General features: G+C 39.5%; 4 protein-coding genes across 7 annotated transcripts; 2 read left to right on the top strand and 2 right to left on the bottom strand.

Moving 5' to 3' along the window:
* Positions 1-29102: 29102 nt before the first annotated feature.
* LOC119739952 (QWRF motif-containing protein 4-like) lies at positions 29103-48625 on the bottom strand. The gene is made up of 18 exons (XM_038215110.1): positions 48520-48625; positions 47335-47444; positions 46406-46541; positions 40937-41063; positions 40075-40244; positions 38770-38954; positions 36502-36577; positions 36288-36331; positions 35640-35785; positions 34938-35196; positions 34410-34481; positions 33992-34071; positions 33546-33629; positions 32766-32804; positions 32057-32176; positions 31423-31564; positions 30457-30607; positions 29103-29743 (listed from the first exon to the last, which is right to left on the bottom strand). The coding sequence occupies exons 1-18, from the start codon at positions 48582-48584 to the stop codon at positions 29665-29667; spliced, it is 2085 nt and encodes a 694-aa protein (XP_038071038.1). The 5' UTR covers positions 48585-48625; the 3' UTR covers positions 29103-29664.
* Positions 48626-50258: 1633 nt separating this feature from the next.
* LOC119739915 (SH3 domain-binding protein 2-like) lies at positions 50259-80205 on the top strand. 3 transcript variants are annotated; one of them, XM_038215051.1, is made up of 14 exons: positions 50259-50536; positions 58968-59202; positions 60216-60435; positions 64579-64696; positions 67782-67843; positions 69575-69780; positions 70568-70639; positions 72998-73187; positions 73984-74056; positions 75441-75533; positions 76537-76679; positions 77721-77796; positions 78049-78111; positions 78780-80205. In XM_038215051.1, exons 2-14 carry the CDS (start codon positions 59070-59072, stop codon positions 78915-78917), a joined length of 1587 nt encoding a protein of 528 aa, XP_038070979.1. In that variant the 5' UTR covers positions 50259-50536; positions 58968-59069; the 3' UTR covers positions 78918-80205. The 3 variants fall into 3 exon arrangements, with proteins under 3 accessions (XP_038070979.1, XP_038070980.1, XP_038070978.1); XM_038215052.1 differs by having other exon boundaries at positions 50259-50547; positions 73025-73187; XM_038215050.1 differs by having other exon boundaries at positions 50259-50547.
* Positions 80206-84803: 4598 nt separating this feature from the next.
* LOC119739621 lies at positions 84804-88555 on the top strand. Its single transcript, XM_038214609.1, has 2 exons — positions 84804-84962; positions 87356-88555. The coding sequence occupies exon 2, from the start codon at positions 87551-87553 to the stop codon at positions 88373-88375; it is 825 nt and encodes a 274-aa protein (XP_038070537.1). The 5' UTR covers positions 84804-84962; positions 87356-87550; the 3' UTR covers positions 88376-88555.
* Positions 88556-93299: 4744 nt separating this feature from the next.
* LOC119739853 (macrophage mannose receptor 1-like) lies at positions 93300-117025 on the bottom strand. Of its 2 annotated transcripts, XM_038214961.1 has the most exons (26): positions 116813-117025; positions 116497-116526; positions 115386-115592; positions 113376-113558; positions 112722-112892; positions 111616-111788; positions 111089-111249; positions 110424-110602; positions 109706-109753; positions 109193-109385; positions 108154-108278; positions 107091-107201; positions 106484-106612; positions 105827-105984; positions 104797-104923; positions 103750-103938; positions 103219-103461; positions 102677-102703; positions 101639-101749; positions 100676-100795; positions 100051-100221; positions 99281-99532; positions 98510-98683; positions 97560-97678; positions 96488-96680; positions 93300-95143 (listed from the first exon to the last, which is right to left on the bottom strand). In XM_038214961.1, exons 1-26 carry the CDS (start codon positions 116850-116852, stop codon positions 94872-94874), a joined length of 3906 nt encoding a protein of 1301 aa, XP_038070889.1. In that variant the 5' UTR covers positions 116853-117025; the 3' UTR covers positions 93300-94871. The 2 variants fall into 2 exon arrangements, with proteins under 2 accessions (XP_038070889.1, XP_038070890.1); XM_038214962.1 differs by lacking the exons at positions 115386-115592; positions 116497-116526; positions 116813-117025 and adding an exon at positions 114690-114775.
* Between the last annotated feature and the right edge of the window lie 766 nt (positions 117026-117791).

Genomic DNA, 117791 nt, shown 5'->3' with positions numbered 1-117791 from the left:
GGTAATTGATGGCCCATTATGGCTTGCAAGTGATGTGTACATTATTGTAAACAAACTGGTTTTCAGTCCTAATTAACTTGGCTCACACTCTGTGATATTAATATTTGGAACAGTTGGGTTTTCCCCCCCAATATCTCACTATTTTGTCACTGTCTGCACCTCTGATGACATTTGCTGTTATCCCAACTGAGTTAAGTTTATTTTTAATGGAAAGAGATTTGTTTTTCAGTAAAGTGCAAATTGCCCAAAACTTTGATTCACAGAAAGTGCTCTAACGTTTGTGTTTTATGCAACACGTTCCATCTTACTATCCATTTGCTACCAACCATGGCCAGTGATGTTAATGGGTTCTTACAGAATTTGAAAGGGGCTTTTGTTGAAAAGTAACGATGTAGCAGTAATGCTCGGCAACCATCCTTGCGTGGTTACCGAGCATTACTGCTACATCGTTACTTTTCAACAAAAGCCCCTTTCAAATTCTGTAAGAACCTTGGCGTACATTTTGAATGCTTTGTCGATGCTGCAACTAATTTTTGGCGCACGATTTCTGACATTTACACAAACAGAGCACAGACAGGTCCTGCGTGATGCGTGCAAAACGATTTCTAAAAAATTAAAATGGTGGTAACTTCAAGTGCGCAAGAACACCCACACAAACCCAAACACATGTAGCACCACAAAATGACACTTTTTCTGTAACAAATGAGGTTCAAAACAAATCTGAAAAGATGTTTCATTGAAATCACGCCTTCTCCTCAGAATGTACCACAAAGTAAAATCTGCAAATGCTATTGTATTGCCAAAAGTAATGTTTTTGGGTGACAAGAATTATTCCCGATTAAAAAAGTGACGATTATCATAAAGACACAAATCAATTCAGTGACAAATAAACTGACCAGAAAATAATTGGACTCACTTCGGAGTCTACGACTGAAAGCCACAGAGAAAATGACCCAGAGGTAAATAAGACAGATGAGGACACCACCTACTGATACGCAGACTGTTACAGAAAATGGAATTACAAAAGAATCTACAGTGCAATTTATTGCCATGTTGTTGGCATGAAACATAAACCTTCACAGTCGCATTCAATTGGAAAAAAAATCCTTTCCTTTGTTCCAACTTTACTTTTGCCAACCAGTTGTTCACAAAATGTAGCTGACCACCATTCCAAAAAAAAAATATGAAACTATCAAGGTTGAAAAACTAGTCAACTATTTAAGATACTGAATAATCAACAAACATTTCTAGGAAAAAAATGGGTATTTCTGTTTCCTAAACACGACAGATGTAAATATGTCTTCTTGGCAAAATCGGTTTCCAACCATGGTTGGAATTTAAGCCAACTGATATAGCCATCTGTAGCAGATGTCAAACAGAAAAATCTAAAAAGTGTTGTTTTTTTATAGCAAGTCCACACCTTCGTGAATTACACACCCTCTTTACCTCACTTTTTTCCCTCTTTCTTCTTTCTTTTTATCTCCCAAAAAAGGCCCAGGTCAACCTGAACTGAATCAGAAGAGGAGTTGGACGTACGCAACAATCCTGCACAAGATTGGAGCAGAGTCATCGCCCAACTGTGAGTGTGGAGAGATCCAGACCATGGAGCACGTACCTGCCCCATCTACAGATCCCCGCACGGTGTCCCTGGACTCCTGGAGTTAGATGAAGACACCATCAGCTGGCTGAATTTGGAACTCCCTATCTGGCCGAGATGCAAAGATGGATTTCTCACAAAAGAACGGTAAGGATAAAGTCTTGTTGGACATAAAAGTTTGCCTCCACACAGCAATGAACAACCGAGTGGGTTCTGTTAGTTCTGCTTGCAAGTTAAACTGTGTTCGTCTTGAAAGAAAAAACATTAACCCTTTCCTTTGTAGTTCCACCGTACACGTAGCGTCAAGTCTCACTTGGAATCATCTGTTTGTTTCCAGGTTCCAGCTGTCTCATGACTCCAGTAAACTGTTGTTGTAAACTTGCTAGTTATTTGAAGTCTTCTAGTGCAACAGTGGAACAGATCAGAATAAACAAGATTCTGCTGATTCGGTCTGCTTACTTGAGGAGCTAGTTGAACCACGATGAGGGGAATGAGATGGCTTTCTTGAAAACAATAAGGTGCAAGCTCACAATGTGTAGGTCTATCAGTGGTCTCAAATGATCAATTTTGTAGCATGTACATCATCAGATTCTCTCATATGCAAAATTTACCAATTTTTCAGATCAGAAAATTTTGCTCTAAACTCCTTTGGCAGGTACAGTTAAGCATTGGAGTCATCAAGCGTGATTTTGTTAGACTGCTATCAGTTGTTGAGGTACTGAGCTCAAGATGCAGTGATATCTGGATTCAGGCGAAGATCCTTCTCCTTCAGTATTGACTTCAGTAGTAACAATGACCTCACTCTCATTGAGTGGCATCTTTAATAAGACTCCCTGCAGTTTTTGCAGGAAGTTGTCCTTATTATGCCATCAGTCATGATCAGTGATGTGATTGGATGTTCACCCTTTGGGCAATTTGGGATGTCTTGACAGCTATTAAAGTCTGAAATTATAACTGATGGATAGGTGTTTTTGGATGAACTAGTCAGATCCTTAAATTTATTAAAGGTACATCACCAGTGCTTAGGCATTGATTGTTATCAGTGCTGGCCGTCAATGCTTGGAGAGATACTAAAGTTTGGACTTACAATTGATGGATAACAAATTGGTGTCCTAAGTTTTGCAGATGAAATACATTGTCATGGGCTGTGGTTAGAATTTCTTGGCTGGGAAAACCTTGTCCAATAATTGAACTTGGATGAAATTGCAGACTTCACTTTGTGGTATGGACATGTTCTGTGAAGAAGGCTTGGTTCCACTTAAACATCTCTTGAGAGTTTTTAACTTCATCTGTGAGTTAATTTATGTAGTGCATTTCAGTTTGGTAAAAATTGTTTTGCACGCGTCGCGCAGGACCTGTCTGTGCTCTTTTTGTGTAAAGGTCAGAAACAGTGCCCCAAAAATCATTTGCAGCATTGACAGAATGGCTAAAATGTACACCAAAGTTCTGAAAGCATGTGCAGTGTGTTGAACAATAATGATGTTAAAAACAATTATGCTTGGCACCCACGCAAGGATGATTGTGGTAAAGTATATGCATGAGTACCATGTTGATTTGGATGGTCGCGCATGCTGGGGTCGTATGGCCTGATTATTGTCATTTGTTGGGTTGTTGGTGGCAATGTTTCCGAGGTTAATTCTCTCAGCTTTGATCTGACGCTGTTGCTTTCTTGCTATGCTCACCAGTCCATAAAGACAAGCGGTCATCATCAATATACTTGGTATGAAATGTACATCCAACAACACAACTACCCGAGTCAAGAAATTAAGACTCAGGAACATTTCATTGGTTGAAATGTAATTAATGCTGAAGTCATTCAAACTAGCAACAAATGAGCCAATGTAAGTCATGAACAACAGAACCCACTCAGCCAGAATGAGGCAGCCGCATAATTTGTTGGACATCAAACGCATGTACTGCATGGGCCTGGCAATTTTGAAAAATCGATCGGCTGCCACTGTGGCTGAGGCCCCAAAATAGCCACAGCATGCTATAACTGGGAACAACTGTATTGCCAAAAATACTGCTTTGGGGTGACAAGAATTAGTCCCAAGTAAAATACTAACAGTTGTCATGAAGACCCAAATAAATTCAATGCCAAATAAACTGACCAGAAAATAATTGGACTCACTTCGGAGTCTGCGACTGAAAGCCACAGAGAAAAGGACCCAGAGGTGAATAAGACAGATGATGACACCACCTACTGATAGGCAGACTGTTACAGAAAATGGAATTGCAAAAGAATCTACGGTGCAGTTTGTCGTCATATTGTTGGCATGAACGTAAACTTGCACAGTCCCATTCAAACAAAAAATTCCTTAGTTCCAGATGTTTCGTTTGCTACATCACAACCAACATTTGACAACTGGCTGTTGGCAAAATGTTGCCGGCCACAGTCTCCAAATAATCCGACAAAAATATTGAGTTTGAAACCCTTCAATATTGAAAATACAGAATATTCAAGAGACTCTTCCAGGAACTAAATGGATGTCTCTTTCATAAATACTAAGGATGTAAATGTGTATTTAGTCAAAATCTGTTTCCAACCACAGTTGAAATTTATGCCCATTGATTGCCACACAAACAAAATGGTGCTAGTGTTTTGCAAAGCTAAGTCTAAATTGTGCTTTTAGCAAGTGACCTCCTACATGAATTACGCGGTGTCCTGAATTCACTGCTATTTTATCACGTTCTTTACATTAGTTTGTATTAATATCGCCCTTAAATACACAGTCTTGCTATGGAAATGCTGTTAGATATCTCCAGTATACGATTTGGTTATATCCATGTAAGGTACTGTTCTTTGCGAAGTCGAGTGGACTTTTAAATTCTGTAGGTTCACCTCCACACTGTCAGCCACAGACGGCACTGAATGACTGAGTGGATTCCAGTAGCTGCTCTTGCATTTACAAATGTTTCCTCCTTTACTGAATAAAAAGACAGACTCTTTCCTTGGTAGTTTCACCATGCACGTAGCCTTGTATCTGGATTTGAGAACAGTTTTGAGGAGGAAGCTGTACATGTGCCACTCACATAAAATAGGAATCTCACTTTGAATATGGTCGCGGACTTTGGAGAAGGGGAAGATATTCACAACAAAAGTAGATGATCAGGATGCACGCACTACGTCGTAATTTCACACAGGTCGACAGCTAGTTGCTCAGGCACAGCTTGATCCTCTAAAGTCAGTCGCCGACTGTGCTGTGTCATCACAAGGTCGACCCGACGGCAGCTTTAGAATCATCTGTTTGTTTCGACGTTCCGTCACATGCCTCCAGTAAACTGTTGTTGTAAACTTCCTAGTTATTTGAAGTCATGTAGTGCACATAGAAGTGTGATGAAGTTGTAGATATGCCAAAAAAAATGATGCACACACTTTTGTGTTATTAACTGTACTGTGGATCCTGTTGTATCTGGATTTGAGATCAATTGTGAGGAGGAAGTTGTAAATGTTCCGCTTAGGTAAAATTAAGAACCTCACATAATTGAATGTGATCAGGTAGAGAGTGGAACAGGTCAGGATAAACAAGATTCTGCTAATCCAGTCTCCTTACTTGAGGAGGTAGTTGAACCACGACGAAGGGAATGAGATGGCTTTCTTGAAAACCATAAGGTGCAAGCTCACAATATGTAGGTCCATCAATGGTCTGGTGCAGTATATTCCAGTGGCTCAAAGACTTGCAGCAGATGAAAATGAACTTTTCAATTCACATGGAGATCTGTTGATGGGCCTCGTTTATATGTACAAAAAGCACCGTGCTTGCATCTCCGATGTTCAGAAGTTTGTTGTCATCGAAGATTTTGTGTCTTTGTACTTGACAAAGAAGAATAACTAGTTTGTAGGCGGTACATTATCGAATCCCCGTCTGCAAAATTTACCAATTGTTTGGATCAGAAAATGCTCTGAAGTCATTTCGCAGGTGCAGTTACAAGCATCAGACTCATCACGCACGATGTTGTTTTTCAGAATTTGAAGTTGCCTCACGTAGCGATTGCTGTTAAATGAACACAGGCACAGCCTACATCTCGCTCCCTCGTCAAGCTGAGGTGAAATCACTGCCTGGTCTAAACGGTTTATAAAATCAAGCCATTATTGTTCATCAGCCCTCTCCTCAATCAGCTTAATTTCCACCCGCTGTCCCTTGCCTGTGTACTTGACAGCAGGTAATTGATGGCCCATTATGGCTTGCAAATGAGGGCAGGTTTAATATTGGAAAAAAACCTGGCAGTCCTAATTATCTTGGCACACACTCTGTGATATTAATATTTGAAACAGTTGGGTTCCCCCCCCCCCCCCAATATCTCACTATTTTGTCACTGTCTGCACCTCTCATGACATTTGCTGTTATCCCAACTGAGTTAAGTTTATTTTTAATGGGGAGAGATTTTTTCTCAGTAAAGTGCAAATTGCCCAAAACTTTGTTTCACAGAAAGTGCTCTAACGTTTGTGTTTTATGCAACACGTTCCATCTTACTATCCATTTGCTACCAACCATGGCCAGTGATGTTAATGGGTTTCTACCCGCAGGCAATCTTGGGAGTGAACACAAAATATAGATGTTCTGACGGATATTAAAGTCAGGAATTAAACTTGATGGATAATAAATTGGTGTCCAAATCATTGCAGATGAAATACGTGGGCTGTGGTTTGGAATTCCTTGGTGGAAAAACTTGAGGTCGGCCTTTGTCCAATAACTTAACTTGCATTTGCAGACTTCACTTTGTGGTACATTCTGAGGAGAAGGCGTGATTTCACCGAAACATCTTTTCAGATTTTTTTTTAACCTCATCTGTTACAGAAAAAGTGTCATTTTGTGGTGCTACATGTGTTTGGGTTTATCGCTATAGGTGTGGGTGTTCTTGCGCACTTAAAGTTACCACCATTTTAATTTGTTAGAAATCGTTTTGCATGCATCGCGCAGGACCTGTCTGTGCTCTGTTTGTGTAAAGGTCAGAAACAGTGCGCCAAAAATCAGTTGCAGCATCGACAAAGCATTCAAAATGTACGCCAAGGTTCTTTCAGAATTTGAAAGGGGCTTTTGTTGAAAAGTAACAATGTTAAGAGCAGTAATGCTCGGCAACCACGCAAGGATGATTGTGGTAAAGTATATGCATGAGTACCATGTTGATTTGGATGGTCGCGCATGCTGTGGTCGTATGGCCTGATTATTGTCATTTGTCGGGTTGTTGGTGGCAATGTTTCCTAGGTTAATTCTCTCAGCTTTGATCTGACGCTGTTGTTTTTTTGCTATGCTCACCAGTCCATAAAGACAAGCGGTCATCATCAATATACTTGGTATTAAGTGAACATCCAGCAACACAACTACTCGAGTCACGAAAACAAGATTCAGGGACATTTCATTGAATGAAATATGATTGTTGCTGAAATCACTCAAACTAGCAACAAACACGCCAATGAAAGTCACTAACAACAGAACCCACTCAGCCAGAATGAGGCAGCCGCATAATTTGTTGGACATCAAACGCATGTACTGCACGGGCCTGGCAATTTTGAAAAATCGATCGGCTGCCACAACGGCTGAGGCCCCAAAATAGCCACAGCCAGCTACAAATGCAGACAATTGTATTGCCAAAAGTAATGATTTTGGGTGACAAGAATTAGTCCCGATTAAAAAAGTTACATTTATCATAATAACACAAATCAATCCAGTGACAAATAAACTGACCAGAAAATAATTGGACTCACTTCGGAGTCTACGACTGAAAGCCACAGAGAAAATGACCCAGAGGTAAATAAGACAGATGATGACACCACCTACTGATACGCAGACTGTTACAGAAAATGGAACTGCAAAAGAATCTACAGTGCAATTTATTGCCATGTTGTTGGCATGAAACATAAACCTGCACAGTCGCATTCAATTGGAAAAAAAATCCTTTCCTTTGTTCCAACTTTACTTTTGCCAACCAGTTGTTCGCAAAATGTAGCTGACCACCATTCCAAAAAAAAAATATGAAACTATCAAGGTTGAAAAACTAGTCAACTATTTAAGATACTGAATAATCAACAAACATTTCTAGGAATAAAATGGGTATTTCTGTTTCCTAAACACGACAGATGTAAATATGTCTTCTTGGCAAAATCGGTTTCCAACCATGGTTGGAATTTATAGCCAACTGATATAGCCATCTGTAGCAGATATCAAACAGAAAAATCTAAAAAGTGTTGTTTTTTTATAGCAAGTCCACACCTTCGTGAATTACACACCCTCTTTACCTCACTGTTTTCCCTCTTTCTTCTTTCTTTTTATCTCCCAAAAAAGGCCCAGGTCAACCTGAACTGAATCAGAAGAGGAGTTGGATGTACGCAACAATTCCTGCACAAGATTGGAGCAGAGTCATCGCCCAACTGTGAGTGTGGAGAGATCCAGACCATGGAGCACGTACCTGCCCCATCTACAGATCCCCGCACGGTGTCCCTGGACTCCTGGAGTTAGATGAAGACACCATCAGCTGGCTGAACTTGAACCTCCCTATCTGGCCGAGATGCAAAGATGGATTTCTCACAAAAGAACGGTAAGGACAAAGTCCTGTTGGACATAAAAGGTTGCCTCCACACAGCAATGAACAACCGAGTGGGTTCCGTTAGTTCTGCTTGCAAGTTAAACTGTTTTCATCTTGAAAGAAAAAACATTAACCCTTTCCTTTGTAGTTCCACCGTACACGTAGCGTCAAGTCCCACTCGGAGTCATCTGTTTGTTTCCAGGTTCCAGCTGTCACATGACTCCAGTAAACTGTTGTTGTACACTTGCTAGGTAATTGAAGTCATCCAGTGCACTTAAAAGTGCGATGACGTTGTAGATATGACACATGAATCTGTCCGTAGTTGAACTAAAGATAATACGTCCCATCTCTTGAATGTTTGTAAGCGTGTGCAGCCAATGGTGATTTTTTTTCACTCTTCAGTTAGACGATTCCAGTGTTGCACAACTTGTCACACACTGCCTTATTCACACCAACAATAAGAGTGGCTTTTGTTTTAGTCCCAAAGATTTCTGCCACAGTCTCTGTTCAGTTCCACAGGACCAAACTAATGTCGCTATCAGTTGTTGAGGTACTGAGCTCAGGATGCAGTGATATCTGGATTCAGGCGAAGATCCTTCTCCTTCAGTATTGACTTCAGTAGTAACAATGACCTCACTCTCATTGAGTGGCATCTTTAATAAGACTCCCTGCAGTTTTTGCAGGAAGTTGTCCTTATTATGTTATCAGTCATGATCAGTGATGTGATTGGATGCTCACCCTTTGGGCAATTTGGGATGTCTTGACAGCTATTAAAGTCTGGAATTATAACTGATGGATAGGTGTGTTTGGATGAACTAGTCAGATCCTTAAATTTATTAAAAGTACATCACCAGTGCTTAGGCATTGATTGTTATCAGTGCTGGCCGTCAATGCTTGGAGAAATACTAAAGTTTGGACTTACAATTGATGGATAACAAATTGGTGTCCTACGTTTTGCAGATGAAATACATTGTCATGGGCTGTGGTTAGAATTTCTTGGCTGGGAAAACCTTGTCCAATAATTGAACTTGGATGAAATTGCAGACTTCACTTTGTGGTATGGACATGTTCTGTGAAGAAGGCTTGGTTCCACTTAAACATCTCTTGAGAGTTTTTAACTTCATCTGTGAGTTAATTTATGTAGTGCATTTCAGTTTGGTAAAAATTGTTTTGCACGCGTCGCGCAGGACCTGTCTGTGCTCTTTTTGTGTAAAGGTCAGAAACAGTGCACCAAAAATCATTTGCAGCATTGACAGAATGGTTAAAATGTACACCAAGGTTATGAAAGCATGTGCAGTGTGTTGAACAATAGTGATGTTAAGAACAATTATGCTTGGCACCCACGCAAGGATGATTGTGGTAAAGTATATGCATGAGTACCATGTTGATTTGGATGGTCGCGCATGCTGGGGTCGTATGGCCTGATTATTGTCATTTGTTGGGTTGTTGGTGGCAATGTTTCCGAGGTTAATTCTCTCAGCTTTGATCTGACGTTGTTGCTTTCTTGCTATGCTCACCAGTCCATAAAGACAAGCGGTCATCATCAATATACTTGGTATAAAATGTACATCCAACAACACAACTACCCAAGTCAAGAAATTAAGACTCAGGAACATTTCATTGGTTGAAATGTAATTATTGCTGAAGTCATTCAAACTAGCAACAAACACGCCAATGTAAGTCATGAACAACAGAACCCACTCAGCCAGAATGAGGCAGCCGCATAATTTGTTGGACATCAAACGCATGTACTGCATGGGCCTGGCAATTTTGAACAATCGATCGGCTGCCACTGTGGCTGAGGCTGGGAAATAGCCACAGCATGCTATAACTGGGAACAACTGTATTGCCAAAAGTACTGCTTTGGGGTGACAAGAATTAGTCCCAAGTAAAATACCAACAGTTGTCATTAAGACCCAAATAAATTCAATGCCAAATAAACTGACCAGAAAATAATTGGACTCACTTCGGAGTCTGCGACTGAAAGCCACAGAGAAAATGACCCAGAGGTAAATAAGACAGATGATGACACCACCTACTGATAGGCAGACTGTTACAGAAAATGGAATTGCAAAAGAATGTACAGTGCAGTTTGTCGTCATATTGTTGGCATGAACGTAAACTTGCACAGTCCCATTCAAACAAAAAATTCCTTAGTTCCAGATGTTTCGTTTCCTACATCACAACCAACATTTGTAAACTGGCTGTTGGCAAAATGTTGCCGGCCACAGTCTCCAAATAATCCGACAAAAATGTTGAGTTTTGAAACCCTTCAATATTGAAAATACAGAATATTCAAGAGACTCTTCCAGGAACTAAATGGATGTGTCTCTTTCATAAATACTAAGGATGTAAATGTGTATTTAGTCAAAATCTGTTTCCAACCACAGTTGAAATTTATGCCCATTGATTGCCACACAAACAAAATGGTGCTAGTGTTTTGCAAAGCTAAGTCTAAATTGTGCTTTTAGCAAGTGACCTCCTACATGAATTACGCGGTGTCCTTAATTCACTGATATTTTATCACGTTCTTTACATTAGTTTGTATTAATATCGCCCTTAAATACACAGTCTTGCTATGGAAATGCTGTTAGACATCTCCAGTATACGATTTGGTTATATCCATCTAAGGTACTGTCCTTTGCGAAGTCGAGTGGACTTTTAAATTCTGTAGGTTCACCTCCACACTGTCAGCCACAGACGGCACTGAATGACTGAGTGGATTCCAGTAGCTGCTCTTGCATTTACAAATGTTTCCTTCTTTACGGAAAAACAGACTCTTTTCTTGGTAGTTCCACCATGCACGTAGCCTTGTATCTGGATTTGAGAACAGTTTTGAGGAGGAAGCTGTACATGTACTGCCACTCACATAAAATACGAATCTCACTTTGAATATGGTCGCGGACTTCGGAGAAAGGGAATATATTCACAACAAAAGTAGATGATCAGGATGCATGCACTATGTCGTAACTTCACACAGGTCGACAGCTAGTAGCTCAGGCACAGCTTGATCCTCTAAAGTCAGTCGCCAACTGTGCTGTGTCATCACAAGGTCGACCCGACGGCAGCTTTAGAATCATCTGTTTGTTTCGACGTTCCGTCACATGCCTCCAGTAAACTGTTGTTGTAAACTTGCTAGTTATTTGAAGTCATGTAGTGCACATAGAAGTGTGATGAAGTTGTAGACATGCAAATAAAATGATGCACACATATCTGTGTTATTAACTGTACCGTTGATCCTGTTGTATCTGGATTTGAAAACAATGGTGAGGAGGAAGTTGTAAATGTTCCGCTTACGTAAAATTAAGAACCTCGCATTGAATGTGATCAGGTAGAGAGAAGAACTGGTCAGGAAAAACAAGATTCTGCTGATCCAGTCTCCTTACTTGAGGGGCTAGTTGAACCATGATGAAGGGAATGAGATGGCTTTCTTGAAAACAATAAGGTGCAAGCTCACAATATGCAGGTCCATCAATGATCTGGTGCAGTATATTCCAGTGGCTCAAAGACTTGCAGCAGATGAAAATGAACTTTTCAATTCACATGGAGATCTGTTGACTGGCCTCATTTATATGTACAAAAAGCACCGTGCTTGCATCTCCGATGTTCAGAAGTTTGTTGTCATCGAAGATTTTGTGTCTTTGTACTTGACAAAGAAGAATAACTAGTTTGTATATAGCAGGTACATTATCGAATCCCCGTCTGCAAATTTACCAATTGTTTTGGATCAGAAAATGCTCTGAAGTCATTTCGTAGGTGCAGTTACAAGCATCAGACTCATCAAGCACGATGTTGTTTTTCTGAATTTGAAGTTGCCTCACGTAGCGATTGCTGTTAAATGAACACAGGCACAGCCTACATCTCGCCTATTTGTACCTGCTTCTCATGAGCTGTAATCACTGCCTGGCTCCAGAACGCATTATAAAATCATGCCATCGTCTTTCATCAGTCCTCTCCACGATGAGCTTAATTTCCATGCACTACCCCTTGCCTGCGCACTTGACAGCAGGTAATTGATGGCCCCCTAATTGGCTTGCAAATGATGCGCAGATTATTGGAAACAAACTGTCAGTCCTAATTAATCTGATATTAATATTGGAAACAGAACTTGTGGCTTTTTCGGTTACCCACTTGTTTTCGTCACTTGCTGCATCTTTGATGAATTTTGTTATTGTGTCAACTGAGTCATATCCATTTTTTTAAGCGGGGAAAGGATGTGTTGGTTTGCAATCTGCCAACTATTTTGTATCATCATTGTCACTTTAACATGATATATACTCTTGCATGTCTTTCTTAGTACTTTCAACAAATTAATGCTATAAGTCAGCTGGCTGTGATGAATGTGTGTACGTGTTTAGTGCCTTGCCTCGGAATTGCATTTTGGGGGAGCTTGGATGTTTAGGAGATTTTTGAACCAAGTTTCTGGGACTCCCACAACAATTTTGGTCACCACAACTACAGAGCGAGTATGTGTGTGTATTTGTGAGTTCATCAGTTGCTCAGTTTCTTCTGAACATGTTCTTTGGATTCACTTGAGACTTGAAACAAGCCTCAACCCTGATCCTGAGGTGTGCTTATGACTATAATGTCATGAGGGCATCTGAAAGTATCAAATTACAAACACTTTTAGGAGACTACTTAATCATGTTCATTAATTTTGATAAACTGATGAAAATCCTCTGCTATATGTCAAGTACGTACAAAAGTAAAAGAAAAATGTTTTAGATTATTTTTGTATATGTTCCAACCATGTTAGTAAGACTGAATAGGACACAGTGCCCTGGCCATCTTGTGCGCGCACGCGAAGTCTTCGGTGAGGGTTTGAAAGTTTGAAATGCGTTTGTCACACACAGACCATACAGCACGCGCATGTCACACATGCGCGGTCGCAAACGTTAAACCTGCACTGTGTCCGCGTTTTCCGAATCTTAATTCACTTCATCTTGAACTGTGATGTATATGAATGTTGTGATGTCATCTGTACATCTACTTCCATAGACTTATATATAAATGTATCTGCTGCATAAACATGTATTCTATAGCAAAAAACGTTGAAGTTACCACCATTTCAATTTGTTAATTATCATTTTGCACGCGTCGCGCAGGACCTGTCTGTGCTCTTTTTGTGTAAAGGTCAGAAACACTGCCCCAAAAATCATTTGCAGCACCGACAGACCAGACAAAATGTACATCCAGCGTTGTACAGCATGTGAATCGAGACTTTGTTGAAAAGTACCGATGTTAATAACGATGATGCATGGCACCCACGCAAGGATGATTGTGGTAAAGTATATGCATGAGTACCATGTTGATTTGGATGGTCGCGCATGCTGGGGTCGTATGGCCTGGTTATTGTCATTTGTTGGGTTGTTGGTGGCAATGTTTCCGAGGTTAATTCTCTCGGCTTTGATCTGACGCTGTTGCTTTCTTGCTATGTTCACCAGTCCATAAAGACATGCGGTCATCATCAATATACTTGGTACCAAATGGACATCCAGCATCATAATTGCCCGTGTCACGAAATCAAGATTGAGGAGCATTTCATTAAATGAAATCTGATTGTTGCTGAAATCGCTCAAACCAGCAATATACAAGACAATGTAAGTCACCAACAATATACCCCACTCAGCCAGAATGAGGCAGCCGCATAATTTGTTGGACATCAAACGCATGTACTGCATGGGCCTGGCAATTTTGAAAAATCGATCGGCTGCCACAATGGCTGAGGCTGGAAAATAGCCACAGATTACTACAACTGGGAACAACTGTATTGCCAAAAGTACTGCTTTGGGGTGACAAGAATTAGTCCCAAGTAAAATACTAACAGTTGTCATGAAGACCCAAATAAATTCAATGCCAAATAAACTGACCAGAAAATAATTGGACTCACTTCGGAGTCTGCGACTGAAAGCCACAGAGAAAATGACCCAGAGGTAAATAAGACAGATGATGACACCACCTACTGATACGCAGACTTGAGCAGGAAATGGAATTGTAAAATAATCTACAGTGTAGTTTGTTGTCATATTGTTTGCACAAGCATCAATCTGCACAGTCCCATTTAAATATGAAACTCCTTTTCTTTTTACCTTCTTGTACCTCTTGACATAAAATTGAAAATCCTACTTTGAATGTGATGGTTTAAAGTGGAACAGGTCAGGATAAACAAGATTCGGTGGATTCAGTCTCCTTACTTCAGGATAGGAGTGGAGCTATAGTTGAACCATGAAGAAGGGAATGAGATGGCTTTCTTGCAAGCCAAACCATAAGGTGCAAGCTCACAATGTGTAGGCCCATCGATGGTTGGGGCAGTATATTCCAGTGGCTCAAAGACTTGCAGCAGATAAAAATGAACTTATCAATCCACAAGGAGATCTGTTGACTGACCTTGTTTGTATGAACAGAAAGTACTAAGCTTGCATCTTAGATGTTAAGAGGTTTTTAGTCATTGCAGTCAGTAAATCTTGTTCCTATGTACTTGACAAAGAGGTAAATAACCAGTTTTGTAGCAAGTACATCATCAGATCCTCGTATGCAAAACTTGCCGATTTTTCAGATCAGAAAATGTTGCTCTAAAGTCCTTTGGCAGGTACACTGCATTAGACTCATCAAGCCAGATGCTGGATTTTTTTTAAAGGTGAAATTGCCTTATGATGCAATTGCTCTTAAATGAACACAGGCACAGCCTACATCTCGCCTATTTGTACCTGCCCCTCATCAAGCTGAGCTGTAATTTAACGCTTTACAAAATCATACCATCGTCTTTCTTAGGCCTCTCCACAGTAAAGCATAGATGACCACCCGATATCTCATGCATGTCTACTTGACAGCAGTTATGACGATGTCCTCATAATTTCTGCACCTTCCTTTCACTTCTGCTTTTCGAATCATGCCCAGAAAGTCAGCTGAGATCTTTTTACAAAATGAGGCTGGAAAGTCAGTGTCCATCAGTAGTCACATACTGCTAGCTCCGTGCTGTTGGGGTGTCTTCCTGTTGTCTGACCACTGGCAATTTGGAGATGCTGATTCTAGCCTCTTGGAGAAACTAAAGCAATTTGTCTGTATCTCCAGTGTCTCTTTCTGCTTAATATGGTTCATATTCCATGTACTCAACTGAACAAACTTCCATCTAATGTTTTGCTGAACAAACACATCTTTTTCCCTGGAGAATAGTGGCCTTTTTGGCCACTATATCTTACAATTTTTCCAATTCAAATTTTCATGAAAACTGCTGGTTTTCTCTCACAGAATTACGCATGGTTTTACCGTCGTTGGCGGCATGTATGCTATATCCTGCAGTCACAGCTGTCAAAATTTGAGACTGAAAACTCGCTCGGAGTATTCAGAGGAATAGTCCTCACCAATCCAAATTCATCTCCTGCTGCGGTACGTCTCGTGTCAACAGAGACACTCTTTAATTTGAAAGTTAAGAGTGAGGAGCAGCTGTAATAAAGTAAAATCTAGAGCAGATATTGATATAAAATGTCTTTGTTACACGATGCACGTACAGTTCGCTCATATTTTCCTCTGTTCATGTCAACAAGTGTCTTTTGTTAGCAGGCCAGTCACTAGGCAACGAATGTACATCATGATCACTCGAATGTTTTGGTTGGCCTTGAATTTTGTAATTACAGAAGTTTCTTTTGATGAAATTATTAGCTTTATGTTGGTTCAACCTACAGGCACTTGTGAGCTTGGTATTTTAAATGACCAACTTGGTTTAATTTTGAAAACTGCTCGACTAACTGAAGCACAGCCGTGGACCTTATGGGCTTTCATTGTTACTGAATTGAATAACAATTACAATTACAATTACATCAAAGATGGCGGCTGAATTCAACAAGTCTGTTGCCAATTTGTTCATTCCACCACTTGTTTTCTATAATGACTGATTGTTAACCAAACCTCTTTTCTCTTACATTGTCAACTTTTTAAATCCATCAACGTGTACAATTCTAGAAACTTTTCACGTGTACCACCATTAATTTTTACACGCTAGTTTGTTCATGATCATTTTGAAAGAGTCACCCAGGACTTTTCTGTGTTCACTCTGTGTGTAGGTCAGATACAATGCCCCAAAGATCATTTGAAATAGGGAAATGCAGGCCAGGATAAAAGCAATCTTTAAAAATAGGTAGTTATTTGATTGACCCATTTGGAAAGCAGTAATGTTGACTGCCATGGTAAATGGGACCCACGCGACAATAATTGTGGCAAAGTAAATACATGAATATTTTATCGATTTACGACAATGTATTCCCTTGGGTCTTACTACCTGATTATTTTTGTTGGTGGGGTCGTTGGTGGCAATGTTGCCCAAGTTAATTCGCTCAGCTTCTATTTTACGCTGTTGATTTCTGGCAATGACTACAAGTGCAATCACAAAAAACGTCAGCATTAGTACGTTAGGCAGCGAGTACATATCTAAGATCACAGTCAATCTAATCAGAAAAGATGCGTTGCTTGAAAGATCATTGAATGAAATGTAATCAGCTGGGAAGTCGTTCAAGCCAGAAAACAAGAGACCAAGGTTAGTAACGACCAACAAGCCCCACACAACCAGAATGATGCAGGCGCATACTTTGTTGGACATCAGTCGCATGTACTGCATGGGTTTGGCAATTTTGAAGTACCTGTCAGCAGCCACAATGGTCGTATTAAAAAAATAGCCGTAAAGACTTGTAAATGTGGTGACGATCACTGTCAGCTTTGGTGCTTTTCGGTGAACAGAATTGAAATCATTTTGTGGGAACATAGAAATAAATATTATTATTGTCACAGTACAGAGTAATTCATTGAGAAATAAACTCACCAGAAAATAATTGGATGGATTTCTGAGTCTACGAGAGAAAAGGACAGAGAAAATGATCCAGAGGTAAATGAGAGAAACGATTATTGCACCTGTAATGAAACACGCTCTGGCAAATGTTGGAATTGTCCAAGGATTCATAGAAGGTATAGTGTTGTTCAGCTCCATTCAACTCTGCTGCTGGTTCAAAGAATTTAAAAAAAAAAACCCAGCAAGTAGCATTCACAAGAGTAGAAGTCCCGTGAACTCCCGTGAAGGTGTCCGTTGCCTAGGTACGGGTATACGTTTCTTACTTGAAATGGTAAGATGTGCTGCACCTTCTAAGCTTTTCTCATTGATCTTCTTGTCAATGTCAATGTCTCGAATCACACGGGAACATTCTTAGCATCAAAGTCACTTGGAGGTGTTGATTGCATCTGTTTCCTTGATGGTATCCACGGTAACATTCTTACATATAAAAATCATCTCAGGAGAAGGTGTGAAATACATCACATTGTGTTATACGTTTCTCACTGAGTTTTGTCGTTGAGATGTACTGCACCTTCCTTCTTCTCTGTTGTTGTGCTTTGGTTCTGGATCAGATAGCCTGCTGAAATCGTTCCAAGGGAGCCTTGAATTTGATTCTCAGTTAGTTACTTACACATTGTTGCTCCTCTACAGTTGGATTACATGCAGTTTATGTCACATTTTGATGAAATACCTCTGGTTGTGTGATCACAATGCAAACTCGGACCCTATAGCTGTTGGGAGAAATTAACCTGATGTCTGCTGTATCCAAAGTTTCTCTCTCTCTGTTGATTCTTGTCCATTCTCTGTTTGATCAAATGAACTGACTTTAATCCCATTGTTGATGATTGATGTATTAAAGGGTTTTGTCTCAAAAATAGAGTGTCGCTTCACTGGCTGTCATCCAGTTAGTTCCATTCAAAGAATGTTTTAACTGCTTGAACTGGTACTGTGAAACCTGATGGCATGCGCACTGCATCTACAACAGGGTCCAATCGTATGACATCAAAGTACCATGTGACCATCTGGTTTCCCCGTGATTGGCCATCATTGCAGTAGTCAAGCGTATGGTTTATACTTATAGCAATCAAGTTATGTGCTTAATCTAGGCCTTCTTTTCACGTAAAATAACCAGCACTGTTTTATCAAATGGCATAAAAGTCACTATTTGTGCCATGTATGGATTTCATAATTGCGCCACCCAGCACTGGGTGTTGGCTCTGCATGTTTTCTGACAGTTTTCGCAGTCCATCGCAGCTGTGAAGGCTTACCCACTACATACTCAGATGTGGGCCGGGTTTGTGGCTTTTACAGTTGAGTTTGAAAAACAAAATCCCCAAATTCAGAGGCAAGCTCCTCAGCCTTCCAAGTTCATCCCAAGCTCCGTTACAGTGTCTCACGTAGCTCATCAGAGTCATTCATTAGTTTGCAACATCTGCCCGTAGAGCAATTGTAATCAAAAGAAATCTGGAGCAGATATTGACATATTGCAAGGTTCCCTCGGTTTTCTGGCTTTGTGTCAACAAGTTTCTATTGTTTGGAGGCCAGTCACTAGGCAACACATAGGCACGTATTGCAAGTGCGTTTTGGTTGCTAAGTGACCCAAACTTTCAGAAAACATGTCGGTGTTCCTGGTCTTGTTCATGGCATCATTTGATATTGTTGTTTGGGTCGGGTCAATCTTGGACAAATATTGAGTCTGTAAGCAGCTGTGATTGTGGCATTTTTCCCTAACATGATCCATTTTTGAAAACTGCTTAGTTAAATTTTAGCATATACTGACATGTAGCCCATGCAGCATTCACGACTGTGGTGAATCTTGTCACGACCTGATATCATGACCTCTCCAAATAAGGAAAATCAGACTCATACCATCTGCATGTGCCCAACGAGAATGAAATCTGTGTTTGAGCCTCAAATTCGGTCCAACGGATGGCCCCGAATTGTTTTCTCACTCTCAAACTAATAACTGATTGTCACTACCAGACAGAGCTTTTGTTTGTCATTTATTTCATCTCAAGAGACCTACTAATCATAATCTTTGAAGAATTTTTTTTGAAAATTTGAAGAAAAAAAAATCTTCTTTGATTTTAAAAAAATTCTTTTCACTGTTGGATTTCTGTGCAGCTTCGCATGTTAACTTCCACATGAATTTAGAGTTAACACATAATAAAAGACAAAACAATTAACAATGCCACTAACTTTTATTCTCTTCCATTTGTGCAAGTGTTTGAGAGGGTTTTCTTAGTTCCCACATGTTTATGGTGTCCATATAGTTGTTAACAAGAATTATTTTCTGTTATATTCTCAGCTTTGTGCAGAGTATCAGTTTTCTTACGATTTTTTTTACGTACATTCGCTTTTGTCCAAAAAGCTGGGGAAAAAATAACATGCTCAAAATCATGTGTAAGAAACTGTAGTATGCAAAATAAATTATTGTGGTAGATAAAATGCAAATTATGCCATGGTATATTTTTTGAATCCGTCATCTTGTTAATTCAATTCAAAAGTCTTCACTTCTCATATGTTCCTTTTATTGAATTTTTCACTTCAGGTTGTTAGTGCACATTTTGAAAAGTGTTTAGGCTGGTTCATATTTCACATTTACACGGGACCAGTCTGTTAGCACTCGGTGGATAAACTGTAAATATGAGAGCTAAGGGTACTTTTCGATAATCATTATTTTCCGAAGGTTCTTTTTTTTGACAAATCCAATAAGAAATTTGCGAAGATGTTACAAATAGTGACGTTTCACTGCTAGCAGTTTCACCGCCAACAGTTTCGTAGCAGTTAATTGTCACCAATTTGTGAGTAACAAATTTCTTATTGGATTCGTCAAAAAGAACCTTCAGTAATATTCTGACAAACAATCCAGACAAACTTATTCAAAGAATCATTATTTTCGGCTATTGTTGCCACTCACGCGCATGGCTTGATCTACCTGTTCCTTGACTTATAGCTTTCATTATCTCATGTGTCTGTATATCCTGTAGGCTCGGTGTAGCCACGGCTAGTGTCACCAGTGCAGAGAGGGAGAAGACTAAGAGGATTGTGTACTCAGTCATCTATGGAGTTGGTAAGTCAACAGCTGGACAGAATGAAGGGCATGGCAATGTTATCTTGCTCACCCATTCTCTTTTCAAGATCTTCAGTACATACATGCTGATGCAATGTGTGTTCTAGTTTACCTCCCCAGTTTTTATGTCTCGTAGCATGCCCAACTGGTGCACACATCTTTCATATGTTTGATATACGGAAACCAAATATAGCTGCCGTTAATAAGTCCTCTTTCATTTTGGCAATTTCATCATTCATTTTGACAAATTCATCATTCCATAAAGCAACTTTTCATTCACAATTGTCACTGTACCCATTTAGTAGCCAAATGGACTGAACAATGTAATTGTTGCGAATATTGTAACAAATGCATGTTTTTTTCTCTCTGCCATGTAAAATAAGAGAGGATTTACCTGTGGACATATAAAAGAATTGATACATATAGTGATTTATCTTGGGTACATACAACTAACATCGCAAAAAATGTTTCAAACTTGTACACAAATACCAAGTATTTTCACCATGTTCTTAGGTTAACTGAACTCTCTAAAATTGACCGATTTAATCATTTTTTCCCCCAGTGAACGGAACTGTGCATCAATGATGTAACTGTTATTATAAATATGAATTTTCATATGAGTCACTTGACATATATCCATGTTAATATATTGTCTCTTGTGTTTTTTTTTCCTTTTCAATTCGATGTCGAAACTTATATATATTAATGTCTCATGTAAATTGACTGGTGATAATTTAACTGTGCATAAAAAGTTTTTTGAAACTAGTGATGTTCTTGCAGTTATCACCATTAGCTCAGTAGGGGTGCCATTTATTCACGTTTTGTAATGCTTGTCTGACATGTTCTGCCAAATTATTTAACATGTCAAAGGGAATTCTTTGTATTTTGTTCTTCAAAATTGGAATACATTTTATGCCAAGTAAAAAAATGCAGTTTCTCGTGTGTGCCACTGCTTTTTTTTCCCGCCCCCTGCCTGGTAATTCATACATTTGCAATATATATTATGCAATTTTTTCAATACTTATTTTTTCAAACAATATTGTAGCTAAGAATGACGTCAAGAATAGAAGAATTCCGCCATCTTGGAAAATAGGCTTTAACGGTTCCTTTTTAAATGGTGGCATTTATATTGTAGGATCAGTCTGTTTCTCTTGATGCATGAAGTTGAATCCTTCCTGAGTGTAGTACCAATCAGTATTCAAACGCCCACATTTTGGCAGATTTAGCCCAAAAATTTTGGTGAGGAAATGAATAAAAAAGAATTTTTGACTGTTTGTACCCTAAATTTTCGACCAGAATTTCTTTTCAAAGACACATCTGTTCCCAAGTCGAATTGGAATGTGTTCAGGGTTACCTTAGGCATCTTTCCTGTAAGTTTCAAGGAATTTCATTTTTTGGCCAAAATTGAAAAAAAAGCAAGGGGTTAGCCTTACATTTCCAACCAAATTTGGCCAAAAATTGATTTTTCTCCAAACAACGCAGAATTTCCTCTGGAGACAAGTGTAGTACCAATCAGTATTCAAACACCTAAAACCTGGCAGATTTAGCCAAAAAGCATCAATTTTTGGTGAGGAAATGAATAAAAAAGAATTTTTGACTGTTTGTACCCTAAATTCTCGGCCAAAATTTCTTTTCAAAGACACATCTGTTCCCAAATCAAATTGGAATGTGTTCAGGGTTACCTCATGCATCTTTCCTGCAAGTTTCAAGGAATTTCACTTTTTGGCCAAAATTGAAAAAAAAGCAAGGGGTTAGCCTTACATTTTTGATAAAATTTTGAAAAAAAAGATCTTTCTCCAAACAACGCAGAAATTCCTCTGGAGATGAGTGGAGCACCAATCAATATTCAAATCGAATTGGAATGTGTTCAGGGTTACCTTAGGAATGTTTCCTGCAAGTTTCAAGGAATTTCTTTTTTTTGGCCAAAATTGAAAAAAAAAAGCAAGGGGTTAGCCTTACATTTTTAACAAAATTTGGCCAAAAATTGATTTTTCTCCAAACAACGTAGAAATTCCTCTGGAGATGAATGGAGCATCAATCAATATTCAAATCGTATTGGAATGTGTTCAGGGTTACCTTAGGCATCTTTCCTGCAAGTTTCATTTTTTGGCCAAAATTGAAAAAAAAAGTAAGGGGTTAGCCTTACATTTTTAACAAAATTTGGCCAAAATTGATTTTTCTCCAAGCAACGTAGAAATTCCTCTGGAGATGAGTGGAGCATCAATCAATATTCAAATCAAATTGGAATGTGTTCGGGGTTACCTTAGGCATCTTCCCTGCAAGTTTCAAGGAATTTCATTTTTTGGCCAAAATTGAAAAAAAAACAAGGGGTTAGCCTTACATTTTTAACAAAATTTGGCCAAAAATTGATATTTCTTCAAACAACGCAGCAATTCCTCTGGAGATGAGTGGAGCATCAATTAATATTCAAATCGAATTGGAATGTGTTCAGGGTTACCTTAGGCATCTTTCCTGCAAGTTTCAAGGAATTTCATTTTTTGGCCAAAATTGAACAAAAAACAAGGGGTTAGCCTTACATTTTTAACAAAATTTGTCCAAAAATTGATTTTTCTCCAAACAACGTAGAAATTCCTCTGGAGACGAGTGGAGCACCAATCAGTATTCAAATCGAATTGGAATGTGTTCGGGGTTACCTTAGGCGTCTTTCCTGCAAGTTTCAAGGAATTTCATTTTTTGGCCAAAATTGAAAAAAAGTAAGGGGTTAGCCTTACATTTTTAACAAAATTTGACCTAAAATTGATTTTTCTACAAACAACGCAGAAATTCCTCTGGAGACGAGTGGAGCACCAATCAGTATTCAAATCGAATCGGAATGTGTTCAGTATTACCTTAGGCATCTTTCCTGCAAGTTTCAAGGAATTTCATTTTTTGGCCAAAATTGAAAAAAAAGCAAGGGGTTAGCCTTACATTTTTAACAAAATTTGGCCAAAAATTGATTTTTCTCCAAACAACGCAGAAATTCCTCTGGAGACGAGTGGAGCACCAATCAGTATTCCAATCGAATTGGAATGTGTTCGGGGTTACCTTAGGCATCTTTCCTGCAAGTTTCAAGGAATTTCATTTTTTGGCCAAAATTGAAAAAAAAACAAGGGGTTAGCCTTACATTTTTAACAAAATTTGGCCAAAAATTGATTTTTCTCCAAACAACGCAGAAATTCCTCTGGAGACGAGTGGAGCACCAATCAGTATTCAAATCGAATTGGAATGTGTTCGGGGTTACATTAGGCATCTTTCCTGCAAGTTTCAAGGAATTTCATTTTTTGGCCAAAATTGAAAAAAATGCAAGGGGTTAGCCTTACATTTTTTACAAAATTTGGCCAAAAATTGATTTTTCTACAAACAACGCAGAAATTCCTCTGGAGACGAGTGGAGCACCAATCAGTATTCAAATCGAATTGGAATGTGTTTTGGGGTTACCTTAAGCATCTTTCCTGCAATTTTCAAGGAATTTCATTTTTTGCCCAAAATTGAAAAAAAACCAAGGGGTTAGCCTTACATTTTTAACAAAATTTGACCTAAAATAGATTTTTCTCCAAACAACGCAGAAATTCCTCTTGAGACGAGTGGAGCACCAATCAGTATTCAAATCGAATTGGAATGTGTTCGGGGTTACCTTAGGCATCTTTCCTGCAATTTTCAAGGAATTTCATTTTTTGGCCAAAATTGAAAAAAAAGCAAGGGGTTAGCCTTACATTTTTTACAAAATTTGGCCAAAAATTGATTTTTCTCCAAACAACGCAGAAATTCCTCTGGAGACGAGTGGAGCACCAATCAGTATTCAAATCGAATTGGAATGTGTTTTGGGGTTACCTTAAGCATCTTTCCTGCAATTTTCAAGGAATTTCATTTTTTTAGTCCAAAATTGAAAAAAAAAAAAAATTGGCCAAAAATAGATTTTTCTACAAACAACGCAGAGATTCCTCTGGAGATGAGTGGAACATCAATCCATATTCAAAACGAATTGGAATGTGTTCAGGGTTACCTTAGGCATCTTTCCTGCAAGTTTCAAGGAATTTCATTTTTTGGCCAAAATTGAAAAAAAGCAAGGGGTTAGCCTTACATTTTTAACAAAATTTGGCCAAAAATTGATTTTTCTCCAAACAACGCAGAAATTCCTCTGGAGACGAGTGGAGCACCAATCAGTATTCCGATCGAATTGGAATGTGTTCGGGGTTACCTTAGGCATCTTTCCTGCAAGTTTCAAGGAATTTCATTTTTTGGCCAAAATTGAAAAAAAAACAAGGGGTTAGCCTTACATTTTTAACAAAATTTGGCCAAAAATTGATTTTTCTCCAAACAACACAGAAATTCCTCTGGAGACGAGTGGAGCACCAATCAGTATTCCGATCGAATTGGAATGTGTTCGGGGTTACCTTAGGCATCTTTCCTGCAAGTTTCAAGGAATTTCATTTTTTGGCCAAAATTGAAAAAAAAACAAGGGGTTAGCCTTACATTTTTAACAAAATTTGGCCAAAAATTGATTTTTCTCCAAACAACGTAGAAATTCCTCTGGAGACGAGTGGAGCACCAATCATTATTCAAATCGAATTGGAATGTGTTCGGGGTTACCTTAGGCATCTTTCCTGCAAGTTTCAAGGAATTTCATTTTTTGGCCAAAATTGAAAAAAAGCAAGGGGTTAGCCTTACATTTTTACAAAATTTGGCCTAAATTGACTTTTCTTCAAACAACGCAGCAATTCCTCTGGAGACGAGTGGAGCACCAATCAATATTCAAATCAAATTGGAAAGTGTTCGGGGTTACCTTAGGCATCTTTCCTGCAAGTTTCAAGGAATTTCATTTTTTGGCCAAAATTGAAAAAAAAACAAGGGGTTAGCCTTACATTTTTAACAAAATTTGGCCAAAAATTGATTTTTCTCCAAACAACGCAGAAATTCCTCTGGAGACGAGTGGAGCACCAATCAGTATTCAAATCGAATTGGAATGTGTTCGGGGTTACCTTAGGCATCTTTCCTGCAAGTTTCAAGGAATTTCATTTTTTGGCCAAAATTGAAAAAAGGTAAGGGGTTAGCCTTACATTTTTAACAAAATTTGACCTAAAATTGATTTTTCTACAAACAACGCAGAAATTCCTCTGGAGACGAGTGGAGCACCAATCAGTATTCAAATCGAATTGGAATGTGTTCAGTATTACCTTAGGCATCTTTCCTGCAAGTTTCAAGGAATTTCATTTTTTGGCCAAAATTGAAAAAAAAAAGAGGGGTTAGCCTTACGTTTTTAACAAAATTTGGCCAAAAATTGATTTTTCTCCAAACAACGCAGAAATTCCTCTGGAGACGAGTGGAGCACCAATCAGTATTCAAATCGAATTGGAATGTGTTCGGGGTTACATTAGGCATCTTTCCTGCAAGTTTCAAGGAATTTCATTTTTTGGCAAAAATTGAAAAAAATGCAAGGGGTTAGCCTTACATTTTTTACAAAATTTGGCCAAAAATTGATTTTTCTCCAAACAACGCAGAAATTCCTCTGGAGACAAGTGGAGCACCAATCAGTATTCAACTCGAATTGGAATGTGTTTGGGGTTACCTTAGGCATCTTTCCTGCAAGTTTCAAGGAATTTCATTTTTTGGCCAAAATTGAAAAAAAAAAACAAGGGGTTAGCCTTACGTTTTTAACAAAATTTGGCCAAAAATTGATTTTTCTCCAAACAACGCAGAAATTCCTCTGGAGACGAGTGGAGCACCAATCAGTATTCAAATCGAATTGGAATGTGTTCGGGGTTACATTAGGCATCTTTCCTGCAAGTTTCAAGGAATTTCATTTTTTGGCCAAAATTGAAAAAAAAACAAGGGGTTAGCCTTACATTTTTAACAAAATTTGGCCAAAATTAGATTTTTCTACAAACAACGCAGAAATTCCTCTGGAGATGAGTGGAGCATCAATCCATATTCAAATCGAATTGAAATGTGTTCAGGGTTACCTTAGGCATCTTTCCTGCAAGTTTCAAGGAATTTCATTTTTTGGCCAAAATTGAAAAAAAGTAAGGGGTTAGCCTTACATTTTTAACAAAATTTGACCTAAAATTGATTATTCTACAAACAACGCAGATATTCCTCTGGAGATGAGTGGAGCATCAATCCATATTCAAATCGAATTGGAATGTGTTCGGGGTTACCTTAGGCATCTTTACTGCAAGTTTCAAGGAATTTCATTTTTTGGCCAAAATTGAAAAAAAACCAAGGGGTTAGCCTTACATTTTTAACAAAATTTGACCTAAAATAGATTTTTCTCCAAACAACGCAGAAATTCCTCTGGAGACGAGTGGAGCACCAATCAGTATTCAAATCGAATTGGAATGTGTTCGGGGTTACCTTAGGCATCTTTCCTGCAATTTTCAAGGAATTTCATTTTTTGGCCAAAATTGAAAAAAAAGCAAGGGGTTAGCCTTACATTTTTTACAAAATTTGGCCAAAAATTGATTTTTCTCCAAACAACGCAGAAATTCCTCTGGAGACGAGTGGAGCACCAATCAGTATTCAAATCGAATTGGAATGTGTTTTGGGGTTACCTTAAGCATCTTTCCTGCAATTTTCAAGGAATTTCATTTGTTGCCCAAAATTGAAAAAAAAAAAAAAATTGGCCAAAAATAGATTTTTCTACAAACAACGCAGAAATTCCTCTGGAGATGAGTGGAGCATCAATCCATATTCAAAACGAATTGGAATGTGTTCAGGGTTACCTTAGGCATCTTTCCTGCAAGTTTCAAGGAATTTCATTTTTTGGCCAAAATTGAAAAAAAGTAAGGGGTTAGCCTTACATTTTTAACAAAATTTGGCCAAAAATTGATTTTTCTCCAAACAACGCAGAAATTCCTCTGGAGACGAGTGGAGCACCAATCAGTATTCAAATCGAATTGGAATGTGTTCAGGGTTACCTTAGGCATCTTTCCTGCAAGTTTCAAGGAATTTCATTTTTTGGCCAAAATTGAAAAAAAAGCAAGGGGTTAGCCTTACATTTTTAACAAAATTTGGCCAAAAATTGATTTTTCTCCAAACAACGCTGAAATTCCTCTGGAGACGAGTGGAGCACCAATCAGTATTCTGATCGAATTGGAATGTGTTCAGGGTTACCTTAGGCAACTTTCCTGCAAGTTTCAAGGAATTTCATTTTTTGGCCAAAATTGAAAAAAAAACAAGGGGTTAGCCTTACATTTTTAACAAAATTTGGCCAAAAATTGATTTTTCTCCAAACAACGTAGAAATTCCTCTGGAGACGAGTGGAGCACCAATCATTATTCAAATCGAATTGGAATGTGTTCAGGGTTACCTTAGGCATCTTTCCTGCAAGTTTCAAGGAATTTCATTTTTTGGCCAAAATTGAAAAAAAAGCAAGGGGTTAGCCTTACATTTTTACAAAATTTGGCCTAAATTGACTTTTCTTCAAACAACGCAGCAATTCCTCTGGAGACGAGTGGAGCACCAATGGAATGTGTTCAGGGTTACCTTAGGCATCTTTCCTGCAAGTTTCAAGGAATTTCATTTTTTGGCCAAAATTGAAAAAAAAACAAGGGGGTTAGCCTTACATTTTTAACAAAATTTGGCCAAAAATTGATTTTTCTCCAAACAACGCAGAAATTCCTCTGGAGACGAGTGGAGCACCAATCAGTATTCAAATCGAATTGGAATGTGTTCAGGGTTACCTTAGGCATCTTTCCTGCAAGTTTCAAGGAATTTCATTTTTTGGCCAAAATTGAGAAAAAAGCAAGGGGTTAGCCTTACATTTTTAAGAAAATTTGGCCAAAAATTGATTTTTCTTCAAACAATGCAGAAATTCCTCTGGAGACGAGTGGAGCACCAATCATTATTCAAATCGAATTGGAATGTGTTCAGGGTTACCTTAGGCATCTTTCCTGCAAGTTTCAAGGAATTTCAGTTTTTGGCCAAAATTGAAAAAAGCAAGGGGTTAGCCTTACATTTTTAATAAAATTGTGCCATTTGGTTTCCACGAACATGTTTTAAACAATAAAACCTTGAATGAATACAACTTCTTTTGAAAAGCAGTTCGCTAAATTGAGAGTTGTAGCAACTTTTACTCAAATTTCCTTCCCTTTTGAAATAAACAGCAACAGTTTTGATACAGCAAATTAAGAAAAAACAATCATGCACACTCTTAAAATAAAGCGTTGTCTCTTATGAAATTGATCCTTCAGTCTTATTTTTAAATACACTGGTAAACTTTAAACAGCTTTTCAAAAAACACTTTAAAATTTCAGTTTTTACCGAGTACATGACAAGAAGTGACATGTAATCTTTTTTTATATATCATCACAAAGGCACTTAAATATTCATCAAATATAGACGCAGATTTGCAGATCAGTTTGTAACGATTTTCAAAACGAAAAAAAAAAAAGAATCATGAACACAATGCCTCATACTGAGAATACACTGCATTCAACAAGTTTTCTCTGAAAAAAAAAAATTCTCTTGAGGCTTTACATATACTCTAACAGGGTTTGGTCTAACAAAAACAAAGCTGGATTCGAACCCGCCACCTACAGAATACCTTATCAGTGTTCTGCAAACTGAGCTATCTAGCTTCATAGTCAACTGTTTCTGTTATGATTTTCAGATTTTTTACTTAAAGCGGTTGTGGAATGCTCGAAAACATTTCCGTTATTTTTTGGGTATATGTAGCCTAAGGTGTGATGAAATAAAAACGACTATTGTTTCTGTCATGAAATGAATACAAAAGGTACTTTTGAGAGCTATTTTTCAGGTCCTGTTTCGACCTTAACGTGCAATTTGTGTAAAAGTCGTCGTTGCGGGCAGCAAACAAAACACAGTAAATCGTGACGTAATAAACAGGACTCGTTTATGCTACTCTGCATCGGGAGTCCTGTTTATTACGTCACGATTTACTGTGTTTTGTTTGCTGCCCGCAACGACGACTTTTACACAAATTGCACGTTCGGGTCGAAACAGGCATGACAGGACTTGAAAAACAGTTCTCAAAAGTACCTTTTGTACTCATTTTATGACAGAAACAATAGTCGTTTTTATTTCATCACACCTTAGGCTACATATACCCGAAAAATGACGGAAATGTCTTCGAGCATTCCACAACCTCTTTAAAAAGCCATTTTTACTTAAAAAGCCAGTTCGGTATTTCAATGACCCGAGGTCATTCGGGATAACATTGCTGACATTATGTTACGTGATGTTACGCGCACGCCCATTCTGCTGGTAATTTACACGCAAGCGTCGTGTGCCCGCGCGTTCATGCACCTTCGATCGTTCGAGTATCCGGAATGACCATTCTGCTAGTAATTGACACGCAAGCGTCGTGCGCTCGCGCGTTCATGCACCTTCGATCGTTCGAGTATCCGGAATGGCCCGTAACCCATACCGTTGTGCACATGCACAGTTGAAATACAGAACTGGCTGACTGCTATCCACGGGCCCAGGAACACATGAAATGTCTGTGAAATTACGGCGTGAAACCTGTTCAGTCACTTAACTGGATCCAGATTTGGGAAGGCATGCACACTCATCGTGCGTGGGTTGTTACGTCAAGCATGTTTACTTGGGCCAGTGAAAGCTTCACGCTGTCTATAAGATGCAGCTGCTACTTCAAGGCAATCTCATGTGTGGGTGCTGGATGCAAAGACGTCATCACTGTTCAATCTGTTGTATCCGTAAAGACCCCTCCTGTGTGGCTAAGGTGCTGGTTGCTGCCAGAAGCTCCTGACATCTACCGGAAAATGAAAAATGAGCAAACGAACAAAATATTTAGAATCAATTTATTTGTGTGCAAATAATCCCCCAAAATAAAACATACTGTGGAAAGTGCAAAACAGGGTTGCAGAAAAGAAAAACGAATGTTCACAGAAAAGTCTGATCAGCCACTCCACCTCAGCCTAAATTGTTTTTGAGAAACTAAACATTTTTGTTTTTGCATTTATAAAAATCACACAGTACAAAAGTAAAAGCTTTAAACAGCTCTGCTACATAAAGTACTGATGATTGCTTTCATCACATTAGATACAAGGAGACAATAGTAACAGGTAGTTGAGCATTGGAGACAATTAAGGAGGGAGTTGATGTCTTTCTGATATGAGCCCATTAAGTTCCTTGTCCAAGCGTACAACACATCCAGTATAAGGTTAAATTGGCAGAAATGAAAACTACACACAATTGGAGGAGGGACGTTATCTCCTTTTGATGGATAGTTTATTTTCCTTTATTTAACACCTTACACCACATCCAGTATAAGGAGACAATGATAGAAATGAACACAACAGACAATGGAGGGAGGGATATTATCTCCTTTTGATGCATGGAGTATATTTCCTTATTACTATTTAATATCTTATACCACATCCAGTATAAGGAGACAATGATAGAAATGAACACTACAGACAATGGATGGAGGGATGTCACCTTCTTTTGTTGCATATGGCTTACCTCTTGAGTTCCTTGTCTTCATTGTCCACGGCTTTCTGCAAGGCCTGTATGGCGGTAGCGAAGGAGGTGATTTTGGGTTGGTGAGTCCGTGTAGCTGCGCTGATCTCCCCCAGGAGATTCTCGCTCTCGGCTAAGGCACTAATTAGCGACCCTGAGGAGAAATATTTAACCGGTTTTAAATCAAACATTTTCTGGGTTGTAACTCACCTGCAATTACAAGACTTCCTGCTTTTTTAAACGCAGATAACATTTAGAACTCCATTCACTTTTTTTGTATACCTACTAAGATTTCCCGCAAACATGCCAGAGCCAATTTACAATCTTGATTTGTAATTCTGTTTCAATTTCACATTTTTTTCAGAGCATACTTATTTTGTGGAAAAACATAATCTTGTTATTTTCATCTATTGTGTACTTATTGGACTTTGGATTTTCCTTGATTTTTTTACATTTTATTTTAAAGTTTGTTACTTTTAATATTTGGACATTACTTGTCAATGACTCCATTCAATACCAGTACCACCTGCTCCCAACAGCAATGAGTATACATTTCAATGAATATCGTTGAGAGGTAAATGACAAATGTAAAAATAAAATTGTATCATTCCATCATGCACTGCAGGACCTACGCATACTTGTTCTTGTAACAAGCCCGAGTGCACAGTAAGCTCTGGCCCGGTTCTGGAATGTCTCACTTCATATGAAAAATAGATGCGCATGCACATCGATTGAAACAAAGAGGCGTGTTCTGAGAACTTTCGCCAAGAGTGCATTTACTGACGACGGCATTGCAGTCGGTCGATTTTTGGTCACTTGGTAGTTATATTTTATGGGAAACTTTTTTGGGAAGCCCGTTTTTGGTCAATTTTCCGAGGAAAGACCTACCGACCGACCGACCACGAAGTGACATGTAGAAGCCCCTGCCAGAGTTTAAAAACTCATAATTTAACCTCTCTAAGTTCTCACCATGATAACCGTCTTCATCTTGAGGAACATGGATACCCACGGTTCCCAGCTGATGTCTGGTTGTATCCAGGGCATGGGCCAAGGTGCTGTACTGCTTCTTCAGCTCATCCAGATGGGTTACAACTGGGCCAAGACCCGAAATCTAAGCAAAAATAGAACAGGACAACTTTGAATTGAAATGCATCAGACTTGTCATTAATTTAGTCATTATTAACCAGTTCATGTCAGACGACGTGTTTACACGCAAACGGATGATGGATAAACATGTAACGAGCGAGGCTGGAAATATCTGTCTGCGACCCGCTCCCAGCGAGCGAGGCCGGAAATATCAAGGTGTGCTACCGGCAGATGACAGCCTGAACCCGTCTGGCAACGAGGTTAGTGAAAAACAATCCCACGCCTGGGTTTTGTTGGACACCTTAAACAATTTGGGATCATCCATTCCAAAAATGGCTGTGAAATGTGACATTTGACCTTTTGAGAAACTAATCAGCATTTAGGTTTTGACATAAAAAAGTAAAGATTACTCATATTTTGTTCAATAGTTTTTGGAAGCTTCAATGTGAAATCTCCATTTGCAACTCAGCAGTTGAGTAGCTTTGATGTAATTCTTCTGAGTAATTAGCATGCCTACCTGTACATCCAGCTGTTGATCCAGATGGTTGGCATGCCGACCACTCGCCAACTCCAGCTCCAAGTCTCGCTTCTTGTTTCTCAGCCTCTCGTTCTCGTGCCACAGGCCGTACATCTCAGACTAGAGAGAGTCAGAGCAAAGCAAAACTTATGTCTGAATGACCTGGCAATGGCTGGCAATGATAACGCATGGCTAATCGGCTAAGTCACTTCCTATAGATGCTTGAGTTACTATTAGCCGTAACCAAGTGGTTTGGAGGCAACCTAAGGCTGGCTTTTAAGAACAGTCAGGGAGCTAGATTGGTGCAGATGTATTTGCTTTGCCTTTCACCTCTCTGGACCAGGTTCGAATCCTACTCAGACCAACTTTTTAATTGGATTTTCAGTTTCTGTCTGTTTTTGTGGTCCACCTGAGTATAATTCTAGGGTTCCCCTCCCACTTCTAGATTCATAAAAACATTTCTTTATTTCTAAAGATGCCTTCAGGTTTAGTTGCCTGTTTTTGTGGGTTCCCTCAAGAATATAATTCTGGAGTGTTCCTTTCCATTTTTGGATCTGAAAATGTCTTTGTGTACATCTTTAATTTCCTGTGCTCGGTGCCTGTTCACGTTTTGAGGAACAATTGTATTCATTACCAGAAATCATAATACATAATGTACATCTGACAGAAAACATAATTATGTATGCAGGAAACAGAGGGGACTACTCACCATCGCTTCTTTCTCTTGTTCCTTTAAAGATTTCTCCAGCTAGAGAGAAAAAAAATACAATGAAAAAAATGTCATTCAGCTTGTTTAACCCTAACCTTCCCAAATCCTCCAAAATGTTCTCTGAGAATGGAGGATTTCGCAGGATTGAGGCTATATGGCAAAAATGTGTGCAAAATTTTGTAGGATGCACTGTGTCAAGGTCTTGGGCTGGACCGTGTGTCGTTTATGCTCAGCCGTACACATATTTAGATCATGCATGAAATCCTCTACACTGCTTCAGGATGTCACTGGCTGGCTCAACATATTGACAGTGATTGCTGCAGGATTTTGCAGGATTTAGGCAGTGGTCACCCTTCCAAGGACCACACTCAAGAAATAATGGAGGATTTTGCAGGATTGAGGTTGCATCCCAGCAAAAATGCCTAGGGAATTAGGGTTAATGCAGTACCTTCAAAAGAACTTGACAGCAGCTGTAGTATTTCAGGGGCCCCATCCACATGTTATGGTTAAAAAATAACCGACATTCAACCAATTTTGTACTTTGTGTGGACAATAAAGTGAAATGAAGTGAAAGTGAAAGTGAAATTATATTGAATATTATGGAGCTGTTGAGCATATTTATTGAATAGCTTCCCCTCCTGGATAGAAAAAAACTGAGAACATCAAGTTTTGTTTATTCTTCGAAAACTGGCCCAGGTTTTGACTACCCATATGGCTCAAGACCAACCCCCCTCCAGATTTTTTCTTGTATTATTTTTCATGTATTTGTTTCCCCTTTACCTTGGAGTCAAGAAACAGAGCCTGCGTGTAGCGAGCATACACCCGGTCCAGGTAATCCTGGGTAATAACAGCTGCTCGTTTCTTCTGTGAAACCAAAAAAAACAACCAAATAGTCCTGTATTATTTTTTTGTATGAACCATTCCCTTCACAGACCTAACTCTTGTTTTACTTAACTTAAAAAAAAAAAAAAAAAAAAAAAATGGTTTTAGCACTGCCATACACAACATTTCTGTTGACTACAACATTTCTTGATGCTTTCTAAGCTAAGAAAGAAAATTTTCAATCCATTTAACTGTTTTCCATCATTTTTCTTCTACGTTTTATGCTTTAGAGTAGTAGTTTTGTTGAAAGACAATCAAGAAATAATTAAGGAGTGTTAACTTGAGGGTCCTTCGCAGTGAATAAATCCAGAAAATTAAGGAGAAAGTCGATGGTTTATACATGCCTTGTGTGTGGTTGGTAATGAGACATAAGCTGAGTCCTGCCCTGCTGAGGTGGACATACCAGACTGGAAGACAGATGTATCTGCGAAAACACCATAAACGAGAGTCAAACGACTTCTGATAGGATTGTATGCATTGTCCTCCCCCCCCCACCCCCCTGTTAACTATAAATTTGCCCTTTTTCATGGAAATTATAAATCAATTTAGGTAACTTTAAATTTCTTAATTCCTCACGTTCTGAAGGTCAACATCTGCATTGAAAAAAATGAAAAATGTAACGATGCATCATGTCGACTGGAGGTAATTTTCTTCTTTTTTTTGGGGGGGGGGATAGGGTGGATACAGTCTATAATCTTGGAGAAGATCGTGCTTATAAATAGCACTAAAGTCTGACAAAGTCTTGTAATGACATTTCAATACCTGCAGCAGATGATTCTTGGTGGGAAGTACTCTTAGTGCTGTCCAGTCTACCGGCTAATGACATAGCAATGCCTGTAAGATAGAAGAAGGGTACCAACCGAGTTTCAGATTACAGACAGTTTTAGTTATGAAATTTAGGAGTTTGAGAACTTTGGATACAGACAAAAAATATCATGTATCATGGATGAATCGATGCCTGACGACGCATCTTTAAGTGACCATAGACTAACCTGTTGCCGGGGCCATCGCCATGGATACATCAGGGTCCTGTATGATGGACGAACCGATGTCTGATGCATCTTTAAGGGGCCATAGGACCATATACTAACCTGATGCTGGGACCGTCACCATGGATACATCATGGCCCTGTATCATGGATGAACCAATGCCCGACGACGCATCTTTAAGTGACCATAGGACCATACTAACCTGATGCTGGGGCCATCTCCATGGATACATCATGGCCCTGTATCATGGATGAACTGATGTTTAACGCATCTTTAAGTGACCATAGGACCATATACTAACCTGATGCCGGGGCCATCGCCATGGATACATCAGGGCCCTGTATCATGGATGAACCGATGGCCGATGCATCCAAGCTACCAGCTGGAGGGAGTATGGAGGCGTTCATGGCTGGTGTTGAGGTGACCCCGCCCCCTTTGTGCATCCCACGAGGCATTGGGGTGTAGCTGTACTGTGATTGGTTGGTGGATTGGCTGCGCTGGCTGCCTATTGGTCGCTTGGCGGCAGACGAACTGACTGTTCTCTTTGTATGCGATGGTTGCTGTGAATCATGTAAATATTTTAGAGAAAATCACAAGTCTGATAATTTATTAGTCTATCTTTATAAAGAAACACCCTTTTGGGGAACTCTATATAAAACTTCTGATACAAGAGCTCGGATGGTAACAAAATGTCCAAAAACGTGAATTATACTGCCATGTTATCAACGTAGTAAATATTGAAACATGGCTTCCTTGAAACATACACTGGTACAAAGAGCTTTAAGTCTTAAATTTTAAGGCTGGGAGAAGGGGAAAAAATAGTGAAGATTAAGAACTTAGAAAATGTCTCAGTCACAGTTCAACTCTTCAATTTTGAAAAGTTTTGCCGACCTATGTCTTGTGGACACAAATTTCTAAAACAGAGATTTTAAAGGAGAAAACATATCAAGGTAAAAGAGCAACAAAACCTCTATCTTAATTCATATGTGACCTTGCTAGCTACCTTTTTGGTTGCGCCTGCTCTAGGGTGCTGGGTGGCTGAGCTGTATCTTGGGCGCGGTGGGACCGTGGTTGTCTCCCCCATAGAACTGGATCCAACGGACACAGGCTTGGTAGCAGCTTGCATGTACCGTGATGGTACAAACGTGGCTAGGAGACGATACGTCAGAAATAATTAGAACTTCTGTAAACATGGAGGGGGTGAAGGCATGGAGGGGGTGGGAGCATGGAGGGGGTGGGGGCATGAAGGGGGGTGGGGGCATGAAGGGGGTGGGGGCATGGGGGGGGCGGCATGGGCCGGGGGGGGGGCGGCATGGGGGGGGGGGGGGGGGGGGGAATAGGCAGAAAGGGGAATGGCCCTATCTAAGGCTGCTGGAGTTCTCTAGTTATTTGCTTTCTCAAAAATTTGTGACATATTGTCGATAACTGACCATCATGACCAATGAAACAGGTTTCTATGTTATGCATTTTAGAAAGAGTTCACGCAAATTTTAAACAACATATGTCCAATGAGAACTTGAAGGCTCTCGCTGTCACCACCTATGATAGATTGTTCTGTACTTAAAATAAAAACAGAACAGTGGCTGTGGAGTCATTTTGATGGGTTCTGGGAAGTTGAGGACGAATGTTCAAGACGCAAACTGTTAGCTACCTTTCTTTTTCTTCTTGTCCTTCTGGGTGGATTCTGTCTTGGTGCTGGAACTAAAAACAGAATGATTAAATTTAACAAACATCCTAGAGAACATGTACTCTTGTTGTGATTCCATCACATCAATTTCGGAAAGCTTTTGCTTGTACACGCGCCCTCCGGCACAAACTGGTTAAAAGTGAAACTGTGACTCAGAAAAGTCCAGAATATTTCTCACCCAACTGATGCATTCTTATCCCCATCTCTGGACGCATCCTGGATTCTCAGGGCCTGTGATATATCCTGTGAAATACCTGCAGGCAAGATTGGTAAAAAATAACAACGGGAAATAAAAGCAATCAAACCATTTTTCTTTCAGATCATTGTTACTTCATTTGACCTGTATGCATCCACTTCAAAAAAAAAAAGAACAATAAGGCAATATATTGTAAATTTTGAATACACATGTTTTTTTTCCTGAATAAATTCCCAGAATTTTTAGTTGATAGCTAATTAAATGTTTAATTTTGTTGGTTTTTCCATTTCACACTTAACAAAAAAATTAACAACATTTCAAATTAGAAAATTGAATTTGAGGCAAAGCTATTTTAATAACAAGCAACACTAAATTTAATTTTAGTATCTTATTTGTTTTCCAGAACTTGGATTATTTTTTAAGAGACTAACGGGGAGAACAGGTTTTTGTTCTTCGCTAGAGTGCCAAAGTAAATCCATGTACATTATAAATGTATCGTCACTGACTTGACATAAAACTAAGCCAGTAGCCCTTCTCCATAAACTGTTCACTGGCTCTAGATTATTCCCAGGATTAAAGCTACTTAAGCCCATATCCTGTTGACACTGTTGCGGTAGCCGTCAACTGACCTCCGTGCTCCTTCAATGACCTGTGTGCCTTTAACCCTAAAGGTCACCGCTCAATACAGACCAGCAATTCCAGGGCTTATATAAGTGTCTATAGACCAGGTGACATTTGTTTTTACAAATTGCATGTTTTGGTCACATGATGCCAACTTTTAAGCAAATGGTTCCCTTCTGCACTGCATGTATATCTCTTGAAAGATGAATCGTTTTTAGAAGTGTTGGAATATACTGTTCAATGTGGGCCAAATAACATGCAAATGATGCTTAAATGTATGGGTTGCCCGGTGGTTTCCTGACGGCATGACGTCACAGGGCACTTGGTCTATAGTGTCAGTCGGGACTCGGGAGCAGTTGAAACAGCATTTCAATACCTTGCCGATTGGCTTACATGACGTCAAGCCAAGTTTGATTTTAACCTTGGGCATCATTATAGCTTGTTTCCTGTTCTTGTTTTCACATCTTATTATGCCCTGACCGCCCCCCCCCCCCTCCCAGTGTTTGGATCTAGATTACAGTAATCCTTTGATGTAAATCACCCTCCAAAAATGCATGGACAAACAACCGAATCTGGAACAGCTGAACTCAATCTTTAATTTCCACGTGTCCCCGTGAGGCAGTACACTAGGAATTAGGGAAGGCGGAAGGAGAATGATCAATGATTTCGAGCTTCTTGCAAAGTCCTTGATTTAAAGAAATTTAATCTTTTCAGAGGAAAATGAATTGTATCACACACTTGGGATTAAAACTGTTGACCCCTGCATTCAGGCATGAAAGAATTTGTCTGATTACAGTGCTTTTCAGATATTATTCACAAATTTATCTTGAATATTTTGGTCTAAATAAAAGAGCATGCAGGTTTACACGTACCTGACTTTGTACAAGAAAGACTTTTAGGTGGTCCATTTTAAGACATTTTAAGCCAAATTTTTGTTCAATGGTCCAACAAAGAACATGTTCCTATTGACCTATCGCCGTTTGCGAGTTAGCCACGTCCCTAAGACAACCCTATGGAGTTTTTGTACACTAAGTTTGTTTGTCTAAGATTTGGCGCGTTCCACGTCCATTTGTATATCATGTAATTGGACAATATTTCACAAGCTGCATTGACGTGATTCTATCGCGATTCTACCACGATAGGTCAATTTCCTACAGGCTCCAATCGTATGACATCAGAGTACCATGTGACCATCCAGTTTCACCGATGATTGGCCACCATTGCAGTAGGCAAGCATTTTGTTAGCAACCATGTCTTGCGTTGCAAACTAGACAGTAGGGCATATTCTCACTTAAAATAACTGCAAATTCTTTATCAAATGGCATAATGGTCACTAACTGTGCCATTGTCCTAATCGTTCTGACCCAATCGTGCCAACCCAACACTGGGTGTTGGCTCCACATTTTTCTCGCAGTTTTTGCCATCCATCACAGCGGTGAAGGCTTGCCTACTGCCTACTGCAATGGTGGCGCTGACTTTCCGGTACCCCGATGTAGGCCGGGTCACGTGAGTCAGTAAGAGAGCCCTCTATAATGAAAACTTTTCCCAGAAATCTCATATGCTAAGCAAACCAGTAATAAGCATTTCTCATTACAAGATCTTTTTGTTGCTACCCTATTATGGCCTAACCTGCTAGCGTATTCTCCTTGACAACCAGTGGGGTTCTAGTGCCACCCTTTGATGCAGCAGTGACAGGATTTAAAGCTGACCTTTTGTCACCTTTGACCTGGGTCACATCGAGGTCACCGAGCAGGCTGACGGTCGGTACAGCCTCTACCTTAATCCTGGCTGTTTCCTGCGTATATCCCGTGTCTCTAGAATGAAAATCGAGACCAAATAGCCTTATCATGTCAGCACAACTTAATTAGGCCCCCCCCCTTTAGAAAAATAAAAATAATAGTAACAAATAAATGTTGTGTTTCCAGTAACATTGACAATAAAAGGACGGGTCGGAAACTTAGAATTTTTTCCAATTTTCAACTTTGTTTAAATTTTGTTCATATGAATGTATAGATTTTTCAGTTCAAAAATAATAATATAAAAGTCATCAGCTGACACTGTTTACACCCAAAATTTTAGGGTCAGACAGGAGACAAAAAAAAACACAGAATATTTTTTTTGGGGGGGGAGGACAGAAAAAAAACCAGGAAAAGTAACCAATTCAAACCTCACTTTCAAGTGGAAAAGTTCACGTAAGGAAGAGTAAATTCAGATTTTATATTTTCTTCTTAGGAAACAGCTGTTGCCGGACCAAGATTTCAAAAGCGATACTGCCAACCAATTTGGAATACCTTTTTCTTATCATAATTAACATTCCTGGCATGTCCATGTTTTTGTCAAACTAAACTGAAAGCCAATATTCCGGGATTTTTTTTGTGTGGAGGGGGATCATTTCTGGTACGTAAGTAAAGTTTTAATTCAATTAGGTGTGACAGACGGCCGGAGTATCACAGAAGCGTTAAAAATAGCTGCAATAATTTGGGCAGGAAGGTTTTGCAATCAATGTTTCCTTTGACTAGTAAGTACATGTAGGGCCACAAAGGCTCATGTAAGGGTCACAGTCAAGACAGTGGGGTAAAGTTGATTTCTCAACTATTTTTAAAACGGGCAATCTTAAATCTCAAGAAATACGTTAAGATTTTTCATAAATTTGACGCGATTATATGGACATGGGACTGTACCAAACCTATTTTTCTGGAGCAAAGACTAATTTTGTAATAAAATAACTTTGTATAAGCTCCCAAATACAATCTTGACATAATTATATTTTCAACTTTTTTCTCACAAAAGATATGAAAAATGTAAGAAATTCTGGAAAGGATCTAAGATTTTAATAGATTTGTTAAGTTGAATGTCCATTCTGCAAAAATGACAACAAACAAGAACGTTTTTTTTAACAATCACAATATTTGCATTTCGTAGTCCTATACCTACCTCAGGTCACTCTCAACCACCGCCGGGGCGTGACATATGACCTTAGCTGGCGAGATGACCAGGTTGGTGTTGGTTTCGACCTCTGACCTGTCTGGGTCAACACGGCCTCCGGACGCGTCCACAAACAGCACAGGGGAGGGAGTCAGATGTCTGACGTGTAGTATAGGGGACTGCTTAAAAATAAAAATTAATAAAATTTACACATATTTATGCAAATATTGACTGCTAAAAATGGTACAGTAAGACTAGCCTCCTGAGGTGATCCATGGAGTTTTGTTTTTCCGATGCGAAGCCGATGGAAAAAGAACGCACCATGGATCAATGAGGGAGACTAGTATTATAGTATCACAAGTTAAAGAAGGAACTCTGCCTAAACTGGTGCTGAACTTGTTGGAATAGACATAATGCGTTAAGGCGGAGTTAGAGGTCAGTGGTTTTGTCTCGCTAAGATATGCATGAGTAACATTTAAATAAAAAACCATAACCACTAAATTTAATATCGGGTTTTGCCCTTTTTTTTAGTGGTACATGCTGCTGCATCAGATTCGAACCAGCCAGCCAACCCCGGCAAGCTCGGTTGTTGAGTGGTAAGACGCCTGCCCCAGTGACTACAAAGGTCGTGGGTTTGAGTCCCACCAAAGTATATTTTGTGATTTTTTTCTCTCACAATCACTCAGGACAACACTAAGTACACAGAGTTTAAAATATGATGGTGAAGGGCAAAACCGATATTGATTTTATATCCCCCGATGCAAATTCCATATACCCACTGAAGTACCTGCAAAGGCATAAGGCTTATAGAACTTTTAATTAAGGTAAATAAATGCGACAGGTTTTGGATGAAGGGCTGGGCATATCTCACCTTTGATGTGCTATGGCTTGGATCATTTTCAGCATCTGACAGCTCTAGCAATGCTGAGGGCGTCGGCTTGGAGGGGGAGCTGGGCGTGGCTCCATGGCCACTCCCATACTGACTACCAAATGGCAACCTACACGTCAAAAGAACAATATCCAGTTATGACAAATTAAGATATGAAAACTGGAAATTCTGATACTTCTATAATCATAACGCTGCTTTTATTTTTAGGCAAATCTGCCAGATTACAGGCCAGGCAACACAATTTAAATACCAATTTGAATCTTGAACCATGAAGTTTAAACTGAAAAACGTTGATTTTTTTCAAGATATGTACAAGATTAGTAAAATCTTAATTGTTTTTCATGGTTAAAATTGACATTTGGAAAACATCGGCCTAGTTCTGTTTAAAAAAACCCAGATACATGTAGATAAACCAAATAAACTTGCAATAAAATCCCCATGCTAAATATAGCAGTCCAGTTGGTGGCTAAGCACTGATCTGAACATTTTAAAAATTGTACGTAATGCATTTACTCTACAGCTCAATTGATTAAATGAATCAAAAAGTCGACAAAATAAAAGCCACTGAGAAATGGTTCCAAAGTACATGTATTTGTCCGTCCACTCCCCATTCAATTACCTAAAACAATTATAATAATAATTGGTTCAGACTCTTTTCTTTAGTTTTGCTCCAATAAATCTGGACATTGTAAATTCCTAAATGGCCCGCATGTACAAAAATGAAATCAAATTGCTTTCTGTTCCTAAGCAACCTGTCGGCTACACTGAACCGAAACGGTAATGCAAACACATCAATCAATATTAGCTGATGCAACTGCCAGTAAAAGTTAAAGAGCCGTGAATCAAAACAAAAAATCATCTAAGCTAAGGAACAACAGGGGATACAACATTAAAAATTCTCTCGCCAATTCAACTTGACAAACAATATCATCCTGCACCAATCAATATTTTGTGAAGCGACAAATGGTAGCGAAAGTCAAGGAGCAGTGAATTATATTTTAAAGAGGATTCAATGAACAATTCATTGGAAAAAATTCCTTGCCATGTCAGCTCCGCAGTCAATAATATCCTCCTTTTAATATTCAAAGACAAGTATTTCTTAAATTGACCGGTTCTCGGAACTGATAGTCCATGAATGAATTAATGCTAAACAAACAACCCTAGCATTGTCAAAAGGCATGTTAATATCCAATAACAAAATGAATTTCACTTTTGCTTACAATCGCATAAACTAGCCTTTATATTGATAGCATTCACATGTCTAACAGGTACTCGTGTACTTATCAGCTATTTACCAATGATTAAATCTGTATTATATGGACACTACAACTGGGCTACGACAATCGAGAGTTCTCATTTTCCTGCGTTCGTTTGGAATATCTCTGCAACAACGACAAGACATGTTTACGCAGCGATATGATCGATGACAAAATGAGGCGGAACACTACGGGAATGGGGTCGGCTAACAAAATGGGTAAACATTAACACCGGGGAGTGGAACAGATATAAAACAGTGAAACCGCGACAAAAGGCAACAGTGTGCCATATGTGTGACCTCAAAATGCTCCCACAGATCACAAGTTTGTGAGCATTTTACTGTCAAAGGAACTTTTTATTCCGGCGTTGGGGAAAAGGACCGACACACTCTAGAAAGTCACTTCTTCTCAAAGCAAAAGACATGCGGAATGTGATATTAAACAAAGTGGAATTTATGAGGAAATCAAAGATCGAGTGAGCAGAATTAACGATTCAAGGCAAACTTTGAAGTGTGCTGTTTTGCTGTGACTTCTCTTGACGCTTGAGGATACGACACACAGTTTTGAAATTTGAACTACGCATTTACAATCCCAACAGTTGAGATTTACAACTGGATTCTCGCCCGGCACTTATTCTGAGGAAACAAAAGTTTGATATGCCACAGCCAGGATTCGAACCTACTTTCTGAAGACCAACAGAATTGTTATAGGCCTAAGTGCACATAGCAGGCTTAAATGGCTCGCATCTCAGCTGCTGGAGGAGTCTGCTAATAGTAAGAAGCCTTGACTAGGATTTTAACATCTAAAAACAAACGCGTTTCTTTTGAGATATGCCACAACAAGGATTCGAACCAACAGTCTGAAGACCGGCAGAAGTCTCACCTGGACTACTTGTGACGACAATGAAAAGAGGCCCGGAGCTGGACTCGAACCAGTCTTAAAACCAACGACGGAGCTAAACAAGATTGATCTCATCTCATCCATTTGGAGACTCAACTGAGGACTCAATATACACGTAGTCGTCTACAACATTCATGACAAAATTACCGACAGAAATTCAACTATTGACGATCAGCAATCACACCCAGCCAGAGCTCAAATCAACAGGACCAAGTCCTGTATGTAACATTGGCGCATTTTCTTGAAGACGACCAGAACCGGGATTTGCAAACAGTGCAATACTACCTGGATTGGAACGTATTGTCTGAAAAGGCATATGTAACTTCTGACTCTGAGGGTATTCTTAGGAAGCTCCAAATTTCTGCGTTTGATCCTCCTGTGGAATTTATGGTGTAAAATAGTTTTATCAGTCGACTTGTTAAAATCTTATTTTATACACATGTAGCATCATTGTGAATTTGAGGTAAGACAATTGTTTGCAATGTTTGTGTGTGCAATATTTTGAAAATACAAAAACTCTTTAAAACTTCATAATTATAAACAAGCCTAGTACGTATAGTACAAGTACATATATAAGCATAATTTGATAAAAAAAAACAAATTTCAAATTTAGATTAGATTGAAAAGGAGAAACAGCAAAGCCAAGATGGAAAATGCTGGAGATTTAATGAACGGGACGGAGAGTCCAGTAAATGGCACGCAAAATGAACAACCCCCTGGCAGACTGAATTTCTCAATATTACTCATCATGATAGTACCCCTTACAATAATGGCCATCGTATACATTTGGATTATACTTTCCGTAGCGTTCTGCCACTCCCTCCGCAAGCCCTCCAACTATTTTCTGGCCAACCTCTGTCTTTCCGAGCTACTGTGCGTCATCCTGTCCCTGCGCACGATCCCCTTCATGGGGGACAACACCAAAATGTACGACATTTCGTTTCTCGTGACCCTCATGTTAGTGTTCAACTACCTCATCGCCATGTACTTTGTGAATTCCATCTTGGTTGCCGGGGACATGTACGTGAAGGTGTCGCGGCCCATGCAGTATTTGCGTCTGATGACCGATCGGAGAAGCTTGCTTATAATCGCTCTAGGGTGGTTTATCATGACGGTAGTCGCATCCGTTCTGGCCGCCGTTACGTTCACGTGTAGCCCGATACGAGGCATTGTTGAGCCGATCCAAATCGTACACGCGGCAGAGAATGAGTTCATTGTGGTGACTTTTAACGTCAGCTTTGATACTGTGAGCATCCCCTGTGTTTTCATTGTTGCCGTCTTGTGTTCGTCCTTGGCGCGCATTGCTCGCAACCAACAAAAAAAAATACATCAAGAAACTCGCAGCGTGTCACAGACAGTTGTGGATCAAAGTCAAGCAAACTCAAATGCAAACAGGCCCGGCCCAACCAATAAAAAAAATCCAAGCCTCAATCGCAAGACAATGCGGTATTTTCTCATCAATTTCAGTTCGTTCGTCGTGGCGTGGGTACCAATGATTATAACGTGCACTATCTTTGCCTGTTATGGGAGGGTCACCGAGCAGCAGTTAAAAGTGTCTGCTCTTTTGGCCATCAATCCGATCTGTCACGTTTTCATTGGGACAACGTTCCTGACGTACATTCAAGCTGAGCATAGGCAGGTACTCCGCAAAGCCATTACGTGCATTCTGAGCAAGTGTAAGCGGTCACGTTGACATTTCAATTTGTAACTGCAACAAATATTTTGGTATTCACAGGTTTGATGGAATTTTAAACAACATTTACCCTTCCCTAACTTGTGTGATGGATAACTTTTGGAAAAACTCTTTGTGTTGTGAGCACCGAGGTTCTAAATTCCTCCAGATTCTATTCTAATTACCTATTGTATAATACACATTTTCTGACAATTCTAAAGAATTCGAATTATTGTAGTCTGTATCTTATATCTGATTTGAAATTGAAGTGTGACCAGTCATATAAAGGCTACAAGTACATATGAATGAAGTGCAAATGTTTTGCTGTGTTAACTTAAATGTGTATTAAAAACTGTATTTTTAAGGTAATTTTTAAGGTACAGGGAACACTAGATGGATATTGTGTCATTCAAATTACACACAAAATGTATGAATAGTTTGGTGATAAAAAAAAACAGTGAGACTTTCTTTGAAAATAACATGTAAGTAAAGTCAGTCACGACTCACGAGCATACATTTACATTTGTGTATGACCCATAAGGCTGGCGTTTATGTTCTGTTTCACTGGAATGAGATGGCTGAGAATATTTCTATTCCCCCTAGATGGGATGCCAGTCCATCACAGGTTGCTCCCAAGCTAATGGGAGGAGAGAGGCAAGTGGGGGTGAAGTGGCTTGCCCAAGGACATAGCATATGACCAGCAGCTGAATTCAAACCCCTAACCCTCTGCTCATGAGTCACAAACTCTAACCACTCGATCACATTTCTCAGTATTGACCGCCTGAGATTGAACATTATTGGACCGTTTAAAAGATTAGTCCAAGGGAAATGAAGTGTGCTCAGGTCAATTCTGTACAGTGAATTTTGCATTCTAGTGGAATAATCTGTTACTCTGCAAGGGACAGCTCAAAATTTGGTTGTGCTACATTGTATTTCATGTTATCAGAGCAGTTTTTGTGTCCAGTTGCTAGCCTATGTAGTATGTGTATTGTATTATCTCATTAGCACTTGTATTACATTGTACTAGGCTGTATTTATTGCTTGATAATCCATAAAACAAAGGGTGCTGGGACAGTTTTAGGCAGTTTAAGGATTAACAGACAGGGCGCTTTGGGGCGGTACAGGCACTAATGGATTAAGAACAGTATACAAGTAATGAATGTTTATGAGTGCAATTGTGAAAATATTTCCATGAGTTGAAAGATGGAATGTTCCATTAAAAACAAGGCGAAGCCGAGTTGAACGGAACATTCAACAAAAATATTCTCTCCATTGCACGAATGCAAAACACTCATTGTTTGTTTTATATAACATTCGATTGGAGGATAAAACTATAAGAACAAACACAATTTACAAAATTGTGTTCTGGCATCCAGTATTTTTGTTCAGCTTGTTCAAAGTTAACAAAGGTTTAAAATTAAAAACGTTAACAATATATGGGCAGAAAACAAATAATGAATGTCTCACATTCGTGCAATGGAAAGAATAATTTCATTCGGTAACAGATGGAATATTCAATTCCACTCAACTTCGCCTCGTGGAATATAACACTCCAGCTGTCACCTCATGAAATTATTCTGACCACTGCACTCATAAACATTCATTATTTGTATAATAACTCACGATTTGGATCGATGTGTGATGTCGTCTGGTGTTTTGGGACCGTTGCCGGTCATAGCCCTTGCCAGGGACTGCCTGGGAGGGGTGACGGAGCCCTCTACGGGGTAGCCACAATTAGGCAGGGTCACTGTCATATCACCTGCAAAAATAATCATTTGAAAATGTTTAAAGTTGCTGATACCGATAAGTTGAAAATGATATTGCCATGACCGGTTGAGCATAATTTTTCCAAATATTTGAAAACACTCTGTATGCTGTTATTCGTTTTATTTATGTATTTAAAAGTCTATTTAGTCATTAAGTTTTTAAAATTAGATATTGGTTATCCATCTTTTGATAGATAAATGCATTTTTATCAATTTATTTGAATTTGAAGACAAAGTTTTTAGTGCACAGAAAACCAAAATTGATATTATTTTAGGTTTTTCAGATACATGGATAAACTAACCAAATATACCTTTTAATACACTATTAATTATTACAAATTTGTAGCGATGAATAAATACTCAGTTAATGATTAATAACAACTGAATATCAGTCCTTTCTTTTGCAATTCATTGTTCTGTTTTTTTTTGACAGACTTGAATCTTGCTAGTAATAAATGACTACAAATAAAGTCTTCAATAGTCACCAACATTCATCAGTGTTCAGAAATTGTGTACAAACAGGTCACATATAAAATAACACAACATACAACAATAAATATACTTCTGATACGCCAACATTAAAATGGCTGCTACTGGACTGAAGTTATTTTTAGATATCCTCATTATAAATGTATATCACAAGAGCAAATATCAAGTCTTTGCATAAGATATAACTTTTTTTGGTTGTAACAAAATGTCACGGAGAATTGAATTCAAGTAGATAAATTTAACTTTCGATTACATAAATTACCTGAGTTGGGAGAAATTAATAGATTTTTGACCTACCTGTATCCATGTTTGAAGCATTCAGATTAAAATCTCTTGGAGACGCAAACACAGTCATGGTGTCTGGTAGAATGGGTTTACTCACGAGCCGACCCTGGGCCAACCCTCTCCTGTTAAAAGAATGGAATCAATATCTCCGAGATAAGTTGAAGGAAACAGTCGCGTTTTTCGGGCCTCTTACGATCTAGTTTTTTTTTTAACATAGTTGTACCTCCAGCTCTAAATGCGATAAGCATTGGAGCTGGGGTTACTCAAGCAGGTAAACTGGACCAAGCAAGTGCAGTGGTGACTAGCGTGTTTTTTTTTTTTTCATGTCCAGGTTACCACGTGCACCTTGACTCAAGTCTGCGTGACTCGCACTGGCAGCAGAAAAGATCCAGCACGCGCTGATCTTTTCGATGTTGGAAATAAGATACGCAAACATGTGCAAACAAACCTGGAAATTACACGAAAAACAGACGTCTGAGAAAGGCCGGACATTTTTTCCTATCGCTGTAAAGCGGGTGAGTGTGCTTCTAAAGCGTAAATAAACTACTAAAAAAAGTCTAAATTTAAAAATGAAAAATTTAGTTCTTCATTTTCGGGTAGGCCTACATGTTCCAAGTGTGACCCTTATTTACAGACTCACCTGCTAACGGAGGTGGTCCAGCTATTCGCCACATTTATGGGGCTAGGCCTATGTTTATCCTCGACCCTCCATATATTATAAATCTGCGCAGACGCTTGCAACGTTGTCACACACATATTGAATGCGTAGAAATAGGACCGCGTAGCTTTAGCATAAAATGTTATACAATGTATCTTCAGACCCCCTAATACTTTAATAGTAATATGACGAGGATATGTTTTGACGCACTCGCATTCAATTTGCGTTGGACAACGCGCGCGCGTCGCAAGCGTTATCTGCGTCAATTATGGTGACTCGAGGATAATGTTTATAGGGATCTGACAATACAGATGAAAATTGCGTATCCTCGAGTCACCATAATCGGCGCAGGTAACGCTTGCAATGCGCGCGCGTTGTCCAACGCGAATTGAAATTGCGTCGATAGATCCACGTCGTTTTACAGCCGTTAAACGGTCGATAGGGCCTACGTTCATTTAAACAATCATAAAACAAAGTCACAAAGGGGACCCTTGGGACTGCATTTTATTTGATGTCTATTCCAAACTTGATCAACAAACCTCTGTTCTTGACTGCCGATATCTTGCAAAGTTGCCGGTTTGTAAAGTGTCCTCTTCGACGCCATCTTGAAACTCCCGCGATTCGCCAATGTACTCAGAATTTATTTATAAACGTGTAGTTCGTTGTCATTGTAATTTAAAGTGAATGTCTCCTTTATAGCCTGCCACTGTCAAATTTATATAAATTAAAATATCATTAAATATCATTTAATGTCATTAAAAAAACAAATGTTATTTTCGATTTTGTTTTCAAAAAGCATTTTTTTTCAGCACCACAAAAATGTATCCATGAGACATCAACCATAAATTCTGCCCACATTGAATAATTACAAACTTTTGCATGTAGCGTGACAATTATTAAACCAAATATAAAAACATAATTTCAGAGGGTTGAAAACGTCCGAAAGGGGAAACACCTGGATGGTTTTTTTTTGCTTAAAAATGTATTCCACGGACTCTTTTTGGGGGGGTTTCACCTCGAAAAATAGAATTGTTTTTTTAATGCTATTTTCCTAGCAAAACAAAATAGTTCACTTTGAATTAGACGTTGATAAAAAAAAATCCAACAGCGTTTAGTTATTGAATTGTTTCTTCACAAAGTTCGATGGCCTGCGAGTAGCCCGACTGCGTCTGGCCGAACAGTACTATCGCAAGCTCTGTATAGTAGTACGGCCAGACGCCCGATGCTTCCACAGAGACTGAATTTTTTTGGCCGCCGATGTAGCGATTTTGCTACATCTTTCGATCGCGATTATCTTTTCATCCAGGACACAAATTTCCAAAGTTAAGGTTCGTAGTCGTAGAGCAACTCATACCTTTTCGAAAAAAACGTTCTTTGGTCTCAATATTTTCATCCATCTGGCCACAAGACGAATTTCAGTCATCAGATTCCACAAATATCGTCCCCCATGCGCAAGATGATGGGCAAGATGATGAGTATGCATCATAGTTTATGACGTTTGTCGGACACTCAGCGCGGCTGGCCATACAAACACGAGGTCATGAACAAAATAATGCATATTCATTATCTTGCCCAAGCGCGCTCGCATAATGCATACATTACAGCGCGGCCGCCATTTTGAAATCGCATGGGGGATCGCATGGGGGACGATATTTGTGGAATCTGATGACTGAAATTCGTCTTGTGGCCAGATGGATGAAAATATTGAGACCAAAGAACGTTTTTTCGAAAAGGTATGAGTTGCTCTACGACTACGAACCTTAACTTTGGAAATTTGTGTCCTGGATGAAAAGATAATCGCGATCGAAAGATGTAGCAAAATCGCTACATCGGCGGCCAAAAAAATTCAGTCTCTGTGGAAGCATCGGGCGTCTGGCCGTACTACAGAGCTTGCGATAGTACTGTACGGCCAGACGCAGTCGGGCTAGCCTGCGAGCTGCCAGACAATAATTTGGTTCTCACAGGTTTAATTTGGGCTGCAGCTGCCCAAAATCGAAATACATATTTTTTTTCATTAAAACAAAACAAATGAATTGAAAATTTGTTAGGGAGAAAAAATCTCATTTTAAAGTGCATGGGTAATGCATCTTTGACCAAAAAAATAAAATGGAATTATGTTGAAGAACATTAACACGGGTAGTAGTAGAGCAACTTCGAACATCCTCTTTAATACTTTTTGTGACATGAGGTACACGTTATTAATTGACAAAAGTTGAACTTTGTCTTTACGGCATGAAAAAAGTCTAGTCCGATCTATCTACCGTGTACAGAATTAAAACCGTACAGTACGTGCATGAATTCGAATACGTTGCATTTGTGTACGTTTCTGTGCGAAGTTCCGTTCAGAAATTCTGTGACTGAATCGGCCACTGTTTCCGGGGAAGCCTGTACATTGGATTGTCGTTTTATCTAGACCAAAGTCAGTTGTTCTTCTTGATGATGTGATTCTAAAATTTACTGGATTCTACTGCTGCTGCTGAATTTCACGATTGAGCATGTCAATGGCATGCATGCCTGCATGACAAACTTGTGCAAGTGGGAGTCTGTACTGAACAGGTGAAAATGTGGTGAGAACATGAATTTCAATGCCTGCTTGTGTGCATCACATGATTATTTACAATTTCCTACACCATGTAATGTAGTGTACATCGTAGTTTTTATAAGTTATCATATGGGGCCATTTGTCGGAAAGAATGTTGCAGCCTGACGCTGCTTTTTTATCGTCTCAATTGCAGGTCAGTCATTGCAAACATAAGACATGAATCTTGGACTGAGAAACATTTCCAATTTTAGAAACTTTTCTTGACTCTCCATTGCTATATTGATTGACTTTGTACACAACCGTCTTGACAACCACAGAAGTGAGCGTCAGGTTGCAACATTTTTTCCCAATTGTCAATTAATTGTTTAGAGCATTTTGGACATGTATCATCAGACCCCCCAAAGCTACGCGGTCCTGTTTCTACGCACTCACCTTCAATTTGTGTGTTGCAAGCGTTAGGCCTACCTGCACAGATTATAATGGAGCGTCGAGGACATGTACATGTTTGCTCTAGAGTCTAGCTTAATAGTAGTAGTAGTTTTTATCATGCTTGACAGTTCCGGATCACTAAGTCTTGAATGTCTTGATTATTAAATTTTAATAAGAATTTATTCAAGTGTACGGCCTACTGTATGTAACCCATTTTTTTTCAAGATTTTTTTTCACCACTTTCAATGTCGATCATTTTGTAATGGTCAGAATTTTTTTTTGGAAATATCTATAGTTTTGTATACGTGGCATTTTAACAAAATCATAATTTTAGGAGTACCGGTAGTACCTTTAAAGGGAATGTACATCATTGGCTTTTGCTGTTTTTTTCATAAATGAACTATTTGAGCAGTTTAGTATAATAGATCAAATATTGTTTAACTCACATGTTTGAAGTTGTGTGTTCGCAAATGCTTGAAAAACCAAGAAAAACAAAAATGTTTAAGTAGTCTAGTTCCCTGACTCCACTAAAGATAAAATGGATCAATTTATAGATGTCGGAAAATTGTAAGGTAAGGGAACCAGTCCAATTTGGACTGAAAAAAAAATGTAAATTTGGAGCAGTAGTTGAAAAATAGTTAGGTTTTTCCAACGGTGGTCGGCCGACCATCTTTGGAAATGTACACAAAAATACCATTTTCTTGAAAATGACTTGACACCAGGTGCCATAATTTTACAGGATGCTTTAGACTGTCATTTACCAACATCCTAGTAAGGTATTTCGTAAAAACTTGGTAGTTATATTTTTCGATGTTTGCAAATGTTGTATATTCCCTTTAATATACCGCCGGTCACTAGTAAATAGTATCAATAATTGATAAAAGTACAACTCGACCCTAGTTCAGTAGTTGTTTGTACTTTTTGTAGACAGCTCCATCTTTTTTTTCGGGGGGGGGGGGGGGGGGGCCTGACATCGAATGAAAAGATCTATTCATTTGCACACCTGTTTTCATCAGTTGCTATGTGTTACCATTCAGTTCCCCTAGAACTATGGGGCTCCACACTTTGAAATAAAAATAATGAGAAAGAATATCCAGACGCCATGTCAGTGGTTGTGTACAAAGTCAATGTAGAGTGGTTGTGTACAAAGTCAATGTAGAGTCCAGACAATCTTTTAGTAATTTCCTATTTGAAATTGGAAACAAAGTTTCTCAGTCCCAGATTCATGTCTTTTTAAAATTTTTGCAATGACTGACCTTCATTGAGATGATGTGAAGAAAAAAGTGGCGTCAGGTTACAACAATTTTTTTTTCTGATATAAATGGTTTGCTATATTTGCAAGCCATAAACATGGTCATTTAGGTACCTGTACATGTATAGGCCCTATAATGTTTGATCATCGTTTTTTCCCCTTTCCGATGGAATCTTGACACGGTCTAATCAATTATTTCCTGAATGCCTCAGTAGCCTAGTGACCTGGTCATGAAGGTGAGATTTAGGATGAAGTACATGTACCGTACACTACAGTGTGCATGCTCGGGAGGTATCCGGTGTATATTAAACTAAAGGAATCATTAGATCCATGGTGGCATGGTCAGTAGGCCATGGGTGAAGCGAGGAATGATGACACTAAAATAACACCATTGATGCAAGGTAGGGGCGGAGCTTCAAGAAACATGAGGGGGTGTCTACTGACATGAATGGGAGGGGGGGGGGAGGGTTTACTGATATTATTATTATTATTTTATTATTTATTCGGCCAAAATACAAGATACCGGTACAACAAGTAATCCACAAAAGTAAACAAGACTAAACAAAAACAATCCAATCCAAGCTGGCCAGGATTGACAAAAGTATAATAAAACACTGTGACTCGAAAGCCTGTCAATTTTATAAGGGGGGGGGGGGGGTACTGATATGAAGGGGGTTACTGATATGACGGGGGAGGGATACTAATATGAAAGGGGGGGGGTAGGGTGCGTGCTATAGGGTGGTCCGGGGGCATACTTTCTCCTGCATTCCAAGGCAATTTGACAAGAAAAAAAATAGGAACTACTGTTATATTCCATTTAGTAATTTGTCGGGCCCCATTTTACTACATGTGTACATATGTGTAACATTAGTATGTAAGAGGCTGAGCTGGGGTTGGAACCCCCGACTCCCCCCCCCCCCCCCCCCCCCCCGATCGGCCACTGTAAGGTTAGATTCTGTGTACATTCTTAAAACTACCAAAAAAATAATCTTTACTCTAATATTGAATAAAGGTACTGAAATGAACAAATTATATGGTATTTGGACCGAAAAACAGTGTCATTACAGACACTCAATTATACATGGGCAGTGCTGTGTGGACGTTGCGAGTAAAAAGCTTTAAATAGGACCTACTACATTTAAGTTACTAGGCAACAGCGGGTTACCATTCAGAATCCAGATATCATGTGATGTCACGATGTCAATGCTCGTGATGGGTTACGTCCTAACTGACATTTTCCATCCAGCCGGCAGTGTGATTACATGTATTTTGGGACCATGCCAGGAATTGGTTTTTTCGGGAAAGACCGTCACAGACAAAGCAAGGAAATTAGCTCATTCTCTGTTACCCATACCCACAAACTGGCAATCGATGAGAACATGTTTGTGATGGCCTGTACTTCCTCACCTCAGAACCATTTAATATTGTTTCCCTTGTTTTGGAACAGTGCGGAAATTTTTTGGTGGGATTTTCCTGTAAAGGCACATCTACAGGGGCATTACAGACTGAAATCCCTGAAACTTATATGTTTCGGGTTGTTGACTTATACTATGCAAAGGTCTGGTTGAAAGGAAACTAACGTAAATTTGTCTTACTGTTCCCGAGGAAAAAAACCCCAAAACCCTTCTTTGTTGCATCAGACGTGGCGGACATTTTGTGGCATATGCGTATTTTTCAGCCGTGTCCGTATGGTACGCATTATGTGTGTCACATAAATACACACAGCAGCAATACACATTTGTTGTTTCTCACACATCTGCAGAATGCAATGCACTGTGCAACAGGATTAACAACTAGCACTATTAACAACAACTCAATTTTTGAGTGTCAACATTTTTACCCCAAAAATTTGTTCTCCCATGGTTCTCGCAAGAATAACTCCAAAATGCCCAGTTTTTAAAGGATGTTTGTGTGGACCTTTATATCCTAATTTTAAATGCTCTTTCCAATTAAACATCATTTTATTTAAAACTTGTTGTAGCCTAATTTGGCACATTCCTGGAGTATGACATACATGTAGTGTCCCTTTAATAGTAATTAGAGATATTGATTTATCATTGATAATTAATCAGACTTTTTAATAAATATATTTTGACCCTAAGAGCGAGTACTCCTACAAATTCATTTATTTTTATCAAAAGAATATCACAACACAATGCCAATATTGGGCCATTTTGTTTCATAATTGATGGTCAGAGTCTATACTCTACCGGTACATAAAACAATAAACTACAGATTTCATATGTTTTTTAATTGATGTAAACATTTTTTTTCTGGGCTGAACGAGGAATGTCACTACATGTAGAGTGTCATTTGACACAACCCTTTAAAGTTTTCGATACGTGGACTTCCCCGGCCTGGCTTGGTGGGTATTGTGATATCCTGTTTGTTCAAGCTACATGTAGAGTACATACATGTACATGTGTACATTGTACATGTTATAATGTATGCGTACCACATTGGTGTATCGAGGTAAAGCACAACTAACTGGATTACATGTATCTGTAAAATTTCCCTGGGAAAACTTACAGACATATTACATCACACTGGTATGTGAAAGTGATATATCTGTTTGTGTTCAAAATATTTTGAATGAATGTATTTGCTATGATAGCAAGCAGGATATGTTTTATTGAATGATAATAGTTGGCAACTTTTAATCTTGAATTCTCATGTAAAGTGCTGTTATGCATACATGTATTTCTTACATGTTTATGTATGCTTCCGAAATATTCACACTGAACCTTGATTTTGCAGTTAACTAACAACATCTCATGTAGTAAAAGTGTTCCAGCTTGTGTACATACATAATTTAAATTAGGCCCTATTATGTGAATGAAGGAAGTTAGAGAATATGGGAAGTACATGTTCATGTATTCCACATGTCAAGGTTACATGTACCGTACATTGTACAGTACATCAAAAGATAGCACCAATGATTTGAGTCATCTAAACCTTGACTAATGCCCAAGTAATGGAGGAAAATAAAGTCAATGTTCTGTTTTTCCTATAGGTCAACCAGTAGTTTGCACAAAAATTTTTTTACCAGACTTTTTCTTTCATGATACTATAACTTCAGTGATTTCACAACCGAATGATCAATTTCTGTACTGGGGGTACATTTGTAGGCAACCTTCTCTTTGATTGAATTGTTCAGTGTACCCGGTATATTATTTCCCATGGAGGAAATGAAGCTTGAAGCAAGTGCAGTGGGTTTTTCTTTCGAGGGACTTTTTGTGAGTGGGAAGTTTTCAGGCATATTTACCCAGCATGTATGCCTTCATTGTGTCTAGTGGGTGCCAGAGATTTTGAAATCCATTGTGTGCGGACAATGGCCCTCATGATGAGGTAGTGTGGTTGAGTTCACCAATTAATGTGTGGTTGGCCCTGTGAACACTCATACCCAGGTGAATACCTACATACATGTATAAGGCTTGTTAAAGTATGAGTACACTTGCATTGTTGCATGTACTGTATAATGTTCACAATGTAGTGGTTTCTTCCTTGTTGAACAACACGGTAAGTCTATCCTAAAAATTGTTGATTACTATTAACCGAATTTTAAGGATGTGACTTTGTAAACGTTTAGCAGACAATTTAGGAACCGTTTAAACGTTATGTACGGTATGCAGACCGGCGTGATTGACATGATAAATCTACAATGGTTGTTTTTAATTAATAACGGGCACTCTTTGAAAAAGTAAAACTTAACTACGTGCACCCGAGTGCAATCAAATACTGAGGTGCTTCTATGGTTTTGTAAATTAAATAGATTTGAAAACATTGTTAAATTTTATGTGTGTTATGTATACGTGTTTGACTCAAACAAACAAAAAAATATTGCGCGAACCTAGGTCCCTTTTAGTAAATTTCAGGTTTGGTTTAAAAGTTTTAGAAAATTTGTAAACAGATTTTTTTTTAAACTTGTGTCAATGTTTAAATGTGTATATATGTAATATCCTTACCTAATTTCAAATCTACATATGTATGTGTAAAAATGCAGGGTTTCAAGTTTAAACTAGTCGTGGTCCAAGGCTGGACTTGGGTAACTTTGATAATAGTAAGCGCAGTCAAGCCGCTATGGAACTAGAGGGTCAACACGATGAACCAATTCTGAACAAACTTCCTGCAATTTTAGCTATTAGCATGAGGCATGCTGGGGTCGGGTTGCCAAAGTTCCAAAGACTGTATGGGATTCAATATTGTGTTGATACTGCCACAGCGGCCTGAAGACGATTGTACATTGTCTCACTTTTCGGGCTTTAGAACAATGTGTTCCTGTTCTCATTTTGCAATAATGAGGCCAAGGTTTTTCTTTGTCTTGTCCACTTTCCCAGGAAGGTGTTATGTAATCTATCTACTAGCCTTCCTGTCCAAAAAAACCACCCCAGAATGCGATACAAGTGTGCGCAGTATTTACATGTAAGTTGCTTTGCCTGTGCTATTTAGCCTATTCAATGTGTATTTCCACCTCAAAGATTTTTCAGTTTGTATGCTTTATTTAAACAGAAAAAGCAACTTGTTTTCAACAAGTTTGTATGCTTTATTTAAACAGAAAAAGCAACTTGTTTTCAACAAGTTTGTATGCTTTATTTAAACAGAAAAAGCAACTTGTTTTCAACAACACTCTAAATAAAAAAATTAATTTGGGTTGCTTTTCAAGCCGTTACAACGTGGGCTGATTTTTGTGTGTGTTATGCCTCTTTCAAATGTGAATGACTTTTGTATTGTTGGGAAAAAAAGCAGTTTAAAAACAAAATCTATTTTTGGGGGTTTGAAACTCAAAAATAGTATGGGGAGAACTACAAATTTACATGTACATGTAGACTTCCTAAACTACATGTACATGTAAGTATTGTATAGGCCTAATGCAAAAGGAATGTTTAATGAAAAGTAAAATAGAATGCCTTTTATTTGACCCTTTTGTTGATTTAGAAAGATATCATATCTTTCGGTTGTCTTTCGGTCTAGTTTATATTTTTTTCTACTCATAAAATGAAAGTGAAAAGCTTTTATTCACAAAATGTAGTAAATATCAGACTAAAACATATTAGGTGTTTCTAACATTCCACCCAAGTGTGTTAGTAGCATTATGAAAAATTCACTGCCGCAAAAAAAAGTTCCCGCCTTTTTTATTGTTATATTCACACTACTTAATACGAGTGCCATGTTACTTTTTCAGATTCACAATGGGGAAGTGACCTTGAGTTGAACTTTAAAAATTATTTGGACCGATTTCCTGTTCCGTGCAAAAAAATAGACAAAAGTGCAATGTGAATCACATGACCAAGACTCAATTGTGAATATCACAGGGTTTAGGTGTAATTGTTATGTACACAGGAAATCACATCCGGACGTTTTAGTCATGTATCCGAAAATAATTTACTATGAAAACATGAACATATGTGACCTGTTCTGTCAAAATCAGACTTTTCTGGGCATAAGGTCAAAAATGAGATTTTTGCATATTTTTGTTAAAATATGTTCTGTTTCCTTTTAATAGGTGGTTTTATTTTTGAAACCGGTCATTCCTGGGCAAAGTTATGCTATTTTGAAGTTCATTGTGTCGAAAAGTAGAAAACGGAGAAAATGGCCACAAACGTTACAAAGCAGTATTTTCTTTAACTGATATACCTTAACAAATCATCAAAAATACTATATTTGGAGTTCAAAATAAGGGTTTCAAACTTTTATAGTATATTTTAGACATGTTCAGGATTACAAATATGCAAAAATTAGAAAATCGAAAAAAAATCACCCCACAGCATTTTTTGGCCCTATCTCAATTTCAACCTCTGCCCAGAAGCGTCTGCTTTTGACAGAACAGGTCACATTTAGTCTGGCATGATTTTTTTTTTGTAACTTAGTTTTACTGAATGTTGCACTAGGGGTTGAAGTGATTTCAAAGAAAGTATTTTATAAAATTTTACTAAAGACTAAAATCTTGGATATTTTGAACAGATTGACTTAACTTTACTAAATTGATTATTAAGATGCTTCCCATGGTTTTGAATTGTCAAGTTATAAAAACATAATTGCAACTCAAGAAAGCCTTGCAACATTTGCAAGATAGAAGTCCATACCGTACTATCAACTGAACTATCCGACCCTACACGTTGTTGGTCAACTAGTCTCCCAAGCAGTCACATAGTGTCTGTTTGACTCTCTCAAAATTCCATTGGAACTTGCCTTACAAAAGTACGTGTCATGTGCCAATAGATTTCAAAAGATTTTGGGGAACCCCCAGATTTGTAATGGTCTTGACTTGGGTGTGGTGTCACACCAGTGCAGTGGTACAGGTTTGTACATGTACAGTAGTGTATGTGTGCACTGAACCAGGTATATATGCCGTGGTGTAGTGTTTAGAAATTGCACGTACATGTACACACCAATGCTGTACATGACAATGCACTTCTTCGTCTGTTTATGATCAACTTTCATTATGGCGGAAGATTATTAAATAACGTGCACAGAAACAAGGTGCGTATTCAGATTTACAATACAAAACTGTGCTAAGCACAAAAAAGTCAGGCTTATAAAAGCAGGTTACCAGCCAAAACTCCATGTGATTGCTCGTAATTGGTATTCAACTGTTGTTTGCTTAGCATGAAAACCATGTGTTTTGGCGGTAACCTGCTTTTACAAGCCAGACTTTTTTGTGCTAAGCATTTTTTTGTGCTTAGCAGTGCCGTGAAATTGGGCCCCAGATCTACAATGAACCAGATTTCATTCTTGTCCTCTTTTTTTTTCTTTGCCAAATGTAGCCTAAGATAATGGAGTAGCCTCCAAGCTCCTCCCCGTGACCCTGCCCCACCCACCATCGTCAAGCAATCAGCCTTACTCCTCTCTGCATCACCGTCTCATCCATGGATCCTCCTCACTGGCAGTCTGGTTCCGGAGACTCCCTTAGGTCGGTGGTGTCTGCATCCAGCTTGCCTATGATGGACGAGGATAATAACTACATGCAGTGTCTGTCGCAGCAACAATTGGAAAATATCAGTGAGTGTTTCAGATTTTACCGTTTGCCTTCTCATGAGTGCTTTCTGGTACTTGTAGTGATTCTACAATTGGGTCATATTTGTAGGGTACACTGTTTGACGGTCTTTGTTTAATCTGACATTCATGAGTTTGTAAAGTCTGAATGCTGCACTCCTTCTTGCCTTCTTTCTGCAAGAGTGATTATGTACCGCAAACAACCTACCCAACAAGTAAGAATAGGTTCAAGTAATTTTTAATGATGCTTACAATAGCAAAATTACAAAGGGCTTGTACCAAGGTAACAGGACAAATGTCACACTTTTTAGACCCTAAAGTTATAGAATAACCCAATTATTTGTTACACGATTCTTTTTATAACTAAGTGATGGAGTTTACATCAGGGAGACGTAACCTTGAAATTGGGTTTGGCCCTCACAATTTCCCGAAACATAATTTTACTGAATTTTCAATGAAAAGCAACACTCAACATTATTTTTTTCCTGTAGGGGGCCTATATTTATGGCTTTGGTTGAATTTTGTGTCGGAATTTGTAAAATTTAAACTTGACTTTTTGTCTTCTTTTTTTTTTAGCATGCATGGAGTTGTTAGAGTGTGTCAGTCCAGGTTGCTATTAAAAGTAAATTTATATGAAACAGCATGACAAAATGAGTACCAAGTTGCAAGAACTATAATATTTTTTTAGTAACGAGTCCTTAAACAAATCATGCAAAATAGAACTCAGTACAAATTGTAAGTGTGTCAAGAAATGTCAGACATGAGAATCTTCCTGTTTAAACAGGAATTCCTGTTTTTTGTTGCCCAAATTTCCGTGTTTTTGATTGTTTTGAACCAGTTTTGGGGCTTTTTTTGCCTGATTTCAGATCTTGTTCCCTGTTTTTGCACAAGTTTCCTGGGTTTTTTTTATTGAAATTCATTCTCATGCCTGAATGTGCATCCATATACAACATCCTGTCAAACTGAATATGAAACACATTAAAACAACCTTTCTAAAATATTTTCCACCAAAATTGTAGGCGTGACAGACATCCTCAAGGAAAACTACGAGCACAACGGCTTCCTCTACAAACGGGCGCAAGAGAAAGTGACCGACCAGCTCACGGAACTCATCAGCCCGTCCCTGCTGTCCAAATGGCAGCTCCGCTACGTCATCCTGTACAACGAGTTTGTGTTGTACTACAAGAACGAGAAGTGTGCCCGACCCAAGGGCGTGTTTTCACTCAGGGGATACAACAGGTGAGCGGCCATCTTGGATTTGATTGAACAGTACAGGGCCCTATTTCATGACTCTGGTTACAGTTAGCAAAGAATCCCCGCTTACTGTAACAGAATTTTTTTTCACAAGTATGGTTAGCATTGTTCACAGGTAATCGAGGAATTTTAGCTGATGCATACACGTACAACATGTAAGTAATGATATATATATACAGGGTTAGCAACAGAATTGTTTCGCTAGCGCGGTTACCACAGAATGATGATAGTAAGCTCAGAATTCTGTGGTTAGCAGAGCCATGGAATCGGGCACGGGTCCCAATCAATTACGATTACGCCAGAAAGTAAGAATTTTCTCTTGAAAGCGTACTTGCTAAGTGCCATGCCTAACAGTATAACTTTAAAGTGACTTTGCAGTCAAATTGTGGTGATGGTGTTCCATAGGCAGAGCATTCCTTTAACGTGTTTGTCAACTTCGCGACAAAGTAACCCCGTGAGTCACTCCAATCCAAGCTCAACAAATCTCACGCTGGGGTTAACGGTAATTGATCAAGTCTTACATCTTCAAAACATGCCCTGCTTAGAAAAGGCTCATGTTCCTTTCACTCTGGGTGAATCATCTACAGCTACGTCAGTAAACCTCTTAAAGAAAGTGCAGACACCACCTATGGACTCGGAAGAAGTAACCTCTCAGGAGTCGCAAAGGGAGAGTTTGGATAAGACCATTGGGAGGAACTTTCAAACGCATTGCCGATGGCACCCGACACTCACGTGCAGACGTTATTGGTCGTACACATTCAAATTAACCCTCCTATGCAAATATACATTCTATGCCACGTTGTTCTGTGAGTCAAAATCAAACAGGTGGCTGTTTTCAACAGTTATGAGCCCCCAGCCTGCATAAAGCAGATTGACTGGCTGTGACTGTTTATAAATGTAACTTGATACAGCTGTGCTTTGACTGTGGGTGGTCGATAAGCCAGCTGTGTCTACCACTGGCCTACTTTTGTCTGTTGACTGAATTTGACTAGTCACAGTACTTGCTTGAAATATGATCTGACTGTTGGAGAGGATTGATTTTGTTGACTGTCTGTGACTGTTCAAACAGCAGGAGGGTTAATCGTGCCTATTTTGCGCCATACATACATAAACAAGGGCTTGGACATCAAGCCCTCTCTTGTGAGTGGTCATCAAGGGTCATGTGCTGTTCATGAATGCACTCCACAAGAATTGTGAATTTCTTGCGGCACAATAACTACTAATTAAGTTCGCCCTATCACAATTGATAATGCTGCAACCACAAAATCAACCCAAACATAAAAGCTTATTTCTCCTAAAATAGAAAAACCAGTTTTGTTCCACTAAATTTAAAACACAATTTGAAAATTTGGCCGGAGAAAAAATATCAGATTTGTTGAAGGCCATCTTTAAACCTTACTCCTGAGGCCTCCAATTTTCATATGATTTTTCACACACCCAAAGGAGTTAGGGTTAAACTTTGGTCACTGAAAGTGTTTGAAATATAAGCTAAGCAACTCAGGTCTGCCTGCAGAAATGTTTGTGTTTTGACACAGTTGACAAGACCCATGTGGATGTGTTTTCAGGGCACAGTTCCCTCTGCGGGAACCGCACGCTGGTATCTGGGGGATACAGTGATCAAAAACTTCCTGCAAGAAAATTGAGTTGTTATGGGATTATTGAGCAAGCCATCAGGCCGGCCGGCCGGTGACTTGCCCCTGACCGGCTGGCCGTTGAAGTTGACAGCAACTTGGAGTTGTGCAAATATAGAAAACAGGGATTGTTTTTGATTTAACACAAACAACAAACAGCTGTTGCCGCTCTAGCATTAAAAAAAAAATGGAGTTTGTTTAGATTTCCAATTGAAAAAGTACTGATCTTTCAACATGCTGTAAATTGCTGTAATTTAACCCTAACCCTTGGGTATATATATTAGAAAGTATCCTGAATCCGCCAAAATCCATCAATTTTGCAATGCAAAAAAAAAGTTGGTGGCCAGCGAGTCCATCAGAATCCACCAGTTAGCCGGGAGTAAATCTGTTGAGATCCCGAATCCATCAAAGTCCCCCAACTGCTCAATATGGAGGTATCCTGAATCCATCAAAATCCTGCAGTACCACTAGGCTTTATGTCCTGAACCCATCAATCCCCCAACTTTTTCAATATGGAGGTATCCTGCATCCGCCGAAATCCCCCGCAACAGGGGTGTGGATTTTGACGGATTCAGGTACGTTAGGGTTAAATTGTAATGCTATAAATTGTAATGCCTGGTTTTATTTTTAAAACAAATCTGGGAAAAAACAAAAACTATTGTGGTTTCCCAGCAAGTCTGGTCAGAAAAATAAAATCCAACTAGTAGTGTTGTACCTGTCAGATATTTGACACACCCTGAAGTCACCTATTTTCTTCCTTCAAATTTTTACGTCAACTTGCATGCTGTACTGATACATGTACAATGTACACATAGATTTATGAACCACAGACATTAGCAAAGCTACTAAATTACATGTTCCACATAATTACATCTGATATACATGTATGTACCGTTAAAGGAAGCAGTGTGCTTACAGTACATTTATGTTTCCGCATTATGATGTACTTGGTTATGATAAACAACACATAATAACTACAAATGCGGGTGTGGTTGATTTAATTTGTCAGTGTTGTCAGGCAGGTGGTTGGGTTCCACACCAGTATATTTATTAGCGGACTTCAGTCAGCAGTCAACAGCTGTCAGTGTCAGTCATTAAAATCCAGCATTTAGGTTGGCTGATGCCGTTTTAAAGAAACTACATATGATTAACCCTAACTCCCTAAACTACTGAGTTTTACTAAGTACCAAGTCCGCCAAAATCCATCACTGACCCTGCTTCACATAACGCTTCAGGACCAGTGGTGGATTTTTGATGAACTTGAAACTCACAGCTTGCCTACAAAAAAAACCCAAATGGGGGGATGGATTTTGATGGAGTTGGGAAGGTGAGGGTTAATAAAAAAAAAAGTGTAAAATTTGCAAGCTTGATTACTTTTTCCTCATGCTACAAAAAAAAAAAATTGGATTGCTGTAGCACGTACATTGATGGTACATGTATACATTAGGGTTTACTCTATACTCAGCCCTCTCTGAAACGCTTCACACAAAAAAAGAAACAATAAAAGCCGGATATTGAACTCCCCTCAGTTCTAATTAATGAATTCCGATGGACAACGTCAAACAAAGTCTAAAAAGGGGAGGAACTGTTTCAATGATCCCCTCAGGAAGGGAAACGTCATTTAAGCCTGCCAAATGTTCAGGTCAGACCACTCTTAATTGAATTAGTAACCTCAGTCCGTGCTGGCTGCCCAAGTTCAAGATGCGTTCATCCTGTAGTTATTAATTGATTCCTGTTGATTTGCGCACAATGCCAGTGTGCCGGGGCTGTGTGCCCCACCCAAAACTTCACCGCAGAACACTGGGTAGGTGGGGAGGGAAGGAGGGGGGGGGGGAAGGAATGGACACGGCAATTGTTTTGTTCACTGTCTTGGAGCTACGATTCTGTTTAAAAAAAAAAGGAAATATTTATGTTTTGGTCCAACTTGTGCTGCATACATGTCCATGGACAAGTTCACAGAGTTGTCTATAATGTGAATATTCATTGCTGTAAATGTATAATGAATATATCTAAATCAGATATGACAAGTACTATTTCAAATAATCATCAAACATGAAAATATGGTTACAAAAAGTTTGCAGAAGGTAAATGAAGGATTCTTTTGTATATGCACATGTTGTTTGAAGCATTCATAACAAAGTGGGTCTAACACAGCTCTTTTTTATTTAACTAATGTCATAGCACTCAGTCCTCTTGAAAGTCATGAAGACTAAATAATTTGTTACTTTACTCATTTTTATGAGATTCACTATGTCTTGGTTTATAGTACGTGTCTTTGTGAATATCAATTCAAAATAAAGAGAAACAATTGACAAAATAGCATACATGTAGAGGCAAAAATAAACAAGTCAGGAAAACAATAAAAGCGAACACATTTTTGTACTCAAATAATGTCATCTTTTGGAAGATTAATGCAGTTATTTATTTTAAGATAAATAACATTCCAACAATCTTACAAATGTTTTTCACTGTCTTCTTGTCACTATTTTTTTTTAAGAGTTCTCAGAGCAGAGGATATGACGTCAGCCAATCAGCAGTGGGCATTCAAAATCATCGGCATGAGATCAGACGACAGAACGTGGTACTTTGGGGCTGCATCCGAACGTGAAATGAAGGTAAGGCTCCTAAGGTCAGATCAACGCCCTCTTCACACTAGAGCCTCTCAACCCGGGTTGAACTCAACCCTGGGCGAACCCAGTGCCGCCCCGGGTTGAGTTTTTTTTATTTTTCAACCCGGAGTTCAACCCCGCATCATTTCACACTTGTTTCATGCAAACCAAGCTTATTTTGCTCGGTTACCATTGTTTTTTTTGTTTTTTAACCCTGGCAAGAATTTCAGCCTAGGTTGAAAATCTTAACCCTGGTCTTGAGCAGGATTGGGTTCAACCCGGGGTTAAATCAGCCACAGGGTTGACGCAGGGTTGACGCAGGGTTGACGAAGGACGAGGTGTGAAACGATACATGTTTTCAACCCTGCGTCAACCCTGAGATTTGTCTAGTGTGAAAAGGCCTTAACATTAACTGACCCCCCCCCAAAAAAAAATCATCTTTCAGGTCGAAGATACATGTAAGTCAATTCATACAAGTCATGCAGTTGAAACAACTGACGAAGACATTCCGTTGTCATTGTTCACCCCGTGGTTATTTTGACACGACGTAATTTTGATTTGACTCGCGAGTGACTCGCTCACAAATCTGACTTCTTCAGACCTTAAACTGTTCTTGATAACAAAATCTAGTCATCCATTTTGGGAACATTTTTGAGGAACAGTCCCAGGGCGAATTCTTGTTACGTGTATGTGGGTATTCATATGTCGATTGACTAGTTTTGCTATATCTTTTATAACATACAAACATGAAACTGTTTTGGAAGGTGACTTTGGGTACTTGAAATGTGTCGAGGGTAGTGTTATGTGCCTTTTTCTAATTAATCTGCTTTTTAGTGGTTTCATAAATTCTTAACATGTTGTAAAAGTATTGGAATGGTCATTTGTGGTCATGTGAGAGTGCACTGTGTATTGAACATGCAATACGGTAAACATGTTGCATACCGATACACTTGTTAATGTGTAACGCACTACTGCAGTACGGATTGGTTTTCATTTTCTGTTTTACAGTCCAAAGTCCATCTGTACTACAGATACAGTACTTGGAATTGAATTGAGGGAAAACACTCTTTATTTCCTTATTGCACAAGTCTCAACTGTAAATGGGAAGGGCCCTTAAAGGGAATATAAATCATATGCTTTTGCTGTAATTTTCAGAAATGGATGGAATTGGGGGGTTGGAAATATATAGCAAATATAGTTACACTGTACCCGTTCATAACTGTGTAATCGATTGCAAACAAGTGCGATGGTCAATTGGGGCCAGTATTTGAAAAAAAGCCAGTTTTTTCCAACGCTGGTCGGCCGACCAGCGTTGGAAATTGATACAAAAATACCACTTTTCTTGAAAATGACAGTATACCAGGTGCCATGATTTTACAGGATGCTTTACACTGTCATTCACTAACAGTCCAGCAAGGTATTTCAAAATGATTTGGTAGTTTTATTTTTTGATGTTTGCAAATGTTGTATTTTCCCTTTAAAGTGAATGCACATGCCTTTTATGGGAAGCTAGCCCCTTATTTTGGGGACCTCCTCATTTTGGGGGCCCCCACAAGTTTGTTTACGAGCAGCGCATGTAAACTTGATGACAGTGAAAACTGAAGTTGTTTGAACATGTACATGTGTATTTTGCAACAGCACTTTTATTTATGTACATCCTATGCAAATGGTTCATATTACTCCATGAAGTTTGCAACTGTGCATATATACAATAATTTTTTTGTACATTGTATGCGGTTGTGGCACTTCAACAGACTAGCCTTTAATAGCAAGAAGTATACATGTAGTTTCACTTGAAACTATGTATACATTTGCAAACTTCTATATTGCCAAATATGCAGGTTGATTTAATTTAAACAATGTTCTGTAATGGTTTAATTTTCTGGTGCAGAAGCTGTGAAAGGATTAGAACTTAGTAGTTATAATCCTGGGTTTTTGTTATGAATGGTCAGATTTATTGTGATGAGGAATAGGAAAGTTGTTTCTTCTTGGAGACCGAGACCATTTTTGATTGAAAACATCAATTGCATCCACTTTTGTACATGTACATGTATGTACAGATGTACATATAGCAACAGTTTATGTGTGTATGCAGCCTTTGCACAAACAATGTGTGCAGTCTAGACGTGGGAAATCACATGACGCTTTGATCTCTGTTTGGTTCAGAACACATTCACAATACCATTGTTGGGTACCGGCCTACAGGTGTGCGTTCATAATAGGAAGCCGTTTTTTTTTTTAGGGAAGCTGAAATAACCATGTACATGTACATAACATGTACACGCTGTGGGGTCACAACTAATGTACACTTTATTCAGTTAGCAAATTTGTCGTCATAATGCAGAGATTTCCTATCCGGAAATACAGAGTAGAATTTCTTGTACATGTATGTACACGCCTCATCATATACCGGTGACTTACAAAAAATGTACGAAGGATATGTATCCATATTGGTATATTAATTGCTGTCGATACATGTAAATGCAAAGTCTCTTGTAAAAAAAAAATCCAGTGTAAATAAACTAGAATGCATGTATATATGCATACATGTAAAATGGACATAATTTGAAGGTGGAATATGATACAAAGACAAAAGCAAAAGTTTTGCAGAAGTGTTCGGGGGTATTAAATACAAAACTGCATGTAGGGTTTGCACAAGGGTAGTGCTGATAAGCTTGAAGTCTTCTGAATCCAAAAAGTTGGGAAAAAATGAGGAAAGCTTTGAAAAACAAATGCACTTTTTCGTAGTCCATCTTGGAATCACTCATGTCTGGCTTTCTGGTTTTAAAACCACAAGTTAACCCTAACCTTCCAACTGTATTAAAATCCATCCCCCCATTTTGGTGGATTTTGGTGTGACTAAATATTGATGGAGTATGAGAGACTTGGGCCTGGAGGCCTAAAGCAAAGCATGCATTGGAAGCAGTGTGATTGATGGATTTTGGCGGACATGGTCCAGTACTTAGTAAAAGACATTATGGAGTTAGGGTTAATGTCCTTTTTGCCTGGACATTTTGGAACCTCAGCAATTCTCCACCTGGTTTTGACTGAATAATTCTCACACTTGTTTTTTTCCTTTTTTCTTATTCAGTTATGGATGGCGTTTTTTAAAGTGATGATGGAGAGAGCGATCCACGGCAAAGCCAGAGACAAGTAAGTAGCCATAACCTTCCCAAATCCATTAAAATCCATTCCTCTATTTTCATGATTTTGGTAGGTAAGCCATGAGTACAAAGTCCATCAAGATCCACCTATAGCAGTGGTGGATTTGTGGTGGATTTCTGCGGACTTGGTCCCGAAGCATTATGTGAAGCAGGGTCAGTAATGGATTTTGGCGGACTTGGTCCGGTACTTAGTAACAGACACGAGGGCGTTAATTGAATCAATTAAAATGTAGGGTGGGGCAGTTTGCCCATATTGTACTGACTTACAATACATTATAATACATGGCCCTTCAATATCTTAACACTACTGGGGGTCATTGAAGATTGGGTTTTTCCTTTCTGTGAATTTTCTGTTTCCACTTTTGAAAGTGAAATTTCCGTCTTGACTCTCACTTCGACCAAGGTCTTCATGAGGAAGTACTGCAGTAGTCATTCCTCATCATCAGGCGGCTGACATTATTATATTGGATGTTTGTTTTCCAAGAGCCGTACATTACGAGTAAGGCATTGGATAACGAATAGGACTCTTAGAACCAAAAGGTGTCCTTAATTAGAATCAAACAAAAGCAACCAATTAAAATAGTTGTCGAAATTTGATACATGGATAAGGTTTGAGAGCGAAACTCTATAAATATGAATCAAATTAGGTTTTGCCCTTCGACGACGTTTAAACACTGTATACTCAGTGTGTTACCTCCCAAGTGAAAGTTGGAAAAAATCACTCGGGTGGGACTCGAACCCACGACCTCCTGCTTTCTAGTGCAGATATCTTACCACTCGACCACCGAGCTAACGGGATCGGTTGGCTGGTTCGAATCTGATGTACATAGCAGCGGGTACCGCATGAACTATTATAAGATGGAATTTTGCGCCGGGGTGATATAAATCAAATTAGGTTTTGCCCTTCACCGACATTTATAAATATGTAAAACATAAAAATAATAAGAATAATAATAATTACCGGCGATGGGTCATTTGGGAGACATTCCCATAGACTTGTGGACACAATTATTTCCAACTTTAATGACCCCTAACCCCAGTTTTACATTATCCTACCCCCACAAATTTTGGCATTTTTATGTTTTGGACCACAAGCAATCAATCTGGCCTATTGCGACTATTAAATTTTGCCTCTACAGAGGAGCTGTGACATTAGGGAAATATCAAATTTTAATAGAAGTACTTGATTTCCTCATCGGAACCCCTCAATACTTTTAACATAGTTCCTTCTTTTTTTTTTATTCATTGTGCTGATTTTGCACAGAAGGAAATGGATTTATACAATTTGCTTTTCAATGAAAAATCCCAAATAATGGAGTGCAACATTTTCAAAATTACATTTGAAATAATTACTTACATGTAGTTTAATTTATTTTTCTTGGAAGTCAATATTCTGAGCTTTCCTTTGAAATATTTTGGGTGAATCACTCATTTACAATCAAATCTCATTCATACAAACTCGGCCAGACCTAGCCAAAAAGTTGATTAAATATGAGAATTTTGTATTGAGAAGAGTGCAAGTCCCATTCATTGTGCTCATAAATATGCACAGTCGGGACCAAGGCTTTATGTTTGCTGTAACCAGAATTTGCATTAACAGTGTTTGTATTAACGAGAGTCGACTGTACGATGTTTTTATTGCTGAAGTCTTATTTGAACCCCAACCAAAATTGGATGCTCTTGTCTCCAATGGACTGTTCGCCATCCTTTTTGAATTCAGGTCCCTGAGAATTCTGAAGGAGCTGAAATACCGAGAGACCAAGTTCGTGGAAGGTGGGGAGCCAGCCAGCCCCACGACTGCCGCTGCCTTTGAGCCGGGGATCTACGAAGACATCGAGGAGCCCTTGGAAGAAGAGGACTATCTTCCACCGAGGCCTAACGCATCAATGACTAGACAGTTACCGGTACCACCTCGAAATGAATCTTGTAAGTGTAAGGCCAAAGATCCAGGTGTCCTTTTTCGAAGTGCGTATTGTGTTTACAATTTACAACATTCGTAAATGTATCCATGTCGCGTACTCTGAAAATCCATGTGTACATACTTCTCTGCACACTTGACAGACGTAAACAATTCAAACAGAGAGCGTGCAGCAGATTAGCAAGTAGAAAAATCAAGTCTTAATTAAGTTCGGATTAGCTTTGGCAACGTACTCATCTTACCAAATTAACATTGACAAGATTAACTATCAATAAAGTACCCTAGGTATGAACATTAATTTACGGAGAATGTGAAAATTAAAATCAAGGCAGATCCTAGTTTGTTTCAATAAGATTATCATATAGACTGCTTACTTGTAAAGCCAACCGCTAATAGTTATCTTTTTACCCCACCACCACACCGTTTCTTTCATTGTCACACACACAAAAAAGTTTGCGTATTGTAGGCCTCATCAGTTTCAAAATATATATTTTTTTTATGAAAATGTCCGCCATGTCATATAAAGGCTGTTTGTGAAGTTATGCACTGGCATTCTCTTTCTTGCAGCCAATCTTTATAACAAAATGAAAAGCAAATGGACGGTAATGGAATCGTTGTTATAATAATAATAATTTATTAATTTATAGTGCGCAAATTCCATTTAAAATATGTTCAAATGCGCATTACAGTCATAAAAAAATAAAATAAACAGACTTATTTTGTTTCAATTGTTGTAATCGATTGATATGGTTTAAATATTCACAAGTTGTTCTTGTTATTATTCTTGAATTTTAGTGGAAAGAAGAAGTCCTGTTCACAAGAGTCTGTTACCAGTCCCGCCTCCAAGACCGGAACCAGCTCGAAGAGGTAAATGAAAATACTTTTGATAATTGTTTAATTGATATATTGTTACTTTCATTGAAAAAAAAATATGCATTCTGCTCTTATCGTTTTTGAATGTTATCTTGATGAAACTTGGGCAGAGGTGCCAAACTAGTTTAAAAATTTGAAAAATCTTCACAGCTTTCTCGATTGCTGTTTGTGTATGATTTCATTTCGCTCTCAATACAATGGTCACATTCAGTGCCACATTCAGTGCCACAGTTTTGCCCGACATTCTTCGGAATTATCAGTAAACTAACGTTTAATGTTGTTTTTTTTTTTAATTAAGCTGCAGATTTCTTGTTAACACCTTGATAAATTGGGCAATAACAAGGCCTTATGACAATCATGATTTCTCAGTATAAAATAGTCCATTTTCAGTCTGTACACCAAGTAGAGCTACGCCAGTACATAAAGTTTTGTGAAATTAACAAATGATCTCTAGGTAACATCCCTCGACCTTGAACACCCCCGACCAATCAGCTTTAGGTTCTAGAACCCAGTCCGACCCCACCCCTCCGCCCCAGCGGAGGGACAGAACCATTAGTTGCATCAACACCCCTCAGAGCCGACACAGAAGCAGCGCTCCGACATCCCCAGGGAGTAGACCCAAGCTCCCGGAACCGTCTTTCATGACATTCCAGCGTGAGTGTAGTCTGTCTGGCATGGCTCTGCATGCATGCTCGAAATCAGGTTTTGAGGGTTTTTTTAGTACAAGTTCTTGGTTCTTGGTTGGTTCTTCTCCTAAATACTCCACGTGGGAGTTTATACAGGAGGCCAGAAACAACGGGGCAAACCCCTTCTCTTAGCGATAAGTTTTTACTGGGTTCTTTTACGTGCATTTATACAACACACGGGGCCTAGGGCTTTACGTCCCATCCGAACGACGAAGCAATAATGGTTAAGTGCCTTGCTTAGAAGCACAAGTGTCTGCCGGCGGGCTCGAACCCATCTCTCTGTTGCCTCTGAAACACCAGAACGTGAGTCCGGTGTTCTTAACCGCTAGGCCATCTCACTCCAAGTGTGAATACATGTACATGTACGACTACAAAGTCGAGGAGTCAAGTACAAGTATGAGTACTACAATAATGCCCGACACTGCATGTTGTTTGAGGAAGTAAAGATAGGAAAATAAGCCAATGATGAATTGGACAGATTTTTTTCTCGTCCATGAATAAAGTTGATTCAGAATCAGTAATTGTGGGGTTTGGCAGCATATCAGAAGTTGGCTGGAAACTTTTGTGAAAATCCAAAATAATCCCGTTGCGAAGTGGTTAACTCTACTTTTATGGATTGTTTGACTATGTGTACATGTGTCAGCATTATTGTTGGACACAGCCTGTGATAATGATTCATGAACCTCATTTCAAAACAAGAATTAGTATTTAGTTTAATTTGAACAAAACTATCAGCATGTTGCATGTGGAGAGTTTCACAATGACATGACATGGGACTTCAAAATGGGCTTCAACAGCACACGGAAATTCACCCTCATAGCATGCCGCATGAAATCACTACCGGTACCTGGGGGTAGGCAGCTGTGTGGCACTCCCAACGGAAGCAGCACATCTCCAGTGACACAGTAGTCTCCAAGGCTTTCCACCTCAATGCGGCTGCAGAGAGTAGACTCACCAGTGAGACACTGTGCTCTTCAAATCCCACACCAGACCAAGCTGCAGCTAATCCTAACCTGGTGTACGAAAGCTGTAGGCGTGTTTGTCGTGCTCGCATTGGTCTTCTCTCTCATCAGAAAACGTGCTCAAGAAGCCGAGGATTGACATCGATCGGCTGCCACGACAATGATGACGAGACAATAATGATGGCGATCACATGAAAGAAGCGCTGCATGTATTTTATTCTCAGCCCACCAAGCTACATGCATCAGTAGCACAAGAGCATTGTCATCCCCAATAATTTGTGTCTAAGACTTGCCTGTTGTTGCATTTTGGTCACCTTCTGTAACAGGATCAAACAACATATTAAGTAGAAGATAACAATAGTTGATACTTATTCAAATTTGTGAATGTGAATAATGCAATCATATTAAATCTGAAAGTGTCTGATGAATATTCACATCCTCATTGGGTTCGTATTGAATATTCATGATCTCATATCCATGTATCCTTGTTTATGGCAGAGTCGGCCCTCTCTGTCTGCTTTACTGAATATTCGCATCCTCCGTTGGGTTTGTATTGAATATTCATGATCTCATATCCATATCCATGTATCCTTGTTTATGGCAGAGTTGGCCCTCTCTGTCTGCTCTACTGAATATTCGCATCCTCCGTTGGGTTCATGTTGAATATTCATGATCTCATATCCATATATCCTTGTTTGTGGCAGAGTTATCCCTCTCTGTCTGCTCTACAGCCAGCAGTGATTACATACAACCACCGGAAGCTGACGTGCAGCAGATATCGGAGTTCCGTCACCAGTATGGATCCCAGAACAAGGTAGCCGAAAGGACTGCTCCCAGGCTACCCAGTCGTCCGCCTGCACTGCCCCCACAGCCACCAAGTAGCAATAATCAGAGGTGAGGCGTGTTGCCAGACATCATCAAGCTCTCATGAATTTTTGTTTTATTATAGTTTTGTTTCCATAGTTTTAGTGGGGATGTGCCTAAGAGACACATATCCCATCACGAGTAGATGGCGCTATTTGTGACCATTTTCGAGATACCAGTCGGACGTGTACCACATACTGGTTCTTGTGTATGCACCACTAATTTATGCAGAAACTGGTAGCATCTTCACGTGAGCGTCGGGTACTGTTAGCGATATATTCAAAAGTTCCTTCCCGTGGACTCCCCACAGTCTCTGTCTGTAACCATTGGGGGTTATATGGAGTCCACATCTTGCATTGGGAAGATTATCTTTTTAAAACCCTAACTCCCTAGGCCTTTTTGCTAGGATGTAGCCTCAATCCTGCAAAATCCTCCAATTGGCCCCGTGGAAAAATAGCACATGGCCTCAATCCTGCAAATTCCTCCATTCTATCCTGAATATGATACGTGGAGGGGTGACCACTGCCTGAATCCTGCAAAATCCTCCGGCAGTGACTGTCAATAGGTTGAGGCAGAGGCAGTGACATCCTGGAGCAGTGCAGAGGATTTTCAAGCATAAATTTATGCTAGGCTGAGCATAAACAACACAAGGTCCGGCCCAAGACCTTGACACAGTGCATCCTCCGAAATCAGCGACGCAATTTCGCCATGTAACCTCAATCCTGCAAATTCCTCCAATTTGCAAACAGGATTGTGAAGGATTTGAGATGGTTAGGGTTACAGTGAAGACTCACGTGTTAATTCAATTTTTTTGTTGTGATTGCAGACAAGGCCCAGAGGGGAACAGCTTCAGGAAAAAGCCTTTTATAGAAACACCTCTTGAGGGAGTGGATGTTAAGGTGAGATTCCAGACTGTGATATCCAAAACTTCTAATAACTTACTTATTCCCTATTCATAAATACCTAAGGGACCGTGACCATTCAGCCCTGGTATGAAAAGGGCCCCCCGGTACCTCGTCCGGTCCAAAGCCAGTCCGGTCTTCAGCCCAGTCTCGTCCGGTACATGGTCCTGTCTGACCAGAAGTTTTGAAGTCAGTCAGGCGCATCAATTTATTGCCCTTCAGAGAACGTCCAGAGCAGAACAATAGCAGACTTACCGGATTAAAGATAAAATCCTTCCATAATGCCTTGGTAATTTACGGTCCCATTGTGCGCGAAACCGCATGGCAGGGGTTTTGATCTGTGCCGACGAAAGTGTTCTATTGTTTTGCGCTGAGAGATGAAAACCACAGGTGGGTTTCTTTTGGGATATATTACATGTGTCAATACTTGCAAACAATAGACCCCAGGATAGAGGAGTTCCTGATTAGCAACAGGACCAGCTCCTGGGCCGGTAGCTGGGACGGTACGAGAGGACTTCTTGGGAGGGGACGAGCTAACCGGGGGGCCCTTTTCATACCGGGGCTGAATGGTCGCGGGCCCTAATACAGTTTACCCATTCCTATTTGGCCGGTTTTAAATGGATGATAAAGACATGGCTGGCTGGTCTTAAACACCTTGCCAGTGTCACATGAAATTTGAACCCCCATGAAATCCGGTGCCTTTTTTTAACGTTTCATTGGTTGAACGTTCACATTCCTCACACAGGCATACAATACTATCAGTGAATCAGTATTTTATAGTCCGAAATTCACACTTCACCAGCCCAGCTGCGTTTTGCGCGACATTGCGCTGTACGAGCGACGCACATGCCAATCTCCTTATAAGGTTAGGAGTTGTAGAGCGACTTTCCATATTATAGTCAGAGAGGTGTTTCATAAAACATCAAGTAAATTTGTTGAACAAAATGGTTGGCAACGTCTCATTTTTGACTTGTTTTGATTTTTGGACCGAAAAGATTTGGTTTTTTGACCGAAAAGGTATTTATGAATAGGAATAAATATGCGTTCGGTCGGTATTAAACACTCTGTTTAAGACCGGTTGGAGTCTGGAGGACTGATAATTACCCTCAGCTTTGCCTCGGGTAATTATCGCCCATCCAGACTCCAACTGGTCTTAAACAGAGTTTGTAATACCTTCCAAACACGCATTTATTCTCTTATTCATATGATGGAATTTGCGTCGGGGTGATGTAAATTAAACATTATGTTTTGCCCTTCACGACGTGTTACTTCCCGAGTGAAAGTTCCCTGATGAACATCAGATAAGATCAGTGTCAGGCAGAACCCAATATTGAATGGTTTCAAAACATCTTGTCCAATGTTTTTTTTTTTTTAATTGCAGGGTATCAGAGCCGCCCTGAAGCCGGTTGTTCCTCTCAAACCCAGGATCAACCCTAAGCCGCCGACACCGGTCAAACCAGAAATGCCACTCAAGGTACGGCAGTATTTTGTCACGCGTCAATGTTTAACCCTTACTCTCTGAGGGTAGTTTACTGCATGTCAGTTGGTTATGCCAATGCCCTCCAGCTGCAGTTTATTGGCAGATAGTGTTTCTTAACAGTGAAGGCTCCAATTGGCAGGAGTTGGAGGCCCTGGAGGGTGCCTGATACTGACCAGCTGGGGGCACTTGATTGTTATCAGAGGACTCTCATTGTTCTCTGTGGCATGTATTGGAGTGCCTGTCCAGTTACCCTTGAAATGACATGGCAGATATTGGAGGGCCATGCAAAAAACATAGGAGATTTTCTTGAGGCACATATTGGCATGCATTGGAGGGTCTAGTAGGGTAAGGGTTAATATACAGGAACAGCAGGTGGTCAGCATGAGTGTGAATGCTAAATCAGGAACAACCAATCAGGTGCCCAGTGCTGTAACGGTCGGGTACCGGCAGAATTGTAATTAGTAGCAAACATAAAAAACCTGGAACATTCCATCTGTCACTTCATGAAATTATTCTTACCATTGCACTCGTAAACATTCATTATTTGTATATTATTTCCACTAGGAACGTACTGCGTTTTAAATGGACCATTCCATTCCAGGAACGTTACCAGTTTTGAGATGCTCCCAACATTTTTTTCCCCACAAAATGTGAAACCTTCCTCGCTAATGAGACTTGAACATATCAGTAGGAGGTAGTTGGTTCGAATCCTTACCGAGTAAGCTTGTGATTATTTTCTTGAAAGCCTTTGGATACACTGAATATACAATGCTCATAAAATTTGTGATATTATCAGGGGTGTGAAATCTCAGCTTTAAAGCTGATTTCAGCTTTTCTTTGTTATGGATTTCAGCTTTTTCCCTCACCTGCTGTGTACAAAAGTACAGGAGATTTCCAAAGTTCAGCTGTTTTACACCTTTTTCAGCTGTTCTCAGCTATTTTTATCAGTGGTCACTCACACCCCTGTTATTATGTCTTTTTTGTTTTTTAAAAACAGCCGAAGCCAGCTGAAAGGACAGTTGCTACAAAGGAAGCACAGTATAGGCATTCAGCAGTGCGGGAACCAGTCATGCCGCCACAACGAGATCTTTTGCCAGAGACGTGTCTGTTTGGCTCGTCAGACAAGCGAACAGCTGAGGGGTAAGGAACTCATCATCTCAGATATTACTTGATCAAATCTAATCACATTTTTATAAAGGAAATCTTCCTGAATCTAAAACAAAACAGGGAAGAGATGAAAGAAAAAGATGGAAGAGTAAATCTATTAATCAGTTTGCTTCGGAGGACGTGATAACACGCACTGGCTGTTTTTATACTCAGACTTAGCTGACGGGTTTAAACGTCAAGATTGCCTCGACTCGCCTCCGGGTGACGTCTAAACACGCTAGTCCCTCGTGTCTTTTGTACACGCACACAAAGTCTGTGGAGGCGATCGTGTGTTGATCTTGAATTGGCCGTTGTGCACGGCCTATTGTTGTACAATTTACGCTCCAGTGCAGACCCCGGAGTATTGAAACATGAGGTTTCGGCAAGAAATATCGTACAAATACTGTTCAAATGATTCTTGCGAATCAGTATTTGTGGCGTTTGGCTGTATATCAGAAGTTGGCTGGAAAATCAGGCCGGCGTTTATCTCCGGTATGAGTGGCATGAAACGACTGAGAATATTTCTATTTCCCCCTGAATGGGATGCCAGTCCATCGCAGGTTACTCCCCAGCTAATGCCGGTACCCATTTATACTCCTGGGTGGAGAGAGGCAAGTGGGTATTAAGAGGCTTGCCCAAGGACACAACGTATGGCCAGCAGCTGGATTGAACCCCTGACCCTCTGATCATGAGTCACGAACCCTAACCGCTAGGCCACACTTCCGAATTGAAGATGACAAGTCAAATACAATATTCAGAATTCCTGAAATATTTTCACCAAAAGGTTCAGCTGTATGTCATTCATTTGTTAGATCAAAACGTTAGCCGTGTATTTTTTTCCCGTTGCGTTAACACTACCCTAAACTTTTTAAGTTGTATATCGTGATATGCTGAGTATCAGTACGACACATGCTTAAAAGGCAAGAGTAGTTACTTTGCAAGTAAGCTGTTGTTATGAGGTTTACAGGAAACCTGGCCGAATGAAAGCAAAGCAAAACACCACCAATAACTTTATGCGTTATATTTTGTTTGTAGATTGCTGTACAACTTCCGTATGGATGGCATGTATCTCATGCGGCTGAGTGGCCAATGTGGAGGAGACGCGGGAAAGGTTTGTATGAAACAAATCCAAAAAAAATTACTTAAAGATTGGTCTCATTATATCCCAGATAAGTTGCCAGCAAAATTACTTGATGGCCTCAATAGACATACAGTTGTCCTCTAAGTTAAAAGAACTCCCCCTAACCAAAATATCAGTTTCTAAGGAACAGTTAAACCTTTATGATGGAGAATTCCTTGTATTTTTAAGCAGTCACTGATATTGAAGTAACAACTGGTCTCTGGGTTTTTCTTCTTTGGGTAGGTTTTAATGGTTTACAACGGGAGCCTTCATCAGTGCAAGCATTACAAAATCTTCGGCAATGGGGTAAGTAAAGTCGCAACTTCAACTATAAAGACTATAACATTCAGACTAGTATTTGAGAGTCACGTTTAACTAAATTATTCCTGAGATTTAAATTAAGTGTGACATTTAAAAAAAAAATTGGACAATGTATGCTAGATGTCGACAGATCAACTTTTGCAGTCATTTGGAATGACTCCAGAGTATTATCAATAGAAAAAACTGAGCATTAAGTTCACCTATCTAAAATCACATTCTATTTGGGTCGACTCAAGTCGCTCCAAATACCTTATGGAATATCAGCCTGGAACAAATGTCAGTTGCATTTGAAGATTTCATGGATATATTGCGTTTTGAAAATAATTTCTTTTTCAGTCGGTGACAAATTCAGATGCTAAACAACATCACAAATACAATTGTGTGAAAATAGTTTTCTTTAGAATTTGTACATGTAAAATACATTAAAATACTACAAAAATTATGTATGCAGGCACCACGTACCAAAAAAATACTATGAGTTTTGTGCCCACTTACATGCTGATGTACTGCACACTACAGTTTACTACTATTAGTATTCTGTAGCTTTAGGTGAGGTCAGGGTTCTGTTGTTGACAGCTATTACTAATGTGTATAATTGATTTTTTCCCCCAAAATAATCGTTTCTTGTTTCCTGCGTATTGTCTGTTGTACAGATCAGCAACTTCTCCCTCAACTCCCAGCCCATATTCGCAAACATGCACGAAATGTTAGAATACTACTCAGACAATCCGCTGCCCAACACCACCTTAAGATTATCAACACCGTACCCTGGCGTAGACGACAACTTGTGAAGTACTGCAAGACAGCATCAAGGCCAGAGACCTGCCGTGTAATATAAGCTTAAATGGATGTGGAGGAAAATCGCTGGATTTGTGTTGAAAGCAGTCGGCAAGGGAAATCTTCTGTCGTGGACATCTCACTCAAATGTCATTGCCTTGACAGTGGATCGTTGGATGGTGGATACAACAGCTGCTACTTCTTTACTGCTGCACAAGACCATCCAAGGGTCGTAGTGACTTCCAACCTCCCCGATCAGAAGCACGGGACCAACAATTGCTTGGGGGCAACTGGACTATATCGGCTACCTGCTTTAGCCAGGTAAGCCGGGGACGACCACGAGGTCTTTTCCGGGTAGCAGATGTTGACCATGATGAAACTGGACGGCAAAGCAATTCAGGGGCCGGATTTTGGACGCACCTCACATGCTGAGACAACACTTCCAATCCCTGTACGCCAATTAACCTCCATGTCTGCTTGACGCAATGCATTGCCAATCTCCGCATGGAGCAGACGGTCTAACTAACTTGGACCAGGAGACCAAATTATGGTTGACCCAACTGCAAGGTGATATCTGAATCTGTCTACCCGACAAACGAAAGAAGAAGAACTTCCATGTTGGAGATGAAGTCAAACCAACGAATATGTAACACGCGATGAATGCAACGGCATCCTAGACACAGTCTGGATCTGATGTCAAAACTCTAGACAAGGATTGAACCAATGTCTGCTGGAGGCAATATATTGCCTCAGCTTCAGAGAGAGTAGACCCAAGGAGTCAGTGCACAAGTACCCTCCAAACAGTTTCAGAAGGAAAGCTTGGGAGACCGCTACAGAACTCCTGAGCGCATTGCTGATAGCATCTGACGCTCACGCGGACTTGCTAAAGGGTTGTGCACATTTAGATAACATTAAGTTTATGGCTGTGCATCAGAACCGCGTACTCGAGTAACCGACTGCAGATGTCGGGAACCGGTTCCAGGTTATGGAATCGAGTACCCGTAACCAACGTTACATATTACTTAGTAACTTCTCAGACAGTGAAACGGGAAAGGTTTCGAGTGTCATTTGTGGAAGATTTTCAAAATGAAAACAGGAGGAAGATATTTATTTTATAGAGACGCCTGTACATGTTTGCTTATCCTCGTCTTTGGATTTCCCTGAACACTGTCATTGTCAAATCCTACAGAATTCAGCTTCAAGCCCTAAACCCTTCTCCTGGCATTACCGCCCTGCTTGGTGAAAAAAAATAACCATTTTTTCTTCAAAGTGTTAAGACTTGAGTGCCTTGAGATCCACCAACCACCTAAATTTTCCAAGAGGACATTTTGCAAAAGTTGAACGAGATCTTTCAAACAGCAGCAGATGTTGAAGGAATTATTAGCTCTCACTATGACCAGCTTAGATGCAGTGATACTTCATCAATGCTGTTAACTGAAGCATCCAAAAGTGCGCAACACACAACAAGATATTTAATTTAACTGGATCTTGTGCAGTTAAGCATGCCGTGGGTACTGGGCCCAATTTCAAAGCGCTGCTGAACAGTTAGCAGAAAAGTTGTGCTTACTATAGCAGAAAATCATGCCGCTGCCTTAGCACTATTTCGTGGCTTGGCCGTGCTAACGGTTGCGTGAGCATGGAGATTCTATTGTTTCGTCACTGATTTCAGTAATTTTTTTCCTTTTTGGTTAAGCGTGCTTTCGCTGTGCTCACTGCTTAACGGTCTCTATGAAATAGACGAAGGCTCTGTTAGCATATAATCGGCTGTGAGGCAGCGCTATGAACTTCGGCCCTGGAGTGGAATGTTTCTGTGTTTGAGAGAGCCACGTTTTGCTCTATTGCGAGAAGTAACATCTTCTGGCTGTCATAACAGGGCACAGTGGGATGAATGATAAAAATTCATGTTGGAAATCTCCCTTGGATGCGTTATTTGAAACTGGCTTTGGCAAAATTTAAACTTGTGTGATAAAAAAATTGTGATCACTTTTGGCAGCAGAAAGCATAGAGTTGCAGCATAACCTGTACCGTATACTGAAATAACATAAAAACATTGTATAAAGGGGCATTCCACAAATTAATGTAAGGTCCAATGTTTGACATTTTCCAGTCACCATGACCTCGGTACATGTACTTTGTAATTTGTTATTCAAGCTCAATTAAGAATGACTTCAAACTATTTTATATTGAGGGTAGGTAGTTTGCTCTGCATAGTCACTCTTGGAGGACGACTGCATTAACCCTATCAGAACTCAACCCATCAAACCCGAAAAGCATGTATTGTTGGAATCTGTCTGGATGGGTACAGTACCCCTAAACTGACAGTCTTTTACATTGGGTTGGCACACCTCCAGAAACTAAGTCAGAAATGTGTGTGCACAGTTTCCCATATGGTGTTGGAATTTGCCAGGATGGGTATGGTTGCTAGTAAATCATGCTAGGGAGTTAAGGTTAAGGAGAGCATCAGAATTATAAAATTATACATGTCATATGTGACAGGTGACCCCTGATTTAAGTACAGAGTCAACCATAAGCAATCTCAGCAATATTCAACAAGCATGTTTTTTATTACAGTTTGTTACATTATAAAATAAAAATCATGTAGTTTCAGGGAAGTTGGAGCTGCCAACCTAACTGGATTAAACCTTCCTATGCAAACATACAGGGTGGTTAAAAAAAAAAAGGGCACCCACTTTTGACAGCAATTTTCACCTACTTAATGAAATTATTTTAAATATTTTTTTTCACAAAGTAGTAAAGGCCTTTAAAACCATACATGGTGAAAAAGCTTGGTAAAAGTCACAAAAATAGTGATATGCTAATTTGAATACAAGTCACCAAAATCAGCCTTGTCCACAGGTTATTCTATGTAAATTGGACATTTTCGTAGTTCATAAAAATTAAAAAAACTTCCCACCAAAATACATTTTGCCCTGGTAACTTTTATTGAAGCTGTCCAATTATTCATGTCAGTGTTGAGATCATCTACTCAATGAGCTGTCGGCTTACGTTCATTGTTGCATAACATTACATAACATAACATAAAAAATGTCATGCCCTTTCAAATAAAGCTCCGATAGCTGAGCTCAGTGAAGCGAAGGGAATGTATACCTCCGTGGACAAACAGGTTTTGCACATGAAATGTTTAAATTAGCATAGCTCAACGACAAAATGTGCAAATGCAGCGATTTTTTGGTCACATTTAGTTAAAGGCCAGTACTTTAATAGCCACTAATCGACAGTTCAAAATAATTTTTAAAAATAGGTGAAAATTGCTGTCAAATGTGAGTGTCCCTTTTTTTGAACCACCCTGTACAGTCTGTGCCAAGTTGTCCTTGTAGTCCAGATTAATCAAGTAACTGTTAAGTTGCAACAGTTAAGAGCTCCCAACCTACATAAAGCAGGATTAACTGCTGTGACAGTAACTTGATACAGCTATGCTTTGACTGTAGGTGATTGATAAGCCAGCTGTGCCTACCACTTGTCTGCTTAATTTGTCTGTTGACTGAATTTGACTAGTCAGAGTGCTTGCTTGAAATATGATCGACTGTTGGCAACTAGCCTGTGTAAAAGGCATGGCAGGGAAGGGGATGGAAACTTTTACTGTCCGTGACTGTTCAAACAGTAAGAGGGTTAATATGACACTAGAATGCAAGATTTTGTCCTAACTCGACACTTAAAGGTGATTCTATATAAATGTTTGATGTAAAGAGAAAATGCAGTTTTTCAGTAGCAGATTATTGTTATTTATTTACTCAGATTATTTTTTTTAAAGAATTTAAAGAATGTCCTTATGTTTGTAAATAATTTGAACTATGCAATCGGATAATGGTGACTTAATCTGTAGATATTGTACATTTTAGAGAAATATTGAAATTTGAAATGAGAAGGACTGTAGAATATAATTTAGATGAGAGGTCTCTATTGAATATTGAGGCCACAGTTTCACATTGGGAAATCAGTGATTCTTATAAAACAATTTACATTTTCATAACCATCTTTTTCAATCTTTGGTCCTTTTTGGACAACAAAAGCATAACCACAACCTTTTTGCTGTTTTTATTTATTTATTTATTTTTTTTTGGCAAATGTTTTCTTGCACATTGAGAATGTACATGTTAACTTATTATAACCTTGCCTGCTGCTACTTTGTTGGTGAGGGCAGAGGGCGCCTTTAATAAAATAAGACGCTGATAGACTCTAGCCTCAACTATTGGAGTAGTCCCAACTATAGTTGGTGCCATTTCTGTATTTGGGGTGAATAGCACAATATAGCTAGCTGTTGACTTACATTTGTATTAGATCAGTCTAATCCGTTACAAATTACACAGCATGATTGGGGTGTAAAGTTTAGTACATTTTTGTGCAAAGAACGTGTACAATTCTCATGCATTGTATTTTATTGAAGGAATTTACTTCATTAATTGTGTCTAGTTACTTATATTACCCAGGGTGTAGCCTTTTGACAAGCCCATCTTAACTTTTCGACAAATTGACCGGACGACGGAAAGCGAGGTGACTTGAGTAGAGACTACACAGTATCGACCGCTGTGTGACTTCGAACGGCATGTCACTTTGCGTTTGCACATACACAGTGTAGTCTCGTCTCAATTCGCCTCAAGCTGTTGCCGCACGGGTCTTGATGATGGCCTTGTGGAAAGGCTGGGAAGAGGGTGGAGTTTTTTACGGCACAACTGTACTGCATTCCATAATTAATTTCCTATGTAAGACCAACTTCACACTTATGAACAATGAGTGCATATTCCAGAGGTTGTAAATGATTTTTTTGTTTAACATTTCCAAGATTGTAAAATTCTAGACGTTGAATAGAGTCGTCAATTTGAAAAGTTCAAGGGAAAACACTTGGTTTCTTTTACTGTATCTCTAATAACATGTTCAGATAGAGTGATATATATTTTTGCCTCCGATCATGTGTACAAAACAGCTTGGACGCCTTCGTGTGTAACGTCTTAGAATACGAAAATGTCTTCCAGATGGATGTGCCAAATAAACATGTCTTCAATAAAAAGACACGGTACTTACTGATCCTGTGACGTTGTGCATGTTGATTCATAAGAATGGTTGTTTTTAACGAACTCCTTAGAGTGTGGGCCCTATTTTCCAATACCTTTCGTACGCTTTAAAAGAAACCATGCGTCTATCAAAAAAATTGATCAAAGAGATTACACTTCATTGAATTGAAAAACAATATTTTCTGTTATCTGTTAGGGACCAAGTCAATCGAATGCTATTCCATAATGACCACAAACAAGCAAAAACGAACAGAATATGTGTCTAATTTGGAGATCGTGGTTTGAATGAATTTGTAATTTAAACATCGCATTTGAGATTCCTTTGAGTGTCCAAGAAAAAAGAAGACATTTTGGGACTTGAAAAACAACCGTTACAGGGCTGTAAGATATTCCTTAGAATAGTTGTAGTGGCCTATCAGTTGAAGAATATCAGTTTGCCCTAGATAGACGCATTTAAAACTTTAAAACTAACCTTTAAAACTTTGTTTTGAGTAAATTAGGCGAATTAAGAGAAAAGATTTTGTTATAAAAAAAGAGGGCGCTATGCGTTGAAGACTTGTTTGCCCTAAATAAACGCACAAATTGAGCTTTAAAAACGTTATTTTTTGGTAAATTAGGCGATAAACATGTGGAGGGCATGGAACATGCCATAAGTCTCGTTGTTATCAATAGAGGGCGCTATGCGTTAAAGAACATAAGTTTGCCCCAAACAGTACAGACGCATATTGAGTTTAAAAAAACTTTCTTTTCGGTAAATTATAAACGTTGTGTCGAGAAGATGGAATCATGCGACAACTTAAGAGTTCCGTTATTTTTATAGGAGAAAACTTTTTGTTATCAACAGAGGGCGCTATGCGTACAATTATTACGCAACATTCTGTGCATTCCAAAGGAGTCGTGGGCAAGTAGCACTGAACCATTTTATTGGCGAAACTTTAGTCGGCAATAATGTGAAACATTTCGGGCTCCTATCGAGGAATGGAAAAGTGCAAAACAAAACGTTTGCTGGATGAGAATGAAAGACAAACGGTAAGCTGCTACGTAACAAAACAAAATAATGTGCTAACATTAAATTTTACTGACGTAGTTCTATGTGCAATTTGAGGGTTCGATTGAAAATGTTTTGATCGCGATTTATACATGGCCGTGTTTTCTTTCTTCTTTTTCTTCTAATTCCGGGAGGGGGGGGGGGAATGGATGGGGACTTAAAATATCGCTTGAAATGTTTTAATGATACACTTTCAAGTTGTTAGTCTTGTAGATTGTGTTAAAAATGAATTTGGAAACTAATTTCCATTTCGTCAGCTGTAATCATTGTGTGTTGTGTATTTTGGTAACGTCTGAATCAAACACGTCAACTCAAATCACTAGCTCGAATCAAATTGAATCAAACATGGCAAATGATTTTACACCATACAACCAGTAGTGTTAAACTAACACTGTGTTGAATCCTAGTGTGAAACTTATACTTTTCTTTTGCGCTAATCTATAGGGTTTTCGTAACTGTGAGTCGCGTATTTTGATTTCAAAATTTTCGAAGTGCTGTAAAGTGCACATTGTAAATAAGCACATATAAACTTTGAAAACAATGTCTGATATCTCAATATCTTTTCTTTCCTTTTTTGAAGGTTGTTGTCTTATCACCGATTTATTTACAATATAATTTATAATATCCTCAGTATTATGATAACTCATAAAGAAAAGGATCAGCAAGATAGCATCATCCAAAAATTAAATGATGAGGCTTTGGTCGCTATTCTGCCTGCTCATTGTTTGTGTGTATACTGAAACACCGAGCTCAAAACTGAAGGGGAAACCTCCCGTGGAATAATAGGCGGTATTGACTGAACAAAGCTAAAGACACACAGTGGTGTCTACAAATCGATGACAACATTCTTGCCCAGTCAATATAATACGTTTTAGGGCCCGGCAAGTTAATTGTTCACAAGTGCGCCCATCAATACGCGGTCAATATTTGCATTCAGCTACCTACGCCAAATTGAAGCGGACAGTGTTCAAGAGTACACGAAGTGGGTATTTTGATGGGGGGGGGGGGGCTCAAATTTTAACCTCCTCCGGATCCTGAAAAAGTTACGAATTTATATTCCCCTGAATGAATTCGGACTTTTATCTTTCATGTAGGCCTACACAAAGCTGTACCGTTCGTCCAAAATCGTCTCTTAAATGAAGAGCAATATACGTCTTTAACTAATTATTGTTGAAATAAGATTTAAAGTGTAGGCCTATTTTGCCAAACGGTTGGCCGTGTAGCGTGTTTTACAAACATCGCTCTGACCACCCTTAACTTGCAGTTTTGGACAGAAACTATAGAGGGGCGGATCTGAAAACGCATGGAGATGAGGGGTGGGGGAGGGTTGTTAATATTTGAGTGAAGCGTGCCCCTGTCCCCTCCCTTCCCCATTCGAAATCAATTTGTGAATACATTTAGGAACTTCCAGTCAAATAATATTTTTGGCCCCATTTTACTAGTATAAAACATTGAGCGGCTGAATGGGGGGGGGGGGGGGGGGGGGTATATCGGATATCCGCTATTGCTCTATGATTTTGTCAACCCCATTATACGCCAAAGACCATATTTCATGTGTTGCTTGCTCATTCTTCGTCCATTCCTAAAAAAATTAGCTATTAACATTCACATGGCGAATTCACTCGAATGATTTCAAAGTTTTTATGCAAATTCTCTGACGTCATGACACAATCCAAGGTTTCTCCATAATAAATTATTCAGCTGCTATATAATGACGAATCGGCCTTCGACAAGCCCCACCGTCACACATCCCCCTACCCTCGGGACAATCATAATCAATACCTTACATCAGTTGACGAGATGTGATCAGGTGGGGTGGGGGGGGGGGGGGTTGATACTAGTTACACTGTCATAAAGGATAATCCTGTGGTGTGCGTTGTGTAGAGCGTGTAACGCCTTATCAATAAAGTTAATCCCTAACACGATCGATAAGCTAACTGTATCCCGTTATATTCAGTTATATCAATCAGCTTGACTACACAACATTACACCGTGTAAAACAACCCTCAAAGACATCATCATAGCATCGTACTAATTATATGTACATGTAATTAAAGTAGTTGTTATCATTCTTCATCGAGACTTAAGGCAATTAAAAACATTTTCTTAATATCACTATTCCTCCATGATATCACAATGCAAAGCTTCGAAGGAAAAGCTTTGAGAACTTTTGAGAAGCCTTTAACCCAATTCCAATTGTTAATATTTATTTAGAGCCAGGCGATTTATACTGAAACGTAACTGTTAATGGTATAAGGGCTTCGAAAACTATTATGACTACATTCTTTCCATATTTTCAAATTAATTACACAAGCGTGGCAATATTTTTTATGCAAAGAGCAACATGTTTCCTTTCTTTTTGTTTCTTGTGCAGAAATTACATGGAAACCGCCTATAGTATCCATGGAAACGCTAATCGACAATGGAACGCTGCTTCTTACTTGCGAGTCCAAAAAGTGGGAACCATTTGAAAAGTTGTCACTGATTCCGCTGAACGTTGATCTTTTAAGATTTGAATCAACTCAGAATGATGACGTCACTTAAAGTTGTCTGAAACAGAAAAACAAATATGGCTTCCTTTCGACTGCCCAAGATCAGCGACTCAAAGTCGACAGCAGACCAATGTTCCGAGAAACGTCGACGGATTTCGACCGGGTCCATGCGCAGCGGTCGGTCCGGCGGGAGCATGGAGCCTTCCCCACCCACGATCGACAAAATTCGGCCCGCTACCATGAGGCGGACCCTAAAGAGATCCATGTCGGTGCCAGGACTGGCTCTGAGTACCAGCGATCGTGCATCCTTCCAGGGCGAGTCCGGCAAACGGGGACCGAGTATTATCCACCGTGGATTGTTGGGAACCAGCGGAGGGCTTGATACGGAACAACTGATTGAGAACAAGCGGATGGATATGCGGGTTCGGGCTGATAAGGAGTACCGCGCCGCTTCGGCCAAAGTCAGCGATTTCTGCACGCGCACTGCTGCCGCCAATGTCGACCTGCGGGACGATCGACTGATCGACACTGTCGACTGCATGGAAGATGCCGACATCGCGGCTGAGCGGCTGTTTATGAATAACACGGTACTGCGGAGACCAAGACGAAACGGATTCATGCCGAATATTTACCAGGGTCCAACGGGAACTTTAGCCAATCAGCAACAACTTGAAGACGATCACACCCAGCAACCTCATCCTCGATCTCATCCATTGGAGTCTCATTCCACGGACTATGAACCAGGGACCTCCCACGGACCTCCTGGGCACGACCTGGATGATGGCGAAGCAGCCAGTGAGATGGTTGAGAGAATCAGTCGGTGGTTGGAGGATGTGGAAAGATTGAAGAGAGACCCAAGCGAAGATTTGGCTGCTGGGATATCACTCGTGGCTCTCACGTGATCAAGGGAGCTCCGCCATTTTTTTTGGCATTTTTTTTGTTTTTGTACAAAATGTCTTCATGTTTCATAAGCGTTTCAAAAGTAAACGGCAAATTATATTGTCAGTGAAAACAAAACCAACGAATATAATCGAACAAGTCATGTTCAATCTGCAATAAATGTATGTGGCATCATTATTACCAAACTGCGAATAGTCCTACATGCATCAATTTAGTTTCTTGTATTAATGAAAGGCACAAGCGAGGGCGCCACCAGGGGGATGTGGGGGGGGGGGTGTCACACCCACAGCAATGGCGATTTCTTGGCAACAAGGGGCCCGGCAGCTTCAAAGTAATATAGAGGGCGCTACGCAACGATGTATGTATTCGCCATAGACGTCTTATAAGATGTCCGTGGTATGTTCACATCAGTACATTACATTATGCCACACCCTCAACTCGAGTTTTTTTTCTCGTCAAAATCGATGTGCGCAGTTTTTAAACGGTGCATTCATCATTATTCAGAGTGTATAGCCACCCCAACTTCGATAACCTTAGAACACTGCTGTAGTTTCGGCAAATTTCAAATTGTTACGGTCACCCCCTCCCCCCCCCCCCCATTCACATTGGTCTGGCGATGCCCGTGGCGAAAGCTAAGTTCTGTTTTTCACAAAATAAATTTATTTACTAAGAAGTCTGCAATATCTTTGAGGGGATGCCCTACCTGTCTTAATTATGAACCCCCTTCGGATTTTTCGTTTATGCATACACATAAACAGCGCCACCTAGTGTCAAATGGTATTCTACCCCCCCCCTCCGGCTTTTCGAAATAAAGTACAGAAACAGCGCCACCTATGTGTTCTCTCCCCCCCCCCTCGCTTTTTGAAATAAAGTACAGTGTCCAGGAAATGTTGGGGCAGTGCAAAATAACCCCACATTTTGTCGACATTAACCTCAGTAGCAAAACAGTTTGGTCGTTTGCTTTTCCGATTTTGCACAACGAATTATCAACTCCCAAAGTCGAGTCCCTCGCTTCCAAAACTCCAAGTGCTGAAGAGTCATGATGGGAAAATGTGTATCTAGTTTGTCGCCCTCTTATGTTCAAAATTAAATTACAAAAGCGCGCCCCCTTACGTTCACTTTTTGGACTGACGTAGCAATAAGCCAAGGTTTTCTCTGGGCATGATCGATCTCGTCCTTTTTTAACTCCTTAGTGATGGTTGCTACACAGCACGAAATATCAATATAATCCTTACCAAAAGTTTCTTGGCACGCACGTCTGTGTGCAAGAAACTATACACGAATCAATACCGTACCGCATTAATGGATGAAAAGTTCGCCTAATAAATAAGTCATTCCTTTTGCAGACTTCGACAATGAAACATCCCATGGCCAGGTTATGGGAGATTATGTTTTATAATTTGACCAAAATGGCGGCCTACATCAGATTTTTTTCGTTATCTGGGAAACTAAACTGCTGTTGAATTCACGATCTTCCTTAACTGAAGCTGAAGCCTCAACAAAAATGGCAAGAATTACAGTAAACGGGAAAGATGAATCTTAACATGCGTAATTAATCCAGTCATGAACTGAAGTTTGTAAGAATGAATTTGAGACAGAGTCTTTCGGAGAAGAAATAAATCAATTTGGTAAGGAAAAAACAAACGAAATGGAGAGTGTTCAATGGTGAATAGACGAAGAATTAGCCTGAAGTGAGAGGATGGCCTACGAACCGGTACCAGACAATATCTCCGACAAATTTGCTCGAAGCTTGAGCAACATCGACACTGACGAGCTTCGCCTGACCTCCTTGCCAGCCTCGGACAGCAGCAACTCCAAGAAAGTTACTTTTGCAGACTTTCCGGACGAGGACAGCGAGATACCGAAACTGCAGCCAGCAGCTGCCGGTGAAATGGAGCAGTTACGCCGGCTGAACGAGCTGCGGCAGGCGCTGGGCCGACACATTATCACGGAGCGAGGCATCAGCTACCTGACTCCCGTCAACAAGAACAGAATATCGGTGGAGAACGTCTTCAAGCCAGATATCTCAGCAGCGTTCGGTAAAGATTTGCTGAGGAAAGACGCGGCTCTCTTTAACGATCGACCCGGGGAAGTGTCCCCAAGAGACACGCCAAGACTCTGTTGTGACATCTCAGAAATCAGAGGAAGAAGCGGCAACTTCATCAGCCCAAGAGAGGAGAGAGTTCCCAAGGAATTCTCTTTGACAAAATACAAACCCCACAAGGACCACAACAGGCAAGCTAAACCCTCGGCTGTAGACATTGTGTTACCAAGTTCATCACTGCCGCAAAGGCGCCTGCGCCGAACATCTATGACCATTGGTCCGCGCATCAAAGATTTATTAGATAGTTTTACAAAGTATGCTGACGTCACGGAAGATATGGACGGTGTCCCGCCCACCCGTGAAACTCACAGAAAAAGGAGAAATCACGAGAATGTGTTGGTTGGAATACCAAAGGTTATTGGAGATGATCAGAAGAGGGATATTTTAAAATGGCTTGAAAAAGGGGACAAAGCAGTCAGAAGAAAGTGACTTCGGCCACCTTCACTCTATACACTTACTTCAAAACCTTGCCCTCAATTTCGACAATTAATTTAAATATATTTCCCCTGCCAAAGTTATGACAAGCTACAGAATGATTCATTATGATGTAATAAAATCCATCCAAGCAGAAAAATATTACAATAACGTCTGTGGTGTGTGTGTTTGTGTGTGTGTTTTTTGATCGAGTCTGTTGTATGTGACGATCTATCTAGTAGGTGTCACAGTTGACAGTCTGGTTTCAGGTTTTCAGGTTTCAGGTTTATTTCCATACTATAAGGTAATTCAGTGGAATAATATACATCAGGTAAACATTTTAACGAAACATTGAAATAATAGTATGGGGAGGCCAGACAAGAAGCCGAAGCTTGTACTAGGTCTGCCCCCTTCACAAAGAATACGTGTAGTTATACAATTCATGAATAATCATAGGATATATCAATAATATGTGATTACATTACATTAAATTCACGAGCTCATGCAAAACTTTACAAAAAAAAGAATAAGTTACTTGAGGGAAATTTACCATCCTTGACTTTACATGTGTTGTTAATAATTTTACTTGGCAATAAAGTAATAATTTTGCTCTTAATCACCATTGACATTAACCGTAGAGAGAAGTAGTTTTTTATAATACAATTTACATGCTCTAATTGAGGTCAATGGGCAGAGAGATCGAATTTTATTCCAAAGGAGGGGCCCCTGGTGTCGTACAGTTGAGAGGTGTAGAGATGTTCTAACTTTATTAAGATGAAGCTTATTTGACGATCTTGTGTCGTAATGATGAATATCTGTGTTCATTACAAAAAACGATTTAATATTCAAAGGCAGTATGTTTTTTTCAAAATTATACATCAGAGCACACAATTTATATTTATAAAGATCATATACAGATAAGGTGTTGAACTTAACAAATAGCGGGGCAGAGTGATCCTTAAAACTAGAACCATTAATCAGTCTTAAAGATTTCTTCTGTAAAACGAGCAATTTATCAAGGTAGGTTTTATGAGTATTTCCCCAGGCAAGTATACCATATTGAAGATGAGGCAAGGATAACGTATTATAAATTGAAAATAGAACACGGGATGGGACAAAATATCTAAGTTTTCTAAGAATACCAAGGTTGCGAGATATAAGTGTAAGGACTTTCTGACAATGATTTTTCCACGTTAACTTATCATCAATAATGACCCCCAAAAACTTACAGGAATCAACCTCAAGTCTGGTAAATTGCAACAGATTCACAGAGGCCAAAAAAACCAAGGTAATTTATTTTCGGCACTAGTTCAATATTTCGGATGTTGTCGTTCAGTGAAAATAAGCCTAATTTTTAAGGCTGGACGGATTCTCATTTGTTTCATATTTTAGGTACAATTCAGTATTCTCAATTCAGTAAAAACTCTAAGGATGGCATTCATTGCAAATATGCTGAAAGTGATTTTCAAACCAAAATTTAAAAAACCGAGTACAATAATTACAACCCCGAACAACCACCAAAGTGGCGTGCGGTACACTTACAAGTAGGTTTATAGCAATACTCACTCCATACGAATCAACTATGGACAATAATGTTCATATGAAACAATGGATATTAATCGGGCAAAAGAAATAACATAAACTTACCAAACTTGTCCCTTTCTCTGTCAGTGTTGTGTCTCCTATCATCCCGAAGCCAAACTTGAAATTAGCATCAAACCCTACTTCGGACGGGGGCACGACAGTATTGTATGCCGGTGTTTCGCGATTCTAGCCCCGTCGGATTATAGCAGCACGATTGAGTTCCACTTTCTCGGTGAAATCACATTATTATGTCATCACTGGCTACAAAATTATCTCCGGTTCGCAGTTTTCTGAATCCAGTTTCCTTTGAAGCTTCATTTAGTAAAAGGGCGTCATCTTTTGTCGACCAATACTTTGGGCGACGTCTGTTTATAGCCTAGGAGTATTCCCTCGTATGCCCACCAGACACGAAGCCACTGAACATGTACTCCCTACTGCGTCCATGTTGGATTTTTAGTCGTGATGCAAAAGCAACGAAACACTTGCGCACATCTCTAATTCCTGGCATTTTTAACGTGAAAGGGAGATTACTGCTCTACTGGCTACCTAGGTTGACTTGAATGAATTGCTTTAGCGCGGTCGTTGGGAATTCTTACGGATTAGTTGTTTCAATGGGAAAAAAATCTTTCGATTTGAAGTGTCTCGAATTCTTGCATCAAAGCTCAATGAACGGTGGGGTTACCGAGAGTCTTTTGACCAAAAATACAGAAATGACGGTGCCGATTTCTTTGGGGCATACCAAATAATTACCAACAAAATACTTCAAATTTCTAAATAGTGAACAAGCATACAAAGAGGGTGGTGGTACAGCGCAATCAATGAAATTGTTTTTCAATTTTGGAACTGCTTAATTCCCAATTTATTGCTTACTACGAACGCCAAATAATATAGAATTTTAATTATTTAATACACCTTACTAATATTTACACTGGATAAACACTACATACAACTGAAGTTAACAGGGTTACCCGACGTAAAAATAACTTGAAATTACTAGAAAATGTTGGAAGCAAACAAACTTTTATGTAATCCCTGTTGGTTCTCTATTCACTATTGGTTCTCTAACTGTTCAGTTTCCTACTATGCATTTTTTTTCAAATTAAAGCAGAAATAAAATTAAAAACCTTTTACTGACAAAGCATGTTGCCTTAAGTTAGTCTTCTGTCAATCCATGTTAAATAAAGAGAGACTTTTTCTACAAAAAAAAGAGAAATATTCAAAGCTTTTAGTTGTCCAAAATTGATACAAATCTTTATAAAATTGGCACAAATCACTCGTATTTAGCATTAACTTTAACCTTCAATTTATTTATATATTTACATGAAAAAGCAATTTTCAATAACTTAATGTGGCTGGGAATGAAGTGGCTAAAAATAATGTCAACCAAATGAAAATTAGACCTTTTTTTTAACACTTACATTGGATTTTGGGCATGGATGGCGATCTATCCAGGCGTTAATCTAGAAGTCACTGAGATAACACAGTATGTCTAGAATCACAATACAAAAATTTCAATTTAAAAGGCTAATTCTTTCCAGCTCCAATTAATAAATATTGAGAAAAAAATTCCTTAAGTTTCAAAGACTTATGTGAGGATTTTTTTTATTAATAAACTCACTCAGGTAGGATTCGAACCCATGGACTCATGCATACTAGTGCACACATCTTACCACTTGGGTAAGGTTGGTGTAGCAGTTCTTTCCTTGCCTTCCACCGCTGTGACCCGGGTTCGATTCCTGCCTGGGCCAATATGTGGATTGGGTTTTCAGTACCTACCTGATTCCGTGGGTTTTCCTCAGAATATTCTTCTGAGGTTTTTCTCCTACCTCTAAAACCATAATTTCTCAATGTCTTCTCTCCACAGGTTTCTTCAGGCTTGCGAGCTACAGTGCCCAGGGCGCTTTTGAGGAATCCTTGGTTAATAATTTATAATAATAATAATAATAGTACGACTACATATACCATTATGGAGACACGGTATTGTAATTTCTTCGAACGGTGGGAGACATCGGTCATTAGGTCACAGCCCCCCTTTAAAAGCACAATTTTGTTGTCGCAATTAGGTTATATTTGTTGCTCGTGGTCTAATAAGAAAACAAGGGAATATTGGGTTAGGGCACATTTAAGTTTGGAAAATTGTGTGCACAAGTCTATGGAGATGTCTCCCAAATGTCCAATCCAGGGTAATAATAATAATAAAAGCTTGCTGGGGTTGGCTGGCAGATTCAAAGCCAATATATCTGAGGTTTCTCCAATCATGTGCTATCAATCAAAACTACATGATGACCACTTCAGCGCACTCGCAAGTTTCATCGCAAACTGGCTCACCTGCAAACTGATCCTGATAAATACCAAGGCCTAGAACTGTTACTACAATTTACAGTTTTCAGATTATTTTAGTACCCTTCAACAGAAGCATACGTGTACTCTCTATCGATCTCCATATCGCCAGCGTTGTCGGTGTGGGTATCAGCGTTCAGCTCACAGGTCTTGAGGGCGCTGCGGGACTTCTCGTGGTAGTTGACGGACAGGCAGTTCTGGTCGGCCGTGCAGGCGGTGGTGCACTGGGTGAAGGTAGCCATTTGGAGGTCGGACATGGAGTGTTGGCGTAGGCGCTGACCTCTCTGGACGACGTAGACCTTCAGACGCTGGGTATCTGTCCTGATAACTGATGAAATAAAAAAAAATTAAAAAATCAGAGAAAGAAATCAACAAAGCTATCCCAGCAGTCAACATCAATAAAGTGCCTCTTTTTAACAGTTAAGAGCTCCCTTCCTACATAAAGCAGGATTGACTAGCTGTGTCTGTTTATGTAACTTGATACAGCTATGCTTTGACTGTAGTTGATTGATAAGCCAGCCGTGCCTCCCAGTTGGCTGCTTTTGTCTGTTGACTGAATTTGACAGTCGGATCATATTTCAAGCAAGCACTGTGACTAGTTACTAATCTTGCCTTTGTTGGTTGATGGAATATGACTAGAAATGTCATCAGACTTCTGGCGACTAGCCAGAGTAAAAGACATGACAGGTGGAAAAAATGATTGATTATCGACCATCTGTGACTATTCCTGACTCCCGTCCCCACTCCCTGTGACCTTTGATCCTTCCCCTTTCTGGTCCCTCCCCTGTTCATACCAGACCCCTTGTGGTTTGCCATCTCCCTTTGTTTCTTTGTTCTCTCATCCACCCTCCCCTGCATCTTTCCACACCTTTCCCACCTAATCCTCCTTTTGTGTTTCTTCTGTCATCCCTGCATGTTTGTGTGCACCCCCTTGTTAATGTATGTGCCTCTGTCATTTCTGTTTTAGCCTCTGAAGAAGAACTTGCTAAGTTCGCAACGTCAGGCCACATTAATTTTTAGATTTATATATTTCAGGTCCATCCAGTCAGTAAGCAGTTTGCAGCAGTCTTACTTTTTTTCACTATTCCTGACTGTTCACACAGATTAATTGACCAATAACACACCAAAAAAGTGCATAGCGAAGACTTCTTTATTTTTAAAATATATGTTATTTTAAAAGTTAGGCCAAATGTGGCGATAAAAAGTTTGATGTCCTCAATTTGGCCTAAAAAAGTCAAGGTAGGTCGGGTTAACACAATTTTTTTAACGTTTTATAGAGTCACAGACTGGCTATGGCTCAGTGTCCATTCGACCTTTGACGCAAGGTCAAATAATTTGCATAATTTTCATCTGCATAAACAGGCACCATTTCATGTAGACGCATACTTAAGAACTATGCCATCAGATGAATGTTAAGAATCAAAACAGCAGATGAATATTAACCAATTTGAGGCGTTACAGGTCTTCGTTTACTGGTAAGAGATCGGTTTTCCAGTCATGTGCCAGTACAATTGTTAGTTCTGCTGTCGTAAGTTGATCTAAAATGGCATTTAGCAGAGCGGTTTCTCATGAAAACAATCCTTCAGGTAAAATTTACTGAGAGTTGCATGTGGGTGTCATTATGCAAGTTGTTAAAACGTTCCTGGCTATGCAGTCTGGTTCCTAGACTTACCAGCTGACTGAGTCATAGCCGTGACAGGTGGATCCGCGCTAGGCCCTTCCCCTTGGTCGGTGTATGCAGCGATTGTGAACTCGTAGTTGGTGCCGGGCGTGAGAGAAGTCAGGACATAGCGACGCACACTGGCGCCCTCTAGGGAAACGTTGGCGAGGGTCGAGTTCATTTGGTCTGATATCCAATAATAGATCTAGAGATGAAAGAGTGGATTTTTAATAGACAAACTTGAGGGGATTTAGAGGCATATATAGGATCTTTTGCATTTATCTTAAAAGTAACCTTCCAAATTAATATCAAAGAGCTCACTTAAGCTGAAGATCATACTGGTACTAAACACCCTGTGGAATTATTATTCATGGTTTGCTGTCATTTAGAAGAAATACAGCTGGTAATTTCTAACGATCAGTCAATTGACAGATTTTTGGAAATAAAGAAAGCTAATGACAAAATGGTGTTTCTTGATCGAAAGACAGTTATCTTGAAAAGTGTAATACTGAGATAATACTACAGCAGGTTAGGTTTTGAAAATGTTTCGTTGGATTTTGAGTGGTGTTATTATTGAAAAACTAACAAAATACACGGAAAGCAAATGATCCTATATGCCTTTAATCACTAGCACTAATAAAAGTGAAAGTTTTGTTATTAATTAAGAGAGAAATTGCTAAAATTTGCAAATTTCAAAACTAGGATCATCAGTTCAAGTGAATGTAAGAAAGAAAAGAAAAACATAAAGAGATTTCTACATTAACATCCAGAAAATTATTTTTTTTTAAATTATTCATGAATTTACAAATTGCATATTTTACAGCTTTACCTAGATCATCAATCCAAACAAGATTTAAGGATAAGTAATTTTCAAGAAGCAAATCTCATTATATTAAATGCATATAGTTTCGAACTTATGAAGCAATAGGCCTACCCATGAAAAAAGATGCGATGCTACTATTTGACTTAATGTAACAAATAAAACAATTCCAATCCAAGCACTAGAAATATTACTTAAAACAAGCAAGGGTGCCAAACAGTCAGGTGCCTTGCCGACAAAAAAACATCAATAATCACTACTTGCCCTGTGTCCAGTGATATCTAGATCCATGGAACCAGACAGAGGTGTTGCGTCCCATGTAATCTCAACTGCCCTGGTGCTTTTGGCCTCGACGTTTAAGTTTTCTGGGCTCGATACTGGATCTGCAATTTAATAAAAGTTCAGATATCATTAAAGAATTGTTGACTGGTCAGATGTGAGATATGCCGTTTTTAAAGAGGTTGTGGAATGCTCGAAGACATTTCCGTCATTTTTCGGGTATATATAGCCTAAGGAGTGATAAAATAAAAACGACTATTGTTTCTGTCATGAAATGAATACAAAAGGTACTTTTGAGAGCTGTTTTTCAGGTCCTGTTTCGACCCGAACATGCAATTTGTGTAAAAGTCGTCGTTGGGGGGCAGCAAACAAAACATAGTAAATCGTGACGTAATAAACAGGACTCCCTATGCAGCGTAGTATAAACAAGTTCTGTTTATTACGTCACGATTTTTCTGATTTTACGAAGAACCCGACGACTGTTGATTTCAATTATGCGCTCGCCGACCAACATATTACTCGATGAATTTCAGTTTTATAAACATATAAATGCACATTACAAAAGAATGGGAGTTTGTCATTATGATATATATAGGTCTACTCTACAAAAACAAAATATAAAAAAACAAAACGACTTTCAGCATTCCACAACCTCTTTAACACCCGAGGGGTGCATAGCATAGATTATGTGCAAGTAATCAGCAATTAGGGGGAGAAAAATTGATATCACAAAATATCGATTTTCCGCTGTTAGTGTCACTTCGTGGTGACAGTGACGATATGAGTTGACTTGTGATTGGACTTGTGACTTGACTTATGATTTGATTTATGGCTGATCGGAGATTTTACTTATGATTGACTTGTGATTTGTGACAGACTCAAAAAAAACCAAACATGATGTATATATATGCTAAGTCAAGAGTCTTAAAACTTACAAAGGTGATCTTCGCAGATATAGTACAGGGAGGTACCACAGTCGGCATCGTTGAGCTTCTGGTAATTACTGAATTCCACACAGTCTTCATTGGACCCAGCGTTGTCCGGACTGCCACTCTCCCACGTGGATGCATTCAAGGAAAAGCTGTCCTTGTGTATCCAAAGAAACTCTCCTGTTGGTAAAGATGGAATTGTAATTGGAATAGACGGATCCACTTAGTAAAGTCTGTCACGAGCCAATATAGCCCGTCAGGCCGGTGTTTAACTCCGGCTGAGAATATTTTTATTCCCCCTGGATGGGATGCCAGTCCATCGCAGGTTACTCCCCGGCTAATGTCTGTGCCAATTTATACTCCTGGGTGGACAGAGGCAATTGAGGGTGAAGTGGCTTGCCCAAGGACACAACATATGGCCAGCAGCTGGATTCGAACCCCTGACCCTCTGATCATGAGTCACGAACCCTAAACACTCGAGGCCACACTCCCCCACTTAGCCCCGCCCCATGACCAATCATAGCCGTGAATAATGTCCAATACGCATGCTTAGATGTCCGACATTCGTGTACTTGGATAATAAAAAATGTGTGCCTCTCTAGCATGCACTTTGGCATTGGAAGTAGTTCCATTTCGACCAGTTTAGTACTTTTGTATCATAATTCAGTACAGCATATATGAGATTTATGGCAAATACTCTTAATAGTTTCACTTGTAAACCAGGAGTTACCATCTGTTTATCATTGCATTTTCCTGCATCAAATGAGTGAAAATCACCTTCATTAGCCGAGTCAGTCAGCCCGATCCAGAACCGCTCGGTGGAGTAGCGATATCGCCACTGATTGAGCAGGAAGTTCCACTCTCTGTCCGAGTCGATGATCACCAGGTCGGCGTTGGATGACGCACAGGAGGTGCGGGCGTTGTCCCAGCTGGTGGCACCACCGGAGAAGGAGTAACAACTGCTGTCATCGTAGAGCCAACCGGAGGGGCAGAGGGGATGGGTGGTCGGCGCAGCGATGGCGCTGGCACCTAAGACGGGAATAGGGTAACCGAGGGAAAATAAGCAACCAGTGTTATTCCTGGGCAAATGAGGATGCTGTGATAACAACCAATTTTTGGGATATAAACAGATGCGAGTTATAAGGTTATTTACGTAAGTTTACACATTTGCTACAGCTCAAAGAAAAGAAGACTTTTTAAAAATAATGTTCAATTTTTTAGATTCAAATTTAAAAGCTACTCAACTGCTTTGATGAACGAAATATTTAATGTTTTTGTTCACAGATGAGTTCAAGGAATCCAAATTGCTTTATTGTCCTCGATGAAGTAAAACCTGGATTGGTAAAACTGCGGATCTTTAAACCGCTTAGTTTCGTGGGGCCTATCATGAGGGCTGAAAATCAGCATTGTCAGTGGCTTGTCTATGCAAGCCCGTTGGCGTTCTGTGCTGGGATAGTCTGAACTATATGCCTCAAAATCTCACTCACATTATGCACTGTTGCTTTTGGTCGAATCATATGGCAATTCCCAGTGTATGTATTGCTTACCAATCGCCGTCTCACAGAAGAACTGGTAACTCCCGTGCACACCGACGTCGATCCAGTCGTAGTTGGTGTAGACGGACATCAAGGCACCATTTTCAATCAGGTCACCGTTTGGTTCGCCCGACTTCCATCGGTTGTACGTGGCGTCTGATTGGTCAACATTCACCCATGATCCTTTGGAAAAACAAAACCAGGGATGTGATCGTCGATTTTTAAAAAAATCTGAAATTTAATAAAAGGTCTGAAAGATGCATTTCTTTCAAAACTGATGTCTTTCTCCCCAATTCAAAAAGATTGAACTCAGAAAAAAAGTCTGAAAAATCTATCATGCCTGAAGAAAGAAAAACAGATTGAGACTTCTGTTACCGCATTCTGATTTCACTTAGGCCTGAAAAGTCACAAAATCACCATACAGCATCTTACACTAGTTCTTTCCCAGACGATATGGAGTTCTTAGTTTGATTTAAACATTCAAATTGACAAATTCTTTTTGTCCATTTAAAAAAAAAAAAAAACAACAAGCTCATTCTTTCAATCATTGACAATTTGGAGAGGATGGATTAGTCTCCAACTGGCTTCGTAGTGAGATTTGAAAAACTTCAACCAATGTTGATCGCTCTTGGTTTACCTTCGTTTTCGATGTCGTTGATTCCGATCCAGAAATATTCCTCCGACGGATTAGCCCAGCGGCCGATCTTGGTCAGGAATTCATGCTCTGCGTCATCATCCACAGATACCAAGGTGCCTCCTTGAAAGCGGACAGACAGAAAAGACAATAATTTCTAGTTGTTTCCCCCCCCACTCCATGATTCCTATTGAAAGTTCCAAACAAAGAAATTCCTGTCTGGAGACCAAGTTCATATCAATACAAAAAAAAGCGGTCTCTGGGTTTACTTCTAATTAATTGAAAAGAACCCCCAAAACGACCATGTTTATGGCTAATCCTATGCGGCTAATACAGTATGGGAGTTAGTTTATATATGGCTTATCCCATATTAGGCTAATCCCATGTGAGAAATCCCATTTATGATTGATCCATGTTGTGCCTTATCCCCATCTATGGCTAATCCTATGTGCATGTATTGGTAATCCAACTTTTGACCAATCCATATTGGCTAATCCCATGTATGCTAAATCCAATTTGAGGCTAATCCGCTATGCGTCCAATCAATTATGCGGTGGTTCCCATATGTGGCTATTCCCATTATTAGCTATTGCAATTTCAAATGTCTTTGATTCATAGATGACAAAATGATCAATATTCGGAATGCCCAACAAAATTTTGGTAAAAAAATCAAAAGAAGAAAAAAAGGATTTTGACCAGTTCACGCCGGGTTTATTTTGACAAGAATGGAATGAGGCGCAGGATTACGTTTCACTCGACCTCAATGCCTGGCGGGTTGAAGCCATCACCCTTGGGCAGCACACTCATATTTCCGGCCTCGCTCGCTGCGAGCGGGTCGCTGACAGATATTTTCCGCCTTCGCTTGTCGCGTGTTTATACCAGTCATCCGTTCCAAATACAGCCAAACCTTTGCGTGTAATACACGTCACCAGACGCAAACTGGTCAAGTGTGGCTAAAGCATTTACCTCCTTCAGTTTCGCAGTGCAACTCGGCAGCGTACCACGTCTTCTTACTGGTGCTCGCGTAGTAACAGTGGGAGTTATACTCCGCCCACCCACTCGGACAGCTATTGGACTCTGCAATGAAAACAGAAGTCATGGCAATACGAGTAAAGCTGTCTCAGAGCACCCAGCATTGATTCAGTACAGTCATTCCCTTAGTGGGCTATACGATGTCAGTACAGTCATTCCCTTAGTGGGCTATACGATGTCCTGGAGTTACCCCATTCAATGGCGTCACAGGGTAATTCCTATTGCAACTTTTTGGGTTGAGGAGAGATGTAAGCAGGTCTACTGAGTCAGTCAGTGAGTCGGCTAGATTTCAATTGCTTTAGTTTTCTGTATACTTTTCTTTCAAGTATACAGGAAAAGAAGAGGCTATTTGACAGTGTACCCATCTTTCTGACCAGTGGCGCAACCCCCCAAGAGGTTGTCAAATTTTTTATTATTTTTTGTTTTTGCTTTTTTTTAGTCCAACGATTTGGCCTTGGTGACATGAATGTGGCCTGTTTTCGAGTAGTATAATAGGGGTGTAAGTGGTGTCACCAACGTCAAAATAGGCTGCCCCCTAAAAAAACAACTTTTTTTTTTTTGCAGCCAAAAATTTTGGGCAAATTTTTTTGAAAAAAAAATTCAACTTTTAACAAATTTGTAAAAAAACATTTTTTGAGCCCCCCCCTCAAAAACCAAATCCTGGGTGCGCCACTGTTTCTGACTCCCCCTGTATTTGGCTCAACTCTTTAGAAAAGTTTTATTCAGTGCAACTATGGCTTGCCAGTCCGAAACGGATTACAATTAAACCAAACTGACGGGAATGATCCAAACTTGCATGTACACTCCTCAATTTTCCAATGATACTTAACTAAGAAAAGGTTTTAATCTGTTTTTCAACAAGCCAGTGATGCCATATATGATTTTGAAATTGAATTTAAACTATGAGTGATTATTAAGTGAAATTCTAGTCAAATTTAATTTTGCAAAATGTGGCGAGAAATTCTTACTCACCGCGGTTTGGATTCTCCTGTCTGTCAACTGTACAAAACACAAATGAGACAATTAATTTACAATTAAATTTTCACGCAATTTAAATATAAATCAATTAGTCATCGTCAGGTGACCGACGATGACTAGAGCAGGCTAGTCGAAACATTGAGACCAAAAACAAGTTCAGAACTAAAACTACTTAGCGAAAGTTCATAATAAGCAGGACAAGTTCTTTTCAGAACTAAATATCTTCTAAGCAGTAGTTATTACCACATGGTGTTACCGCAAACCGAAACGATACCATCCCTTATAGGTACAACAGATCATGGCCAAAACTCACACGCTTTCTGTTAAGTTCCAAATATTATATCAGGAATACAAATCTTGGCATTTAATTTAAAAATGTAACTCTTTGCAACTTATAATAATCATTGCAAAAATGAGTAAATCAAATTAAGCTGAAATTTTTTTTAATGAAAAATAAAATCTCCCCTTTTTTTTTAAGAACTTAAAAATAAAATTACAGACATAACGTCAATGGAACATGATGAAATCATACGCACACGTTCGTCTGAAGAAAGCCGTATTGCTGCTATAAGAAAGAGTCCTTGTTTCATCCGTCACAGTGTTAAGGTGACATTTTGCGGTTTCGAATTTGTATTCGAAGGCGAGACAAAGAAAAGATGTGCGGGCGACACATTCGTTGGCACATTCCGCAATTGTTGTGTCGTCAATTGTCTCCTCGTTGTTCTGACTGATGACGCTGTTCATCGTGAGGACAAAATCAGTTCTTCCAGTGAGAACAACTGAAACAAATCAAAATATATAAGCAGTTGACAATCAGTGGTGTTACAAAAGTCACATTTTTAGGAGGCATCCACGCCCACTTTTCCGGGGGGGGGGGGGGGGGGAACACAATACATTTTTAACAATAACAACTCATTCATTTATTCCTGAAATTCTGGGGCGGGGGGGGGGGGGGGGGGGGGGTTGGCAAGTGCATGTCGCCTGACCCCACGTCATTCCTTACTGATGCCAAGTTCATGATCCGGATAATGTTGACAATAACAATGATGTGTATGTAATAAACTTACAACTCTCATCGGATTTGCAGTACATCGGCCCGATAGTGTAATAGGCCTGCTCGTCCCCATTCCCGGTATCCCCTACCCTGATCTCGGTCACCGGCAGGTCAGCCTTATCGGTCAGCAAACCCTCGTCCACCCGCCAAGTGTAGTCATTTACCTCGCAGTTGCAGCGGGAGTAACCCCCATCACAGTTACCTGTAAGAATAGGACACCAACTACGTGATCAAAATAATGTAAAATATGATAAATCCACTGTGCTGTAGTAAAGGCATATACGATCATTTGCTTTTCATGCATTTTGGTAGTTTTTACAATATGAACACCACTCAAACTCCAAAGAAGTGTGTTGAAAACCTAACCTGTTGAAGTTTCAGCTCAGTGGATATTACACTTTTTGAGAAAACAGTGGAAGACCGTGCTCAACCTTTTGATCACGAAACATAATTTCGTCACAAATAGTTGTTTCTATAGTTCCAACGATCGTTCAACAGACTGTTCGTTGGAAATCAGCTCCATTTCTTGATTTCTTCTAAATGACAAGAACTTAAATAGTAGGAATAATTTCGCAGGATGTTTAGTACCAGTACGATCTTTAATTCGAGTACGATTTTCGATAATAATTTGGTAGGTTACTTTTGGGAAACAATCAAATAATACTATATGCCTTTCAATAGGAAAAGACAATTTTTGCCTGGTACTGCTACGATGAAAATATTGGGCTTAATAAACTAGCTTCCTTTTGCTGACTGTAATTTGGCAAAATGAGGGCTCTGTATAAGCCTTTTCAGAGTTCCAACTGCGCATTCGTAACCTGTGACAACGCGCATTGTTTGTCTCAATTGGCCTTTGACAACATCGCGCCACTGACTTTACAAAAAGGCTGTTTGTGCATTGTGGGTACTGTCAAAGGGCATTGGAGACAAACAATGTGCGTTGTCACAGGTTACGAATGTGCGCAGTTGGAACTCCGAAAAGGCTTATTGCATACTAAGTAAAGTAATAATAACATGTTGAAAAGGACAATTTAAATGCGACATTCAAGCCAGACAATACCCTCATATCCGCATGCGCAGAGGCTGGTGCTAGAGGGCGCTCCACCCCAGTAGGTTTCCATGTTGCCGTCGCGATCGTACCACGCCGTGTAGTAGCCAGTACTCATGGTGGAACCGTAACATTCAAACTGCAAGAAATGGAACACTCTGGGTATAAACAGTGATGCTTCTGGCGAAATACGATACTCGGGGCATCAAACATGTTCGACACACCGGAAATTGTAAAATGGTCACTGTCGTGTCCGGGATACTTCAATTTTCATTGGTCTAAATTGTCACGTGTCATGTCCATAACAATGACTGTTTACTTTTGTATACCCTTTGGCTCAGATCCAGGCACATGTCTTAAAGGGAAAATACAACATTTGCAAACATCAAAATATAAAACTACCAAATCATTTTGAAATACCTTGCTGGACTGTAAGTGAATGACAGTGTAAAGCATCCTGTAAAATCATGGCACCTGGTATACTGTCATATTCAAGAAAAGTGGTATTTTTGTACCAATTTCCAATGCTGGTCGGCCGACCAGCGTTGGAAAAAACTGGCTTTTTTTCAAATACTGGCCCCAATTGTCCATCGCACTTGTTTGCAATCGATTACACACCTATGAACGGGTACAAGCCAGCTAGACTGGTTTCCTGACCTTACAATTCCCCAATGTATGTAAACTGCTCTGTTTCTTCTTATATGGAGTCAGGGACCAGACTACAGGAAAATGATTGTTTTTCTTGGTTTTTATAGCATTTTCGAACCCAAAACCTAAAAAAAGTCAGTGTAACTATATTTGCTATATATTTCCAACCCCCCAATTTCATCCATTTCTGAAAGTTACAGCAAAAGCAAATGATGTATTTTCCCTTTAAATTCCACACTAATACTAGGCAAGTAAAATACAACAAATGTGACTACATAATAAAACAACCAGAAGGCTACGTACATCCTTAAAAACCATGTACAATATACAAAACACATCAAAAGAAAATAAAACAAAAAAAGCCGAAAACATTCAAACCCATAAACAGGCAGACCTTGATATGCTGGTAGCATTCTCCTGAGACATCAGCCAGTGCAGCAGCTTGACTGACGCTGACGGGACTGTAGCTGAGGGATCGGACGTAGGATCGAGCACCCTCGTAACCTTTGACCCATTGTCGCATCTCCTGGTTGTGGTTGATAACGGTAATACCTGTGATGAAAGATAGAAATTGTTTTAAAACTTGCTTAAAATTGTTTTATTACAAGGCTTGCCTTTCACCAAACTATTTTGGAAATAAAAACCAATACCTATTGAATAATAAAAATGGATTGAGAAAAATATATATAAATTTTGTAGCAACTGTAATTTTATATTTTTTTGTGAGTGAGTGTGCTGAGCGTTTCTTATGTAACTATGCAAGAGCTTGCCCCGAATCATGTGATTTGGTCTGGAGAATTCAAAGTTAAAATGTGCCAAGCATTCTGAGCAAGTCAGTGTACCAGATGTTTTTCAAATGTAAATTCCAAAGGGTATAGGTAATTACTCGCAAAAGGCTTACTGTATGTGTTTAAATGCCACGATGATCAATTCACGCAAATTGCTCAAAACAAATTGTTGCGAATTACGTTCAAAACCTGCACCGTAGTAGCATAAAAACCAAACGAATGAAAACAAGATAGTTTGTTCGTTTGCGTCGCGACCCGTTTACCTGTGTTTCCATCGGAGGTCATGTCGCAGTATATCTTGAACGGATCGTTGCCAAAGCCTGGCCCGTCCGGGTCAATGGTGTAGTCCCCGCTGTTGGAATAGCCACGACGCTTCCAATCCGCACAGGATACTGCATTCAGAAAAAAAAGAATGGAAAAAGAGTTTGGAAAATACTAGACTAAGAGGCTAACTACCTCCAGAAAAAGTAAAGTCTGTCCCGAGCCTATATGGCCCATCAGGCCGGCGTTTATCTCCAGTTTCCTTGGCATGAAACGACTGAGAATATTTCTATTCCCCTTGTACAGGATGCCAGTCCATCGCAGGTTACTCCCCAGCTAATGCTGGTACACATTTATACTCCTGGGTGGAGAGAGGCAAGTGGGGATTAAGTGCCTTGCCCAAGGACACAACGTATGGCTGGCAGCTGGATTCGAACCCCTGACCCTCTGATCACGAGTCACGAACCCTTACCGCTAGGCCACACTTCCCAATTGAAACTACCTCCAGAAACCAATGTTCATTTTTGTGTGATGTCCATTGCAGATATCTACAACCCATGCATGGGTGCTAGGCACACGCCTTCAACAATCACTGTTTGTAACACTTACTGGCGATGAGAGGATATTCGCATATGTAGCGTTTGCTGTTGGCACAGTTTGCGTCGTTCCAAGTTCCATCGGTTGACCATCGGATCACAGCACAGTGCTCCTGTCCGCCGGCTAAAAGAAATAAACATTGATGAAATAGTGATTGAGTATGAAAGTACCAGGCCATAATGGACTATTTCGTTCAGAACAAGAACTTATGAAAATGTTAATAACATAAACTGTGCAAATTACCAACAATTTAGGAACGTGTCAAAGAAATAAACATTCATGAAATAGTAGTTGATTATCGAAAATCAAGACATTAATGAAGAACAAGAAGTTATGAATGGTGACTATCTTGACAAGAACCAGACAAAGTACAAATATATACATTATTCATATTACTTCTCTGAACCTGTGTGAAAAATGTTGAAGATGCAAACATTCACGAAATAGCAGTTGATTATAGAAATTCAAGACCATATGAATGCCATATGGAACTACCTCATTTAGAAATGAGCAATAAGTTTTTACATAATTACATAAAGACAAAGAACCTTGTGAATGATCAATGTATATATTTTTTCCAATACTTCTCTTGAAGCCTGTGAGAAAAATGTCACCGACCAGAACAGCTGTTAACATCTAAGCTCTGATATGTACAATGAAGCTAGACCGCTTAGCACTTTCTAGGTTATCGTGGAAAGTTTGTATAGTCGCTGTTTGATAGGGAGCCAGTGTAGCTGCTTCACGATGGGGGTAAAAATGTAAAAGATGTTGAGAGACATTTGTGATCTGCAGCACGTTCGGGCAAGAACCATCAGTCAACTAGTGACTGATTCGTGACTCATACCAACGTGGGATCGTCTGTAGTCAAACGCTCTCGTTCAAAATAGATGACCAGATCAAGCAGTCAAACCATCCTGAGTTTGAGTGACGTTAAAAGTCAAACTACGGTTAACCATGGTCCTCGCTAATACTGCTTCTGGATGCCACAAATCCAGCTGTCTTACATCTCAATGCTACACAATCTGATGAGAGATTACAAAGAACTTTGGTTTGGATTTTGTTAAATTTTACTCACAATCATTTGGTTCGCTGGAATACCAGTTAGTGTAGCTGCTCTTTGTGCCGTCGGACCACTCCCAAGTACCTTCCACGGCGAAATCATTCAAGCCAATCCAGTATTCATTGTGGCTTAGTGTCCGGCTGTAGAGTCAGAGCATAACAAGACCATGGGATCATTTTACAGACTAATATTGGAATTCACCTAGAGTTTGAGATGACATAAGATTTGAGGCTTTGCATGGTGGAGTATTGTTATCGTTTCGGTTTGCGGTAACACCATGTGGTAATAACTACTGCTTAGAAGATATATAGTTCCGAAAAGAACTCGTCCCTGCTTATTGTCAACTTTTGCTAAGTAGTTTTTAGTTCTGATAAGAACAGTCTTGCTATAAGTTCTAAAAGAACTTGTCTTTGGTCTCTAGATGACGTTATGAAAATATGACTTAAGATGACGTTATAATTCATCTTGCTTTTTCCATTGCAGGACACGCCAATTGGTTTAGGAGAGTGAACTTTGAATAGTCCTGAAGACAGGTAACCAGCCTTATTGAATTATTCTCCTCGTGTCTAAATGGTTGCCGGCAGATACTGCCTCAAACAAGATATTGCTTTGGCTCAGCAGCCTGGTCTAATCCTGACTTGAATATCCACGACCAGTTAGGTCACACGTGGATCGACTTGTGATTGACGTGTGATTGACTTGTGATCGACTTGTGATTGACTTGTGATGGGCTAGTGATTGACCTGTGATTGACTTGTGATGGGCTAGTGATTGACTTGTGATTGACTTGTGATTGACTTGTGTTTGACTTGTGATTGACTTGTGATGACTTGTGATTGACTTGTGATTGACTTGTGATGACATGTGATGACTTGTGACTACTTGTGATGACATGTGATTGACTTGTGACTGACTCGCGATTCACTCTCACTGACTTGTGATTGACTTGAGGTAACTTCTGACCGACTAGTTATTGCCTTGCGATAACTTGTAATTGACTAATAATAAACTTGTGATTGACTTGTGACTGGCATAACCCAGGCCAATATCTCACCGTGACACAGTCAGCACAAACGCATTCTCATCGGCTGTGCCAATGCTTGCAAGGTCCGCGTCACTACGGAGACCGCGGCACGCGTCCAACGCGTCCTGCCACGTCACGGTGGAATCCACGGCACGGTAACACGATCTGCCATTGTATCCCAGATGCCAGTTGTCATCACAGATACCCGTATTGGTCGAAGTGTCTGTAGGAGAAAATGAATAATTCATATGATTTGTCCATTAGGCAGACTTTTTGAAAGAAAAGTGATCAAGGATTTCTTCTGATGAAGTTTTGCTCTTTATCAAAGTTACTTTGTAAGCACTGTCTACTCAACAGTGTCTCAGAGCTAAAAAAAAGTCACAATCTTGCTTGGTTGGACTCGAACCCACAACCTCCTGCTTACAACTGTCTCGCCGAGCAAGCTTGTCAAATGTTCGTGCTGGCTCTACAACAGTCCTGAATGATCATGAAGTTATGCTGGTAAAAGGGGGAAAATCAACCCCAAAAAGTGACCATTCTTACCGTAATACTTGTACAATATCGCCATGATTTCTGGGAATGCAAAATGTCCTGCAAAAAAAAAAAAAAAAGGAACGTGATATTACGTACAAGAAACTATGTATTCCAAATGATTTTAAAGGTATAATTTCTCATAGGCACTCTCAAATACGTCCTAAATGTAAAAAACAAATCCAACAAGTGAATCTACCTGTACATACAATTTGTTGATATAACCTTCTCAATCGTACAAAACATTCCAGGAGGATGATTTTGGAGGATTGAGGCTGAATGGCAAAAAATTGTCAGTTGATTTTGGAGGATGCATTGTGTCGAGTTTGTAGGTTGTACCCAGCATTGTTTACGTTCAGTCATGCATAATTGAGCCCTGCATTATGCTCGATATCATCCACACTGCTTCTGAATGTCATCGGCACTGCCTCAACCCATTAACAGTGATTGTTGTAGGGTTTTGAAAAATTGAGTCAATGGTTACCCTTCCACCAAACAAATTCAAGAAATTACGGATGATTTTGGAGGATTGAGGCTGAATCCGATGTTTACTGTGGCAATTGGAGGATTTGGCAGTATTGCGGATGGTTCCGAGCCAAAAGGTGTTAGGATATGAAAAATCCCATTCATATTTGGTATATTATTCAAAAATAGACTACCACATGAGATGGACAAAAGCCATGATATATTTTTTTAAAATCACGCTACCACTATGATTTTTTTCACTAACCGCTTTGAAACGCTTGTAAGGTGCTCGCGGTATTGTACGTGAAGAACGGGTAGCTGTAGTAGTTGTCGTACGTACAGGGACCGGAGTATCCAGTGTCCTTCACCATCACCCAGCCCGCGTCGCCCTCACAGCCGTTGTAATAAGACTCAACAAAGAAACACCTTCTGGCGTCATAGTGTCTGTATAGGCCACAAACACATAAATGAAAGTTAAAGGACATGTATCGTCAAGTCCGTGCAACAAGGTCGTAAATCCATTCTGCAACAAAGTCGTATCTTTGGCGAATACGCTCCGTACAACAAGGTTGTATCTTGACGTCCATTGGCTTTCCAGGTTATTTTAAGTGAGATACGATCTTTTGACATTCTGAAACTCGCCTTTCATGTACGGCCCGTTTTAGGAGATACGACCTTGTTGCACAGACACGACGATATTTGCCATTCACTGGCTCCTGGTCAAGCTCAGGATAGTTTTCAAACTTCTTCTCCTCACCTACAAATGTCTTCATGGTCTCGCCCCTACTTACCTCCAGGAACTGATCAATAGATATGACCCACAAAAATGCCAGTAACAAAATACCAACAAAAAATTTGGATTCTGTACACAAATACACCTTCACCAAGCAAATTTTTTTTTACAAAATTGGAAGAAAAGTACACACTCACCCGTCCATTGAAAAGTAACCTTTTCCGGCTGTGTAGATATCCGAATACGGCGCGTAGAGCAGACGGTCAATCGAGTACCAGGAATTCTTGTCGGTGTTAGCCGTGTCAAAGGTCATGGACATGACCTCTGACCCACCAGAGGTATAGAACGCAAACTTGACCTTTAGAAAAAAAAGCAAGAATTTGTGGGAGGGATCTATTTGATTGGAATTTCTTACCAGGCTTCGGGCATTATCACCTCGTTATGAGCTCTGTGCGCTACCAAAAGAGGGCGCCCTTTTACATAGCAACGACATCCCAAAGGTGGGACATTTCGCTGGTTGACGCGCATTCATCCTTGTGTGTCACGCACGTACACCAGGGGATTTGTTCTATGTACGCGCAGTGGCCGCGCTTCGCAGCAAATGAATTGCAGTCAGGCAAGATGGCGTCGTTCGGTCACCCCCAACTGTACTCTCTTTGCCGGTGAGGGGGTACTTGTGAACGGAGCGGATACTCTTGAAGGGAGTTGTGGATGTGCTACTTACATACTGAATTTGGTTGGTATCATAGCTGTTGGCAGCACTGCCTTTGTAGTGGTTAGATGTTGAGGTCACAATCTGCGCCGTGTCCGATCCGTCATTGTAGGTTCCGCTCCCCTGCCACAGCTCCCGGACGTTAATCCCAGAGGAACGAATGTGCTTGAAGACAAGTGTCCACTCTGCGTGGAAGTATATTAACAACATCACTGGTTAGGCTTGAGTTCTTTGTGGACGAAGTCAGGATGGCACACAGGCGTAGGTTCATGATTAAGGGCAAGTGTTAAGGATGCTTAGCCTGCATCTCTTGTTTCGGGCCGTTGTTGAGATCTTCATCCACCATCCCTCTCTGACTGGAAATGTCAACAAGGCCAGCCCAGCAGTCAAATAAATCAAGTGACTGTTTTTATGAGTTGAGTGCTCCCTGCTTTTATAAAACAGCACTGACTGGCTGTGATTGTTATGAAACCTGATACAGTCATGCTCTTACTGCAGGAGATTAGTAAGCCTGTTCTGCCTATAGCCTACCAATTACTTGCTCAATTTTGTCTGTTGCTTAATTTTGTCTGATATAGCCATGCTTTGACTGCAGGAGATTGGTAAGCCCGCTGTGCCTAGCCTACCAATTACTTGCTCAATTTTGTCTGTTGCTAATTTTGTCTGATATAGCCATGCTTTGACTGCAGGAGATTGGTAAGCCTGCTGCGCCATGCCTAGCCTACCAGTTACTTGCTTAATTTTGTCTGTTGCTTAATTTTGTCTGATATAGCCATGCTTTGACTGCAGGAGATTGGTAAGCCTGCCATGCCTAGCCTACCAGTTACTTGCTTAATTTTGTCTGTTGATGGAATCTGACTAGTCATATTGCCTATAGAAATATGATCTGACTGTTGGTGACTAGCCTGTGTAAAAGGCATGTCAGGGAACAGGATTTGAATTTTCGACTGTCTGTGACTGATCAACAAAACGAGTGTTAAATTCATTATGGAAACAAGCTGACAAGAAACGTCGGCCTAGTTCTGGAGGCTCAAGTGGGACTCAGCCTTACATTGAGTAATAAGTACTCATGTACAGTAAAATAATCCACAGTCATCAGAGATATCTATTGCCCCTACCCTCAAGTGGTTCAGCATCATCTGATGTACAATCTCCACCGCATGCGACGCACCGATCGGGATAATCCGCTCCGCAGTGACAACCCCCAGTATAACAACACGCGCAGTCATTGCGAGTGGCATCAAACGAGCACGGACAACCGGTGGTGGTGGCGGTGTACTGGATGATAGCTGTGAGGTCAGGGTGAAAGGTCAAAGTTCACTGTCAGATGACTTACAGTAGGTTAAAAGGCAAGTTATCAGAAGGGTAAACAAAAATTAAAGAGCCCAACTAACAATTTTTTCTTACGCACAAACATTATTGTAACTTTTAATCTCATCAAAGTTAATTTTCACTTTTCGTGTAATATTGCCATTTTCAGGGGTGATTTAGTGCCAATGTTTTTGCCTGATTTCAGACAAACGTCTCAGTAAATCTCTCATGTAACGCAATAGAACAGAAACTGGGGCGCTAGACTCTTGTTTTTTATTTTAATGTTGGTTTGGATCGGGAGAACGTGCTAGTAAATATTAGCAATCCAAGACAAAATGAAAAAAGGCATTCTCGCTGCCCAGTTATGTTCTACCTTTTACAAGCTAACATACCACTGCAGTAAAAAAAGTAATCTTTGGATTCAACATAAGCAAGCGATGAAAAAAAATGACGACACTTACTTCTACAGACGCTCGCGATTTCGGACGTACAAGAGAAGTCATCCCATCGTCCGCTGGATTTGTACATCCCGGCACAGTTTTTCGTATAGTCGCCGTTGGGTTCATTACTGTTCCAATTGGTGTAAGAGACGCTAGCGCCATCTTCCCAGATCCACGTCCCATCACTGTCAATATCGTGGAAAGCTGACAGGAATAACGTAACACAAATGTTGAGAATCTCTAAGCTGAAATGAATGCAAGACCATGTAAAAAAAAACCTTGTTTCTCGTCTGGGCTTTTTGAAAGAGGGCAGGGCTTTGATTTATGAGGGAAATTAAGGGGTAAAAGACGACGACAACAATCAGAAAACGGACTCAAAATTAAAGTCAAAAACCAAGATGGAAAATATAAATCTAGATGAAATGAAAGCTCGATGCTGATTGGCTGATAAAAAAACCTATTCTATCTATTTTATTAGCAGCCAATCAGCATTGGGCTTTCATTGTGTTGGGCTTTCGCTCGTGTTGTGAGATCTAGGAAAGTCACATTTTCTTTGAAAGTACTTTCAACATGTTCCAAATTACAACAAACATGAGTTTATCACTTTATGATTTATCTGAAGAACCTCCCTGCTTTCAAGGAGCTTTTAATTTAGCCTGCAAAAGTCACTTTGGTACTGGACAGTCATCTGCAAAAGTCAGTTTTGATCAGAACTTGTATTATAGAGGTGTCCTAAAGACAGGCATGCAACTGTAAACTCACCAAAAAAGAGGAAATTCCTAAATTCAGAAGACTTTGTAATTGTACAGTGATTTTCAATTTTGAATGGCAGAAATGAGAATTAAAAAAGAGGAAATCAGCTGATCCGAGGAAAAGTTGCATGCCTGTAAAGATAAGGATCACGTTTTTCCCTAAAAAATAAATTACAAGATTATTATATTATTGAACAAAACAAAATCAAATCAAACTGAGGTGACAATTCTCAAAAAGTAAAAAAAAAAACCCTGCTGAACTGACATGACTGAGCGTAAGCCAACAATAACAACAGTGTCACATCACAGACCCTGACAGCATGTTGTGTGTAAATATCAATAAACTAAGTTGCATACCATTCTTACTGGCTTGGAATACATCTAGGAAAGAATGTTGCAACCTGACGCTGCTTTTTTCTTCATATATCAAATCAATGAAGGTCCAAATCAAAGGTCCGTCAATGCAAAACATAATGAACATGAATCACTGGAAGTGGAACTGAGAAACATTTTCAATTGTAAACAACAAGTTAAGTAGCGTCAGGTTGCAACATTTTTTTCTATATCCACACCCATCACTAACACTGTTTCTACCATGGAGGAATTCATGTTGCTGCTTACATATACATCGAATTTCGAAATAGAATTTAGGAACAGGTTGAGCACAAACAATGACAAATTTAAACCCAACTAAAAAAAAATTATATGCCGCGCTGTTACGCCCTCTCTTGTCAGGCCAGTTTATTTGACCCGAATGAGGGCGGTATACACATAAAAAGCAACTGGTGGCTCCGAAAACTTTGAGGTAAAAATTGTGATGGGCTTTATATCTTATATCTGAATTAAATACACACGAAAAAGTAGAGAATCATTTCAATTTACCTTAATAAAAGATGTACTTCCAGTGTTTCAAGTTTCAACTCGTAAAAAAAAGATTATTTTTTTTTCAATTGCCATTTTTCTAGCAATATATTAATTTTTGAATGAAACAAACAAACATGCAGTTGAGCAAAACAAATCCACCAGCGTTTACTTATTATTTTATTAAGTTATTTTTTTCGCAAAGTGCGAACTGGCTGTCAAGTTCATCGCACGCTCGCAGGGCGGGCTATTTGTGCACAAAACGAAAGCCCTGTTTTTAGAGTGTTGCATACGCCCGTCAGAATATATTTTTTCGCTAACATAAAAATGGAAAATTCGTTAGGAGAGAAAAAACAATCAAACAAAATATTGTTTTAAGAGCATTCATAGATATGCACCTTTAAAGGCCCACACTCACCTATGTAGGCCGTGGAACTCGAGACGCCAGATATAAGCGATTGTATATGGCCATTGACACCACTGTCGGAAATACTGGCAATGGTTGACCCGCCTCCGTAGGACTCGCAATGCGCCTTGGCATTGGCGTAGTTCAGGTGCTGGGTATTCACGTAGAAACACTGCGTGCCATACTGACTCCAGTCCTTACGGCATTGTGACATGGCATCTGATCCGAAGAAGACAAAAATGTGTCAGATAATTACGTAAAGGAGGGAAAAATCACACTGCCATCAAAAATATATATAAATATAATCAACCTTCATATTAATATCATTACTTAGACACTTATGAAAATGTGTAATTACCCGAACACATGTCCAAAGTTTAATGAGAAACCATGCTCAACCCTGTGAAATTATTTCGTCAGGTAGTAGTGAGGTCTCGATTGAATGAATAAAAAAAAACCATTGGTGTTTATGGCCTGTTATAATTATGTTATAGCTGCAGCGTCAGCAACGGAACCCAATATAAGACCCCAAAATGATACATAACGTTTTTCTGTACAAAAATATGCAAAGCAGCCATTGAGCTAAAATTTCAACAGGTTAGTTATTATGCACTTACTTAAGATGATAAGTAAACTGCCTTTTTTGGCGAAACATCCCCCAAAGTAATTGTTTTAAGTATTGGATAAGATAATGTGCTTTCCAATAAGACATCGCATAAGAAAGGGTATTTTATAATTCAAAAATCGTTTTATTTCCGATCATTAGCAGGAGGAAATTTATCAAATATAGATGTTTAGCCGCCCACAGACGCATACAAGTTTTACTTTCTAATTTTCAAAGAGTGAAACAAAGAGTGGCGACCAAACCATTTTAGAGTAAATATAGCCCACATGTTTTTTGGTAAGAAAGCAACTTTGAAAATTATACCTTGACTTCAGTCCCGAAATTTGAGTAACTAACGACACTTAAACACACGTCTAATACAGGTTTATAATAATAATCTACTTAGGGATAATATCTGAACAAAGGTTTGTCAATTTGAATGCCGAAACAAATTCATTCATAAATTCTCTTTCAAGGAACTTTTAGCTTATTGAAGAACAGGATTCTTTTCCAACTCACCTGTTGTTGAGGTTAATGTCAATAAAATCCCTGGAAAACAAAAAAGAAAAGAAAAGATGGGGTAAAATTTTGACTTTTATAGATCTTTCTTCAGATATGCCTAAAAGGTATCAACTTGGCGACTAGACGTTGGCAACATTCATTACATCAATTAACGTGTGTGATTAACTTCTCAAAATAAAGTTAACATCTTCAAACATCTATAAAAAAAAACCTGGTAAACTATTCCTGCGAACGAGGGGTTCTACTGAAGAAAACAAAACCCAACAAAGACACAACAGTTCGGAATAAAACGGATGAGTTTTAAGTCACTCACTTATCAAAAACACACGGATTCCTCCTTGCATCACCTCCATTGCATCTCCCAGGAGAAAAAAAAACTGCCGAGAATAAGACCTTAGCCTAGTCCGTTTCAAACCATTTGTCGCCAAGTTCCGCAAACATCGCCGGGACGGAGTGCTTACAATCCCCCAGAAACACGCACTGTGCAACCGAAGACTACAGCAAACGCGATCGAGAGGAGCGGCACAAAAAATATCGATTTTGTTTTTGTGTTCAAAGGTGGACTATATAAGGCAACGAGGAAACAACTACCACCCAGGGCAAGGCAGGGGTACTAAACCCAAAAATCGTTTAATGTTAATCAATAAGAGTACGGGATCGGACAATAACAAAATAATGAATGTCCCTTGGTACTTTGCCAATATTTCAATCCTTTGTTACACATGTGTATTTATTTATTTATTTATTCATATCTGTTTTGGTTCGTTCCTTTAGTGTATCAAAAAATTGGTAACAAAAAGGCCTTGTATTTCACGTGTACAGCTGATGGATTTTACTCCCCGATTTGTGTTTCTTGACAAGCAGAAACGGCAATCAAACAAGACATAATGCCGCCATGTCACGGACGAACATTGTGGAATTAATTAATTCTCTTAGTTGAAATTGTTAGTGACAGATCCTTTTGCGATTTTAATAAACACGGATCCAGGATACGAACTGCTAGCATGCTGGACAGCGCCACATAATTACTGGGGTCGTGATAGCAATTTCAAGAGCGTGGACTTATACGTCTATGGGTGTGCAAGCACTACATTCACTGTGTGGACTTCCGAACAAAAGAGGCACACATAAACCAGGTAGCAGCGACGTTACGTGGACTTGCCCACGTCCACACAATGTTTCCCCCTCTCTGGAAAGCAGGTTTAGAGGCATTTTGGGGTTAGGTTTATCCGTGGCAAAATGAAGAGAAACACTAAAGGGAATCATACAAGTGGGTTGAAAGAGTTTTCACA

Source organism: Patiria miniata, unplaced genomic scaffold, assembly GCF_015706575.1.
Source record: "Patiria miniata isolate m_02_andy unplaced genomic scaffold, ASM1570657v1 HiC_scaffold_4, whole genome shotgun sequence".
Taxonomy (NCBI): Eukaryota; Metazoa; Echinodermata; class Asteroidea; order Valvatida; family Asterinidae; genus Patiria; species Patiria miniata.
Note: the sequence above shows the minus strand (reverse complement) of the source record. Positions and strands in the feature narration are given on the sequence as shown.

Coding starts and splice junctions, on each gene's coding strand:
- LOC119739952 (XM_038215110.1), bottom strand. CDS start 48,584: ATGGCGTCGAAGAGGACACTTTACAAACCGGCAACTTTGCAAGATATC. Junction 34,072..34,409: donor CCAAGAATCATCTGCTGCAG/GTATTGAAATGT, acceptor GTGTTTTCGCAG/ATACATCTGTCTTCCAGTCT. Junction 32,805..33,545: donor CTCTGTTTCTTGACTCCAAG/GTAAAGGGGAAA, acceptor TTTTCTCTCTAG/CTGGAGAAATCTTTAAAGGA.
- LOC119739915 (XM_038215051.1), top strand. CDS start 59,070: ATGGATCCTCCTCACTGGCAGTCTGGTTCCGGAGACTCCCTTAGGTCG. Junction 76,680..77,720: donor GACAAGCGAACAGCTGAGGG/GTAAGGAACTCA, acceptor TTTTGTTTGTAG/ATTGCTGTACAACTTCCGTA. Junction 78,112..78,779: donor ACAAAATCTTCGGCAATGGG/GTAAGTAAAGTC, acceptor TCTGTTGTACAG/ATCAGCAACTTCTCCCTCAA.
- LOC119739621 (XM_038214609.1), top strand. CDS start 87,551: ATGGCTTCCTTTCGACTGCCCAAGATCAGCGACTCAAAGTCGACAGCA.
- LOC119739853 (XM_038214961.1), bottom strand. CDS start 116,852: ATGGAGGTGATGCAAGGAGGAATCCGTGTGTTTTTGATAA. Junction 102,704..103,218: donor GGCTTTCTTCAGACGAACGT/GTGCGTATGATT, acceptor TGTTTTGTACAG/TTGACAGACAGGAGAATCCA. Junction 95,144..96,487: donor GGCTATGACTCAGTCAGCTG/GTAAGTCTAGGA, acceptor TTATTTCATCAG/TTATCAGGACAGATACCCAG.